Genomic DNA, 106248 nt, shown 5'->3' with positions numbered 1-106248 from the left:
TCTAATAACATTAACTTTGTTTTTGATCTCTCTCCTCAGTGTGTAGTCTGAGCTCAGAGAGAATTGGGGACAGATGTCTCCTTAATGGGGGAGGGAGGGGGGGAGAGGGGGGATGAGTTCTAGGGGGGATTTGTTTTACAGGGAAAGGAAGAGAAGAGAAAGAGAGAATGCCTTTTTCCCCCCTTTGCTTGTTTTATTCGTCTCCCCCCCCCCCCCTTTTTTTTTTTTTTTTTTTTTCTTGCCTAATTAATTGTTTATTGACATCTACGCCCATAGGGGTCCCTCTAGCAGGAAGCTCACTATAGAAAAACAGCGTTGCTGTGGGCTCTCCTTGCTGGTATCCAGGGCTTACTGTTATTTCCTCGTTTAGCACTGGCACCCTGGTGGTTCTAGGCATGAAGTTACTACTGCTAAAATCCGTGAAAGTTTTATATCTAATATTTGTTGTAGAAATGCTTGCTGGATGGGCCTGGTTCCACTCCCCCTAGGCTAGTTACTAACGAGTCCGTCCCCCCACCCCCGGGTTCCTTTTTGACCCGGGGGTGGGGGGTCTGGTGGATGGTGGGCGGTTGGGGACACCGGATCCCCCAAATTAGAGTGATTATATTTTTACAGTTGGGTTGTTTAACCTAAGGTGCGCCGGGGCTGAGGCAGTCTTGCTGTGCCTCCCCCTACCCCGAGGTTTTGGTAATTCCTTCTCCCTGGGTTAGGTGTCCGCCCTGTACACAGGGACAGGACATGTATGGCTCTACAATGAGTGATTGGCTCCTAAGCCGTCACTGCTCCCTCAGGCCCCTAGGAGGCCTGAAGTGTCTTCCCTCAACTTCCCCTTTTTTCTTCATTTTTCTCTTTTTTCTAACTTCTCTTGTTCCTGCAGTTGGTCGTCTGCCTGTGGGTGTCCATGTTCCACACGAGATGCGAAAGGTTTCTTTCTCTACACTCGCTACGATTTCCCTCAGCTTCGTGGATCAGGTAAGCGTTGGTAGATTGGGAGCGGGCCCACCCCCTGTGCTCCATGGCTGTTGACAATGTATCACCTCCCCCACTTCGGGTGGCGACTCATAATGCTCAAGGGCTGAACTCACCTTCTAAACGAAGGAAGGTCCTGGATTATATGAAGTCCCGCAAAATAGATATCCTGTTTCTTCAAGAAACGCACTTCCCGATCCGGTACAGTCCCCCCTTCATTCATGCCCATTTCCCCTTATTCTATTTAGCTAACGCGGAAGATAAAACTAGAGGGGTAGCTATTCTCATCTCCAAGAGTTGTAGATTCACTGTACAACAGGTGCTGCAGGATCCAGAAGGGAGATTTGTCCTGGTGAAGGGATATATAGAGGGTAGATTAGTTTCCCTGGTATCCTACTACGCCCCGAACACAGGACAACTCAAATTCTTCAGTAATCTGTTCAAGACTCTTGACCCCCTACTGGAAGGCTCCATAATCTTAGGCGGAGACTCTAATGTTGCCTTCGACCAAGGTCTAGATAGGTTCAAACCTCCACGGGCTCAGTCCGTTCGCCCAACCAGAACTAGCTCTAAGATAGCTAAATTGATATACTTACATGGCCTCACGGACATTTGGAGAGAACTTAACCCAACAAAAAAAGACTACACTCATTTCTCCCATGCACACCAATCATATGCCCGTCTGGACCATTTATTAATCTCCAATAGCCTAATTCCGTCAGCCAGAAAAGCACAAATTTCAGACACAGTATGGTCAGATCACTCCTTGTTGAGTGTAACAATAAATAACTTTGCTACACAAACCAAACCCACCTTCTGGAGATTACCAGAAACAATTCTCTCTGACCCTATCAGGAAAGTTGAAATCGAAAAGGCTATCTCGGAATACTTTACATTAAATAATACTGCCGATGTTTCTGCTGAAACCTTATGGGCGGCTCATAAGGCGACCATTCGGGGGAAACTAATCCAACTTTCCTCCCAAATCAAAAGGGAACATAGGGTGGACATAGATAATCTCGAAAAGACCTTCCACAAATTGTGTTCGGAGCACAAGATGGACCCAGCCAGGGTTCCGGTATCCAGACTGGACGCTGCACGTTTGGAGCTCAATCTGGCTCTCACAGTTAAGGCAGAAAAACGCATTTTATGGCAAGGAGCAAAATACTACTACCAAAAAGATAAACCTGGGTCTCTCTTGGCCTCACGACTCACACCACGCACTCACTCGTACTCCTTCCCCAGAATTAAAATAGCAGGCCAACAACACACGGCAAATCCTCTGAAAGTCATGGAAGCCTTCCATGGCTTCTATGCGAATCTTTATAGCAACCATAAGTCGAATGGGACCCGGGATGTTAACAAATTCTTGGATGACTTACCGATTCCCACTCTGTCGGCAGAACACAGAGATAGACTGGAGGCCCCAGTCTCGACTGAGGAAGTACTGGAGGTAATAAAAAACCTAAAGAGATGCTCGGCCCCGGGTCCAGATGGCTTCTCCACGCCATATTATAAAGCTTTTGCGAACACCTTAGCGCCGTTTCTAGCTAAATTTATTAACTCTAAAATTACAGGGGAACCTCTGGGCCCGCAGCTGAATACAGCGTTCATCACCGTCATCCCCAAACCGGATAAGGATCCGGGAGAAGTGTCCAACTACAGACCCATTTCTTTGATCAATAATGATCTTAAAATAATGACCAAAGTTATGGCTGACCGCTTAGCATCCTTTATTGGGTCTTATATAGAAAAAGACCAGGTAGGGTTCATTCCTGGACGACAGGGTCCAGACCAAATCAGAAGAACTGTTGATGTGGTCTCAATCTTACAGTCGGGATGGGATGGCAGTGGTGATCAACAAGGTATGCTGTTGTCGCTAGACCTACAAAAGGCTTTCGACTCTGTCTCCTGGTCTTATCTATTTACTATTCTAGAAAGATGGGGTTTTGGCCCCCGATTTTCCGGCCTACTTAAATCATTATATTCTAACCCAGAGGCTAGGATTAAAATACAAGGGCAATTGTCAGAACCCATTAAAATAGCGAGAGGGACTCGCCAGGGATGCCCGCTGTCGCCACTTATATTCGCGATAGCAATTGAATCGCTGGCAATTGCTATCCGTACTAACCCAGACATAGCAGGGGTCAGGTGTGGCCCCAAAATTCACAAATGCGGCTTATTTGCCGATGACCTCATTCTCTACCTTACGTCCCCGATTACAACCCTCCCTGTAGTCTGTAAACTCCTGGAACAATTTGCCAAGACTTCAGGACTACATATCAACTATTCTAAATCTCAAGCGCTCAATGTGTCACTCCCAGAGTCACTAGTATCCCGGTTAAAGGCTTCCTTCCGCTTTTCGTGGAGCGAGTCCTCCATACGATATCTTGGTATCAATCTCACACCTAAATTTGAACAACTATACCAGGCTAATTACCCCCCAATCTACAAAAAATTGGAATCAGATCTTAAACAATGGTCCCCGCACAAAATTTCCTGGCTAGGTAAGATAAATTCTATCAAAATGACCCTACTCCCAAGATTATTATATATATTTCGCTCGCTCCCGATAGCCATCAACAAGGATCATCTCCTAGCGTTCCAAAATAAGGTGGTTAAATTTATTTGGGGAAAGTTTGGCCACCGATTGGCAAGACAGACCTTATATAATCTGAGAAAAAGGGGGGGCCTAGGCCTTCCAAACTTCTTTTGGTACTATCAAGCTGCCAGGCTAGCTCAGCTTTCCACTGTCTATGCTAAATCAGCCAAACCTGACTGGGTAGAAATGGAGGGACAAGCGGCCCCTTCTTTCACTATAGATTTTCTCCTCTGGTGCCCCCCACAGACTAGGCCTCCCATCCTATCCCCCTCCTTGTCACAGTCATTGAGAATCTGGGATACTCTTAGGAAGGACCCCTCTCTAGTCTCACAAAGCAAACCTCTGGCCCACATTTTCCGTAACCCAGATTTCCCCCCGGGCCTAGATATTAAAGCGTTTAGATGGTGGTTGGATAGGGGATTGTATCGGATCGGGAACTATTTTACCTCAGCTGGACCTATTTCTCTAGCCCATTGCATTAAACATCTGGACCTGCCCATGTCGGAGAGGTTCAGATATATGCAACTATCACATTTTCTTCACTCCATCTGGGTCTCTAAGCCGGACCCTCCTCAATTTACCCCATATGAATTATGGTGTGGGCAGCTTCTGGAGCAGAGGTGGGGGATCTCCATAATCTACTCCTCGCTTGCAACAAACGACAGGAAAACAAAATTCATGCTGGAATGGGAGAGGGATTTTCAGGAATCCTGGGACTTGGAACACTGGCACAAAACCTTCTTTAGATCCTTTAAAGGCATACTAAACATTTCATTAATTGAAGCTAGCTTGAAGGTCATCACTAGATGGTACCTAACTCCCTCCAGACTTTCCATCATGTACCCCTCGGTATCTCCACTATGTTTCCGCGGATGCCACATGAAGGGCACCATGATACACATTTGGTGGGAATGTCCTAAAATCAGAAGCTTTTGGACTAAAATCTTTCAAATAATCTCTAAAGTCACAGCCCTGACGGTCCCCAGGTCTCCTCTGACGGCTCTTCTCAATCACCAAATTCCAGGGGCACCGAAATATAAGCATAAACTAATATTCTTCATCCTGCTTGGTGCCAAACTCACTTTGGCCAAAGCATGGAAGCTCCCTAAGGTCTCTGTTATAGCAGCGAAACGCAAAATCTCATGGATAATGGCCCAAGAGAAGATGGTGAGTTCCATGCTAGACACCTCAGTACAGTTTGAGAAGACTTGGGAACCATGGGCTAAATACGTCGGAGTGGGTGTTCCCTCACTTAAAGTTAATAGTAATGAATAAACTCAGGAATGGACGGGCAGATGACTAACTCTTATCGCTCTCTCTCTGTCTATCTTTCACCTCTTTTCCTTCTTACCCTCCCCCCCACTTACCTCCTTATCCCCTTACGGGATAACTCGGGTCATGTCCCATGGTGACTATTACCGACAGCAGAACGTGTGTTAAGTTGATACCGGGACATATTTTTGTTGTTTTAGTTATATACTGATTTCTCTGTATTTAGTTATTTTACCCGGATTAACTCCGGATTGATCTCTATATCTGGTTTTGAAGGTTGATAACTCAGACAACCCACACCAGAAGAATAGAAGACATAACTAATACCTTGCCCGACTCGAGGCCTCTAGTAGCAAGATGTGGTATTCCTCTCCTGACACAGTGAGTTCCCTACTGGGGTGTTAGGAGACGAGGTGGTAAATAAAGTCATCAGACATTTAGAGGCCTGAGACGGATTAATAATCGCCTCTTTAAATCTCTCAGGTCGCACAAGGTCTTCCTAAAGACTGTCTTCTCCATAGTGAACATTATTGACCTAGAATTTATTGACTTATTCTGTACATTGAACCTATTTTTCAGCTGATATTCTGAATGTAATGGTATTTCATGTTATCCTTTTGAAAAACCAATAAAACTTTAAAACATAAACCTACAAGTTAGTGGGGTGCGTCCTGCTCACAGTGTTCAGCTAAACCTACAAGTTAGTGGGGTGCGTCCACCTCACAGTGTTCAGCTAAACCTACAAGCTAGTGGGGTGCGTCCTGCTCACAGTGTTCAGCTAGATCCGTTCCTGTTATCTTCTTACTGACAGGCAGGATTGTCTTGTTACAGTATTTTAAAGAAAATTGCTGGTGTTCTTTTGATCCTATTAGTACCACAGTCAGGCAGCTAGACTATTTACAGTTAGTGCAGTGCGTCCTGCTCACAGTGTTCTGCTAAACCTACAAGTTAGTGGGGTGCGTCCTGCTCACAGTGTTCAGCTAAACCTACAAGTTAGTGGGGTGCGTCCACCTCACAGTGTTCAGCTAAACCTACAAGCTAGTGGGGTGCGTCTTGCTCACAGTGTTCAGCTAGATCCGTTCCTGTTATCTTCTTACTGACAGGCAGGCTTGTCTTGTTACAGTATTTTAAAGAAAATTACTGATGTTCTTTTGATCCTATTAGTACCACAGTCAGACAGCTAGACTATTTACAGTTAGTGCAGTGCGTCCTGCTCACAGTGTTCTGCTAAACCTACAAGTTAGTGGGGTGCGTCCTGCTCACAGTGTTCAGCTAAACCTACAAGTTAGTGGGGTGCGTCCACCTCACAGTGTTCAGCTAAACCTACAAGCTAGTGGGGTGCGTCCTGCTCACAGTGTTCAGCTAGATCCGTTTCTGTTATCTTCTTACTGACAGGCAGGCTTGTCTTGTTACAGTAAATACAGCTACCTGAAGAAAATTGCTGGTGTTCTTTTGATCCTATTAGTACCACAGTCAGGCAGCTAGACTATTTACAGTTAGTGCAGTGCGTCCTGCTCACAGTGTTCTGCTAAACCTACAAGTTAGTGGGGTGCGTCCACCTCACAGTGTTCAGCTAAAGCTACCTGTAGAAGGTTGGTGGTGTTCTCATACTATAGGCAGGCAGTTGATTTTGCTAGCTGCAGTATCAGTACATATATATATATATATATATATATATATATATATATCCCAGCTTAGTGCAGCTACAGGCCATTAGTATGTCTGGAAGGCCAAGAAGGAGAGGCAGACAGTCACAAGCCAATAAGAGAGGGCAAGCAGGCTCTGTGTCTAGTGCTGGTCGTGGAGACGGTGCATCCTCATCAGCACGTGGCCATGGGACACGCTTGGCCTTTTTTTCGGCAGCTGGCCATGTTGAGCCGCAACATGCGGAAGACTTGGTCGAGTGGATGACCAAGCCGTCCTCATCCTCCTCATCCTCTCTCACCCATGCCCAGGGTACTTTGTCTGGCAAAGCAGCGGCCTCTTCCCTTGGCTCAATGTCATCAGTGACTCCTTCCCTAGCCCCACCATGTCCTCCTGAGGAGTCCCTCGAACTGTTTGACCACAGTGTTGGGTACATGCTCCAGGAGGATGCCCAGCGTTTGGAAGGCTCTGATGATGATACTGAGCTTGATGAAGGCAGTAACACGAGCACGGACAGAGGGGGTGCCCAAGAAGGACAGCAATCTGGCAGTCATGCTCCCCCTGCTGCAGCATACTGCCAGGTTTGCTCCAGTGATGAGGAGGGAGGGGATGATGAGGTCACTGACTCAACATGGGTGCCTGATAGGAGAGAGGAGGAGGAGGAGGAGGAGGAGGCGGCACATCACCAACGAGGCAGGATGCCCTCCAGGGGCCAGCCTAAGGGCAGCACATTGACTGCATCACACCCCAAAGCTCCACATGTGCAGGGCGCTGCAGTCTCTGCGCGTTATTCAAAAAGTTCTTTGGTGTGGGCCTTTTTTGAGACGAGTGCATCAGATCGCACCGCTGCTATTTGCAACATATGTCTCAAGCGTATCTCGCGTGGCCAAAACATCTCCCGCTTGGGTACCACATGCTTGACCAGACATATGTTGACCTGCCATGCAGTTCGTTGGCAAGCGTATCTAAAAGACCCACACCAAAGAACAAAGAGGACCTCTGCTTGCTCCTCATCAGCTGAGATTAGGTGTGTCACAGCCACGTACTTGTGGGCAATCTGATTTTGGTACACCGACGTCAGATTGTACCAGGCAAATTTCCCTGCCCCAGCTGCTGCACCGCCGAAAGAAGTTTGCTCCCAGCCATCCACATGTCCAACGGTTGAATGCTAGCTTGGCAAAATTGCTAGCACTTCAACTGCTGCCTTTTCAGTTGGTAGACTCTGCCCCCTTCCGTGAGTTTGTGGAATGTGCGGTTCCTCAGTGGCAGGTACCCAAACGCCACTTTTTCTCACGGAAGGCGATTCCGGCTCTCTACCAGCATGTGGAAGGCAATGTCCATGCCTCGCTGGACAGGGCGGTCAGCGGTAAGGTGCATATTACCGCTGACTCATGGTCCAGCAGGCATGGACAGGGACGTTACCTAAGTTTCACGGCGCATTGGGTGACTCTGCTGGCAGCTGGGAAGGATGCAGGACAAGGTGCAGTAGTGTTGGAGGTTGTTCCGCCACCACACCTCCAAAATGCTAATGATTGTGACACACCTCTCTCCTCCACCCCCTCCTCTTCTTCTTCCTCCATGGCCTCTTCCTCGGAACCAGCGGTGCTCCATAGTCGTTCAAGGGGCTACGCAAGTACGCAGGCCAAAAGATGCCATGCGGTGCTTGAGCTGGTGTGCTTGGGGGACAGGAGCCACACTGGGGCAGAGGTTCTGTCAGCTCTGCAGGGGCAGGTTCAGAGGTGGTTGACGCCACGCCAACTTAAGGCAGGAATGGTGGTTTGCGACAATGGCACCAACCTCCTCTCTGCCCTCCGACAGGGACAAATGACCCATGTGCCCTGTTTGGCTCACGTCCTTAACTTGGTGGTGCAGCGGTTCTTGGGCAGGTACCCGGGCTTACAGGATGTCCTGAGGCAGGCCAGGAAAGTCTGTGTGCATTTCCGCCGGTCATATAATGCCAGTGCTCGGCTGACGGACCTCCAAAAGGAGTTTAACCTGCCCAAGAACCGCCTAATCTGTGACATGCCCACCAGGTGGAACTCAACGTTGGCCATGCTGCAGCGGCTGCACACGCAGCAGAGGGCCATCAATGAGTACCTGTGCGACTATGGCACCAGGACAGGGTCAGGGGAGCTTGGTTTTTTTTCCCCACGCCAGTGGGCCATGATCAGGGATGCATGCACTGTCCTGTCACCATTTGAGGAGGCCACGAGGATGGTGAGCAGTGACAGTGCATGCATCAGTGACACTGTCCCCCTTGTCCACCTGTTGGAGCACACGCTGCGTGGAATAATGGACAGGGCACTTGAGGCAGAACAGAGGCAGGAAGAGGAGGACTTCCTTAGCTCTCAAGGCCCCCTTTATCCAGACAGTGTTCCTGCGTGCCCGCCGATCACACAGGAAGAGGACGAGGAGGAAGAGGAGGAGGAGGAAGATTGTGTCAGTATGGAGGTGGAGCCTGGCACTCAGCATCAGCAGCAGTCTTTAAGGGATCAGTCCCAAGAAACACATGGACTTGTACGTGGCTGGGAGGAGGTGGCTGCGGACCATGTCGTCCTTAGTGACCCAGAGGACTCCGGACCAAATGCCTCAGCAAACCTACGCTGCATGGCCTCCCTGATCCTGCAAAGCCTGCGTAAGGATCCTCGTATTCGTGGTATCAAGGAGAAGGACCAATACTGGCTGGCAACCCTCCTTGATCCACGTTACAAGGGTAAGGTTGCGGACCTTATCTTGCCATCGCAGAGGGAGCAGAGGATGAAACATCTTCGGGAGGCCTTGCAGAAAGGTCTGTGCAACGCGTTCCCAGAGACTGGGAGGTTACAAACTCCTGTTTCTGGACAACGTGTTGCTGAGGCTTCGGTCAGTCAAAGAAGGAGCGGTGGAGAAGGTGGCCGTCTGACCGATGCGTTCAGACAATTTTTTGGTCCGCAGCCCCAAGGTATGATCGGTTCCAGCAACCATCGCCAGCGTCTGTTTTACATGGTGCAGGAATACCTAGGGGCAAGATCAGACTTGGACACCTTTCCCACCGAAAATCCTCTGGGTTACTGGGTCTTGAGGATGGATCACTGGCCAGAGCTTGCACAGTATGCAATTGAGCTACTGGCCTGTCCTGCATCCAGCGTTCTTTCGGAACGCACATTCAGTGCTGCTGGAGGTGTGGTAACCGATCACAGGGTGCGTCTGTCCACTGACTCGGTCGATCGACTGACCTTCATAAAAATGAATGAGTCTTGGATCACCACCAGCTACCAAGCACCTGATGCTGATGTAATCGAATAATTTTTTTTGAAATCTCAGATCCCTTCAAAGACTGCCTATGCTGATGCTGAGTGACTATCCCTGAGTAATTATCCTCTTCCTCCTCAATCATCACGCTGATAGCTTGTAAGAACATTTTTGGTTCTGGGTGCCACCACCAGTGCCTAAGGCACAATTTTTCAGCCCCTGTTTAACAGGGGCGTGTAATTACGATTTTTGATGTAATACTTTGCAGCAGGGCTCGTTCCTGCATTCCAACTAGAGTGTCTGTGAGGGGTTGCAGTGTTGTGGCACCAGCACCAGTGCCTAAGGCCCAATTTTTCAGCCCTTGTTTAACAGGGGCGTGTAATTACAATTTTTGATGCAATACTTTGCAGCAGGGCTCGTTCCTGCATTCCAACTAGAGTGTCTGTGAGGGGTTGCAGTGTTGTGGCACCAGCACCAGTGCCTAAGGCCTAATTTTTCAGCTCCTGTTCAACAGGGGCATGTAATTACAATTCTTGATCTAATATTTCACAGCAGAGCCCTGTGAGGGCTTACAGTGTTGTGGCCACAGCAACACCTAAGGCCCAAATTTCTGCTGAGTATATAGGGCAGGACCCTACTTTCAAACAACTAACTTACAAACGACTCCTACTTGCAAACGGAAGGAGACAACAGGAAGTGAGAATAAATCTACCCCTAGGAAGGGAAATTCTCTCCTGTAAGAGTTAATATGGGAAAAACATTTCTCCTTTCCACTGATGCTTTCCAATCCATTGGGACAAAAAGTGAGGTGAAATCTTCTGAAGAGGAGGAAAGACAGCAAAACAAATGTCACAGGGGTGATAACCCTTCCCTATGTTTTCCAAAAAGCTTAAAAAAGATTTTTTGGCTGTACCCGTTCAAAATTACAAAGAGATTCTACTTAACAACAAACCTACAGCCTGTATACTGCTGTTCAGAGTATATAGGGCCTGGTGGCCCCACACCTTTCCTTATTTTAATTTGGGTGCGGGGTTCCCCTTAATATCCATACAAGACCCAAAGGGCCTGGTAATGGACTGGGGGGTACCCATGCCGTTTGTCTCACTGATTTTCATCCATATTGCCAGGACCCGACATTACATTAAACCCGCAAGCAGTTTTAAATGAGATTTTTTCCTTTAAAAATGACATTTGGTGCAGGGACTGTTCTAAACACGGGAAACACGCGTCACTTTACAGGCATACTATAGACACCCCTCAGGTACGATATTTAAAGGAATATTTCACTTTTTTTTTTTTACTTTAAGCATCATTAAAATCACTGCTCCCGAAAAAACGGCCGTTTTTAAAAGTTTTTTTTGCATTGATACATGTCCCCTGGGGTAGGACCCGGGTCCCCAAACCCTTTTTAGGACAATACCATGCAAATTAGCCTTTAAAATGAGCACTTTTGATTTCGAACGTTCGAGTCCCATAGACGTCAATGGGGTTCTAACGTTCGTGCGAACTTTCGGTCCGTTCGCAGGTTCTGGTGCGAACCGAACCGGGGGGTGTTCGGCTCATCCCTAGTCTGCAATAATATATTTTCCTCTTTAAGGTTTTCAATCTCTGTTGAGTAATTCAGAGTATAGTTTTCCATGTCATCTACTCTAATTTCAAGTTCAGACATGTGTTGGCCCAATTCCCTAATCTCTTTAGTGAGAAGGTGGTAATATGGTCTGAGGTACGTTTTAGTGATTTTTGGGACAGTTTTTCTATTTGTTTTAACGTGACTGGGGAAGCCAATTCATCCTGTGAGGTATCCTCAAGATTCTCAAAATCACTTTTTTCTGGAAGGAGCTGAGAATGTATGTGTTCCTTTAAAGCGGGATCAAACTCAGTTTCAAAAAACACTTACATTCCCGGCATGCCGGAAATGCTAACTTTCACATTAGTTATGCTCTCATCCAAATTTTCAAACCATCCAATAGCTTGTGTCATAACTGATCACATGTGCAGCATTATGGCAATTGAAGAATTATTAGAGGCCAAGATGGCGGCTTCCTTGACTGAAAACGAAAGAAGGGTTTACTTCCACTTTAATGCTTTAGCAGCCCTGTATGACGTTTCTGAGGGTGACGGCTATAGCGCCATTTTATGTCATGTGTTAGGCAGCGCAGCTTTGCCGGTTTTCAGCTTCATAGAAGAGTCCTAACGTGGCAGGGAGCTGTGGGCACATAGAGGGATGATATACTTGTGGGTAAGTACCTGACACCCGCCGTTATTAGGCATCCTTGTCCTGCAGGTAACAGACCTTTAGGCAGGCATGTCCACTCTGCTCAGCTCCTTTCAAAGTTTCCCCACTAAAACATTTCCCCTCCATTCGTGTTCTGTGGCAATCCAAAACTGGGGATTTTATTTCACTTTTGGTGACAACAGTAAACATGGAAAATGTAGAGGGTAAATCTCCCTAAAGGGGGTACAAACAACAATAAAAACCCGACAGGGTTTGTAGCGGAAGGCAGAAAAATTATTATTATTATTTTGTGTTGTTTTGTTGAAACCAACAGTGTATAAGCAGTCAGCTTGTCTGCTGGATTAATCTATGAGCTCCTGTGGCCCGCAGGGGGTGGGAGATGAGGTTGATCTCGGCAGGAGGCGCAGACAGTATGGTGTCCTGTAGCTGGATGGGGCCAGACATGCCGACACTGGGTGTTGTATGCTAATCTTAGCTGAATTCAAAGTACAATTTAATTTCTCTCTGCTAGGAGAACATCTCAGACATGGAGTTGACTTCCATGATGGATACAGAGAGGAGCTGATGGCTGCATACCTCACTAGAAGGAAGCTAGAGGGTACTAAGAATGGGCGAGTCTAGGGCGGAGCCAGCGCGCGGCATGTGAGGAGGAAAAGCTCTGAGCTCCGTTCACAGACCTATGATCCTGTGCTGATCCTGGAACAGAGGCACCCCAATTCTGTGCAGACTCTAAGGGGATGTGTGCGGGGACCCCTCGGGAACCTTCGGGGATGGTAAAATACGGCCCCCCCTGGCCCAAAACGGCAGGAGAAAGACTGGCGCGATATGCCTGGGGATCCCAAATTGGCGCCGGCTCACAGGAGGAGGAGGAATGGCCGCCGCTGCAGAGGGATGAGGAGAGCTCACCTCAGCTGCCTTCCACACTGGTCAGGGTGAGTCCTAAACCCCAAAAAGGTGGAACACTGAGAAGGGGGAGATCCTTAGACAGGCTGCAGGATGTCAGGGGCAGACCAGCAGTGGAAGTGGAGAGGGAGAAGGAACCGTCCCTGGCTCAGATTATGGATGCAATACAGGGCTGCCAAACTAAGCTGATTGATCATTTTGAGGGCCTCAAGATGGAGTTTTCCTTTCTAAAGCATGATATGCAGAAACTAAGGGAAAAAGCGCAAGTTTCAGACCGTCGCATTGCCTCTCTAGAAGATGTTGTCAGGCCGTTAGATACAGCTGCGCAGGTGACAAAAAAGACCCTGTCTGAGCACACTTTAAAGATGGCTGACATGGAAGACCGCATGAGAAGGAACAACATAAGACTGGTGGGGTTCCCTGAAGGTGCGGAGGGGAGACGAGTTGAAAAATTTCTAGAGCAATGGCTGACTGATCACATGGAACCTGGCACTTTTACGAAGCTATTCGCCATTGAAAGGGCACACCGTGTTCCAGGCCGGGCGCCACCGAAGGGAGCCCCTCCCAGGTCCATGATAGCGAAGGTACTCCACTTTCGTGACCGTGAGAATATACTGCGTGCGGCCAGGACTGGCCCTGAACTATCGTTTGATGGCTATCGAATATCGATCTATCCTGACTTCTCTGCGGCCACACAGAAGCAAAGGGCCTCTTTTCAGCCTGTAAAGAAGAGATTGAGAGACCTCAACCTGATCTACAGTATGCTGTATCCTGCTAAACTGCGCGTAGTAGAAAATGGAAAAACATATTTTTTTACAAACCCCGTTGAAGCTTCAGAATGGCTAGATACACGTGGAAATCGCAGGGGTAAATCTGCCTCTCGCTCACCGTGATCCCCCACCAGAGAGATTAGGGGGTGACAGGCAAGATGTGTTAGGGATGACATTTACCTTTACCTTTCTGGATTGCCCTACCACTGAAGTGACTGATTCTGTTTTTTTGGTCATCTTACCTCTATTTTCCATTTGAAGCGTTTGAGCCTTCTGGGAAAGCCCTGTGGCTGATGGAAGTTCATATGTCTGAATAACTATTCTACCAGCTCTCCTGTCAGGCAGCCTTTGCTATGAAGATACAACCATGGAGAACTTTTGCTATTGAACCACTTGATGCTGCCTTGTGCCTCTGGTTTGATGATGTGTCTGTGAACTGCTCTAAAGGAAGATATATTGGACACAGAAAGAGTTTGTTTTCCTATCCGGATAACAGGAAAGTGTGTTTTTCTTTTTATTTTATTTTTTTCTCTCTCCTTTTTTGCAAGGGGAACTGTGTTTTTTTGATCAAGAGCTCCGGTAAAGGAACTGGTTCTATGCGACAGTTTTAAGTCGCATCTCTGCTGCCTATTTTTTGAACTCAGGTTATGGGAAAAAAGTGCCTAGCAGATTGGGGCTGGGTGCAGGGAGGGGGGGAGGGGAGGTTTTTTGTTTACTGGGGAAGTGATGTTTACATTTGTCTGGGATGGTCTGCACTCGGTGTATTTAGTCATGCATACTGTGATTTGTATTTGTGGGAGGGGAGGTTTGGAGCCCTGCTGTCTTCGCCGTGTCCTTTATTTCAGAAGGGGAATGACCCCCAATTTTTTTCTATCTCACTTACATTATGGAGGTAAAGCTTAACATTTTGGCCTGGAATGTCAGAGGCTTAAATGCAAAATTTAAACGATCGTTAGTATTTGACTATATTAAAAAGTACAAACCCCAAATAATATTATTCCAGGAAACACATCTTCAGGGCTCCAGACTTCTTTCTCTAAAAAGGGCTCACATAGCTGGAGCTTATCATGCCAGTTACTCCTCATATGCGAGGGGGGTGTCCACTTTAATAACTAAAGCTCTCCCCATAACTATACAAGCTGTTCGCACTGACATTAAGGGGAGATATGTTATTCTGGTGCTAAAGGTGATGAATACATTGCTAACAATTGTAAATGTTTATGTTCCTCCTCCCTTTTCGGTAACTCATCTAGACGACATGATGCAGGCCACTTATGAGGTGGCAGAAGGGAAAATATTTCTTTTAGGGGATTTTAATTCTGTGGCTGTACCAACTTTGGATAGATTGGGGGGTAAAGCTGATGCACCAACCCCCCTTGCAGGGTGGATGTCTACTCATGGGCTGAAAGATGTCTGGCGGTTCCATCATCCTGAGGTGAGGGAGTACTCCTGCTATTCGGAATCCCACAAGACTCTTTCCAGAATAGACACTATCCTGTCGGAGGGCGAGGGAATTAGTATGGTCAACAAGGTCTCCTATCTACCCAGAGCAATATCTGACCACTCTCCGATGTTATTGGAACTTAATTTAGGACCGAAACCGGGTATACGCCTCTGGAGGATGGAAGCGAGTTGGCTTCAGGAGGAGTATATAATAATTAAGTGCTCGGAGGCCATTAAACAGTTCTGGGTAGAAAATGGTAGTTTTGGAACTCCTCCTCTTCAGTGGGAGGCTTTTAAGGCCACACTAAGGGGAGTGTTTATAGCGGAGGTCCACGGGTTTAAGAAGCAATTAGCTTCCACCATACAGAGTAAGGAAACTGAGGTGACATCTGCAGAGGCGGAATATACTAGGAACCCCACTAGTGAGAGGTTGCTGACTTCACGCATGAGAACCAGGGAGTACAAGACGCTCCTTACGGAACGTACCACAAAACTTTGCCTGGCCCAACGCAGGCGTCTATTTGAATTTGGCGACAAGAATGGCAGGCTTCTGGCATACTTGGCGCGTCCGGATTATGTGCCGGTACATATTAAGTCGATTTATGATAATTCCAGGCTGGACATATGCGATTCGGCAGACATTTTAAAAATCTTTGTCCAATTCTATACTGAATTATACAAATCTTGTACTCCTCGGGGGACAGCGGATTTGCTGACTTACATAAATGACATTGATCTCCCTAAGCTGACCATGGAAGATAGAAACACACTGGAAACTGATATTACGGTGGAGGAGGTGGAGAAGGCAATTGCCTCCTTCCCGCCAAGGAAATCCCCGGGTTTGGATGGTCTCCCGTCTGAGTGGTATTACACCTTTAGGTATGGATTAGCCCCTCGGCTACTAAGGGTGTTTGATGCGGCGAAATCGGACGGTAGATTACCTCCGTCAATGCGAGAGGCCTTGGTGGTCCTGATCCCCAAAGGGGGGAAGGACCCCCGAGAATGTGACTCCTACCGACCGATTTCGTTGATGAATGTTGACACAAAAATTCTGGCCAAAGTTCTTGCAAGTAGATTACAAACAGTCATCACGAGACTGGTCGACGCAGATCAAACAGGATTTATACAAGGCCGCTGCGCACAAATGAATATTAGAAGACTTTTCTTAAACCTCCAGGCGACTCACGACAACTCTGGGACTAGAATGGTGGCTTCTTTAGACACAAAGAAGGCCTTTGACTCCGTGGAGTGGCCTTATCTGTTTCACCTCCTGGAGTCATTTGGCTTTGGCCCTATTTTTATTTCATGGGTACGGCTCCTGTATACGGATCCCTTGATTAGACTGAGGATCAATGGCATTATCTCGGATCCTTTCCCAATATTCCGGGGCACTAGGCAGGGGTGTCCTCTTTTGCCCCTCCTATTTGCCCTGGCGATTGAGCCTCTGGCAGTTAAATTAAGATCTACTACGGCTCTGACTGGCTTGAGGATTGGGGAATTTGAGGAAAGAGTGTCACTGTATGCAGATGACATGCTGCTATACTTGCACGACCCAGGACCCTCACTCTCTACAGCCTTTCAATTGATACAGGATTTCGGGGATTACTCTGGTTTCCGTATAAATTGGAAGAAATCCTCTCTATTCCCTATAGATAAAGAAGTGGTTGTTCCCTCAGAGTGTCCTATTCCATTATCCACCTCTTTCAGGTACTTGGGGGTTGAGGTTCAGCTTCCCATCTCTAGGTATCTGGAGAACAACCTGTCACCCATTGTGGGAAATTTTCGAGAGAAGGTACAGAGATGGAGGAACCTGCCGCTCAGTTTGTTGGGCAGGATAAATCTATTTAAAATGATTTTTCTGCCCAAGTTTCTTTACATTCTCTCGAACTCCCCTGTTTTTGTGCCGTTACGGATATTTAAACATATTGACTCAATTGTTGTGGGGTTACTCTGGGGGGCCAGGGCGCCTAGAGTGTCCCTGGCAATACTAAAACTGCCGGTTACAATGGGAGGGTTGGCACTTCCAGATCTGCGCTCATATTTTATGGCTTCCCAATTAGTTTTCTTGCACTGGAGACTGTTCCCACAGGAACCCAATGCCACTACCTTGTTTGAGGCGGCATTGGCTACTTCTAAGGAAACCCTCCAGAATATACTGTATAGAAAGGGCATTCCGGGGAAGAAGATGGGATCGGTCCTGGCACTTCCTGGGAAAGTATTTCACATATGTTCCCAATGGCGAAAAGATACGCCATTGGCACTGTCCCCGAATAATCCGCTATGGTACAATGGGTCCCTGGGGGAATTTTTGAAATTACCAGATGGACAAAAGACCTGGGCGCAATATGGTATAAAGTACCTACATCAGATCTGTCAGAATGATCGGCTGGCCACCTTTGATCAATTGAGAGCCCAGTTTAATGTACCCAAAACATGGGCGTATCGGTATATGCAGTTGACACATGCAGAAAGAGTGCAGTTTGGGGGGGACACAATTTTGGTCCAGAATACGGAGTTGGAGAAGGCTTTGATAGACCCCGAACCATCTGGGCGAATCTCTAGATACTATGGGGCGGTGGGACCAGGAATAAAGATAATAACAGTTAGAGCCAAGCAGCGATGGGTAGAGGTTGTCCCGGAGTTGTCGGAGGAGCAGTGGCAGGAGGTACTGGATACGTATGTGGTGACTGTTATCTCATCCACAGACAAAATGATTCAGTTTAGGTACCTCCATCAACAATATTATACTCCTGTTAGACTATACAACATGCAAAGAAAAGGAACAGCTCTCTGTCATAAATGCAAGGAGACAGAGGGCACTTTCATACATATGGTCTGGGAATGCAGGAAGGTAAGGCCACTGTGGTCGCAGGTAACTGAATTTATTTGCGATAAATTCGCCTTACCTAACATTTGCTCACCTTTACGTTGTCTCCTGGGGGTCTTTGACCAGGAAGAGATGAATACATATACTAAGCTATTCCTTAGGATCTTATACTTTGGGGTGCGGAAACTTATTGCCAGACGTTGGATTTATGAAGAACAGCTGACATTAGGTATGTGGATAAAAATAGTTAATGTGGACGTCCTGATGTATAAAATGACATATGAAGCTAGGGGAGCTCCCAAAAAATTTAGGAAGGTTTGGTTTAGATGGGTGGATTCGAAAAATACATTGGATGAGGGAGAGTCATTGAATGGTGGACAGTAAGGGCTGCTGTTTTTATGTTCTTGATTCCATGAATGGAGGGGGGAGTGGGTTCCCTTTCTCTCTTGCGGAGTTTGGAACATGAGATTTTTCTTGACTAATGCAGGAGGCACTAGGGTGCGGACATCTCAGGGGGGAAATTAGTTCTGTTTCACTGTTATGAGAGGTTCTCCTCCCTTTTTTTTCTCTTGGGGGGGGGGGGTTTCTCCCCTTTCTTTGGTGTTTTTTATGTTTAAAAAAATGCACAGTTACATTGTAGAAATAAAACAAAAAGACGGATTCATATATTTGTGATAATACTGTGATGGGCATGTAATTTTTTATTTATGTCTTGTTGGAAATTGTAATCCCAACCACTGTAATGTCTGTTTATTATGATATGTGCGCAATAAAAAACTCTTTTCAAAAAAAAAAAAAAAGAATGGGCGAGTCTGATGGATCAGTATGGACTGTGTGCTACTGTCTACACCCTGGGACTGCTGGGACATTTAGTTCCGTATTGTCTGTGCTGCTCTCCAGACACTGGAACCCCCCCTTTTTCCATCTTTGTAGATCCTTTCCTGTGGGAACCAGTTGATGCCAGAACCTGTGAGGACCCAGGACTGCTGTGTGCCCAGAGTCCCCCTCGGGATCCCCTGATGACAAGACCACCACATCCACTACTCAGGACAGGTGGATTTCTGCAGCGTGGTTCCTTGAACTCTTATGCCATTATAGCCCTTGCTTTTACCATTCTGAGGACGCTTTCCCCTGGCTGTGCCTACTGTTGCTTTGTGAACTGTTACCATTTTGCTGTGCCATATTCTCACTCCGTGGACTGTTACCCCTTGCTACTGCCCTGAGCATCATTACTGCTTTCTGTGCCATCTAGCTACCCGAGAAATGTTTATCTATGCTGTGCCCATTGATACTCCATGAACTGTGTATCTGTGCTGTGCCAATTGCTACTCTGTGGACTCTTTAGCCGTACTGTGCATGTTGCTACCCCCTGAACTGTTTATCCGTCTTTTGCCCATTGCTACCCCTGTCTGCCTGGATCTCTGCCCTGTTTTGGACTTACCCGTTTGCCCTGTGGACTAACACCCCTTTGCTGTCCCATATTGCTGTCCTGAGGAGAACCCTTCATTGCTGTGCCTTCTGTTTGCCCTGTGGACTAGTTCTCCTACTGTCTTTCCCCTGAGGACATGAAGGATTAGGTATATATGAGATTGGACTATCATATAAACTGTATAAACGTGAAATTGAACAAATCAAAAGCAACACTAAATGGGCAATAATAAAAGTCCATCTAGATGTAAGTGAAAAAGTCCAAAACCCAGATCACAATCTTCATAGTGATATTGGATACAATAAGTAAGTAAATGGTTCCTCCACCGCACCACTGTGATAACACCAGTAAAATTGTGCGCTTACCACAAGGCAAGCCAAAAAAAGCTTGTGACCTCAACCCGGTCGGGGCCTTTATCCAGAGAGAATAATTGGAAGGCAATGATCCACCAAGCCACACAGAGGGATCGATCACAGCATAAAATGCTTTATATGCACCTCCAAGGCACCGGGATAGTTACCACTCAGGGGTTCCCCTGTCTGCAACTGCAGAACCACTTCCAGAAGCACTTTCACTTCTTTACATCATTTAATATTATTGGTGTATGTTATTTAGTTTATTGAGCGCTGCTATTTATTATCTAATTTTTACTGTGTGTATCCCACGTATAGCAGCAGCTTCTTAGGTATATTAATAATTTTTAATTTTTTGTTTTTTGTCAACACAATTAACTGGTTATTGTATCACAGCGCGGTATTTATTGTCTGTTTGTCTTTCCCCTGAGGTTTCCCAATAAACACCCACACGACGGGTTTCGTGTCATCTGCCTCCGTGTGCTCTCTCTCTGCGCTCCTATCTTGTTACAAAAGTAGAGAGGGTGAATCTCCCTAAAGGGGGTACAAACAAGAATAAAAACCCGACAGGGGTTCTCTTTCCAAATATATATATTAAAAAACAGCTTGCCTTAATTAACCTTTATTCCTTATGTACACTTGTTGCTTAACAACTTCAATACAGTCCACTTTCCCCCCTTCCTGCCCAGGACAATTGTCAGCTTTCAGTGCTGTCGCACTTTAAAAGACAATTGTGCTCTCATACAACATTGTACCCAAACAAAATTGAGACATCAGGAGGAGAGTCTGGACGGAGCCTCATAGCCTCTGAGTCTATTGTGGTGAGAGGGCACCTGCCCATTTCAGTAAAGTACACTACTTGAGTGAGTCATTTATAGACTGCTGGTGAGACTTGTAGTCCCACAGAAGTGATCCTTCCTATTCACAGGCTGCACACAGCTGAACTCTAGGGTCTGTTATTCCCTGTGCTATAAAGTCAGTACTGTATTACACTCACAGATAAGAAGGAAGTGTTACAAGTGCTCTATTTCTTCAGTTAAACAGTTAACAGTGCATCATTTATTCTACAGTTGCTTTATCTCTGTTTCCCTGTTGGATTACAAATACTGCAGTATAATATCTGGCTAGCTGAAGACAAACTAGAAATTGAGGAACATTCATCACAGTATTCTTTTACACAACCTTGCTGCTCTGCATTGGAGAATTGCTCTGAACTACAACCTAAGGGGAGCCCTTGAGTACAGGTTAAATATTGCATTGCATCAGTGAATGCACTTCATTGCCCTTGAAGCGGACGGTCAGAAAGAAGACATGGGGTTGGAGATAATTCCTGAAGTGGTCTCAACTATGGCATTACAGAGAAGCCACGGGAAAATCTTGGTTAGTGTGTGCAACACAACAGCCTCACCTGTGAAGATGCCAGCTCGGATGTTGCTGTACAAGCAAACCCAGCCACCCCGTTCTCACCGTGTGATTTGGTGAGGGGAGAGAAAGATGAAATCCCTGTGGAGGAATTCTATCCGAAGAATACTCCTCTCTCACCTGCCTGGAAGGAAAGGGCCAAGATTCAGCTCCTAAGATGGCGGGCTGCATTCTCCAAGAGCGAGTTTGATGTGGTGTGCAAAAAGTGCTCAACACCGGATCCGTCTTCAAGAGGATAAGCCATTCTGAGAAAGAGTCAGACGGATTCCTTTAGGGGACTTGGAGGACCTGCGTAAACAGCTGGCAGAGTTTAAGAGAGCAGGTGTCATCTAAGAGTCTCGAAGTCCATACGCTTCCCCAATAGTGGTGGTGCGGAAGAAGAATGGGTCGCTGCGGTTGTGTATCGACTACAGAACGCTAAATCGAAGGACCATTCCTGACCAATATACCACCCCAAGGATAGAAGATGCCTTACAGAGCCTGTCAGGGGCGAAATGGTTAAGTGTGCTGGATTTGAAGAGCAGGTATTACCAAATCCCCATACATCCTGAAGATTGGGAAAAGACTGCTTTCATTACCCCAGTGGGATTCTTTGAATTTGATCGCATGCCTCAAGGCCAGTCTGGCACCCAGGCCACCTTCCAAAGGTTGATGGAGAAGACTGTGGGTGACATGAACCTGATCGAGGTATTGGTGTACTTAGACGACATCACTGTGTTTGGCAAGACTTTGGAGGAGCATGAAGAGCAACTGGAAAGGGTCCTGAAGAGACTCCATGACAAAGGCTTGAAGCTCTCCATGGAAAAATGTCAGTTTTATCAACCTTCAGTCAACTACCTTGGCCATATCATGTCTGCTGAGGGAGTAACCACCGACCCTCAGAAACTGGAAGCAGTGGCGTCTCCAGCTTTCATATTTAGGGGGGGCACATGGGGGGACAGGGACAAAAGTAGGGGGGCCAACTATAAAATGCAATTCTATATCCATACCCATACCCAGGGTGTGCTACGTGAAGAGTACTGAGTTCAGGGTGTGCTAGGTGCAGAATACAGGGTCCAGGGTGTGCTACGTGCAGAGTACTGAGTTCAGGGTGTGCTACGTGCAGAGTACTGAGTTAAGGGTGTGCTATGTGCAGAGTGCAGAATTCAGGGTGTGCTACATGCAGAGTACAAGGTCCATTGTGTGCTACGTGCAGAGTACAGGGTCCAGGGTGTGCTACGTGCAGAGTACAGGGTCCAGGGTGTGCTACGTGCAGAGTACAGGGTCCATGGTGTGCTACATGCAGAGTACAGGGTGTGCTACGTGCAGAGTACAGGGTCCATGGTGTGCTACGTGCAGAATACAGGGTTCATGGTGTGCTACGTGCAGAGTACAGGGTCCGTGGTATGCTACGTGCAGACTACAGGGTCCGTGGTGTGCTACATGCAGAGTACAGGGTCCATGGTGTGCTACATGCAGAGTACAGGGTCCATGGTGTGCTACATGCAGAGTACAGGGTCCGTGGTGTGCTACATGCAGAGTACAGGGTCCGTGGTGTGCTACATGCAGAGTACAGGGTCCATGGTGTGCTACATGCAGAGTACAGGGTCTATGGTGTGCTACATGCAGAGTACAGGGTCCGTGGTGTGCTACGTGCAGAGTACAGGGTCCATGGTGTGCTACGTGCAGAGTACAGGGTCCATGGTGTGCTACGTGCAGAGTACAGGGTCTGTGGTGTGCTACGTGCAGAGTACAGGGTGTGTTACATACAGAGTTCTGGGTGTGCTACGTAGAGTCCAGATTTCAGGAGTGCCACATTTCAGCTGAAAAAAAGCCTGGAGTAAAAGTATAGAGTGCAAACACTGTCTGCAGCCATGAAAGATACAGCCACAGCACCTGTTATCATCATTATCATGCTGATGATTACACTGTACTTCATGTGACTGTACTGTATATAGGCTGTACAGTGTGATCATCAGCATCATAATGATGATCACAGGTGCTGTGGCTGTATCTTTCATGGCTGCAGACAGTGTTTACACTGTATACTTTTACTATTCTTGTCAAAAGTAGTAACAGCAGTATATTGTAGCAACATCTGCAGTCTGAGTCTCACTCTACTAATATACTAGCCTGCTGGCTGAAAGAAAAAAAATATATTTAAAGAGGGAGTCCACCTAAATCCACCAAAAAAAAAAAAATATTAAAAGCCAGCAGCTACAAATACTGCAGCTGCTGACTTTTAATAAATGGCCACTTACCTGTCCCAGGGTCCAGCGATGTCGGCAGCCGACGCCGATCACCCGCTCGATTCTCGCCAGCTGCCGCCGCCATCCTAGGTGAGGGAATCAGGAAGTGAAGCGTTGCGGCTTCACTTCCCGGTTCCCTACTGCGCATGCGCGAGTCGCGCTGCGCATCGTAACTGGTCCCCGCTATCTCCTGGGACCTGTGTGTTTCCCAGGAGACAGCGCGGAGGGACAGGAAGAGGCATAGACTCCCGTGGGAGTCTATGCCGGAAGTGGATGCAAATACCTGTCTTAGACAGGTATCTGCACCCCCCTGAAAGGTGCCAAATGTGACACCAGAGGGGGGGAGGGTTCCGAAAAGCGGAAGTTCCATTTTTGTGTGGAACTCCACTTTAGGGATTGTAAAGAATGTATGAGGCTGCAGAACAGTTGGAAGCTGGGAATGAAAGGGTGTCATGCACACAGTCAGTGTGTGGACGCCCAAATCTGAGACTGGAGGCTGCAGGATGTGTTCAGTACATAATTATGGGAGTGGAGAGCAGAAAGTAACAGCAGATAGTGAGGTGGAAAGGGGAGGGGTTGATGATCTGTGTGTGAGTGTCTGATCACTGCATAGTCTTATCAGGAGAATGTGGAGCCATGTAGTACACAGAGGGAAGGAAAGTAAAGCTGGGGGTGAAAGATGCAGATGCATGAGGTGAAAGTGAAAGTAACTTTTCTCCTCTCTCACCTCGATCATTGCAGGAACTTCTGCAGCTTCTGGAAGCCCCCGGGATGAATTTGCAGGGAAGGACAATGCACTGTGTGCACCCATTGGCTGAGGAGGCAGAAGCACTGCCCCCTGCTGCCTTCCCAGCCAATAGGTAGCTTAAGCTCACATACAGTAAGTGCCTTCCTCCCTCCCGACATCATACGGGACCTCTCAAGAACCGACCTGCTTTACAATGCAGGCAGATCAGGGACAAATGTATTTTGAGGCGGTATCCAGCGTCTGCAGTTCGGCTCCTGCAGCTGATAGGCTACACTAGCCTGGCTGCTGTGAAACTGACTGATGCTCTGGGGGGGGGTTGTCCCTGCATGGAGCAGCTCAGAGCCTGAGAGCCAACATTGATGTCTCTCTCTCCCCTCCTTCCTCTCCCGCACTGAATGATACACAGCCGATCCTTCTCCCCCTCCTCTCTCCTGTGTGTGCTCCAGGGAAGTCAAGTGTGAAGCTAAGGAGCTCACACACTGGAGAGAGGAGGGGGGGAAGGAGCAGATCGGCTGTGTATCATTCAGTGCGGGAGAGGAAGGAGGGGAGAGAGAGACATCAGTGCCGGCTCTGACGTCACTGGTTGCTAGACGGGAGGCGGTCATAGCAACCAGTAGCCGGGAATAGATTCAGGAGGTGGAGGCAGAGCCGGAGCCAGCAACACAGTGGCTCAGTCCATACCAGTCCCCTGCATTCCCAGTGTCCATTTTTTTAGTTGGGGGGCACATAGGGGGGCACAGTATAATGTTGGGGGGCCATGGCCCCCTCTGGCCCCCCTAGTGACGCCACTGAGTGGAAGCTGTCACCTCTTGGCCGAGACCCACTAGTGTGACCGAGCTGAGGTCATTTCTGGGATTCTGCTCCTTCTACCATAGAATTGTCGAGGGATTTGCTAAAATAGCTCGTCCACTCAATGAGCTATTGAAAAGTGAATAGGAAGACGATGATCCAGATTCAGTTAAGCCTATAAGACCAGCTGGAGGGCCTAGGAAGCCCAAAGAGTCCATTCAGGAACAATGGATCGATCAATGTGAAGAGGCTTTTAGACAGTTGAAGTGGGGCCTTACAACTACTCCAGTCTTGGCCTATGCAGATCTAGCTAAGCCGTAAGAACTACATGTAGACGCCAGCTGAGATGGATTAGGCAGGGTGCTGTATCAAGAACATGATGGGAACTTACAGCCTGTTGCCTATGTGAGTCGGAGTTTGGCACCCGCTGAGAAGAACTACCCCACACATAAGCTTGAGTTCCTTGGGGAAGAAGGTCTGCCAAAGTTTTCCAATAAGGACCTGCGAAGGGACCAGTTGGAAGATCCCCTCTGTAACCTGGCATTGAAGGCCTTGGAGAGCCAGCACCCTGACCTGCTTCTCACTAACTCCCTGAAGGAAGCCCGCTTGCTGCACAAGGAGTGGGATCGGTTGCAGCTGCAACAAGAGGTGGTCTACCGAAGGGGTCCCTCTGATTTTCCCGAAGAAAAATGGCAGTTATTCCTACCAGAAAAGCATCAGGAGACAGTGTTAATTGCTCTACATGACCATCATGGCCATCTAGGGTCTGAGAGGACTTTCCAACTGGTGAGGGACCGATTCTATTGGCCCTGCATGTGGGCTGAAATCGAGGGCTACTGCCACTCTTGCCTTAGATGTATCCAAAGAAAGACTTTGCCTAACCGAGCTGCCCCAATGGGCCACCTTCAGAGCCAGGGACCATTGGAGCTGGTGTGCATTGACTTTCTGTGCTTGGAGTCTGATCTGAGTGGACAGGGAAATGTCCTGGTGATAACCTGACCATTTCACCTGTTATGCCCAGGCGTTTCCCACAAAGGATCAACAGGCATCCACGGTGGCCAAGATCTTAGTAGAGAAGTTCTTTGTACATTATGGCCTGCCCCAGTGTATCCACTCCGACCAAGGGAGAGACTTTGAGAGCAGCCTCATTAAGAGACTTTTAGACTTGCTGGGCATTAAGAAATCTAGAACCATCCCATATCATCCTCAAGGAGATCCTCAACCAGAGAGATTCAACAGAACTCTTTTGAATATGCTCGGGACTCTAACTTCAGAACAAAAGCAACACTGGAGCAAGCACATAGCGACTATTGTGCACGCTTACAACAGCACTACAAATGATGCCACAGGATACTCTCCCTATCTCTTGATGTTTGGGCGGGAGGACTGCCTATGATAAGGCTCAAGCTGCTTTGGATGCTCAAGGACAGAGGAACAAAAGAAGTTTCGACCTCAGGGTGCGAGTACAGGACTTACAACCAGGCGATAGAGTGCTGTTGAGGAATCTAGGTGTACCTGGGAAACACAAATTGGCTGATCACTGGAAGTCACAGCCCTGTGTTATCTGCAAACAACTCTTAGGACTGCCAGTATACCAGATTCGGCCAGAAGGATTCACAGGGCTACTAAAGACTTGGCATCGCAATCATCTTTTGCCCCTGTCGGAGGCAGTTCGTGTACCACCACAGCAAGATTCACCGTCCACATCCACCACCCCTCAGAGATCCCGACCAGCGACTAGATCTCAGTCTGTGCCTCTTGCTGAAGAAGGTGAGGACAGCGAGGATGAAGAGATGGGAATAGACTGGTTGTGGTCATCTCACACACCAAAGATTGCTACCACCCCTTTTCCTCACCCCACGGTGACAGACAGTGGAATTCTCTGACCGGAGGCCCCTGAGTTTGTGCCTCAAGATAGATCTCCAGAAGATCTGGAAGACCTCCAAACTTCCCTGATGGGAACAGCCTCTGAGGGTTCTTTTTCATTCATTGAAGCCGAAATGCAGGAAGCTGAATTGGATGATAAGGAGGAAGAAGTGGTCATGGATGAGGACGGTACCAGTTTGCCTGTAACACCAGAACTTAAAGAACGGAGAGCGAAGAGAATTATTCAACAACCCAAGAGACTAACCTATGAGATTCTGGGTAAATGCTCTGAGGAGATTTGTCTTACTTCAAAAAAGGACTCCTGAAGTGCCTGGTCCTTCCACCGCTGATTTGGTGGAGGACAACCCCATCTCACCCCCTGGCACATCTATACAGGACACTTCGGTGTCAGTAGCAAGTGGACAGAACAGTCTCCCTTCTTGTGACAATTGGTGGGAGGCTCCTCTGTCAATTCTGTGTCATGGTATGAACAATTTGAGTTTGAACTTTTCTAATGATAATGCAACTTGTTTGTTGTCATGTGTGCACTAACCTATTTTTCCGCTTGTATACAAAAGCACCTAACAGGTCACAAACTTTTACTGTCTTTGGGGACCAAAGATTTCAAGTGGGGGAAGTATGTAGCGCAGGGGTTTGGCTCCCTCTAGTGACAGCTAAAACTGTGTCAAGACCTTTTCTTTAATTAAGAAGTACAAACAGTTATACATTGTTGGATATGTATTTTGTTGAGGAAGTGACTCATGTTGTGGAATCTGTCTGGGAACTACTAGACCCACAATGCCAAGTCACAGAACAGCCTGCTGGGTAAACAGATAAAAGGGATAGCGCGGCCATCTTTCGGCCTCTTGGGACGCCATTCAACAACCAGCAGGAAGGTCTGTATGTGCGGGAACAAAAGACTGTGGCCTACATGGCGTGGATCGGGATCGCCAGCCTCTGAGGGACTTCAGAGTACAGCCCTGCCGGTTTAGCAAGCGGATCGGTGTGCAGTGCCAGGACATCTGGAAGTTTCCTGCATCTCAGCCATCCGGAGGAGTAGCACATCTTTCATCAGACTGAGACATCAGAAGGAGAGTCTGGATGGAGCCTCATAGCCTCTGAGTCTATTGTGGTGAGATGGCACCTGCCCATTTCAGTAAAGTACACTATTTGATGACTGAATCATTTATAGACTGCTGGTGAGACTTGCAGTCCCACAGAAGTGATCCTACCTATTCAAAGGCCGCACACAGCTGAACTCTAGGGTCTGTTATTCCCTGTACTATAAAGGCAGTACTGTATTACACTCACAGATAAGGAGGAAGTGTTACAAGTGCTCTATTTCTTCAGTTAAACAGTTATCAGTGCATCATTTATTCTACAGTTGCTTTATCTCTGTTTCCCTGTTGGATTACAAATACTGCAGTATAATATCTGGCTAGCTGAAGACAAACTACAAACTGAGGAACATTCATCACTGTATTCTTTTACACAACCTTGCTGCTCTGCATTGGAGAATTGCTCTGAACTACAACCTAGGGAGAGCCCTTGAGTACAGGTTAAATATTGCATTGCATCAGTGAATGTGAGCAACATTGTATTGTAATTTGGTGTGAGTATTGAGGCTTCAGTGGGGAGGCGTTTAATATAAATCTTGGATAATATTGAACGCTTGCCCCACTGTGCACCTGTCTACATATACTCCCTACGGTGATTATTGAATATACAGTTTCACATCCGTATTATTATTACCAACTGTCATTTATTGTTTATATTTGGTCTCATTGTTCCTTATGATTAATACCCACTTTTGTAAACTTTCTGGGTGGTTAATTGATATTCTGTGTGTGTCTCTGTTACTACTACAGCAGGTGAAGGGACGGGATCCAGGGCTATGGTAAATATATTTTATGGGTTGTCATTATTGTGTTTCTCTTTATTGCTGAGTCCCATACTAATATTACCAAGCAGGTGTGCCAGAGAGGTCAAAATCGTTCTTGGGGAAGAGAGGCAGAATGCAGAACCAAACATTCATGAGCAGCTCCTTCTGGGGTAGTGCTACACTGATATGCAGCACTGATAGGCGGCACTGATGGGCACTGATAGGCAGCACTGATGGGCACTGATAGGCAGCACTGATGGGTGGCACTGATGGACACTGATAGATGGCACTGGATAGGCAGCACTGAGCACTGATGAGCTACTGACAGGCATTACTGATTGGCATCTGAAGGGCACTGACAGGCATTACTGATGGGGCACTGATTGGCACATTTATGGGCACTGATTGGCACTTTGGGCATTGACAGGCGTTACTGATGAGGCACAGACTGGCAGCTGATTGGCACTGATTGGTAGTTGATGGGCACCTCTCATGGGGGCTGCGCTTATAATCCATGTGCTGATTATCAGCCCAGACCCCCCTCTGACAGGGAGAGATGCTGATTGGCATAGAAGAAAGCCGTTTACTGGCACTTCCTGGTTCACGTTGTGATCAGCTGTGATTGGAATCCATTAACACATAAAACACTTGATGCGCCTACACGCCTTGCCAAAACTGAACTTGCCAAAACGTGACTGTTGATGCATTCCAATGGCCAGAATAAGTTAATATTCCTCTCCAATGGAATCCATTAACACCTAAACACTTGATGCACCCACACGCCTTTAAATACGTGTGCAATACACATGTTGTTAACCACTTCCCACCCGGCTTATAGCAGAATGACAGCCAAGCGGTGGTTCTGTTATCCTGAATGGATGTCATATGACGTCTTTCAGGATAACATGCTGGCGCGCGCCCGCATCTCCGAACGTGGTAACCGCATCTCCGATCGTGGTAAGAAGCTTCTGATAGATGCTCCTTGCCACGTGATCAGATGTGATTGGTCACAGCTGATCATGTGGCAAGGAGCCTCTGAGGTCCTTACCATGATCGGAGATGCGGTTACCGCGATCGGAGATGCGGGCGCACGCCGGCATGTTATCCTGAAAGACGTCATATGACATCCAGTCAGATAACAGAACCACCGCTCGGCCTTCATTCTGCTATAAGCAGATAAGCGGAAATGGTTAATAACGTGTATTGCACACGTATTTAAAGGCGTGTAAGCGCATCAAGTGTTTAGGTGTTAATGGATTCCATTGGAGAGGAATATTAACTTATTCTGGCCATTGGAACGCATCAACAGTCAAGTTTCGGCAAGTTCAGTGTTTTTTTGCTTTTCTGCTTCTGTCCTGAATGCATGTGTTTTTTGTTGTTGGCTGTAAACACTCCTCTTCTAATATGCTTGTAAACATTTATGTGTGCATGGACACATAGGCTAACATAGAAGTGATTTTACAGACTGAAAAAAAAAGCAAAATACTTGTTACTTGGTTTTTAAGTCCAGTGTTCATCAGGCCTTAAAGTTCTAATGATTTGATAAGATCATTGTTCTGAACAATCTTTTGATTGAGTACTGTGGCGGAATAGTTTAAGGCTGGGTTCACACTGCAGCACTCTCGGGCTCACAGCAGGAGTCCGGTGCATCCTTATTCACCATTTCAGGGTGAATAAAATATCTCCTAAATGGTGCATGTTTAGGAGATAATAATTTTATCTACAGGTAAGCCATATTATAGGCTTACCTGTAGGTAAAAATAACAAAGCGGACTTAATACCGCTTTTAAGTACATCTTAACAAAGTGTCCCAATTATTCTGAAATATTTAAAGTCACAGATGAAAAAACTGGGAAAAACACATGGTCAGAAAGATTTTAAAACCAAAGAAAGCACAGTGTGCCTAGCCTCATGTATCACAAAGGGTTACAAATTATAAATCAGGGAAACTGTGAGAGTTGCTGGGCCAAAGTGAGGCCCATCCCTCTCTGCTGAAGCCTGATGATAATGCATCTCTGACTCAGTGGCTGGTAGCTGTGTGCTGGGGAAAGATCCAGCTACAGCCATGGCACCATGCAGAACTTTCTATCCCGTCCTTCTTGCCCTCATCCTGGCATACCCCTCCATGGCTCGGCACAAACTTCTGGTCTTCCTGATTGATGGCTTTAGATTTGATTATATAAATGATAAAGAACTGGATCTGCTCCCTGGCTTTAGGGAGTTTGTGAAAAGTGGTGTTAAAGTGGATTATATGACTCCAGACTTTCCCAGTCTCTCTTATCCCAACTACTACACACTAATGACAGGTAAGTGCCATGTCTATGTCATCTGCAGCCATCTATGCATGTCTTTGCTGCATACATGTATTGCTAGAACTTTGGATAAAATGCCATCTTAAAATTACTGATGCTTCTCTTATTCTTCTTATGCCAATTCTGAGGACCAAATAAAGCTGAACTCTAGGCATGTATATAAAACAGAAATGAATGCAGATCTGTAATGCATTAATACATTTTTAAATGTATTTTTAAAAGCAAGCAGTGTATGTACCTGATATCAGCCTCTTGCACTTTCTGTACAGCAGAGCTGGAGTATTTGGGTTCATGCAGACAGGTGTATTATGCAAGTACAGTAAGGCCCCTTGCACACGGGCGCAGTGCCGGTGGTAAAGCGGCGCTTTACCGTTGGTATTCGCCGCTAGCGGCCGAGAAAGGGTTAAAAACACCGCTCCTTCACCGCTCCGAAGATTTTTTCCTGTCCTGCTAGCGCACCGCTGCTGGGAAGCCATAGTTCGGTCTGAATAATGTGTCTGAGTCTCAGACAGTCTGAAACCCAGACGCATGATTCAAAACCCGAACTGTCCGGGTGAATGCCGAACAGGTGGCAACCCTATACCGCTACCAAGATGGCTCCCTCCACACACAGCTTGGTGCAGAACAAAACATGGTAAGTTATAAATGGGGAAAGATTAGCTGCAGGAAGACCATATGGAATCCTGGGAACTAGTCCTTTTGTTGTGTGTGTGTGTGTGTGTGTGTTTGTTTTTTTTTTTTTTTATTGCCAATGAATGTACAAATATTAGTCTTTGACTTAAATAATGCTAGCTCACATCTGTTTTAAGCACTGCTGTGTTGTCTTTCTTAAAGCATTATTGTATAGTATGTTATAGAGCATATTATTGACCATGGCAACACATGAAAATAATCAATTGTTGAGAGCGCACAAAAAAACACATGAGATTACACATGGAAAGATGTGAATCCATACTACAGTATTACTTGTTTAATTTTAATTTTGAGTTATTGCATACTATTGACATAAAAGGGTTTGCAAATCGCTTTAGTAAGCTATATGTGGGAAACTTTTGTTAGTACAGCAGTAAGCTTTGTGCTCCCATTGCATGTTAGTCTCTTACACATACCAATGGCATAGATGCATCAAAAGGTTGCCAGTCTTCATACAAAAGCCTTTACAAGTAAGAGCAGTTAGAAGCACACAACAAGCCCCCCTTTTTTTTTTTTTTTTTTTTTTTTTTTTTTTTTTTTTTTTTTTTTTTTTTTTTTTTTTTTGCACAATATGGAAACCTCGGTTAACAAATATGTTAACATTTTGTTGCAGAATTGGCATGTTTCTTTTAGTATTTAATTGCAGGACTTCTTTCCAAACTATTCTAGAGAAATCATGACTAGGGATGAGGTCGATGTTGGGGTCGAACATAAGTTTGACTCGAATAGCGGGTGTTTGCCCGTTTGCTGAAGAACGAACATTATGGGGCCTTCGTGGGAAATTCAAGCGCCTGCGGATGCCCCATAATGCACTGCGAGATCGCAGTGCGTTGCTATATGATGATTGGCCAATCCCAGCGCCCTCTGCTAAGAGAGCCATAATTGGCCAAAGGCAGAGTGCCTTTGGCCAATCATGGCTCAGGGGGACTAAGTCTACGCCCCACACTAAATAAGGTTGCCTATACGGCAGCCCTGTGTAGTGTTGTTGGCGTGGACAGAGAGCTTGATTTAGATTAAGCCAGGGCTCCACAAACCCCAGGCGCCAGGTCGCCATGGTGACCAGAAACCGCACCCTGGCACCTAGGCTGCCACCAGCCCACTCACTGCAACTCCCGATGCCCCAGACATGCAGTGCTATGATGTTTAACATTGACCACCGTTCCTCCTCCCTCCTCAGCATGGCACTTGATGCTTGCCAGAGCCGCTGAGTGTGTGAAACTGACAGGTAACAGAGAGAGAGAGAGGATCTGTCAGATTTGAACTTGATGTCGGGTGGGCGGGACCCGGCCGGGGTGGGCAGGACCCAGCAGCTATCAAACACCAGCCAATGGGATGGGATCTGGGCGGGCCACTACGTGTATGTGGCCCTGCCCCTTTTCATAAGCAGCCCAATCATTGGCTGGTGTTTAATAGCTGCTGGGTCCCGCCCACCGCGGCCGGGTCCCGCCCACCCCCGACATTAAGCTCAATTCTGACAGCTCCTCTCTGTTACTTGTCAGTTTCACACACAGTTACACTTGGCTCAGTGTGAAACCTACCAGTGCCACCTGCCACCGCCAATCAGTGCCACCGCCAACCAGTGCCTGCCAGTGCCACCGCCAACCAGTGCCACCTGCCAGTGCCACCGCCAATCAGTGCCAATAGTGCCACCTGCGAGTTCCAAACCAGTGCCACTGCCAATCAGTGCCAATAGTGCCACCTGCCAGTTCCAAACTATTGCCACCTGCCAATCAGTGCCAGCGCCACCTGCCAGTGCCAACCAGTGCCATCTGTCGGTTCCAAACCAGTGCCACCAACCAGTACCACATGCCAACCAGTGCCACCTGCCAGTGCCAACCAGTGCTATCTGTCAGTTCCAAACCAGTGCCACCTGCCAGTGCCATCTGTCAGTTCCAAACCAGTGCCACCTGCCAGTGCCAGTCAGCGCCACCTGCCTAAGCCAACCAGTGCCACCTGCCAGAGCCATCTGTTGCCAGCCTTACTCTTTCTGGCCAGCCCATAACCCTGAAGAAGTAACAGCGTTACATTGGAGTTATTGACTGGGTGCTCCGTTATGAGTTAGGGTTAGGGGGTGAAAATTACTGGCCCTACCCCAGGAGCTGACAATCCATACCACTCTAAAAAAAAAAAAACAGGCTCCTAACTTTTTTAACTGGCTCCTAGATTCAAAGCAAATTTGTCAAGCCCTGGATTAAGCAGACAGGTTATTCAGTTAGTGGCAGTGTATTTGATTGACTGTGGCGTGTGTGTGTGTGTGTGTGTATGTATGTATATGTATGTGTGTGTGTATATATATATATATATATATATATATATATTACACTGGATGCAGAGTGTAAATATATATCTACAGTGCATTCCGTGGTGTACTGTTTCTACTACACTTCTGGTGGTGCACACAATACAGTGCAGCCGTAGTGCAGTTGCTACTACCTTTCTGGTGGTGTACACAATACAGTGCAGCCTTAGTGCAGTTGCTAATACTTTTCTGGTGTAGTACACCATACACAATCCAGTGTAGTGTGGTGTTGCAAAACAAAATATACATCACCAAGGAGAGGCAGACCCTCACAGGCCACTAAAAGAGGGCAAGCAGCCTCTGTGTCTACAGTCAACAGTGCTGGTCGTGGACACGGTGCATCCTCTGCAGGTGGCCATGGGGCACGCTTGTCCTTCCCCTTTTTTTTTTTTTTTTTTTTTCTGCTGCTGGCCGTGTTATTGAGCCGGTACATGCAGAAGAGTTGGTGGAGTGGATAATAAAGCCGTCCTCATCCTCTGTCACCCAGGCTCAGAGTAGTTTGCCTTCCAATGCAGCTGCCAAAGCGGCCTATTCCACCGGCTCCTTGTCCACAGTCACTCCTTCCGCAGCCCCACCATTATGCACGGAGGAGTCCCCCGAACTATTCGACCACAGTGTCGGGTACATGCTGCTGGTGGATGCAGTGATTGGAAGGCTCCAATGTTGGTTCCCAGGTTGAGGAAGGGAGTAATGTGAGCCTAGAGAGAGGGGGTGCCCAAGAAGGACAAGAAACTGGCAGTCATGTTTCCTCAGCTGCAGCATACTGCCAAGTTTTGCTCCAGTGACGAGGATGGGGAGGATGATGAGGTCACTGACTCTCTACTTGGGTGCCTAAGAGAGGAGGAGGAGGAGGCGGCACAACTCCGAGGCAGGATGTCCTTTAGGAGGCAGCTTAAAGCAGGGGGTCCACCTATCTATCTTTTTTTTTTTTTTTTTTTTTTTTTTTTTGAGTTCATTCACAAACTTTTCTTCTCAGCATTACATACTCACATTTTGTGTGTAATATGTCCGCCTGTGTCAGATTTCGTCGGAAAGAATAACATATTATTCACTGCAGGCGGTTTCCATCTTCATTGTGGGCATTTGAAGCCCACAAGCATTTATTTCCTGGATGTGGTGAATGCTGTGCTCCCAGCATTCACTGCTCGTTCCCGCACATGCTCAGTGGCATCCTGGGAAGCCTGAGACTAGCTCCCAGGAGTCTGGGAGAGGCTAGAAACACGCCTACTCCCACGGGAGGAGAACCAGGAAGTGCAAAGAAGAACAGAAAAATAAAAGGTAATTACGGCGATTTAAATTTTTTTTTAAATGGCATGTCAGCATCTAGGCAAGGAAGAGAATACATACAGATATTGTTCAAAATTTGGGTGGAACCCCGCTTTAAGGGCAGCCACCCTACTGCATCACACCACAGAGCTCCGCAGGTGCAGGGTGCTGCTGACTCCCCACTGATTTTGAAAAGTTCCTTGGTGTGGGCCTTTTTTGACACGTGTGCAGCAGTTTGCACCGTTGCTGTTTGCAACCTATGTCTGAAGCGGGTCAAGCGTGGGCAGAACAGCAGCCACTTGGGCACCACATGCTTGACCAGACATATGATGACCTGCAGTCCGTTGGCAACAGCAATTGAAAGACCCACATCAAAGAAAAAGGCGGACTTCTCCTTGCTCCTCATCTGGGATCTCCAACCCCACTATACCTCCAGTCCTCTCAAAAACCTGCACTGGGAGGAATGAAGGTATAGCAATAGGTGTCCCAAGTACTTGCAACCAATCTGCTATCAGTACACCTCCATCTGATTTTAGCAGGCAAATTTCCCTACCCCAGTTGCTAAACCGTAAAAAGAAATTCGGTCCCAGCCATCCACATGCTCAGCGTCTGAATGCTAGCTTGGCCAAATTGCTAGTACTGCTACTGCTGCCTTTTCAGCTGGTAGACTCTGCCCCCTTTCGTGAATTTGTAGAATGTGCTGTACCTCAGTTGCAGGTTCCAAAACGCCATTTCTTCTATACGGAAGGCCATTGCGGCTCTCTACTGGCATGTGGAAAGCAATGTTTTGGCCTCGTTGGACAGGGCAGTCAGCAGTAAGGTGCATATTACTGCTGACTCGTGATCTAACAGGCATGGGCAGGGACGTTACCTTTCCTTGGCAGCTGGGAAGGATGCAGCATGGGTGCAGTATTGTTGGAGCTTGTTCCGCTACCACGCCTCCAAAATGTTAGTGGCTCTCTCCTCCCGTTCTCTTCTTCCTCTATGGCCTCTTCTGCAGATTTGTCCTCTGAACCAGCAGTGCTCCGTAAGCGTTCAAGGGCCTACGCAAGCACTCAGGCAAAAAGATGCCATGTGGTGCTTGAGTTGGTCTGCTTAGGGGACAGGAGCCACACTGGGGCAAAGATTCTCTCAGCTCTGCAGGGGCAGGCTCAGAGGTGGTTGACGCCATGCCAGCTTCAGCCAGGAATGGTTGTATGCAACAATGGCACCAACCTTCTCTCCGCCCTCCGACAGGGACACTTGTCCCATGTTTGGCGCATGTCCTGAATTTGGTGGTGCAGCGGTTCTTGAGCAGGTACCCAGGCTTACAGGATCTCCTGAGGCAGGCCAGAAAAGTCTGTGGTCATTTCCGCCGGTCATACAATGCCAGTGCTCGGCTGGCTGACATTCAAAGGGAGTGCAACCTGCCCACCAACCGCCTCATTTGTGACATGCGCACCAGGTGGAACTCAACATTGGCAATGCTGCAGCGGCTACACACGCAGCAGAGGGCCATCAATGAGTACCTGTGTGAGTACAGGGTCAGGGGAGTTTGGCTTCTTTTCGCCATGCCAGTGGCTACTGATCAAGGATGCATGCACTGTCCTGTCATCATTTGAGGAGGCCACGAGGATGGTGAGCAGCAACAATGCATGCATCAGTGATACCTTTTCTATTCCTGTTGGAGCACATGCTTCGTGGAATAATGGACAGGACACTTGAGGCAGAACAGCGGGAGGAAGAGGAGGACTTCCTTACCTCTCAAGGCCCCCTTTATCCAGATAGTATTCCTGTGGGCCCACCAAACACACAGGAAGAAGAGGAGGAGGATTGTGTCAGCATGGACGTGGAGGATAACACTCAACAGCAGTCTTCAAGGGATGGTTTTCAGTCCCCAGAAACCCAAGGAGTTGTATGTGGCCGGGAGGAGGTTGTTGGGGATCATGTGATCCTTAGTGACCCAGAGGACTCAGAATCGAATGTCTCCGCAAACTTATGCTGCATGACCTCCCTGATTCTGCAAAGCCTGCAAAAGGACCCTAGGATTTGTGGTATCAAGGAGAGGGATCATTACTGGCTGGCAACCCTTCTTTATCTTCATTACAAGGGTAAGGTTGCAGAACTCATCCTGCCTTCGCAGAGGGAGCAGAGGATGAAACATTTTCAGGAGGCCTTGAAGAAAGGTTTGTGCAATGCCATTCCAGACCCTGGGAGGTTACAATTTCCTGGTGCTGGACAACCTGTTGTGAGGCTTCGTTCAGTCAGAGGAAGAGCTGTGGAGAAGGTAGCTGGCTGACCGATGCCTTTATACAATTTTTCAGTCCTCCAGCGCCAAGGTCTGATCGGTTCAAGCAACCATCGTTTGAATTACATGGTGCAGGAATATTTAGGGGCAAGAGCAGACTTTGAAACCTTTCCAACAGACCATCCACTAGGTTACTAGGGCTTGAGGATGGACCACTGGCCAGAACTTGCTCAATATGCAATTGAGCTACTGGCCTGTCTTGCATCCAGCATTCCTTCTGAATGCACATTCAGTGCTGCTGGAGGGTTTGTAACGGATCATAGCGTGCACCTGTCCACAGACTCCGTTGATAGTCTCACATTCATAAAAATGAATCAATCTTGGATCAGCAGCTATCAAGCACCTGATGCTGATGTAACTGATTGATTTTTTTCTATGAATGTGGGATCCCTTGAAGACTACCTATGCTGAGTCTTCAAGGGAGCTATGAGAGATCTTAGACTTTGACTGCTGCCACCCCTCTTGTGTCAGAGTCAGCTGCGGATGTTTGGCTGAAGTGAACATTGGCTGAAGAGTTTAGTCTATCTAGTTCTTTGTGAAGGGATTCTGCTCTTGGTGTTTTAAAGAAAGAAGCCTGCTTTTCACTATATCTACTACAAGGCAAGTCCATAGTTTGCTATTGCAAGGACCTCTGCTTCTGCTTTTCAGAGTTTGCTGTCCTCAACCAGTACATGGTTCTCATTTTTGGAGGATCCCACTCAATTCCCTCAACCCTATCTTAGTTACTCCAAAAATAAAAACAACCAAAAGAACAACCCTGGACTTGTTGTTGAGACAAAGACTGACTGTGAATGTGTGCCTGGCTGTGGGGCAGTCTATTGGGAAAAAAACCTGGGCAATTTTCTAGCGGTTCCTGCAGGGGTTGCACTACATCTAAATGTAGAAGTTTGACAAAATTTGTAGAGGAGAAAGGTGGAACCAGAACAGGCTGCATTCTTCAGCTGTTGAATTGAATCTACTGTTTCTTGAGCCTTCCACAAGCTTCCCTACTGTGAATGTATGCACATGTTGGGTTGTACACATCCTTATATCCTCAACAACTTTTCCAAAATATGAGATCTCCTGTTTATTGCTACTTTAACTTTGCACTAGGTTTTACAGTTTATATTTATTTAGAGATAGAGAAGTAAAAATTGTTAACAGAAAATTGAATTTTCCATTCTGATTCTATGAAATAAAAATGAACTTTTAGAAGACTGGCAGGTAGCAGGAATGTATTGTAATTGCAGTGACCTACACCAGAGGTTCATATAAACTGCGTTCCATTTAAATATTTAGGGACCATGGCAGTGTAGCTGCAGTGTAACCCTATGATAAATGCACGTGTCAATACTTGAGTTTTTTTTTTTTTTTTTTTTCATTTGAACTTATTTCAATATTAATGTAGGCTGTCTTATAATCTGCCTTATAAGAAAACAGTAAAGATAGGCCTCGTGGATCATAATAAGTAATTTATTAATACAATATTGGGTGATAACCAGAAAATTGTTGTCAAATACTTACCATCATTTTCTTTCCTGGCAAGTTGCAAGGCAGCATATGAGTGGTACGACTCTGCTCTCTCTTTGCCCCCATAGGACCAGATATCATAAATACAAATCCCTGTGTATTGTAATTATTGACTGTTCCTTGCCAGCGTATCATGACTTGTCATTTGCTGCCCATGTTTTGTAATATTTTTGTGTGTATATGCTTTGGTGTATCTATTACTCCCTCCAATGCTCCACTATAGCCCCCAAGTCAGTACTTCTATACAGGAAGCAGAGTCTACATATTGAATTATTTACCTTTTAATTATATAAACATTTTATATAATACAGTTTACAATACAAAAAATATCTTCTAAAAAATAAAAATGGATTTCTGCAGTTCTAAAAAGACTATTCAAATTAACTGTGTACTTTGGGGTGTTGAGATATTTTGCTTATCTTCAGGTCGGCACTGTGAAGTCCATCATATGACTGGAAACTACATGTGGGATCAGAAGACAAATCTTTCATTTGATATTGGTACTAATAAAGACAGCCTGCTGCCAATTTGGTGGGATGGATCAGAGCCATTTTGGGTTACTATGGAAAAGGCGAAAAGAAATGTGTATATGTACTACTGGCCAGGTAAAGTAGCTCAAAGCTAACAATTCTATACTGTATATTACAAGGATCAGATTTAAGATTTTATCAAGTTAACTGTTGTTGCAAATTGGCTTTTACTTGACTTGAGGTAATTCCATCTCCCAGCTAAATAATTTAATTTTTTAAGTTGTAATTGGGGGTTTTACGGGTTAGAGCATGTAATGGGTTTATTGGCAAATCTTCTACTCCTTTCCCTGGTGACAGGGGATAAAGAATATGCTAAATATGGCTCAAACTCTGCCCATACATTCAACTTTAAAAAGTTTCTGTTCTATAAATGGGTATACTACTACATTATCTGTAGCGGGCATAACTAGCATTTACAGGATCCTGCTGCAATAAATTAGGTTGGTCCAGGTAGAATTAGTGTAACCACCACAGTGAGCAAACTGCCACTAATTCACAGTGGCCATACTATCTAGCATACTTTAAGTAATGGGAAACCCTGCAATCAGTAATGTTGTTTACAAGTCCTGTATGTCTCAACATTTTGGGTAAAACTGTCATTGAGGGCAATACAAGGGCTGTGGTTGGTGACCTCCTGCTGAAGCTGCTACTTGAATTCCTGTTCTATAACCCACTAGATTCTGTACTTTCCAACTCTCCTAAACTGGAACAAGTATGGAGATTAAGAAAAATGGAGAAAAGTCAGAAGTACTTACCATGATATCACCACAAAGCAACTGCCATTTTCCAATCCTCCCATAAACATCAAAAACCCTAATGTCCCATACACACGGTCGGACTTTATTCGGACATTCCGACAACAAAATCCTAGGATTTTTTCCGACGGATGTTGGCTCAAACTTGTCTTGCATACACACGGTCACACAAAGTTGTCAGAAAATCCGATCGTTCTAAACGCGGTGACGTAAAACATGTACGTCGGGACTATAAACGGGGCAGTGGCCAATAGCTTTCATCTCTTTATTTATTCTGAGCATGCGTGGCACTTTGTCTGTCGGATTTGTGTACACACGATCGGAATTTCCGACAACGGATTTTGTTGTCGGAAAATTTTATCTCCTGCTCTCCAACTTTGTGTGTCGGAAAATCCGATGGAAAATGTCCGATGGAGCCCACACACGGTCGGAATTTCCGACAACACGCTCCGATCGGACATTTTCCATTGGAAAATCCGACCGTGTGTACGGGGCATAAGGCTGCTGCTGGGCGCAGTCATCTAAGGTGTGGTATCGGCAGGCATTATGAAGTCCCTCACTTTATAGTATTCCCCTTTGCTCCCCCCCCCCCCCCCCCAGCTAATACATAAAAGGTTATTGGGGGGGGGGGGGGGACGTCAGGCAGAGAGGCTGGGCTAACGCAGACAGTGAATTAAGAGAAAGGGAAGAGAAGGAAAATGTTCCAAATAAGGATTTAAATGCTTGCTTTTTCTTTGTTTTTGATGACAGCTGGTGGCAAAGTTGGTGACTGAGTAGCTTTAACATCTATTGTGCAGATACAGTACCTTGAAAAAGTATTAATACTCCTAGAAATTTTCCACATTTTGTCATCTTACAACCAAAAACTTTTTTAAATTTTATTTTATTGGGATTTTATGTGATAGACCAACACAAAGTGGCACATAATTGTGAAATGGAAGGAAAATGATAAATGGTTTTTACAAATAAATAGGTGAACATATGAGTGAAGAAATGGCACGGATCTCAGATTCTTCACAGGGCATGCGCCAATGACATCATCGGCACACTACAAGGTAAATATCTCCTAAACAGCGCAGGTTTACGAGATATTTCCACTACCTATAGGTAAGCCTTATTCTTGGCTTACCTATAGGTAAAAGTGACGCAGGAGGGTTTACAACCACTTTCATTCGCCCTGAGTCAATACTTTGTAGAAGCACCTTTCGCTGTAAGTCTTTTTTGAGATGTCTCTACCAGCTTTGCCCATCTAGAGAGTGAAATTTTTGCCCATTGTTCTTTGCAAAATAGCTCAAGCTCTGTCAGATTGGATGGAGAGTGTCTGTGAACAGCAATTTTCAAGTCTTGTCACAGATTCTCAATTAGATTTAGGTCTGGACTTTGACTGTGCCATCCTAACACATGAATATGCTTTGATCTAAACCGTTTCATTGTAGCTCTGGCTGTATGTTTAGGGTCATTGTCCTGCTGGAAGGTGAACCTCCACTCTAGTCTCAAGTCTTTTGCAGACTCTAACAGGTTTTCTTCTAAGATTTCCCTGTATTTGGCTCCATCAATCTTCCCATCCACTCTGAACAGCTTGCCTGTCCTTGCTGAAGAAAAACATCCCCACAACATGATGCTGCCAGCACCATGTTTCACGATGGCGATGGTGTGTTCAGGGTGATGTGCAGTGTTAGTTTTCTGCCACACATAACATTTTGCTTTTAGATCAAGAAGTTCAATTTTGGTCTCATCTGACCAGAGCACCTTCTCCCACATGTCACAAATCTAGTGGATTGCCCTTATGGGTTACAATATATTGGGCGCACTATGAGACATTTGAGTACAAGAATACATGAACACCTTAATAACATCAAAAAGGGGTTCCCTAAACAGCCTTTCTAACCATTTCAGAATGTACCACAACCAAGACCTGAGTCTAGCCACTTTTTTCGGTATTGACAGGGTGGAGCCCCACTAGAGTGGGGGGAACATGACCCAAAAGATTTAAAAAACTAAACTGAATGGATTTTTAGATTAAATACTCTCAACCCTGTGGGTATCAATGTTGATATAGATTTAAACTTTTTTTTTTTTGTTAAATTATTAGTTATTTCTTTAGTCCTATTATTGTTATTATTATTGTAAAAGGTGTTCCATATTCATTCTAATAAACCCAGCCATATGGGATCTATGGCATGTTGAGGCAAAGTGATACTGTTGGTCACCACATGATGGCGATACTCACATGGATTTAGTACCATGGTTGGCGATTAACTTGGGTATTGGCCATTCACTCCTTGCCACCACTAGGTGTTGTATATGAAGTTGAATTTCTAATTTTTAACATTTATGCAAATTTACTAATTGTAGTTTACTAATTTCATTTTGACACAAAATATTTAATGTTTAGGTTTGTTAGTTCATTGCTTATGATAAGCTAATTTTAAGATAGTTGTGCTCATAAGTATACATATCCTGGTAGAATTTATGATTTCTTGGCCATTTTTCAGAGAATATGAATGATAACACAAACATTTCTTTCACTTGTGGTTAGTGTTTGGCTGAAGCCATTTATTATCAATCAACTGTGTTTACTCTTTTTAAATCATAATGACAACAGAAACTACCCAAATAACCCTGATCAAAAGTTTACATACCCTGGTGATTTTGGCCTGATAACATGCACACAAGTTGACACAAATGGAATTGAATGGCTATTAAAGGTAACCATCCTCACCTGTGATCTGTTTGCTTGTAATTAGTGTGTGTGTGTGTGTGTGTGTGTGTGTGTGTGTGTGTGTATAAAAGGTCAATACGTTTCTGGACTCCTGATAGACCCTTGCATCTTTCATCCAGTGCTGCACTGACTTTTCTGGATTCTGAGTCATGGGGAAAGCAAAAGAATTGCGAAAGGATCTGTGGGAAAAGGTAGTTGAACTGTATAAAACAGGAAAGGCATATAAAAAGATATCCAAGGAATTGAGAATGCCAGAAGAATCAGAAGTGTTTAAACTCTAATCAAGAAGTGGAAAATGAGGGGTTCTGTTGAAACCAAACCATGGTCAGCTAGACCAACTAAAATTTCAGCCACAACTGCCAGGAAAATTGTTCGGGATGCAAAGAAAAACCCACAAATAACTTCAGGTAAAATACATGACTCTCTGAAAACATGTGGTGTGGCTGTTTCAAGATGCACAATAAGGTGGCACTTGAAGAAAGATGGGCTGCATGGTCGAGTCGCCAGAAGAAAGCCATTACTACACAAATGACACAAAGTATCCCCCTTATAAGACGCCAAACAGCACAGAGACAAGCCTCAAACCTTCTGGCACAAAGTCATTTGGATTGATGAGACCAAAATTGAGCTTTTTGGCCACAACCATAAACGCTTCCTTTGGAGAGCAGTCAACAAAGCCTATGATGAAAGGTACACCATTCCTACTGTGAAACACTTTGGTGGATCGCTGATGTTTTGGGGATGTGTAAGCTACAAAGGCACAGGAAATGTTGTCAAGATAAATGCAGTATGTCATCAAAAAATACTGGAGGAACATTTGCATTCATCAGCTAGGAAGCTGCACATGGGACTTACTTGGACATTCCAACATGGCAATGATCCAAAACACAAGGCCAAGTCGACCTGTCATTGGCTACAGCAAAAATAGTGAAGGTTCTGGAGTGGCCATCTCGGTCTCATGACCTCAATATCATTGAGCCACTCTGGGGAGATCTCAAATGTGCAGTTCATGCAAGACAGCCCAAGAATTTACAGGAACTGGAGGCTTTTTGCCAAGAGAAATGGGCAGCTTTATCATCCACAAATACCACAAAAGACTTCAAGCTGTCATTGATGTTAAAGGGGGCAATACATGGTATTAAGAACTGGGGTTTGTGAACTTTTGATCAAGGTAGTTTCTGATGTCATTATGATTTTAAAAAAGTTCACAAATTCTTAATACCATGTATTGCCCCCTTTAACATCAATGACAGCTTGAAGTCTTTTGTGGTATTTGTGGATGGTAAAGCTGCCCATTTCTCTTGGCAAAAAGCCTCCACATATATATATACATACACATACACACACACACACACACACACACACACACACACACACACACACACACACACACACTACAAGCAAACAGATCACAGGTGAGGATGGTTACCTTTTTAATAGCCATTCAAATCCATGTGTCAACTTGTGTGCATGTTATCAGGCCAAAATCGCCAGGGTATGTAAACTTTTGATCAGGGTTATTTGGGTAGTTTATGTTGTCATTATGATTTTAAAAAGAGTAAACACAGTTGATTTGATAATAAATGGCTTCAGCCAAACCCTAACCATGAGTAAAAGAAAAGTTTTTGTGTCATCATTCATATTCTCTGAAAAATGGTCAATAAATTATACATTTTGCCGGGGTATGTAAACTTATGAGCAAAACTGTAATTGGAAGGATTGGATTGGATATCCTTCATTGGGCAGCAGTATATAACCATGTAGGTGATTTATCCGGTCATGTGACCCCTGATGTCAGACGTGCTGACGAAACGCATTGGGTTCCCACAGGGGAACACAGGTGGAGCACAAACAGCGTCCTCGCACCCATCTGTTCGTTTACACATTTTTATCCTTGTGGATTGTTTTAGCGCTAAGTTAAAATAAACTTTGTTGATATACTTTATCATGGAAGCTTGTTCCTTGTTTTTATTTTGGATCCTGATGCCTGGGGTTCGTTTGATATTTCCCTAAAACAACCGTTTGTAGGCACCATCAGGTTTGCTGAGATGGATCATTAGAACATTCCATTCCAACGCTGTATATGATCTCTAATGGGGATCATATTCATCTGGTGAGTAGGCTGAGTGATTGGTGTTGGTGGAGGAACTCTACAGTTACCCTTGCATTGGATTTATGAAATCACTGCTTCACTGGAATATGTAAGATGATTTTCTTTGGACTTATACCATAAATGTATTCACAATTGTTGGACACTCATGTATTGTGGTTCACATTTGAGCCAACAATTCACATTTATTGCAGTTATTTAAAAGCTTACAATGTTATTCCTCTAAACACTTGAGTCAATGATTTATTTAATCCATTTATTGTTGGTTTATATGTTGATTTAAACACTGCAGAGTCCTAGTGGTTATACACTCAATTGCACTGTTTGCACTTTAAGTAAATAGACATAGAGAGTGCAGTTCAGCACGTAACGCCTACCTTCTTCCACATGTTTGCTGTGTCCCCCACAAGGCTTCTCGCAAACTGCGAACCGGATTTCTTATGGCTTTCTTTTTGCCGCTCTTCCATAAAGGCCATATTTGTGGAGTGCAGGACTAATAGTTGACCTGTGGACAGATTCTCCCACCTGAGCTGTGGATCTCAGCAGCTCCTCCATAGTTACCATGGGCCACTTGGCTGCTTCTCTGATTAATGTAATTAATAATAATCCACCCAAGAAGACCCATATTCTACCAACATCCCAATTGGAACAATGTTAGAAAGGAACTGCCCCCCAAAGGAATACTAAGGTCTTTTAAGGCAACTAATCGACAATTGATACAAAAAATAGAAATTTATTATAAAAAAGTATAGGTGCATACAACACAAATAGATTTTACATATATAGCCTGAACGAATAATATAGCAGGCATAAATCTAAAAAAGCAGATCCTTCAATACTGTTCCAAACATGTTTGTTTGAGTCCTTTCTTCAGGGGTATGTTGTATGAGGTAACACTGCTGTATTGGTATTCTATAATGAAACAAGATTGCATATAAAATTCACATTCACAATGGACAGGGATGAGCATCGTTGAGGCCGAGTAAGACACATTTGCTGAATGCAAAAAGACGCTGTTGCTGAAAAGCTAGGATAGCAGCTGATGAGGGGAAGATCGCTCCCTCCTCCTATAGCTGCAAGACAGCGCCCACACATGCATAGTATGCGGCGCATGTGATGTGGGACGTCGTCGCACACACATAGGAACTAGCCAATATGGGATGAATAAGGGCAGGTGTGGGTGGAAACGTAGATTGTAGCAAAAAAATTAAAAAGGAGACATTCGTAAGAATGCGACTGAAAAATTAGAAAATAAGTGACTGGTAGTTGCATCACCCAGCATCAAGGGATTATAAGACCACCGCAAAGCACATGAAAGGAAGAAATCTAGAGATCTTAGATTTATTCCTTTTCATGTCCTTTGCGGTGGTCTTATAATCCCTTGATGCTGGGTGATGCAACTACCAGTCACTCTTTTTTTTCTCTTTTTTTTTTTTTTTTTTCATCCGCGTTCTTGCAAATGTCTCCTTTTTTTTTTTGCTACAATCTATGCTATCTGTGCATCTATGTGGAGGACTATCTAAAAATATATATATATATATATATATATATATATATATATATATATATATATATATATATATATATATATATATATATATATATATATATATATATTTATTTATATTTTTTTTCATTGGCGCGGTTGTATGTATGTGTGTGTTTTTAAGCACACTGCTGATGTTGGTTGCCTTATCCCTTTGTGCATTGATGACTTCGGTTCACGGCTCCTCCGCTGCCCCGTGCACGGCCCCTTCCCTCCTTGTGGATTGTGGGAGGCCTGCTTCGGTGTGTGGGAGGAGTCTCTGCGTGCTGTGACTCTGATTGGAGCCAGGCCTGTGACTGGTGCCGCTTTCCTTTCCTGGCTGTGTCGCCGAACGTCTGCCTCGTTTTCCCTTGTGTGATGGTTGCTGTTTCCGCCCACACCTGCCCTTATTCATCCCTTATTGGCTAGTTCCTATGTGTGTGTGACGATGTCCCACATCACATGCGCTGCTTACTGCGCATGTGTGGGCGATGTCTTGCAGCTATATGAGGAGGGAGCGATCTTCCCCTCCATCAGTTGCTATCCTAGCTTTTCAGTAACAGCGTCTTTTTGCATTCAGCATTGTCTGGCTACCTGTGCCCTTCAAGGTTGGTCTACATTTATATTACTACATTTATATTGATACTTACTATTGTCATGCGATGCATTGCTGCGCTTTGGATATAATCATTTGTTACCTTTTTGACCTGTTGCTTACTCAATGTAGGAACGGTTACTATCTTTTTTTATTACCATATGATATCCATAATAATGTTTTATATTAATGACTAATTGTAAGACCTTTGTTAAAGCGGGGTTCCACCCAAATTTTGAACAATATCTGTATGTATTCTCTTCCTTGCCTAGATGCTGACATGCCGTTTAAAAAAATTTAAATCACCGTAATTCCCTTTTTATTTTTCTATTCTTCTTTGCACTTCCTGGTTCTCCTCCCGTGGGAGTAGGCGTGTTTCTAGCCTCTCCCAGACTCCTGGGAGCTAGTCTCAGGCTTCCCAGGATGCCACTGAGCATGTGCCGGAACGAGCAGTGAATGCTGGGAGCACAGCATTCACCACATCCAGGAAATAAATGCTTGTGGGCTTCAAATGCCCACAATGAAGATGGAAACCGCCTGCAGTGAATAATAGAAGTTATTCTTTCTGAAGAAATCTGACACAGGCGGACATATTACACACAATATGTGAGTATGTAATGCTGAGAAGAAAAGTTTGTGAATGAACTAAAAAAAAAAAAAAAAAAAAAAAAGATAGGTGGACCCCCGCTTTAAACTTCTCCCTCCTTTTATGCTGGCTATTACAACATGTAAGTTTTAACTGCTTTGTTGTAACACCTATGCACTAGGTTGTCTTATGCCGGCAGGCACTCCAAAAAGTAATTTTATTTTTATATATATATTATATTTATTTTGTTTTAAGGTCCCTGCTCCCCTCCAGGGGTCACCACCATCGCATAGCAACACCTTTTGGGTCTCTATGTCGGCGGTACTAGTGGGAGGTTTTTTCCTCCCATCGGTTGTCATCTACGCTCATCCCATCCTTGTTTGGAGGATTTACACACCAGTACATCTATAATCCCCGTATACCAGCCGTATGTGTCTCCACGCTTGATTGCATATTTGGCAGTTTTCATCTTTCTTTTTGTTTTACTGGTTTTTTCCAGTGACTGGTATGTATGTTTCTTACTTGGCCTCAACGATGCTCATCCCTGTCCATTGTGAATGTGAATTTTATATGCAATCTTGTTTCATTATAGAATACCAATGCAGCAGTGTTACCTCATACGACATACCCCTGAAGAAAGGACTCTACAGAGGTCCAGAAACATGTTTGGAACAGTATTGAAGGATCTGCTTTTTTAGATGTATGCCTGCTATATGTATTTGTTCATGCTATATATGTAAAATCTCTTTTGGTGTTGTATGCATGTATACTTTTTTTTAATAATACATTTCTATTTTTTGTATCAATTGTTGATTAGTTGCCTTAAAAGTCCCTTGTATTCCTTTGGTGGGTACGTCCTTTGTAACAGTCTTTGATTAATGCTCTCCTTGCTCGGCCTGTCAGTTTAGGTGGATGGCCATGTCTTGGTAGATTTGCAGTTGTGCCATACTCTTTCCATTTTCAGGTGATGGATTGAACAGTGCTCCATGAGATGTTCAAAGCTTGGGATATTTATTTATAACCTAACCCAAAAGTTCTCCACAACTTTATCCCTGACCTGTCTGGTGTGTTCCTTGGCCTTCATGATGCTGTTTGTTCGCTTAGGTTCTCCGAATAGAAATGCACGCCACATTTTTCACATATATTTATTTGTAAAGAATTTTGAAAAACCTTTTATCATTTTTCTTCCACTTCACAATTATGTGTCACTTTGTGTTGGTCTATCACATAAAACCCCAATAAAATACATTTACATTTTTGGTTGTAATATGACAAAATGTGGGAAATTTCAATGGATATGAATACTTTTTCAAGGCACTATAAGCTTATAATAAAAACAAAAGGATGCTGGAAATTTGCCTTTTTTGAGAAATTGCAGTAACTTAATCGACTTCAGAGTTCTTACTGGGTCTTCAACATATATCGTACATTTTACTGCCAAAGTACCTAATTCCCCACCCCACATACACAAAAGGACAAGTATAAACCCCAAATCTTAAAAGATATATATATATATATATATATATATATATATATATATATATATATATATATATATATATATATATATATTTTTTTTTTTAAGATTCATGCTTACCTAGGTGGATGCAGCATTGGACCGATGCTGCAGCTGTCCCCTGCCATCTCTGCACTGAGAACCGAGCCACCGAACACCGCCGGTGGATCAGTTCTCACTCCTCCCCGAGCGGAGAAATGCTGCCTGTCAGTCAGCATCTCTCCAGTTCTGATCCTCCACGCTCATTGGAGCAATGAGCTGTGGAGGGTCGGGGAGCAGCCGTCTCAGCGGCTCGCTGAGACTGCCATCAATTAAGGCATCTGGCGGATCCAGACTTGGTAAGTCGGGATGAAGCGCTGCCTCGACTGAAGGCAAGCTGGACCACTGCTGAATTTTTTTTTTTTTTTTTTTAAACGATTTTTATTGCCACATGTGAATAGTTATACAATAGAACATTCAGAGGTTGACATACTTCAAAATATAGGACAGATACTTTTAACAGAAAAAAAACATACAATGCACAACTAATGCATTTTACACAGTATGTGTACTCCACCAAAACTGACCTTCCCAAAGGGTTTCATTATGAACACTGCTACCATATAACCATATCACCTTATTCATATATAGCATTTAGTGTGACTATTTATAGAAAATGAACAAACCACTGCTGATTTTTTGTATCTTGCATACCTATTTTAAATATATTCCTGTATCTTCATTTTATTAACCGGTTACATTCAAATTTTTTATTTTTTTTATTTTAGGTTGTGAGGTTGAAATTCTTGGCATTAGACCCAAATATTGCCGCGAATATTACAATTTTCCATCCGATGCTAATTTCACTAGAGCTGTGAATGATGCTCTTCAGTCTCTGAGGTAACTACTGTATATCTCTAAGTATGCTGTAAAGTGCTTTTTAAAGATTTTAAATTTCACAAATATACTGTATATTTGTAGGTGGGGTGCAGTGTAGTGCTTTGTCAATAGTTAACACAGAGAGTTTCAATAAAGAACTTGTATTAAAGAATGCAGTAACAGTTCACAACAGAACCCAGGGGGGAAATCCACCATCTGGGTACATTCACAGGTTACAGAAATGAGACTAAGACCATGCTCTGCCGGACTGACAGTGTCTGTAAAGAGAGCAAAATGTGGCCTGGTCACCTCGTGCCCATCTGGGAAGATGTCCAGAGGAAACCCTATGCTTTCCCTCCTCCTTGGGAACCTTTCCCTACCGCTAGTACTGTCCCCGAAAGGCAGGATGCATCTCCCTACGCTACCCGGCAAACCCTGGAGTAAGGTTCTTTAAATAGGCTCTGCCTGATCCAAGATGGCTGATAGCTTTTCCAGTGACCCAAGGAAACCATAGAGGAACCCTGTTCCTCTTGACTTCCTCCTCCAGCAACCGTGCCACTGCAGGAGAGCGACACCTGTTGTGGAGAAAGTAGACTGTACCTGCTTACATATTTGAAAGGAATTTTGTGAAGAGGGAGTTTATCTATAAGCTTCCATCCCTCCACAGAAATGCCCAGGTCAGGTTTACATTGATGTGACTCCCCTGGACATGGTATACACCCGAAGCTTGCAGAATGTTGGCTTCTGGAAAACTGGAAGGCTGAAGTTGTTTATTTTAAAGTCTTTAACCACTTCCCGCCCACCCTATAGCGGATTGACGTCTGGGAAGTGGTTCTGTTATCCTGACTGGACGTCATATGACGCCCAGCAGGATAACATGCCGCAGCGCGCCCTCGGGGGCGCGCATCGCGGCGATCGGAGGAGCGGTGTGTCAGCCTGACACACCGCTACACTGATCTTGGTAAAGAGCCTCCGGCGGAGGCTCTTTACCACGTGATCAGCCGTGTCCAATCACGGCTGATCATGCTGTCAATGGGAAGAGCCGTTGATCGGCTCTTCCTCACTCGCGTCTGACAGACGCGAGTAGAGGAGAGCCGATTGGCAGCTCTCCTGGCAGGGGGGGGTCTGCACCGATTGTTTATCAGCGCAGCCCCCCCTCAGATCACCACACTGGACCACCAGGGATCGCCACTAGGACCACCAGGGAAGGGGCAACATGGATGGCCAGGTATGTACCCCATGGCCATCCACATGTGCCCAATCTGTGCCAATCAGTGCCCACAAATGGGCACTGATTGGCACCATTATGTCACTGGTCTGCCCAGCAATGCCCAGATCTGCCCAGCAATGTTTTATCAGTGCCACCTGTCATTGCCCATCGGTGCCACCTGTCTGTGCCCACCTATCAGTGCCACACATCAATGCCACCTACAAGTGCCCATCAGTGCCGCATACCAGTGCCGCCTGTCAGTGCCACCTCATTGGTGCCACCTCATCAGTGCCCATCAATGCAGCCATATCAGTGCCCATCATTGAAGGAGAAAATGTACTTATTTACAAAAAGTTTTAACAGAAACAAAGAAAAACTTGTTTTTTTCAAAATTTTCGGTCTTTTTTTATTTGTTGCGCAAAAAATAAAAAACGCAGAGGTGATCAAATACCACCATAAGAAAGCTCTATTTGTGGGAACAAAATGATAAAAAATTTGTTTGGGTACAGTGTAGCATGACCGCGCAATTGTCATTCAAATTGTGACAGCGCTGAAAGGTGAAAATTGGCCTGGGCGGGAAGGTGTCTAAGTGCCTGGTATTGAAGTGGTTAAAAGACAAGTAAAGGAGTTTTTTTTTTTATTTTATTTTTTTTGGAGATTCATACTTACCTAGGTGGATGCATCGGTCCAATGCTGCATCTGTCCCCTGGTGTCTCTGAACTGAGAACCGAGCGATCGAACACCGCCGGTAACTTGGTTCTGACAGGTCCCCGAGCAGAGAGCTGCAGACTGTCAGTCACAGCTCTCTGCTCTGTCCCCTCCCTGCTCCTTGAAGAGCTGGGCTGCAGAGGGGGTGGAGAGGCCATGTCAGGCTCTTAGCAGCTCACTGAGAGGCTGAGCCGGGTGTCAGTCCAGGCACCTGGCGGATCCAGACTTTATTGTCGCGAAGATGCAGTGCCCGGACTGAAATCCAATTACGTCAGCGGAGAGCGGACTTTAGCCCACTCTCTGCTGAAAACGGGTCACAGGAGTGCAAAATGAACTACACTCCTGTGATCCATAGGAAAAGTACAGCCAAACGAGCTTTGGCTGGACTTCTCCTTTTTAAAGATGGTTTCCAAGCGTGTGTGTGTGTGTGTGTGTGTGTGTGTGTTATAAGGGGGAAAGGCTCAACTGATGTTGGCAGTGGTACATCACAAAGACAGGTACAGTCCAAGAAGGTTTGTCCTGCACTTTTGTTCAGCAAGTCAGGAAACAGTTTAATGTAGAAGGGCTTTGTATAGCAAGTTCATAGCATCCAAGCCACTAGCTAAACTAAAGTCATTCCTGCCCCAATGCAGTTCTGATACCTTTTGAGTGTTTTGGCAGCAAAATGTTTTTTCACCTAGCAGCAGGCTCTTACAGCAGAGAGAGAGAGAGAGGGAGCCTATAGCATAAGTCAGCTCACATGTAAAAAGTCCTATGGACAGCTAAGACTAAAGAGTATCTTCAGCCCCCCCCCCCCCCCCACTCAAAAAAATTAAGTCAGCAGATACAAAAACTGTAGCTATTGACTTTTTTAAAAAAGGGACACTTACCTGTCCAGGGATCCAGTGCTGTCCTTACCCAGGCTGGTTCTTCCCTGGTCTTTGGGTCGGCGCCAGCATGTTTACTAAGGGAAGCCAGATGTGACTTCTTGCAGCTTCACAGCCAGTTTCCCATTGTGCATGCATGACCATGGTGTGCTTTGTTAATGGTCCCACAGCCTTCTCCCAAAAGTCTGCAGGCAAAGTGAAGGAGGCAGAAATTTCTACACAATCTGAGCAGGAGTGGGTACATGTAGTGCACACCACGTAGGAGCCGCTGGTGAAAAGGCATACCTCACCCTACACAGCCAGGCACACCAGATTTCCACAGGCTCCCAGAGTCGGGAAACATTCCAGTGCTTGTTTTTGTATTTTTATTGAGGGGATAAAACTTGGATGAGGAATAGGGTACTATGGAATGCCCTCTTGACTTCAGAAAACTCTTAAGGGACAACTCTTCCTATACACAGCTATATATACTCCTTCTCTTCCTCTAGCACTTCACTTGCTTGCAAAACAGACTCAGCTAAGACACTTTTAGTAAATCTGGTGAAGCCAGATCAAAGCAAGAGCCCTTTACAGGCAAGGACCCTGGGCCCCTTTGGTTGTGTAGCATTCCTGATGCCAGCACTACCTCCTCAGGCACTGCCAAACCGCCTGGCTGCAGCTGCCCATTTCATTAGCCCTCCTGGCTACTTCTCCTTAGTCCTTCCAGACTGAAACTCTTCCCACAGTCCCCCCAGACTGCACGCTCACAAGCCCACCCAGCTGACTTCTCCTGGACATGCTGGCCTGCTCCTGCTGTCCTCACACTTGCTTCCGTGCCTCCAGGAAGGATATCCTCCATGTTGTAGAGGATCCCTCCATCACCCAAGCCCCAGGCTCGAGGTCACCCCCCTCTTCAGACTAGGGGGCACCCTCAACAGCCACCAATAGCCTCCTCAGCACTCCGTCTCCATCATCCACATGACTGCCCCTGCTGGCATGACCCAAGAGTATTTAAAAGGTGCCTCACCCCCTGCCAGCCCACTTTGCTGGGGATTGGCTGGGGCCCTCATCAAAACTCCAAGCAGCTCCCCCTAGACTCCACCACCTACTTCTGGAAGCTTCTCCAAAGTTCCGGAGAGCAGGGGGAGTTATCAGAGGTGCTACTTGATGAGTCATCCAGCCTCCCTGAGTCACTGATTCCTGACCCAGATTCTGGCAGCCAAGCCAAATTTACCTACTCTAACAACTATGTACACTAGCTAGAGGGTGCTACAAGCAAACTATGTCTAAAAGTACTTCCCCATTTAGGATACAGATAATTTTTAACCACTTGCCGACAGCTGCACGCCAATGTACGTCCCTTTTTTGGGGACGGATATCGTTGTTATGGCAACAGCTAACTGCCATAACCCTGGTATCTCCGTTTTCGGCCGGTGGTCTGCTACAAGATAAAAGTGGTCTCTGCGACGGATTCACCGCGAGATCACTTTTAATCGTGGCGGGAGAGGGGCCCCCCTTCCGGTGCCCTCCGCCGCTTACCGGAGCCGTCGGCAGCAGCGGAGGCGATTGCGTCTGTTGCCTAGCTGTGCATGGAAACGAGTGAGGGGAAGATGGCGCCCACTCGTCTCCATGACACTGCAGGGCAGAAGCGACGTCAGAACGTCGCTTCCGCCCATATGTCTTAAAGGCACGTTTTTTTTTTTTTTTTTTCAAAGTCATTTTTTTAAATGACTTTTTTTTTTTTTTTTTTTTTTTTTTTTTTTTTGCATTTTAGTGTAAATATGAGATCTGAGGTCTTTTTGACCCCAGATCTCATATTTAAGAGGACCTTTTCATGCTTTTTTCTATTACAACTTTTTTTTTTTTTTTTTTTTTAACCGTGTAAAAATAAATAAAATCATGTAAAATAAATAAGAAAAATTTTTGAAAAATGTTTTTTTAAAACGCCCTGTCCCGACGAGCTCGCGCGTAGAAGCGAGCGCAAACGTGAGTAGCGCTCGCATATGAAAACGGTGGTAAAACCACACATGTGAGGTATCGCCACGATCATTCGAGCGAGAGCAATAATTCTAGCCCAGACCTCCTTTGTAACGCAAAACATGTAACCTGTAGAATTTTTTAAACGTCGCCTATGGAGATTTTTGAGGGTAAAAATTTGACGCCATTCCACGAGTGGGCGCAATTTTTAAGCGTGACATGTTGGGTATCAATTTACTCGGCGTAATATTATCTTTCACAATATAAAAAAAAAAATTGGGCTAACTTTACTGTTGTCTTGTGTGTTGTGTGTTTTTTTTTTTTTTTATCCAAGAAAGTGAATTTTTTCCAAAAAAAGCGCGCTTGCAAGACCGCTGCGCAAATACGGTGTGAAAAAAAGTATTGCAATGACCGCCATTTTATTCTCTAGGGTGTTAGAAAAAAAAAACAATTTATAATGTTTGGGGTTTCTAAGTAATTTTCTAGCAAGAAAAACTATTTTAAACATGTAAACACCTAAATTCCAAAACAAGGCTGGTCCCTAAGTGGTTAAGGTCCCAGACCAGGTCTTTCTGTCTCCAGACACCTCAAGATTTCTCTGAACGAGGTGAACAAGTTCACCTTTTTGACTGTCTGTACAAGCAGGTCAGACATAGTAGGCTCAAAGCCTTTATTTGTATTGTTCTACTGAAAATGTATAGTGGGTTCTCCCTTTTTTTTTTTTTTTTTTTTTTTTTTTTTTTTTTTTTTTTTTCCTGATTTTTTTTTTTTTTGCCGTTGCTAGAGGTCCGCGGCCGGCGGAGATATTGTCTCTGCCGGCCGCCATTTTCCATAAGACCAGACGGGTTCAAGGCTACAATGGAAATAGAGCTGCAGCGCTGCCCCCGGCTGGGGTGCATGATCATCCCGTGCCTGTACACTGCTGCCTAAACATTGATGCGTTCAGGCTCAGCAATGGGCAGCGGCGGTTGTCCTGTGATTGGCCAAGCAGGTCATGTGCAGGACGACCGGAGGACATGAGGGAGCTGGTCACATGTGGATGCAGGGCTGGACTGTGTCTGTGGGCAGCCCTGCATGCTCCCGGAGTCCTAACTCGTGCTATGTGTGTCTCCTGAGGTCGGTCTCTCTCATCTGCTCTGTCAGCTGCCCCCCCCTCCTCTCTGTCAGACTCGACCCCCCCCCCCCCCCCTCCTCCCAGCACTCCATGTTCCTATATACAGGAGGACTACAAGTAGCTGGGACTTGTAGTTCTCCTCGAAGCTGAGACATGAGAGGCTGGGACTTGTAGTTCTCCTCAAAGCTGAGACATGAGAGGCTGGGAGTTGTACTTGTAGTCCTTCTGTATTGTAGTATTGGGGACATGGTAGGCTGGGACTGGTAGTCCTTCCTGTATTGTGGGACATGAAAGGCTGGGATGTATAGTCCTCCTGTATTGTCAGACCCCCCTCCTCTCTCTGTCAGACCCCCCTCTTCTGTCAGTCCCTCCTCCTCCCACCTCCCTTTTTCCCTCCTCAGGGGGTGGGGACCCTATGAGGTAGGCTGTACGGGGCCCCAATAATTTCTAACAGCAGCCCTGTGAGTGCACCAGTTTGGATGTTTCTTGACCTACCCCCTGTCAGAGGCTCTATGACAGGGGGTAGGTCAGTGTGGAGTGTAGGGGTCCGTCTATGATGGTGGTAGGTCATCGTGGAGTGGGACCTACCCTCTGTCATAGAGGGACCCCTACACTCCACACTGACCTACCCCCTATCATAGAGGGACCCCTACACTGCAAAACTGCATACTGACCGACCTGAGATGTAAGGAAGCACTCCACTGGGGACACCTGAGATGTAAGGAGGGACTCTACTGGGGACACCTGGTGGCAGGCGACGTGACAAGTGACACACTTGGGGCTCCCACTGGTTCTGCATTATGGTGAGTTGAACTATTTAATTTTATATTACAATGTAATAATAATTATAATGTGCTTCAATCCTCCTGGCACAATAACAGCCATGGTGCCGGGATGATTGAAGCGCTAACACCAGGTGTTTGGAGTATCTTTATTTGCTGATTGTTAAACTTTCTGAAATACACATTTCTATTGTGGTGTAGGATCTGGGCCTGCTGTCCCTCCATCCCTTTCTTTCTCTTTCTCTCTCCCTTTGTTTCTCCCTCCATCCCTCGGTCATCTCAGACTCTAACCACACCCCCTTTGAGTCACGCCCCTTCAAGCCACGCCCACTATTTCACGTAAACCACGCCCATTTTTCGGCGCGGCGCGCTACTCGCACCGCATTTTTGTTTTTCCCTATGCCACGCCTACTAAGGCATGCCCCCGCCCCCTAATTATAATGCGACTCCGCCTACAGCCAAAAAAGTGTCCCTAAAAATATTTTTACAATGTTGGCAACTATGCTGTATTGATGGGGGGAATCAAGCAAACTTCTTTTGTTGCAGGAAAGAAATTTGCTCCGTGTATGGCTGGCCCTACTCTGCTTTCTCTATCTATCTGTATGCACCTCATTAGCACATAAACTGATTTGTGCCTTCCTGTCACACCCCAGCCTTCTGTAAAGGGACTGCAAAAGGTTAATACCAGGTCAAATTCGGATAGTTACACTAGCTGTTATGCTTGCATTTTAAAAAACACAGTTTATATTCATGATTACAAAGCTGTATTGACTTGTGCTTTTACATCTGCTCAGAATTCAGCTTTAAGCCAGCAGTTAAGAAAGAGAGATTAAGTTTGATACAATGGACTCTAATGCCTCGTTTCCACTGAGCGGATCGGTTCGGTACGGTACGCTATTTTGGGTGTTTCCATTATGAAAGCGGCCCATACAACCGAACCGTACCGCTCCATTCAGGGTCCTGCTTCAGATGTAGGGCCATAGAAAATGGAACAGTTCAGTTAGGGCGGAGCTACGATACACTCCACTGATTGGCTTACAGAAAACCCTCTGCTGTGCTATGCTGAGGCATTTTTTCTAAACCCTCTATGGCCTCTTGTGGTCCCACTTGCAGTGGAAACGCTCACCAGAATAGACCGGACCATTCTAGGCCATTCAAACTGTACCGACCCGAACCGATCCGCTCAGTGGAAACGAGGCATAAGCATGCAAATAGAAGAAAGTAGAAGCTGGGGTGGACTGGGTATTTTTAGCCAGAAGAGAAAAAAAACTTCCAACTAGCCCTTTGTACAGACTGATTTCTGTGGGCTAAAGAAGGTTAACCATGCAATGTGTGCCATGGTGACTTATTATTTGGCAGTCATAATGTAGCGAAATGACCCCTCATTCAAGTCTGTGTACTGCAGCACGTTACGATGCGTTGTGATACATAAAAATACAGTATGTCTTCATTTTTCATGGCACACTGCAGACCACCTCAACACAACATTGAGGTGTGAACAGGGCACATAAAAAACATTGTTTTTGTTTGTGCCCCTTGCATTGAGCTTGTTTTTGATCAGTGCAGATCAATACAGCTCAAGAGACATGAGATGCACAAACTCTAAAGGATATGTTTTATTGTGACACACCTTTTCACATCTTTCATCATGATCTTCCTTTTGCGGCTCTCTGCATTCAGTCACGTGACCTCTCCAAGGAACTTGGTGACGGCAGGCCTAAACATGCTATACAATACCTAACATTTGTCACTGGTTTACACACCTGAATAATGTCTGAATGGTGAAGCATCTCCGCTTAGGCCCTCCAGCTCATTATTACTTATTAGTGCTTTAGGGGCAAATGTCCCCCAGCCCAGTCACCTTCTGAATAGCCATAATGTTAAGTGCTCAGTAGCAGTTAGCAATCCCCAGTAACACCTGCACCTAATTCCTACCTGATATATTCCATTTTGTGTAATATAACAGTTTATGTCCACCAATAAATACACTGATGCCCTCATATGTTTACATATGTATAGAATATTATGTAATTATTTAGGTTAAAGGTAGATGCTTTTATGTATTGATTTTGCTTTCAGGAATAGGGATGCTGACATGGCTGCTGTCTACTATGAACGGGTAGATGTAGAAGGTCATCACTATGGACCCTGGTCTGACCAAAGAAAAAATGCCACTAAAGCTGTAGACCAAGTCCTGCAAAGTCTGCACCAACAAATCAGGGTAATTATGTTCCATAGATTTAATCATTGAAATCTGTGCCTTGCAGCCTGAGGAATGGAATCTGCAAAAAAAGTGGAGAAGTTGCCTGAAGTCAATCAATGAGATCCCAACGTTTCTCTAAAATAGGAGGCTCCAAACCTTCTACAGAACAAGCCAGTTTACTATCCTTCAGGCTTTGGGAGTAGAAAATACCACATCTTTATTTGGAGTAGAAGATGTCTCAGGCTTGGTGGTCAGTGGGAGAAAAAAAATACATAGTGCCTGTGGTCAGTAGGTGGAGAAATAGTAACCATTTGTTTATATTAGTGGGAGGGATTGTGCCCCCATCGTTGGTTTCAGTGGAAGGTATAGTGCCTTATTATTGATGTCAGGAAGATTGTAGAAGGAATAGTGTCCCACTGTTGGTGTTAGTGGAAGGAATGATGCTTCATTGTTGGTGTCAGTGGAAGGAATAATTACTCATATCGGTGGGAGGAACCATGCCTCAAGGGCTGGATAAAGGCAAGCAAAGGGCCACATCCAGCCTGCAGGCTGCAGTTTGGGGACCACTACTCTACAGCCTGTTAAAATGTTGTTGGATTCACATGTGAACATTGCAGCTGCAATACAGGTACATCCCATACAAATCTTTGGTACAAATAATGTGCAGCAACCTGGAACTAGATTTTTACCAGCTCTGCTGTGGATAGTACAGGAGGGAGCAACTGGCAGACTCAATTTTAAATGTATTTAGGTGGCTACAGAGCTGAAAGTGTACTTTAACTGGTTCCTGCTCGGGGTTCATTCTTAATGACGGCCGGGCGGGAGCTCTCCCATCCTGGGTTAGGTGTTCTGCCCTGCCCACCAGGGCTTGCTCACAGTATTCTGAACTTTTCCTTTTCAAAACCTTAGGTGTAAAAGAGACCCATCTATGAATAAAAAGCTATTGTCCTGTTTTGCCATTTTAAAACTGAGCTTTACTCGAACATAAAAATTCCCCATAATCCAAACCCCCGACCCCATCAGGAATGGAAGTTTTTTTTGTTTTTGTTTTTTTTTTTACTGTGAGACTGAAGTTTTTGCCTGTACCCACTCCCAATTCCTCATGCCTCAACAAGGTGAAAATGACATTGCATTTATTCGCCATCCTCCAAAAACACCCCCACCTGTAGCCTCCTGGGATAATCTCACATATCCCAGAAAGATACAGGAGCAGTCTCACTGCAGGCTGCCATCTGGTGAATGTGCAAGTCATCAGGAAGTGACAGCCTATATATTCTCAGATCGCTTTTCAGAGGCGTTTGACAGGGGGTACGGAAGAGGAGGAAGGCCATACAGTGCCTTGAAAAAGTATTCACACCCCTTGAAATTTCCCACATTTTGTCATGTTACAACCAAAACTGTAAATGTATTGTAATGATTTTTTGTGATAGACCAACACAAAGTGGCACATAATTGTGAAGTGGAAGGAAAATGATAAATGTTTTTCAAAATTTTTTACAAATAAATGTGAAAAGTGTGGCGTGCATTTCTTTTCAATACTGTATAACTACTTTTCGCTGCAATTACAGCTGTAAGTCTTTTTGGGTATGTCACTACCACATGTTTCACAGTGGGGATGGTGTGTTGAGGGTGATGTGCAGTGTTAGTTTTCTGCCTCACATAGTGTTTTGCTTTTAGGCAAAAAGTTCAACTTCTTATGGCTTTCTTTCAACAATGGCTTTCTTCTTGCCACTCTTCCATAAAGACCAGATTTGTGGAGTGCACGACTAATAGTTGTCCTGTGGACTGTTTCTCCCACCTGAGCTGTGGATCTCTGCAGCTCCTCCAGAGTTACCATGGGCCTCTTGGCTGCTTCTGTGATAAATGCTGTCCTTGCCCAGCCTGTCAGTTTAGGTGGACAGCCATGTTTTGGTAGGTTTGCAGTTGTGCCATACTCTTTCCATTTTCGGATGATGGATTGAACCGTACTACATGAGATGTTCAAAGCTTGGGATATTTTTTTATAACCTAACCCTGCTTTTAACTTCTCCACAACTTTTATCCCTGACCTGTCTGGTGTGTTCTTGGCCTTCATGATGCTGTTTGTTCACTAAGGTTCTCTAACAAACCTCTGAGGGCTTCACAAAACAGTGGTATTTATACTGAGATTAAATTACACACAGATTACTAATTAGGTGACTTCTGAAGGCAATTGGCTCCACTAGATTTTAGTTAGGGGTATCAAAGTAAAGGAGGCTTAAAACAAATGCCCACCACACTTTTCACATATTTATTTGTAAAAATAATAGAAAACCATTTATCATTTTCCTTCCACTTCACAATTATGTGCCACTTTGTGTTGGTCGATCACATAAAATCCCAATAAAATGCATTTACGTTTTTTGTTATAGCATGACAAAATGTGAAAAATTTCTAGGGGCATGAATACTTTACTCAAGGCACTGTATGTCCCCTCCTTAAGGCTTGTTTTAACTCTGTTTTAATCACCACATTGATGCCCTATTCACTTGGGGTGTAGCTCCTGCTGTGACTGCAAAGCACAGCATCACGGTTGCCGCCTTTTCAACCATATGGTTTTGCCGCCCCCAAACACAAGTGTGAATGAGTCCTTCAAGTCAGCAGCTACAGTATTTGTAGCTGCTGACTCTGGTTTTACGCCTGTTTCCTCTGTAGTAAAAACAATCATTTTGAGACATGAGGGATATGTCAAAAAACGATATTTCAAGAACGTTTAAAATTGATACAAAATCAGAATCCTGTGTGTGTGTGTGTGTGTGTGTGTGTGTGTGTGTGTGTGTTCTAACCTATTCACTTCCCTGGCACCATCACAAATGCAAAATTGATCAATTTGATTTGTAGTTTGATCAGAGCTTTTAAGTTGGATGCTCTAATTTTCTTTTGTAGAAGTTAGAAAATCATTTCAGTTAGTGTTTAGCGGAGCATTGTATCCTAGAACCAATATTAAAAACAGTCCAAGTTACATCCCTGGGAATTACAGACCAGTTAGCCTAACATCAATAGTATGCAAGAGGGGATGATAAGGGACTATATACAAGATTTTAGTAATGAAACCATTAGCAGTAATCAGCATAAATTCATGAAGAATCGTTCTTGCCAAACCAATCAATTAACCTTTTTTGAGGAGGTGGGCTGCCATCTAGATAAAGGAAGGCCCGTAGATTTGGTGTATCTGGATTTTGCAAAAAGCATTTGGCACAGTTCCCCATAAACGTTTACTGTACAAAGTAAGGTCCATTGGCATGGGCCATAGGGTGAGTACATGGATTGAAAACTGGCTACAGGGGCGAGTTCAGAGGATAGTGATAAATGGGAAGTACTCGGAATGGTCCGGGGTGGAAAGTGGGGTCCCCCGGGGTTCTGTCCTGGGACCAATCCTATTTAATTTATTCATAAACAACCTGGAGGATGGGATGAACAACTCAATCTCTGTATTTGCGGACGATACTAAGCTAAGCAGGGCAATAACTTCTCTGCAGGATGTGGAATATGAATGCAATCTACTCACTAGGGGGAGAACCTCTGGGGGAATCTAGGATGGAAAAGGACCTTGGGGTTCTAGTAGATGACAGGCTCAGCAATGGCATGCAGTGCCAAGCTGCTGCAAGCAAAGCAAACAGAATATTGGCATGCATTAAAAAGGGGATTAACTCCAGAGTTTAAACAATAATTCTCCCGCTCTACAAGACTCTGGTCTGGCCACACCTGGAGTATGCTGTCCAGTTCTGGGCACCAGTCCTCAGGGAGGATGTGCTGGAACTAGAGAGTCCTGAGAAAGGCAACAAAACTAATAAAGGGACTGAAGGACCTTAGTTATAAGGAGAGGTTATGAGCACTGAACTTCTCTCTGGAGAGGAAACGCTTGAGAGGGGATATGATTTCAATGTACAAATACCGTACTGGTGACCCCACAATAGGGATAAAACTTTTCCGCAAAAGGAAATTTAATAAGACACGCAGCCATTCACTAAAACTAGAACAAAAGCGGATTAACCTTAAACTGCGTAGAGGGTTCTTTACTGTAAGAGGATGTGGAATTCTCTTCCACAGGCAGTGGTTTCAGCTTGGAGCATTGATGATTTCAAAAACTTATTAGGCACCTGAACGACCACAACATACAGGGATATACAATGTAATACTGACATAAAAATCACACACATAGGTTGGACTTGTGTCTTTTTTCAACTTCGCCTCATATGTAACTTTGTAGAATATACCGCGTGGACACAACACAACCACTTTCTATTGCTATACAGCTAAGGTTGCAGGGGACTGAATATTAACATGCAACAATCATACTGCAGTTTATTTCAGTTAAATATTGCCAGAGTAAAACTGTTTTCAAAGCACGTTGCATGGTAATGAATACCTGCTAAAGGTTCAGAGCAAAAGTTGGAGGAGGCGTGTCCGGATGTGAAAGGCAGCAGACGTGTGAGAAGAGAGCTCCGGCTATCCTAAACCCCATCCTTAACCATCCGTGCATCTAATTGACAGAAGAAAGCCATTCTACCTGCCCGATTGTTCCTCCACACGCCCTGCTGCAGCCTGAGCCAATATTGTGCCAAATCAGGCCGTGATTAGCCGGGGAGAAGCTGGTCCTAAAGGCCCGCGGCCGCTGCCATCTTTCCAGCCTGCATCCTGCTGGGGGGGAGCCATTCCTGGCCTGACAGTGAGGTAAGGGACTCCCCTCACCATCCAGCCTGCCCCTCCGAGTGCCTGGCAGGGTCTGGTGGTCCGTGGGGCCGCCGGGATTGCCTGTAGAGGCCGCGGCCTAGTAAGCCTGCTGCCCACCGGACTTTCCTACGGCGCCGGCCGGCGAAGGAGCACCGCAGTCGGCCTGAAAGGAACCCCAAGCTGCAGACATTCCTGCTCTCAGCTACTCCACTATCCTCCACCTCTCTGCTGAGAATTGCTAGGCTGCCCGGCGGAGATTGCCTCTGTAGGCTGGCTGGGGGGTCCTGAGGCCCAGCGTCCCTCCAATCCTCCTGCTTTCCTACCAGCTCCCTTGGCCTTCCCTCCCTGCCTGATAAACTTTGCCTGGACACCCTCACTAGACTGCATACTGCCCTGGACCCTCTCCACCCTAGTGCCCCCAGCATCACACCCTCACCACCTTGTCTCTGTGTCTGTGGTGAAGTTGGGAGCTGCTGGCGAACACGGACGACCGGCCCAGCGTGCTCTCTACTGGGGCACAGCGACTGCTGCCAGCTTGATCGCCCTCTAATTGCCTCCTGCACGCTCACCTGGGCACGGATAAGTATCCCATATAGAGGGCTCTCGGGGTGAACTGTCCGATGTCCTCATTCTCCAAAAAAAGGAGCGGGTCCTCCAAAGCCACAAGGACCGACGCACCACTCAGGCCGCCGCCGCCATCTTCCCCACAGACCGACCCAATACTAGTGGGGCGGCTTTGGGCCTTGCTGGCTGACCTGGAAATGGACCCTGGCTCGGCTCCAATGGCAGAGCGATCAACTCCACTACCTCAAGACGGTACGGCCACGATCCTTGCTGCAATTGAGCTGCTGGTACGCATCGACCACCTCGCTGAGGAGTGTAATCTTATACGGAACGACCTCGACAAAATAAGGGGGAGAATGACCGAAACCGAGTCCAGAGTATCAGCCACCGAAGATCTTACGGCCAACCATGCCACCTCTATTGCCGAGTTGCAGCGCACAGTACAGTCCCTTGTCGCAAAATCGGACGACACCGAAAACAGGCTGAGGCGCAATAATGTTAGAGTCCTGGGTCTGCCTGAGGGAGAAGAAGGGGACCACCCTGCTGTATTCGCAGAGGAGTTCTTTAAAAACTATTGGGCTTCATGGACGTTCCCCCTACATACGTTGTTGAAAGGGCCCACGGGCCGTGTCATCCCAGGGAGTCCTCCCAGGCCTTTTTTGGTCCGCTTCCTTAACTATCGGGACAGGGACAGGATTCTCTCGGAAGCCCGCAAACACCCCACACTCAAACATTGCAACTCCTCTATTCTTCTTTTCCCTGACTTTTCGGCCGATCTGCAGAGGAAGAGGAAAACCTTCAATGATGTCCGCAGACGATTCAGACACAAGAACATTAAATATGGCATGCTTTACCCAAGCCGCTTACGAGTCCAACATGACGTAGTGACCCGCTTCTTTGACAACCCAGCGGATGCTGACGACTGGCTGACCAACTTGCGTTAAAAGTTTCTTCTCATTAAGTCATCTAATGCACGGATCTTTCACATCCTGGTTCTGATCTATCCTACTAAACTATCTGTAAACACCGGAGTTACCTCAAGTGTACCTTTACACGTGACCCCCCTCCCCCTCCAGTTTTTGGTTTTTTGTTTGTTTTGTTCTTATCTCTCAGAGCGGAGGTCCGGGTTTTATCTACCTATCTGGAGAACTCCACTACCCGGTGGAACTATACAACTGCTCCAGATCACCTGGTCCTCCGGGCTGTGTCGGGATACATATCCCCTAAACCCTCACCTACTGTTAGAGGTTGAACACTAGCTGGGGTGATCCCAGGAACTTTGAGCCTCCAGTAAGAGACATTTACTATTCAAAAGTCGAGCTTAAATTCAGCTCAGTGCTAATGAAGACTGCACTGTGACCTGACTATCAGGTTCACAGGCATTGTTTGTTTTTTGTTTTTTTGTTTTTTGTGTATAGGCCGCTTCCTGACCTCCCCCATGTTGTTTTGGGGGACGATGGGAAATGGTAGGATAAGCACCTGGTGCTTGGGAAGTTTTAATTTGGTTGCTATGTTTTCTATGTTATGTGTGGTTGGCTCTGGCTCTAAATACACTCATCAGGTGGGTTTCAGTTGGGACGCATTCACCTTGAAGTTAGCAATTCTCCCCTGGTATCATGGTGTCACGTGATCAGGGAACAATGTCGGTGATATCCTGGAATGTCAGAGGCCTCAACTCCAAATTTAAAAGGGCACTGATGTTCCAGTATGTCAAGACGCACAACCCGCAGGTACTGATCCTACAGGAGACCCACTTGACGGGGGGCAAACTGATGGCCTTGAAAAAGCCCTGGGTTCAGAAAACTTTTCATGCCACGTATTCCTCATATGCCAAGGGGGTCTCAATACTGATAAATAAATCCTACCCGTGTAATGTTGAGGCGGTGCATACAGAACCCCATGGCAAATTTGTAATTTTGGTATTGACGGCCTGGCAACAAAGGTATAGCATAGGAGATAATATCCCACCACCTTTCAAACCGGAAGTGCTATACACTATTTTGGAGAGGATTACCCCATACTGTCCAGCTAAATTGTTAATCCTAGGAGACTTCAATAATACAGGAATAAAGGAAAAATCTTGTGAGCCACAATAATCCAATGCCCTATGAAGAACCAACTTAAATTAAAATACCCAGCTGCGAACGCAGATCACATATTCATGGCCGTGCATTAAACATAAATGAAAAATTGCGCTGCACTTAGGTGTGCTTTATATGTGTCTGTTCACCATAGTGATACCATATACAATCAAAAATATATAAATTCTATTATCTATCATTATTCCTAAAGTGTGATGTGCAAATAATATGGGTTCTCCTATTCTATAATCAACTCTGCATACATGGAATAAATAAACAAATATATCAAAAGTGCAAAAAACACTTATTGATCAATAACTCTGCATGAGATCAACAAATGAAAAATAGAAAAAACCGTGCACTATTATACAAAGTGTCACATGCAAAACTCAAATACATCCATATGAGTGACAGGTGATATTTAAATAAACATAATCCTTATTAGTGAAAAATCCTCCAACACAACTTCATAGAACAGTGTTCAGAAAAAAGTTTCAAAGGGAAGTTTTGTGCATAAAGTGTTCAAAAGATAAATCAATATCCAATTGGTCCAACGTGCTGAGTCAAAGTGCCATAAACATGCCGTGATGTGCCTCAGTGACCCCAAAGTGGTTGCGCTCACCTTAGAGCGTATGACACAGTGTTCAGCTGCGTCAAAACACGCTGTGGAGCCAAAACACGCGGCGATATCCCCCTGATGAAGACACGTGATTCCCTGTGTCGAAGACGCGTAGGGGAGGGGCCAAGACGGAGCGAACAGCACAGAGCTGGGTTGTGAAAATCCAATACCCCGCAGCACGCCGATTTTACCCTTTTTTTTTTTTTTTTTTTTTTTTTTGGACCTGTATTGTATGGTGCACAGAAGCACCTGTAAAATGTGAGTACCCCAGTGTGGGGATTAGGTGTATTTCTAATAAAATTGTTTGGCGATATCACACTATATAGTCCTTTTTAATATTTTTTTTTTTTTGGGATGATGCCTATGGAGCCATAGAGAGCCTGATTGGAAGTCGTTTGTTACTAACCACACTGAGCCCAGGGGTGGCTCATTTTTCAAGAATTTGAACCAAATTTTCTCCTCCTTCCTCTGGGGTCCAAACCCCTCTAGATTTAAACTTTCCACACTAATGAGTCCGGTGTTGCAGGGGGGGCTGGCATTTCCAGACTGCCAGCTGGTCACGGCAGTTTGGTGGCTAGTACCGGATGCGTCCAACCCCGCTGCGGTTCTGGAGGCTGCGGTGGTTCGCACTGTGGAAGCCCTTACACATTTACCCCTTCGAGGTCCCAAGGCTCCATACGATTTGACCACCTCCATGCGCACAACTCTAAGGGCCCGGAGGGCAGGATGGGAACTTGAGAAGTTCCCACGAAATGCAGTCTCCCCGCACACACCCCTATGGAACAACCCTGCCCTACCCCATCTCTACTCATTACCAGACCCTAAAATATGGGCCGAATGCGGTATTAAACTGATATCTGACCTCGCCACCGGCACCGCCATACACCCCTTCAATCACCTGGTATCCCAATACAATGTGCCTCCCTTGCATCTATTTCGCTATATGCAACTGTCTCATGCGTTTAAAGCCCAAATAATACCCAATGACACACAAATAGTGCAATCTGATCTGGAGAGGGTCACAAGATATGAATGCACCAGGAAACCGACCTCAGTCCTTTATGCACATCTCCTCAGAGTTTCCTCTCCAGATCTGTCAAAGCTCCGGCAGCGATGGACACAGGATATCCCGACACTAGACTCCGAGGATTGGGAGGACATGTGGGATTACCCCTTCAAAAACCTGGTCTCACTTCGAGACCGTCTCATACCATACAAAATACTACATCGGGCATATCTCACCCCATATAGATTGCATAAGATGAGGACCTCCCTGTCCTCGGAGTGTTGAAGATGTACTGGGGATCCAGGTGATTTTATACACATTTTCTGGTCCTGTCCAGCAATTAAAAACTACTGGTCAGAAGTACTATCGGTAATACAAGAAGTGGTGAGAACAGATATAGCCCAACCCCGCAGATCTGCCTTCTATGTTTAGTGGAAGAATTAGCCCCCAGGATAGCAGAGAGAACCCTTATAGGGCTCCTGCTCTTTTATGCAAGGAAAATGATCACTCTCTGCTGGAAAAAACGTGCCCCACCATCCATATTGTTATGGAAAACACATGTCAACAAAGTACTACCACTCTATAAGGAAACCTTAAAATAGGGGATGCCCCAAAAAATATGATAGAGTGTGGGCCAAATGGCTAGCTGAGGCCTCCACGGCAACCGCAGACTGATTGAAAAGGTACATAATACCACTCTACTGATACATTGGTTGATTTTTTGGTAATGTAATCTATGAAATGGGTTTATTTGTTATCTAATACTGTCCCTTGGGTCTCAATTGATAAATCTGATCCTGAAATACTTTAAATGAGCAGGAGCAAATACTACACTAGGTTTGTTTGTTGTAGTTCTTTTCTTTCGGACATGCTACAGCTGTATGATATTAATGCTGGATGCAGCCCAATGGCCGGCTGGCACTGACTCCTGCGTGGGTATAGTCCCAATGCTGTGGCAGGTTTAATGTTGTTATTTGTTTGTATGTCTTATACTCAAAAAGATTTAAAAAAAAAAAAAAAAAAAGGTTCAGAGCAAAAGTTACTGTAGATTTCAGGTACAAATAGAAACACACAATATCACAGTATTAATGGTTAACATTTGAGTGTTAAAAAGCCTATATAGTGAGAAATGCCACAATAAGCAAGAACCATAATAATCACATTATATATTCTAAGTAACTAACTGAGCCACAATAGAGTTGTTCGGGACCCTTCCTATATGAATAACTCCTACATAGAGTATCATAGACCCACCCCCAATCCCACATGCAACTTTTCAGGTCAGCAGAAGATCCTCAGGTGTCCTCTGTGAGGATCAGTGCCTTACTTTAACCTATAAGTAATATTAGTAGTATCCAGGCATGTACTGGCCATCGGGACTACCGGGGGTTTCCCGGTGGGCCGATGTCTCAGTGAGCCAGTTAGGTGCAGTCCTGGAGCCGCTCCTATCTGACAGTGAGTGATCGCGATTTCACTCCTGTCAGGAGGAGCAGCTTCTGTCACTTGCTGGACAGAGCATTAGGCTTTCTGCTCCCTCCAGCCTGCAGGGGGAGATAGACAGACAGTTGGCAGACTTTCCTTCCTCTCTCCCCTTATCACTTGTCACTTATCACATGACTGGAGAGAGGAAGAAGAACTGTGAGTACATATGGGGGGGGGGGCCTCTGATGTAAGGGGGCTGCTGATGGGACACTCAAAATGTAAGTGAGCCGGTCTGGATGAAGTCCAGGGCCAAATTTCTTTTCCAGTCCAGCCCTGATAGTATCCTATTCCCAGAGAAAAAACAAACAGAATCTTGCGAGCTACCATGTGAAACTCCAAATGATAATTAGAGATGATTAAAGGACAGCTGCTAGCATTGATCAAGTCCCATATGCTCGTGGCAAAACGTTTTATACCAACATAATGCTGCACTATCCAAATTTAATCATACGGTAACCGTACTAAACCATAATATTACTGGCTGCAGTTAAATAGTGGTGGTGGGATATACTATTCCTATATAAAAAATCTAGTGAATATAATAATGCAATATTATGCGATTTATAAGTTGCCATCATGAACAATAAAAATTGCAATCCTATGCGATCCTCCCAATGATAACCTGTGTAGCATACACACCTCCTATATAAACACACACACACATAGCATTCATATGCAATAGAGAAATTTGCAACCCTGTGCGATAATTGCAATACTGCGATTAATTGCAGTGACAATCTGTAATTTGCATAAATCTATATAAAGGTGCATCAATATACAATAGTCAATATAGAAATAAAGTGAACTGTTTTTAAAGTGCTCTTGTGCCAAACTAATTCATGCATTAATCTGTGTCCATAAAATCGCAGCATAAAGTCCATTCATAACTACTCCATTCTTCTGGTGCTCATTGCAGATGATAAAACAGATGATATACAGTCAGGTCCATAAATATTGGGACATCGACACAATTCCAATCTTTTTGGCTCTATACACCACCACAATGGGTTTGAAATGAAACGAACATTAACTGTTCTTTAACTGCTTTAACTGCAGACATTCAGCTTTAATTCGAGGGTATTTACATCCAAATCAGGTGAACGGTGTAGGAATTGCAACAGTTTGTATATGTGAACTAATATATGTATAAACAAGGGTTGTGGCGCTTCCTATGGGGTACTGGATGGGAGGGGTGTTAGTAATGTACACGTGTGGTTCTCTCAATGAACCCCAATACAGGTACCTGGTATCTACCAGGGACAAACTATGTTACCGTACGGGTATGTATGTCTATGGTTAGATATACACACATACATCCATATACACCCGCTTATATCAACAAGAATAATAATAATAATAGTAATTCTGAAGGTGGTTCATTCAGACCTAATTAAAAGAGGTGTGGGCTGGTTCATTCAGACCTAATTACAAGGGGTGTGGGCTAGAGCCCCTGTGGCTGTGATACATATGCCACCACTAGGTAATCATGTGTGTGTAACCTTATAATTGCTCTACTACAAAAATAATCCAAAATAATCCAAAGTAATCCAAACACTCTGCTCCCGTGCAAAGTGAACATACATAAATGAGCATACATAAAAAATGTGTTACCCAAACATTACATATAATAATCAAATGAACATAAATGTGATCAAATTAAGTGCAAAGGAGACCAGTAATTAGTGATAATAGTCCATAAAATAAACTTGTTCAAATCCAGTATTCCAAACAATTTCGTGACTTGAGTGCTCTCGGGTAATTCCTGTGACTTTAGTGCTCCCCCTTCAGATCCCCACTCACCAGATGCAACAGCCCCGTAAAGGGGCAACCAGCATGAGATGTCTCTTTCACGATCTCTTTTCCACGCTGATCTGGCGGACTTTGCAGGATGGTATCCGTTGGTTATCCCAATAGATTCCCAGACCCGGGTATGCAGGTGGCTTTCTAATAGGTAGAATGTTCACAAGGGCTCCCTCATGGAAAGGAAAAATAGGAAGCTTCCATGGTGTAATATGTAAAAGGCTTTATTCAAAAAACTCCATCAACAAGCAGCGGAGTAATTAGGCAAAATAAAGTACATAAACCATAAAATTATATAAAAGATATATAAAAAATATATAAAAAAACTACTCAGACCGAAGCCTGAGAACAGACCCGTAGCAAGGTGGAAAGCGCGCACCGCTGAGAGGAGCTGTGTACGCTCTGCTTGCGTTCCAGCTAGAGCTCGTGTCCGGAGGCTTCCGGACACGAGCTCTAGCTGGAACGCAAGCAGAGCGTACACAGCTCCTCTCAGCGGTGCGCGCTTTCCACCTTGCTACGGGTCTGTTCTCAGGCTTCGGTCTGAGTAGTTTTTTTATATATTTTTTATATATCTTTTATATAATTTTATGGTTTATGTACTTTATTTTGCCTAATTACTCCGCTGCTTGTTGATGGAGTTTTTTGAATAAAGCCTTTTACATATTACACCATGGAAGCTTCCTATTTTTCCTTTCCATGAGGGAGCCCTTGTGAACATTCTACCTATTAGAAAGCCACCTGCATACCCGGGTCTGGGAATCTATTGGGATAACCAACGGATACCATCCTGCAAAGTCCGCCAGATCAGCGTGGAAAAGAGATCGTGAAAGAGACATCTCATGCTGGTTGCCCCTTTACGGGGCTGTTGCATCTGGTGAGTGGGGATCTGAAGGGGGAGCACTAAAGTCACAGGAATTACCCTAGAGCACTCAAGTCACGAAATTGTTTGGAATACTGGATTTGAACAAGTTTATTTTATGGACTATTATCACTAATTACTGGTCTCCTTTGCACTTAATTTGATCACATTTATGTTCATTTGATTATTATATGTAATGTTTGGGTAACACATTTTTTATGTATGCTCATTTATGTATGTTCACTTTGCACGGGAGCAGAGTGTTTGGATTACTTTGGATTATTTTGGATTATTTTTGTAGTAGAGCAATTATAAGGTTACACACACATGATTACCTAGTGGTGGCATATGTATCACAGCCACAGGGGCTCTAGCCCACACCCCTTGTAATTAGGTCTGAATGAACCAGCCCACACCTCTTTTAATTAGGTCTGAATGAACCACCTTCAGAATTACTATTATTATTATTATTCTTGTTGATATAAGCGGGTGTATATGGATGTATGTGTGTATATCTAACCATAGACATACATACCCGTACGGTAACATAGTTTGTCCCTGGTAGATACCAGGTACCTGTATTGGGGTTCATTGAGAGAACCACACGTGTACATTACTAACACCCCTCCCATCCAGTACCCCATAGGAAGCGCCACAACCCTTGTTTATACATATATTAGTTCACAGAGAATCCTTTTAGGAAGCTCTTTTAAGGGAGGCAGCACACCTAATTTAGTGTCCTAAGCGCAGCTTTTTGTTTTCAAGTTTGTATATGTGCCTCCCACTTTTTAAGGGACCAAAAGTAATGGGACAGATTAACAATCATCCATCAAACTTTCACTTTTTAATACTTGGTTGCAAATCCTTTGCAGTCAATTACAGCCTGAAGTTTGGAACACATAGACCTCACCAGACGCTGGCTTTCATCCCTGGTGATGCTCTGCCAGGCCTCTAATGCAACTGTCTTCAGTTCCTGCTTGTTCTTGGGGCATTTTCCATTCAGTTTTGTCTTCAGCAAGTGAAATGCATGCTCAATCGGATTCAGGTCAGGTGATTGACTTGGCAATTGCATAACATTCCACTTCTTTCCTTTAAAAAACTCTTTGGTTGCTTTCGCAGTATGCTTCGGGTCATTGTCCATCTGCACTGTGAAGCGCCGTCCAATGAGTTCTGAAGCATTTTGCTGAATATGAGCAGATAATATTGCCCGAAACACTTCAGAATTCATCCTGCTGCTTTTGTCAGCAGTCACATCATCAATAAATACAAGAGAACCAGTTCCATTGGCAGCCATGCATGCCCACGCCATGACACTACCACCACCATGCTTCACTGATGAGGTGGTATGCTTTGGATCATGAGCAGTTTCTTTCCTTCTCCATACTCTTCTCTTCCTATCACTCTGGTACAAGTTGATCTTGGTCTCATATGTCCATAGGATGTTGTTCCAGAACTGTGAAGGCTTTTTTAGATGTTGTTTGGCAAACTCTAATCTGGCCTTCCTGTTTTTGAGGCTCACCAATGGTTTACATCTTGTGGTGAACCCTCTGTATTCACTCTGGTGAAGTCTTCTCTTGATTGTTGACTTTGACACACATACTGCTACCTCCTGGAGAGTGTTCTTGATCTGGCCAACTGTTGTGAAGGGTGTTTTCTTCACCAGGGAAAGAATTCTTTGGTCATCCACCACAGTTGTTTTCCCTGGTCTTCTGGGTCTTTTGGTGTTGCTGAGCTCACCGGTGCGTTCTTTCTTTTTAACCGCTAAGCCACCGCCCACCGTCATATGACGGCTGGACGAGGCTTCTGTTGTTCTGGGAGGACGTCATATGACGTCCTCGCCCTCCCGAGCCACTAGGGGGCGCGCGCGCTGCGTCACTCGGGACCCGGTGCGCGTGCCCGGCGGCCGCGATGTCCGCCGGGCACCCGCGATTGCCGGGTAACAGAGCAGGAGCGTGGATCTGTGCATGTAAACACAGATCCACGTCCTGTCAGAGAGGAGAGGAGACCGATGGCGTGCCCCTTGTACATAGGGACAGCGATCGGTCACCTCCCCCAGTCAGTCCCCTCCCTCCACAGTTAGAATCACCTCCTTAGGTCATACATTAACCCCTCGAGCGCCCCCTAGTGTTAACGCCTTCCCTGCCAGTCACATTTACACAGTAATCAATGCAATTTTATAGAATTGATCGCTGTATAAATGTGAATGGTCCCAAAAATGTGTCAAAAGTGTCCGATGTGTCCGCCGCAATATCGTAGTCACAATAAAAATTGCAGATCGCCGCCATTACTAGTAAAAAATAAATAAATAATAAAAATGCTATAAATCTATCCCCTATTTTGTAGACGCTATAACTTTTGCGCAAACCAATCAATATACGCTTATCGCAATTTTTTTTTTACCAAAAATATGTAGAAGAATACGTATCGGCCTAAACTGAGGAAAAAATTTGTTAAAAAAAAAAAAAAAAATTGGATATTTATTATAGCAAAAAGTAAAAAATATTGTCTTTTTTCAAAATTGTCCCTCTTCTTTTGTTTATAGCGCAATCAATAAAAACCGCAGAGGTGATCAAATACCACCAAAAGAAAGCTCTATTTGTGGGGAAAAAAATGATAAAAATTTAATTAAGGTGCAGTGTAACATGACCGCGCAATTGTCATTCAAAGTGCGACAGCGCTGAAAACTGAAAAATGGCTTGGGCAGGAAGGGGGTGTAAGTGCCCTGTATTGAGGTGGTTAAGGATGTTCCAAACAGTTGATTTGGCCACACCTAATGTTTTTTTCTATCTCTCTGAGGGGTTTGTTTTGTTTTTTTTCAGCCTAATGATGGCTTGCTTTACTGATAGTGACAGCTCTTTGGATCTCCTATTGAGAGTTGACAGCAACAGATTCCAAATGCAAATAGCACACTTGGAATTAACTCTGGACCTTTTATCTGCTCCTTGTAACTGGGATAATGAGGGAATAACACACACCTGGCCATGGAACAGCTGAGCAGCCAATTGTCCCATTACTTTTGGTTCCTTAAAAAGTGGTAGGTACATATACAAACTGTTGTAATTCCTACACTGTTCACTTGATTTCGATGGAAATACCCTCAAATTAAAGCTGAAAGTCTGCAGTTGAAGCACATCTTGTTCGTTTCATTTCAAATCTATTGTGGTGGTGTATAGAGCCAAAAAGATTAGAATTATCTTGATGTCCCAATATATATGGACCTGAGTGTAGCAGTAAAGTGCTCGTGTCCACTCTTATGCTCCTCCTTTGATGTATGCGCTCACTTTAGAGCGTGTGACCTTGCACCTAAGCTCGGCCAAAACACGCTTTTAAACCACCTCTGGGTTTATGATCAGCATTTGGATCCTTGGATGGTTGCTTGCAGCAATATTCATATGGAAAACAGAGGAAACTGGATAGTGTATTACCATTTTAAAAGTTTTATTTAAAATGACACTATTTCCTATATTAGGGTACTCGCATTTAATAGGTGCTATGAGCGCACCACTCTGTATCAAGCCAAACAAATATAAAGGCGCTGTGCTGATGTGTCCTCTCCTGCTCTGAGAACACTCCACTGTCTCACCCGTGTTCTCAGAGCGGGAGAGGACACATCAGCACAGTGCCTTTTATATTTGTTTGGCTTGTTACAGAGTGGTGCGCTCATAGCACCTATTAAATGTGAGTACCCGAATATAGGGAATATTGTCATTTTACATAAAACTTTTAAAACGGTAATACACTATCCAGTTTTCAGTTTTCCGTATGAATATTGCTGCAAGCAACCATCCAAGGATCTTAATTCTGACCATCGGTGCCACCTCATCAGTGCCCATCAGTACCTGTCAGTGAAGGAGAAAACCAACATTTTATAACTGAAACGAAGAAAAACATTTTTTTTTTTTTTTCTTTTTTCAATGTCGGTCTATTTTAGTTTGTTTAGCAATTATGTGCCACTTTGTGTTGGTCTATCATATAAAATCCCAATAATACATTTATGTTTTTGGTTGTAACATGACAAAATATGGAAAATTTCAAGGGGTGTGAATACTTTTTCAAGGCATTGTAAGCATATGTCTCACCTGTGCCTCATTTGAAGGAGTTGCCCCTCTTTTGGAGCCATATCCCTTTGTCCCTTCATGCTCCCCTTTTTTGTCTCTCTATTTGTGAAAGCAGAGTTCCACCCACTTTTACAAGGTGGTCTTAAACTAAAGACCACCCCCTCTACCCCTCGTTTTTGGATATCTCTATTTTTTTTTATTTTTTTTTCATACATTCTTTGAAGTACGAAGTGTACTTATGTCCTAGCTCGGCTGCAGCACAGCACGTCATGTCCTATTCTGCGGCGAGCCTCCTCCTTCATTTCCACTGCCTTCTGGGACCTGTGCATCCCATAACACGAACTGGCCATTCACAAAGCGCTGCGTGACTCGTGCATGCGCAGTAGGAAACCGGCTGTAAAGCCTGAAGGCTAAACTGCTGGTTTCCCTTAGTTGGAATGGTGGCGCCTGCACCCGAGCTGGTGGACTAATTGTCTTCGGGGGCCAACATTGCAGGCTCCCTGGACAGGTAAGTGTCCTTATTGAAAGTCAGCAGCTACAGTACTTGTAGCTACCGACTTTTAAAAAAAACTTTTTTGCGGCTGGGACTCCGCTTTAAGATGTTTAGACCTCTATAATGTCATTTAACTAACAAAAATGTTACTCTACACTAGATCTCTCCTCCAACATCTAAGGCTGCATTCACACCTGAGTGTTTTCAGCTCATAAAACGCTTGTAAAACGCCAGAAAGATGCCCCAACAAGCAAAATCCCATTCATTTCAATGGCTTCTGTTCACATCTAAACGTTTTGTCACCTGAAGCAAAACGCCTGAAAAATGCCCTAAGCTCAAAAAAGAACATGAGCTTCTTTGGGGCAGAATACAGACGTTTTTCTGCCTTTTACATTGGTGACCTGAACAAAATTGCAGCAAAAACGCGCGACTTTGAAGCGCACAGGTGTGAATGCAGCCTAAGTCATTGCACTTGTTATTTTGAAAATCCAGTATAAATGAAAAATAGTAATGAAAACAAAACCCATTGTGGGTTTAACCAAATTCTTTTACATATTAATGGTCTGTGTAACTGGGGACGTGTTGAGGGGACGTGTCCTTTCCTACATTATTTTGTGCTAAAGGGTGTCCCGTCTCTTCCCCCTTTCTCATCTCAGAAATCTAGGAGGTATGTACGATATAAAGACTATTTCTATGGTTCATTTTTAATTATTTTTTAAAGCATTATTAAACCCAAAAGTAAACATTTTATAATATTGCAGCCTATCAATTCTTAGATGTTATGGCTGCATTCATTTTTCTTTTTTAGGCTTTTCTATTATTTTCATCTAGTCATCTGGCTCTGTATCAGTTTACAGGGATGAGACAAACCATTTACCACTGACAGGGATGCTTACAATGTTCAGATTTTATTTTCTTATGTAAAACCTTTATCCCAAAAGAAAAAAAAAAAGTTTGCTGTGACTACTTATAAAGTGTGAGCTAGAGTTTGGCTTCAATTTGTTAGTGTATCTAAATCTGCTAGTCCATCTAATACTCCCCTCCCCATGACTGACAATCCCGCTGTCTGTTGTGCCTCTGTTGCTCCTTCATAAATAGTGAAGGCACTGTTATACACGAGATGTGTTACTGGCCAGATCACCAGGTGAAAAAAGAGGGAGGAAAAAAGCCATAAAAAGAAAACTAATGCGGCCACCACATCTGATTAGTAAGCTGCAATATATTACATTTTTGGTTTTGGGTTTGATACCGCTTTAACCTTTTTAGTACTTTTAATATTATATAAATAAAATCTTTATTTTGTAATAAATATTTATTGGGTTTCAAGAAACGGACACAAGAAATACAAACCAACAATACACTAACATGAACCAACAGATAATCAGTACATATGATGAAGATACGCAGATCCTAAAATAGAAGTAATTAACCACTTGAGCCCCGGACCATTATGCTGCCTAAGGACCAGAGGTCTTTTTCCAATTTGGCACTGCGTCGCTTTAACTGCTAATTGTGCGGTCATGCAATGCTGTACCCAAACGAAATTTGCATCCTTTTCTTCCCACAAATAGAGCTTTCTTTTGATGGTATTTGATCACCTCTGCAGTTTTTATTTTTTGCGCTATAAACGGAAAAAGACCGAAAATTTTGAAAAAAAATGATATTTTCTAATTTTTGTTATAAAAAAAATCCAATAAACTAAATTTTAGTCATACATTTAGGCCAAAATGTATTCGGCCACATGTCTTTGGTAAAAAAAATGTCAAGCGTATATTTATTGGTTTGCGCAAAAGTTATAGCGTCTACAAACTAGGGTACATTTTCTGTAATTTACACAGCTTTTAGTTTATGACTGCCTATGTCATTTCTTGAGGTGCTAAAATGGCAGGGCAGTACAACCCCCCCCCCCCCCCAAATGACCCCATTTTGGAAATTAGACACCCCAAGGAAATTGCTGAGAGGCATGTTGAACCCATTGAATATTTATTTTTTTTGTTCCAAGTGATTGAATAATGACAAAAAAAAAAAAAATATTTACAAAAAGTTGTCACTAAATGATATATTGCTCACACAGGCCATGGGCCTATGTGGAATTGCACCCCAAAATACATTTAGCTGCTTCTCCTGAGTATGGGGATACCACATGTGTGGGACTTTTTGGGAGCTTAGCCGCGTACGGGGCCCCGAAAACCAAGCACCGCCTTCAGGATTTCTAAGGGTGTAAATTTTTGATTTCACTCTTCACTGCCTATCACAGTTTCGGAGGCCATGGAATGCCCAGGTGGCACAAAACCCCCCCAAATGACCCCATTTTGGAAAGTAGACACCCCAAGCTATTTGCTGAGAGGCATGGTGAGTATTTTGCAGCTCTCATTTGTTTTTGAAAATGAAGAAAGACAAGAAAAAACATTTTTTTTTTTTTTTTCTTCAATTTTCAAAACTTTGTGACAAAAAGTGAGGTCTGCAAAATACTCACTATACCTCTCAGCAAATAACTTTGGGTGTCTACTTTCCAAAATGGGGTCATTTGGGGGGGTTTTGTGCCACCTGGGCTTTCCATGGCCTCCGAAACTGTGATAGGCAGTGAAGAGTGAAATCAAAAATTCACGCCCTTAGAAAGCCTGAAGGCGGTGCTTGGTTTTCGGGGTCCCGTACGCGGCTAGGCTCCCAAAAAGTCTCACACACGTGGTATCCCCGTACTCAGGAGAAGCAGCAGAATGTATTTTGGGGTGTAATTTCACATATTCCCATGGCATGTTTGAGCAATATATCATTTAGTGACAACTTTGTGCAAAAAAAAAAAAAAATGTGTCTCTTTCCCGCAACTTGTGTCGCAATATAAAATATTCCATGGACTCGACATGCCTCTCAGCAAATAGCTTGGGGTGTCTACTTTCCAAAATGGGGTCATTTGGGGGGGTTTTGAACTGTCCTGGCATTTTATGCACAACATTTAGAAGCTTATGTCACACATCACCCACTCTTCTAACCACTTGAAGACAAAGCCCTTTCTGACGCTCATTGTTTACAAAAAGGTTTTTTTTTTTTTTTTGCAAAAAAATTACTTTGAACCCCCAAACATTATATATTTTTTAAAGTAAATGCCCTACAGATTAAAATGGTGGGTGTTTCATTTTTTTTTTTTCACACTGTATTTGCGCAGCGATTTTTCAAACGCATTTTTGGGGGAAAAAACACACTTTTTTAAATTTTAATGCACTAAAACACACTATATTGCCCAAATGTTTGATGAAATAAAAAAGATGATCTTAGGCCGAGTACATGGATACCATACATGACATGCTTTAAAATTGCGCACAAACGTGCAGTGGCAACAAAATAAATACATTTTTAAAAGCCTTTAAAAGCCTTTTACAGGTTACCACTTTAGATTTACAGAGGAGGTCTACTGCAAAAATTACTGCCCTCGATCTGACCTTCGCGGCGATACCTCACATGCATGGTGCAATTGCTGTTTACGTTTGACGACAGACCGCCGCTTGCGTTCGCCTTAGCGCGAGAGCAGGGGGCGACAGGGGTGCTTTTTTTTTTTTTTTTTTTTTTTTTTTTTTTTCTTTATTATTTTTTTGCTTTTTTATCTTATTTTTAAACTGTTCCTTTCATTTTTTTTTTTTTTTTAATCATTTTTATTGTTATCTCGGGGAATGTAAATATCCCCTATGATAGCAATAGGTAGTGACAGGTACTCTTTTTTGAAAAAACCGGCTGCATTCTCAGGTTCCCTGTTGAGACAGGAGAGCCAGAGAAAAACACGGAAGACGGTGGGGGGGGGGGGGGGGCATTCCCTCCCATGGCTTGTAAAAGCAGTCTAGAGGCTAATTAGCCGCTAGGATTGCTTTTACATGAAAGCCGACCGCTGGCTGAAAAGAATGATACCAAGATGATACCTAAACCTGCAGGCATCATTCTGGTATAACCATTCAAAGTCGTGAATGGCGTACCTGAAGACAAAAAAAATGGTTAACAATAAAGCACAGTAAATGGTAAAGTATAAAAAATTGCATACCTGAAAAGCAAACATGATAAAACATAATAACAATAAAACATTGCAAAATAGAATACAGTAAAAAAGAGCAGAACAATAGAGACAGAGAATAGAGAGGGAGAGAACAATGAAACGACAACTATTTTTTTTTATTTTATATATTTTTTTTTTTTTTTTTTTTTTTTTTTACACTTTTTTTGTAACTAACTTTTATAACGGTAACCGGTTCCAGGTTCGGGTCTCTCAAAATGTGATGGCATCTTGGGAGACCCTGTGAAAGTGTGCCTAGTCTGTGCAATGCTGTACCCTACGCTAATACTCAACTAGTGAATGGTAGCGTTCAAAACATTCACCAATGCAAAGACCAGGATTGTCAGGACAGGAGGGACAATAATAGCGGGTGTCACGCCTATATCCGCGCTTGCTGCAGACACAACATCTTTTTTGGGGGGGTTCGTTGGGTAGGGGTACTCGGGAGGACATAAAGAAAATGCCTCTCATGCAGCCGACTGCATTTGGTTGGGGATGTGAATGGGGGAAGTACGGGCGCTGCAGAAGCGGTGGGTTCCCAATTAGGATTGGCAAATGCAGCAGGAAGGGCATTATGGGCACGACGGGCCTGTGTTTGTCTTCTTGGTGGCAGCGCGACACTACTTGTGCTTGCCACCTCACCAGCTTGAACTGCACTTATGGGACTCGCCACGTCACCAAGTGTTACTGCAGTGCTGGTTTGACTACGACCGGGGTGTACTAGGCCGCTGGGGCTTGCCAGTTCAATAAAAAGCTACCAAAAAAACTGTTAGCGATCGCAGGGATCAGGCCTGACTCTGCGAATGCTGCAGTTATGCGTTAAGTGTTTTGTAAGTGACAGTGATCGATCGATACTGCACTTGGGTGGGCTGGGCCGGGCGGAGGGGCAAAATGCAGGTGCTAGCAGGTATCTGGGCTGATCCCGCTAACACTGCATTTTTGGGAACCCTAAACTGCTGGGGACGCCAGTATAGATCTGATCGGATCAGATATTGATCCGTTCAGATACTATACCACTAAGGGAGGCGTATGCTGCGTGCGTGGGTGTTAGCGGTACTGGCGCTAATCTGACGCTGCTTGGGGCTGGTGCTTGCCAGTTCACCAAAATACTACCAAAAAAACTGTTAGCGATCGCAGGGATCAGGCCTGACTCTGCGAACGCTGCAGTTATGCATTTAGTGTTTTGTAAGTGTCAGTGATCGATCGATACTGCACTTGGGTGGGCTGGGCTGGGCCGGGCGGAGGGGCAAAACGCAGGTGCTAGCAGGTATCTGGGCTGATCCCGCTAACACTGCGTTTTTGGGAACCCTAAACTGCTGGGGACGCTAGTACAGATCTGATCGGACCAGATATTGATCCGTTCAGATACTATACCACTAAGGGAGCTGTACGGTGCGTGCGTGGGTGTTAGCGCTACTGGCGCTAATCTGACGCTGCCTGGGGCGACGCATGTCACCGCCGGGCGATCAGGGGGCTAAACCTTTATTCGGTAATAAACGGCGGGTGCCCTGACACTATAAATAATAAACAAACTAACCAGCGTCACCCGTAACAGTTATACGGTGATCAGTGGTGAAAGGGTTAACTAGGGGGCCATCAAGGGGTTAAAACATTTATTAGGTAGTATATGGGGGTCCCTGTCGCTATAAAACGCTGACGGCGAACCTAAATATTTAGGTCCCTAACTAGCGTCACCAGCGACACTAATACAGCGATCAGAAAAATGATCGCTTAGCGACACTGGTGACGGGGTGATCAAGGGGTTAAAACTTTATTAGGGGGGGTTTGGGGGGTATCCTAGACCTACAGGGGGCTAATACTAACTGTCCCAACACTGTAACTGTCACAAACTGACACCAATGCAGTAATCAGAAAAAAAAAAAAACTGCTGGTGTCAGTTTGTGACGGGGGGGGGGGGGTGATTGGGGGGGGGGGATCGGGGTGTTTTGTGTGCCTGGCATGTTCTACTGTGTGTGTGTAGTGTTGTGCACTCACATACCTGTCTTCTCTCCTCGGGCCAGAACGGAAATTACCGAGCCGAGGAGAGATGACATCATTTCCTTTGCTGCTGTTTAGCATACAGCAGCAAAGGAATGATTCGATTGGCCGGCGGCGATCGGCGTGAGGCGGTCGTCAAGTGGTTAAGAGTAGTCTTCCCATGGCAAAATCAGACGCTCTCAAAAACCTATTAAGGCATGTACATTTAGGGGTGTGCATCTTCACTGGTCTCATGATTCGATTACGATTATCTGGTCAACGTTTCAAATCCGCGATGCATAACGATTACTGACGCGCTCCCACTTCCGCTTGGGCCGCCTAGGCGGCCCTTCCTCTCTGCAATCTTCTGGGACACATCACAGGTCCCAGAAGATTGTCCGGATATGCAGGACAGCGCAGTGAGACATGCGCACCCAGCTGTGAAGCTGCAAGCTGTCACAGCCGGATGCTCACAGTAGTATTGCCAGCGCCGTGGACAGGCAGAGGAGAGAATGGAGGGTTTGGGTGGCCTCGTCGCTGGATTGTGGGACAGGTGAGTGTCTTTTTATTAAAAGTCAGAAGATACACTTTTTTTTTTTTTTTTTTTGTAGCTGCTGACTTTTAATAAACAAAAAATTTACTGGCGGCCCCTCCCTGGCAGCGATCTTCTGGGACAAAACACAGGTCACAAAACACAGATTGGCTGGCCAATGGCAGAGCGCAGTGTGTGCCCGGCTGTGAAGCCGTAAGCTGTCACGGGCGGGTGTCACTGCCCACAGTAGATATGATGGCTCTGAGAAGAGGCCGTCATATCGGTGCGGTCGCATCGCTGGACCGTGGGACAGGTGAATGTCTGATTATTAAAAGTCAGCAGCTACACTTTTTGTAGCTGCTGACTTTTAATAAACTAGAAAATGGTGGAGCTTCGCCTTAAGGTGTGCACTAATCCGGTGCACTACAGGGTACAGGAATTCACACAAATGGCTGCTGAGAGGTCAGGAGGGATTATAATCCACAACTGACAAAGAGCCCTGTGAAGTTCCCTGTACTGTCTCTGTGCTGACATTTCTCTGGGCTCCCTCGTTTGCACCTTCCAGCACACTAGGAGTTAACAGTGGAATGTGCAAAGGGGGGTCCGGGGAAATGTCAGCACAGAGCACATGTAGGAGCCAGTGTAAGCAGTGCCAATCCTGACCTCCCTGGGGCCCTAAGCAAAATTCTGCTAAGGGGCCCTCTACCTGACCCGTGATGCGTGATGAGCTATGTAAACCATTTGCCATTGCAACACAGTCACACCTGACAGAGTCTTCCCCATACATCAGGGTCCCCAGAGAGTCTTCCCCATACATCAGGGTCCCCAGAGAGCCTTCCCGTACATCGGTGTCCCCAGATAGCCCACCCTCTTACATCGGTGTCCCCAGATAGCCCACCCTCTTACATCGGTGTCCCCAGAGGGCCCACCCTCTTACATCGGTGTCCCCAGAGGGCCCCTGCCCCCCCCCCCTGCAGAGGTTCCCCTGTACCTGGCTGATGGAGGTGGGAGGCAGCGATCGGCAGCTCTATGGTGTTCACAGGCAGGGGGATCTCCCTGGGGCTAGTAGTTCTATCTCCGAAAGTATACAGTGGAGAGGGGAGGGGCCTCTGACCCGGGCATCAGCAACAGTGTTCAAGCAGAGTGAAAGTGAAACTGATACCTGGCTGGGTCAGAGGCCCCTCCCTTCTCCTCTTCACTGTATACACTGACACTTGAGAGAGTACTACACGCCTCGGGAAGATCCCGCCGCCCACACAGGCACCATAGAGCTGCCGATCGCCTCATCCCACCTCTCCCCACTGCACTATGCACTACGTGCTATGACACGAGAGGGAGGCGGGGCCTCAGGTAATTTGCGGGGACCTACGCAGCTTTGCGTAGTGAGCGTATAGGGCGGATCAGCTCTGAGTGTAAGTAGAATACAAACACATTTGTACTCTACATACTGCTGTTAAAAACCTGTGTGGTAATGCAATTATAATCCATTAAGTGGCCACCGCTGCATGTGCATTTTAAAATATATGCAGCTTCATACTTCGTTTCTTAGTGTGTGTTTAACTGTATATGCCGCTCATGTGACTGCTCGGTCTGTCTCTCGTCTCTCGTCTCTCGTCTCTCGTCTCTCGTCTCTCGTCTCTCGTCTCTCGTCTCTCGTCTCTCCTGACGTCAGGAGTTCTCAGCCTGACGTCAGGAGAGACGTGAGAGCAGAGAGGAGTTTTTCAGGTCGCTTGCATCGATGCCGCATCGGGGACACCCGAATCGCGATGCAGCGATTAAATTCCACACCCCTAATGTACATACAGTTGGCAGTGCATAATCAGAACAATGCAGATAAACATAAGCCTATATAAAAAATTAAAAGACAAAAAGGGAGATTTGCAAAAGAAGAAGACTGGGGTGCTGAAAGTCAAGTATATTGAGCTAGAGAAAATGGTGGAAAAACCTGCGCTCATGAGCAATACGTGATAAAAATAAATAAATTCGCAAAGAGCAGCTGCAAAAAAAACTTCAAATATCCATGAAGTGGTAAACATGTAAATAAAACTTTTGTGCGCTAGCAATAAATAATTAAATAAATAAATGAAGAGTGCCTAGGAGACACAATGTGTGTGTGAATCCCAGCAACAAAATAACAACACCAAGTGCATAAAATCATTACTTAAAAATCCAACTAAATATTGACATAAACTGAAAACAAGTGATCATACATCAGTCCGTGACTAGATTCCAAGAAGAAAATGGGTAAAAAGAAAAAGTCCACTTGCTATATCTCATCACAGAATCATGAGAAATAATAAGCTGAAGGGATTCTTATCCAATGTATATTGATTGCAGAAAAAGGGGTAATAGATGTGCGCTTACCCCAATCGTTGGACCTTCTCTATGGCAAGGTCATATGAGCTTGCAGATATAACCCTCTGCGGGGACAGAATGTTGTTATCCGGGTCCTGACAGCATGTACCACCGACTCCAGTGAGGTCCGGATGGTCCAACTGCTCCAACATCAGAGGGGGGACTCAAGAGTGGAAGAGTCCATATTCAAGAGAAAACATAAGGAGAAAAACTCCAATAGTGTAATAATGTTTGAGGTTTTATTACTTAAATAAACCACAGATGTACATTTACGAGATTCCAGTAAAAAATGTTTAAAAAGCCGGCATAAACAAAGGCAGAACGCCCGTGCAGATAAGAACTTCGGAACACGTGATGGCAAGCACTGCGAGGCCACGCCCTACATGTTTTGTCATACGTGACGTCACGTATAGAGACGGACCATAGAGAAGGTCCAACGATTGGGGTAAGCGCACATCTATTACCCCTTTTTCTGCAATCAATATACATTGGATAAGAATCCCTTCAGCTTATTATTTCTCATGATTCTGTGATGAGATATAGCAAGTGGACTTTTTCTTTTTCTTTTTACCCATTTTCTTCTTGGAATCTAGTCACGGACTGATGTATGATCACTTGTTTTCAGTTTATGTCAATATTTAGTTGGATTTTTAAGTAATGATTTTATGCACTTGGTGTTGTTATTTTGTTGCTGGGATTCACACACACATTGTGTCTCCTAGGCACTCTTCATTTATTTATTTAATTATTTATTGCTAGCGCACAAAAGTTTTATTTACAAGTATATTGAGCAACAGGACTACAAAGCAAATCATCAGAAGTTCGCTGAGTGTATCTATAGACTGTTGAGTGAGATCTCTCTCTGTTCTTATACATTTTTCTATCTTGGTAAATAATCCCAGCTTCATTTATCATGTAGTTTTTGTTACATACCATTTCAGTCTCATTGGATTAGAAATGCTTTTTTTTTTTCCTCTTTCCTTTTTACATAAATATAATAAATTAATATATTAAATTTTTTAGACCTATTTATATTTATACATTACTAGTTTGTATTTGTGTGTATGTATGTATGTGTATATACCTGTATGGTGGCCCAAATTTATGGGAGGAGATAGGGGGGGTATTTAAGCAGCCCACTCGCCCATGCTCCTTGTCGGTTCCAGTGCGCGATTTGTTACGTCACCAGGCCAACTCTTCAGCTCACTTCACGTTCCCGAATACAGTGTATTGCTGTTGCTTTATTCGTGGTTTTCGATCAAGTCTTGCTCACTTTCACAGGTAGGATTCATTACTATGTATTCGTATCATGTACCAATGGTTACCATTCGTTGTATTCCCCATGTCGTGTGTTCAGTTCCCACAGAGGAACTTACAAATCGTTCAAACGCAGTTCTTTTCCCATCTACTTGCCAAAACCAAAGTTGTTTTCATGTGTGTCATGCATGGCGCTACAACACACTTCTTTCGATTCATACCGGATACGTGGCACACCCGCTACAGTCCGATTTTGTACCTAGTTGCACTGCTCACTGTCATAGGTAGGATTCGTTATGATGTTGTATGTCATATCAATTCATTGCCATTCCTTGTCTCCCCCATGTTGTATGTTCAGTTCCCACAGTGGAACTTGCGAATCGTACGAACGATGTCCTTATCCCATCTATTTGCTGAAACCAAATTTGTCTTCAGACCCGTCATGCACGGCGCTACACCACACTTCTTCCGGTTAACACCGGATACGTTGCTCACCAACCACAGTCCAATTCTAACCTAGTCGCACCGGTTACATGCCGATTTGCATCGGATCGTGTCTTCTTTCTAACCTACCTACCATTTCGCATCGGACTACCTCATTTGCCCTGTTTAGGCATCTACCCTAACTACCGTTCTACCCCACAACCGATTCGTATCTGATCCATTTGTTCATCATAGTCCAATTCGAATCCAGTCGCATCAGCGGCACAACAATTCGTATCGCTTACACCTTACAAACAATTCATACAAATTTATTTGCTCACACCATAAGTGCACGGCCTCAGCCGCTTAGGGTTACAATTTTTAGTCTTTCACATTCAAATTCTCCTATCTTCACCTATCAAAGGCCACCTTTTAGAGACACTTGTGACCCGCCGCAACCACGTCTCCTGCAGCACAGACACCTGCAGCCATTACAACCACGTCTACTGCAGCACAGACACTTGCCGCAGTCGCAACCACGTCTTCAGCATTCCTGACACTGTTAAAGCAGAACTCTGGGATTTTTTTTCAAAAAATCACCCATTAGTATACCCCCCCCCATCACACACACACACACACACACACACACTAAACAGTTACTACATTCATTAAATTTCTTACCGTTTAAGAGATACGACTGATTGAATTTTCAGGAAGTCAGCTCTGTGGTTCAAAAAATGCATCATCTTTTCTGGCAGGGAGGATCTCTTAGAACAGTGATTGCATCATATTCTCTCTCTCTCTCCCCCCCTCCTCTTTCTCCCTCCTCTTTCCCTCTCTACCTTTACGACAGGATAAAAAAAATCTCTCTCTCTTTCTCTCTCAATCCTTGGGATGGGAGTAAATGGTACACTAGGCTTGTAAATGTGAACTCGCCCACTTAAACATAAATCACACACCTCATTCTACAGCCAGCAAGCCATACATAACACACAGTATGATAGGTTACAGCCTTATAAATGCAAAGCATTTTAATATAATATGAATGTATTACATTAAAAAATACATTTAAAATAATATATTTAATATACATGCAAACCAGTGCAGCTTATCAGTGTCCACCAGTGCCCAGTGTCAGGGACCACCAGTGCAGCGCTGGGATTATTATCAGAAATCACTTGTATGATGACACAGTGGGGATCTCCTGCATTGACAGGTATTATATGTGAGAACACCAATCGCTAATGCCCCTCCCACCGCCGTTATGATTTACAGCGCACTGTTCCTATAACAGCAAGGGGACGTGAGATCAGCGATCAATACATGACAGTGGGATATCCCCGCTGTTCATACAAGTAATTACTGATGATAATCCCTGCTCTGCATGGAGATAGCAGGCGGCGGTGACTGGTAGGAGGAGGGAGGATAGAGGAGAAGGAGGACACCTCCTCCATGGGCGGCACAGACCGGGGGCTGTGAGATCCCTTCCTCCCTGCTCATTTTCAGAGACTACAAGGGGGTGTGGCTGAGGTTAGGAGAGGGATAGAAACCAGCAGTCTTACAAACAGGATGTCAGCAGGTAATAACGTTTTTTCAGCAAGTTCAGCCTATTACAGAGGAACTACAGCGCTCAGAAGAACATGGATGGCAAAGTTGGTGAAGGTAGGAGATCAGCATAAAGGACACGGAAAAAAAGTTTTGGAAGGAGTTCTGCTTTAACATTGAAACCCTGTCTCCTGCAGCATAAAAACTTGCAGTCCCTGTAACCACGTCTCCTGCAGCACAGACACTTGCAGATCATTGAGACATTTGCAACCACGCAACCATGTCTCCAGCAACCCTGACACTTTTAACCCATTACTACCACATCTACTGGACCATGGACACTTGCAGTTCCTGTAACCACGTCTCCTTCAGCACAGACACTTGCAATTCATTGAGACACTTGCAACCATATCTCCTGCAGCACAGACACATGCAGTTCATTGAGACACTGGCAACCATATCTCCAGCAACCCTGACACTTGTAACCCATTACTACCTCATCTCCTGCAGCATGGACACTTGCCGTTTCTGCAACTACGTCTCCTGCACCGCAGACACTTGCAAATCATTGAGACAATTGCAACCTTGCAAACACTTCTCCAGTAGCACAAAAAATCTTGTGGCACGCACCTACGTGCAAGCACGCATACAAGCTTAACTACTTGCAATCATTGCGAGCACAACCTAGTGGCACACAATCAGCCACACAAACATGTAGCAGCACTCAGTTGGCCATTCATCTCCAGTGGCATGTGAGCCACTCATCGCTTTCTCTGTTATTTCTCCCTCAGCTCAGTCGAGTTCAGGTTTCCTCCTGCACCAGGTTGGACGTTATCTCCCGGAAAGAAAAAAAAAAAAAGGAAAATAGGGATCGCATCTTCACCAGGGTCAGTCGCATAGCAGGGGTAGGACAGTTTTGTTTCAGGTTAAAAAAAAAATACATAGGTTACACTTTTGTCACCCTCACTACAGGATTTCCAGTCGACCGAGTTCGATCCTTGCCAGGACCTCGCTACTAGGGTGTCAGTCAGGGTGTGGTTCACGGGTCCCTCTGTCACATTATCCTGCAGCACCCTTTCACTATACGTTTACTTCACATACACAATTTGGCATGCTCATTGGGTGTTTGTTACTGTCACATGTGTCTCTGCATTACACTCTGTTTTTAAAAGGACGACCCTTCACCTACGCAGACAAAGTCGCTAATACGTTGAGTTGCTGACTGTGCAAATGTTAGCAGGCCGAGCACACATCACCAACTACAGACCGCAACATTCCTACGTAGGCCATACCAGACTTCAGCTGCTTGCCCCAGTACGCCCTGGGGCTCTGGTCTACAGGTTTGTGCTCAGCATAAACGGGCACCTGCACATCGGTTACCTGGCCAGTGACCTCCTGGCTCACCTCGGTTGCCACGCACTCCTTTGAGTTTTCTAAATTTTCACTCTACAGGGTTCTACACCATAGAACCCAGTTGGTTCCTCCCTGCGCCTGTCTTTTCTTGCCCTGTACTTCTCCTTTTCCTTCTTATCTGAGTTTCTGTATCCCGGTCCGCTCAGTATCCTACTGCTACACCTCTTCTTAACATATGCACCCCCCTGGTTTGTCTTATAGCCAGAGCCATGTTGCAGGCCAGCAGTGATGACTTCACACTCCACCCTCTGTCACCCTTCGCGGGCTCAGAGTGGCAGTGTGCAGTCCCTCAGGGGATAGACCATCCCCAAGCTCATAGCAGAACTGAGACACAAGGACATTCCCTACCCCACTACGGGCAGGAAGGCAGAGCTCTTCAGGCTCCTCTTCCCGCTGCCATCCACCGCAGAGCCCAGCAGGCATCCCTGCAGTCCATCTCTGGGACCATTTCCCAGCTACACTCCTTGGTCTCCTCCTTATCCACAGCAGTTTTCTGATGTCCAAACCAAAGCGACAGCTCTGGATGTGCGCCCACCCATGACACTCCCCAACCTAGTCGTGATCCCGGTGCTAGCATCTCCTCCTGCAGTTATGCCAGGGACTACACCTATCATCCTCCCTGCTCACCTTGTCCCAGCATTCCATAGGGCACACCGAAGGTCACATGTCACTCAAAGCAGTTAAACAAGTTGACTAAGCCAGATAGATCTCCATTGGTTGAAGTTCTACCTATCCACACGCCCACCCTTGCACTGGCTATATTCCTGGTACATGGCTTCACAGCAGTATTCCACACCGGCCTCATAACTCTGCCCCACTCCACTCACGAATGCAAGAAACCTCCAGCCAGCGGCTATCGACGAACAGGCCATAGACTCGCTGCTACAGGCTGTACTAGACAGAGGCTTCATCATCTGCCCCTTCCCGCAGTCACCTTTTCAGACCTAGAGAGTCAGCCCTGTTGGGCTTGTCAAAGGCAAGTTCTCCAATAAACTCCGCTTAGTGTATGATTTATCTGCCCTTTATTTCTCCCACACCCCAAGCCTGAATTTCCTGATTGCTTCGAGGAATTCTACCTCAAATATGCATCAGTCAACTTAAACATCCAAGCCATCATTAAAATAGGACCCGGCGCCTGGCTGTCCAAAGCAGACATCTCAGATGCGTTCAAGCTTCTGCCTATCGAGCCATCCCTCTGGCAGTGGAACGGCACTAAATGGAGGGATTCCTATTACTTTGCCACCAAATTGACCGGGTCCAAAAGCAGCCCGTAGCTGTTCAGTGTTTTTCCCAGTCCCTTACATGGATTCTATCGCACCAGGCCCACTGTCATATGGTCATCCATTACCTTGATGATTTTCTGCTCATGGAACAGCCAGGCACACCCCCGCTACTCCTAGACAGGTTAAGAGTGGTGTTTAACAAACCTCAAGGTGCCCATAGCCAAACATAAAATGGAAGGCCCGGCACACTCCATCACCTTCCTAGGCATCACTCTGGACACGCGCATCATGCAGGCCAGCCTGCCTTCCGACAAGTTAGCCCGTGTCAGGACGGTCATCTGTGGCTTACCCTTCGACAAGGGTGTACTAAAAGGCAGCTGTAGTCCTTGTTGAGGATGCTCAACTTTGCCATGAGGAATATTCCTCAAGGGTGGTCTTTTATTTCATGGCTCTTGATTTTCTCACTATAGTACAAGACCCAGATCAAGTTCTTAAACTCGACCCAGCTGCGATAGCAGACTTAGCTATGGGGGACGAGTTCCTCACAAACTGGAACGGCATATCGATGTTCATCCCTTCAGCATCAGCTCTGTCACCTCAGGTAGTCACGGATGCCGCAGCCTCCACTGGGTTTTTCAGTAATTTGTGGCTGCCACTGGTTCACCGAACCTTGGACCCATAAATCCTCTTAATCCCTGGTTTCACTCCGTCTTCATCACTGTTCGTGCTGTATCCCACCATGGCAGCTGCCCAGATCTGGGGCCACACCTGGACAGGACAAAACGATGGTCTTTGCTACAGACAATCAGGCCACGGCCGCCATCATCAATAAGGGCAGGCCCAAATCGCTCCCCATCATGTCTTTCCTGCGCAGGCTGGTGCAGTTGTCACTCCATTACCAGTTTATTGTTCTGTTTACTACAAGCATGTTCCAGCCAAATGCAATATCGCAGCAGATGCATTGTTTCGTTTAAATTTAATTTCACTTTCCAGCTGGAACCGGCCCACCGACTGCTCCTGTCCCACCTTGGTCACTGCCAACGATGGACCAAAGCCACACCTTGCCAATGTAACCCAGCTTGTTAACCATTCCTTGGCCCGCAACTCAATGAAGGCCTATCGCACTGCTTAGAACGCCTACTGCAGGTTTTAGCCTCTTGCCCTGGAACAGCGACAGGTGCCGTTGAACACGTTCCTAGCCTTTGCATCGTATTGCCACACACAGCTGGCTCTTTCTCACAATACCTTCAGGCTTTACCTATCCGACATCTAGCATTTTGTCATTACAGGACCCCAGAAGGCATTGGTGTTCACGGCCCATTCAGTCAGATTGCTCCTACGTGGCATCCAGAAGCACCACCCTACCTATTACAAGTGCTATCTTTAGGGACATGTCTAAAATCCTCACACATTCCCTGTTTGGGGTTTTTTGCCCACTTTAGTAATCCAAGCGGCCATCTACTTGGCCTGCTATTGTTTGTGGCCTAGCGAATTCACCTTTTACGGCAGATACTGCCCAGACATCACCTGACTCGCTTTCAAGACCATTACATCCTTCATTTTGCAGTATCCAAAACTCATCAAACTGGTCCTGGGGTTGACATCAGCCTTTTTCAGACTAATAACACCTGGTGCCCAGTAACGGATCGACCGACTACTGTCACATCTACCCAGCCAATCAGACTATAGCCTGTTGTTGCCTCTTCCAACCTGCCCCCGACCAGCGGCCAGTTTATCAGGCACGTCAGAATCCTTCTAGTCAACTTGGACATTCCTGCCGGATTAGAGCAGCCTCAGCAGCATCCCACCATGGAGTACCAGACAATGTGATCAAGAAATTAGGCAGACGGAAGTCCGCTTGCTTCGCCTCACACATCCCAAATCCTCAGGTGAAAATGGCACAGGCCTTCACCAAGCTTGCGCAATAATGACAGAACCAATAGAGTCACTCCTCTGAGTATTTTTGCCCCCTTTTCTTGGCATACTGACCAGACCACCAAGGCACACTTCAGTTCTATTTATTTTATATAAACACGTGACATAAACGCGTGACAAGACGTTGTAAGTCTTGTCACGTGTTTATGTGATCCATATCTGTCTTGGTCATAGGGCCACGACCATAAATAAAAAGGCCAGTATGGTGGCCTGAATTTATGGGAGGAGCCTTGGGGGTGTTTAAGCAGCCCATTTGCCAATGCTCCTTGTCAGTTCCAGTGCACGATTCCCTCCCTTTCCCTTTTTTTCGGGGCACTTTGCAGCACATCCTTCTCCATAATCACCCATTACTTATCTTGGGTATGCCCCCTTTTCTTGGCATACGGACCAGACCACCAAGGCACACTTAAGGTCTATTTTATGTTGTTAACTTTGTTGTGTGTTTATGTGATCCATATTTGTCTCGGTCATAGGGGCACGACCATAAGTGGGTATATGTGTGTGTGTGTATGTAATAAAATATAAATGTGTGTGTGTGTGTGTGTGTATATATATGTGTGTGTATATATATATATATATATATATATATATATATATATATATATATATATATATATATATATATATATATATATAATATTATTGATCAGCCATAACATTTATGACCAATGATGAAGAGGGAATATCTTGTTACAATGACATCTGAAAATTGGTGGGATATATTAGGCAGAAAGTGAACATGTTGTCCATTAAGTTGATGTGGTGAAAGCAGAAAAAAATGGTCATTGCAGTTTGTTGTGTATGGGGCTGTGAAGTCAATGCTGACCCATGTCCTCAGCCAAAAGCTTCTACAATGGTCACATGAACATCAGAACTGGACTACGGAGCAATGGAAGAAGGTGACCTGGTCTGATGAATCACATCTTTTTTACATCATGTGGATGGCCGGGTGCATGTGCGTCACTTACCTGGGGAAGAGATGGCACCAGGATGTGGTAAAAGAAGGCAAGTTGGCAGAGGCAGTGTGATGCTTTGGGCAATGTTCTGCTGGGAAACCTTGGGTCCTGTTCATGTGGATGTTACTTTGGTGTCCATGCCCCAATGGGTCAGGGCTGTTTAGCAAAAGGGTACCATACTGACCTCGGCGCCCTGCTGTTCATCTTCTTCTACATTATGGTTATGCAAGGGGCACCAGCTAATTTTCACCCTGCCATGGTTTTTTTTAAGTGGAACCCATAATTTATTAGTTATGGTGCCAGTTTAAAATCCTAACCAGGGCCATGGCTTTATAGTAAAACGACACATCAGGTAGTCCTAGGCCCCCATCCGCCTTTCGTCTACATAGAATATTATAGACTAGTCTCGGGTTTTTCCTGTTCCACACAAGTCAGGAAGGCCTTCTTCAAATGCCTAAAGAAAGTCTGTGGGTGAGGAATTAGGATTGCATATAGTAGATGATATGTGGGAGAATATTCATTTTAATAACATTTATTCTTTATAACCCCATAACTGAAAGCTCTTGCCATGTTTTGAGATCCGCAATCACTCTGTCCAAGAGTCTACTATAGTTAAGGGGATGCAGTCACTGTGAGTCTGGGGAGATATACAGTATGTCCCTAAATATGGCAGGGAATCATTGTTAACTAAGCAGAGAGGGGTCCTACCGCTCAGGTAGGCACAAACCAGAGGAGATGAAAGCCAGTATAGTGTTATCCTTCAAGAGGGAAGAGTCCCAGGTGCTGGCTGATGCAAGATGAAGCGGACAAATCGAGGAAAGCTGGAAGCCGCACACCGGTGTAATGGTGAATGCTTTATTTAAAAAGCTGAATCATGAAGAAACGCAAAACATTACAGCAGAAGCGTACAAAAACAGCTGACGCGTTTCACACTCACGATGAGTGCTTATTCATAGCTGTGAATAAGCACTCATCGTGAGTGTGAAACGCGTCAGCTGTTTTTGTACGCTTTTGCCGTAATGTTTTGTGTTTCTTCATGATTCAGCTTTTTAAATAAAGCATTCACCATTACACCGGTGTGCGGCTTCCAGCTCTCCTCGATTTGTCCGCGAGGGAATCATTGTTGTAGGGAAGAAGACAGGTCCGCAGGGACATTTATTGGCAGAATTTCAGATTTTGTGTAATTGATCTTAAAGTTTGATAACTGCCCAAACCTATGCAGTTCTGCCATCAGCATCGGGAGGATTGTGTGCAGCTGATAAATATAAAATATTATGTCACCTGCACAGGGCTTTTTTTCTCAAACAATAGGTGCTGGAACTTACACGACCCCCCCAAAACCCCTCCCCCCATACACACCCTCCAAATCACATCAAATAGTGGGTGTGGTCATATTTCACAAACAGTAGAAGGGTCTTAAGGTGCATTAAATATCAGGATTGCATTACATACAGAGTGCAGAGTTCATGGGGGTTACACACAGAGTGCAGAGTTGTCACTTGTAAACACAGAAACCAGACTTCTGTGTTTACAAATGATTGTGGTGAGCAGGCACCAAAGGGTCTGAGCCAGAGGTGGTGGAACCGAGTTCCACCAAGTTCCCCCTGAAAAAAAGCCCTGCACCTGCATATGCAGAGTTTATGTTCAGTGGAGCCTATACATATTCCCTTAGGCTCTATTCACATCTATGCATGTTGCTCTTGAGCGTTTCTGCAGTGCTTTTTGTTTTATTTATTTATTTATTTTTGCTGAGCTTTTTTTTTTACCGCGATTTTGCATTTTGTGTTAATTTTTCATTTTGCTTTACATTCACTGTATATAGCCGGTTGATAAGGAGTGGGCCAGAAAGCCGGCTGCCGTGTCCTTAGCAACCGATGAGTCATCAGCTGTCAGCAGGGTTCCCTGCTGACAGCTGAATGTTAAAAAAGATTTGCTGGCTCAAAAAAATTCAAGAACAAAATTGCGTGGGGGTCCCCCCATGGAGGAAGTGGAAGGAAAGAGTAATGCCGTGTACACACGGGCGGACTTTTCGTCCGGACTGGTCAGACGGGACGAATCCCTCGGACAATCCAACCGTGTGTGGGCTTCATCGGACCTGCAGCTGACTTTTTCGGGTGAAAATCAGACGGACTTTAGATTAGAAACATGTTTCAAATCTTTCCGACGGACTCGAATCCGGTCGAAAAATCCGCTCGTCTGTATGCTAGTCCGACGGACAAAAATCGACACTAGGGCAGCTATTGGCTACTGGCTATCAACTTCCTTATTTTAGTCCGGTTGTACGTCATCACGTACGAATCCGTCGGACTTTGGTGTGATCGTGTGTAGGCAAGTCTGTTCGTTCGAAAGTCAGTCGGATAGACTATCGGACATTTGATGCCGAAAAGTCTGCCTGTGTGTACACAGCATAAGAAGAAGACCGGAGGAAGAAGACCTTTTTATTAAAGGACTTGTTAAACTGTCTCTTGTCTTTTTGTCACACTACACCACTACAGATGTTGAAGGAATGTGGCCTGAGATGGTTCTGAAATTATATATAATTTGTGGATCTCCAGAGATCGGTTAATTCTAATATGGGGGAGGACCTAGGCAGGTATTCCACTGTACACATCCAGCACAATAAAGTTTGATGAAAATAGTAACATTAAAGCGGGATTCCGTTCTTGAAAAAAAAAAATTAAAATTCAGCAGCTACAAACACTGTAGCTGCTGACTTTAAATAAGTACTTACCTGTCCTGGGTGCCCAAGATGTCGGCCGCCCGAGGCCGACCTGTCGGCTCTCGGGTCCCGGCACCGCCATCCTAAGTAAGGGAAACAGGCAGTGGAGCCTTGCGGCTTCACTGCCAGTTTCCTACTGCGCACACGCGAGCAGTGCTCTGTGAATGGCCCCCTGGTGTTCTTGGAACACACACAGTTCCCAGAACACAACGGGGCCGCTCACCGAGGAGCAGAACACGCCGCGGAATAGGAAGAGGCAGATTAGGAAGACTGCCTAGCAACAAGGGTTTAGGTAAGTTTAAATTTTTTTTATTTATTTATTTATTTTTTTTTCAGGGTGGCCCTCCACTTTAATGTGCATCTTGTCTTTGTAATTCAGGTATTTTTTGGTACTTGGTAAAAATGGTCTAAGCCTAATTCTGACCAGCTTCGAGTTTGCATTCTCTTAGACGTAAAGAATGCAAAATCCATTTGAATCGAACAAAAGTCTTTTTAAACAGGCTCTTGCTTTTATCCTTTACAAGACTCCTATATTGCCTCTTATTGTAGTATTTTGTCTATTTCCAGGACAGTGGCCTTAAGGATGACTTAAATATAATTCTGTTTTCTGATCATGGGATGACAGACATATTCTGGATGGACAAAGTGATAGAGCTTCAAAATTACATTGATTTCAATGACATTTTACAGATGAAGGATAGAGGTCCTGTGGTGAGCCTCTGGCCTGTGGAAGGGAAGCTTTCTAAGGTAAGTGAGACTAGAAAATCAGTCAAATCACATAGTCTTTTTCATTGCCATTTTATAGTTGAGACAATAAACATGGTGCTGAGACAAACTGACATTTTAAAGTGTAATGTAAACTTTAACAATACATTTATTTTATTTGCTCCTATTGGGCATGTTAAAGTGTTACTAAACCCACAACAGTAAAATCAGTCTGTAAATGCAGTAAAGCATGCTTGTTATATTCACTGTGGAACCTGATAATCCTCCTCTTCCACAGACTCAAATCCATATCCTGATAGAATAGAGCATTGGGGACAAGCTGCACATGCTCAGTTTGGTGTGTATTGCTAGAGAATTTTTTTTTGGAGATCTGCACAGGGCCAATCAGCACTGTCCAGACAGAAGGCCAGGGGTCCTTCAGACTCATAGGACAATCAGGGGAAAATGAAAACTCCTCCTCCTACAAACTTTAACTAGACACTGATACAAGTCACAAGACTGCTCTGACTGCTGAATGAAAAAAGGTGTTTAGCAGTTTATATTTACTCAGACTATTGCATTTCCACGTTTTGTGTAGTGTAGGAGACCAGATATAGTGAATGCAGTGTCCTGGGTTAAGTAACATTTTAAATATGCTGTTGAAAGTGTTTTATTGTATCTGTTCAAGTGCAAAAATAAGAATAAAAAATAGCTGCTCATCCAGCCAGAAATCTTGTGAGCTGATACTTCTATTCCTGTACTCTCTGACACTGAACTGTTATCAGTTTGTTCCTTGCTATCTCTGTGGACTACAAAACACCTCCCCTGTTGTTGAGAAGAGAGGGAGGTGTTAGACTTAACACAGCGTTATATAGTCCTAACACACTTCCTATCCCAGGGTGACAATGCTTGTCAATATGCGGGGAAAAAGGAAACAAATACAACAACCACATCTAAAGACTTGTAAGCTGCATTACTATCATTTTTGTTTTCAGGTTTCAAACCGCTTTAAATCAAACTAGCCCTAATTTTGTTCCTTATGTTTATGCAGAGAGGACTCCACTTCAAGTGTCCTTTTTCTTTTTGTTAAATTCCAGAGACTGTTGAACTGTTTACACTTTTATGCAGTTGCTCCACACCTAAAAATGTATTTGGCAGAATGCTGTTCTGTAGACTTTTGTGCTGTTAAAGATACCTGCATCACCGAAGAATCTGCCAATATAATTTTAATTATGTGTCATAAAAGAATGATGCTGATGAAAAGATCAGGCCTAGGACCTAGGGGCCAACCTCTGAGGGACAATGTATCATTGTAGTAATTATTTATAATTGGCTTTACAATTGATATAATAGATCCATAGGGTCCCAAATTTGGAGCCTTTGCTACCATTGGGCTACAAGTTGGGGACCTATATCATTCCCACATTATGTTACATACAGTGGGTATAGAAAAAAATCAGCCCCCCACCAGGAGGAAGCTGCTAGTGATAATTGTAAGAGAATCTGGCAGGCTGGTTGTACCCAAGTTGATTGATCAACTTGGTACATTCAGCCTGCCCATTAACAGTTCGAATCTTGGCCAGCTTCTGCTGAGATTTGATCTGTGTAGGGCCGGCCTAAGTTCTAATGCCTTAGGAGCAGGTCAGTTTTTTTCCGTGCAGTTTAACACTCTCCTGTCTCTGGTTTCTATTTACCAGTGAAAAATTAGGCTAACTAAGGCACATATGGTTCATCTCAGTGTGTCCAATAGCCATGTTTAGACACCATAGTACAGATATTCTCAATCATGGTCCTGTGGAGCCCTAAGGTTTCTCCACAGGTTGCTAGGTGTACCTTGAGCTGTGGCTGATGGACCAGAATTTTGCAGGTACCATAAAATGAGAGGTCAAACACTTCTTGGTAGAGCCAGTGGCATGACTCCAATGATCCTTTTTAGCCATTTGTAAAGGTGGCATTCTGGGCACCACTGTAAGGAAGCATGCTTCCTACTGGCCACCAATATAAGGGGTATTTTTCCCACTGACCATCAACGTGAGGGGCATTTTTTTTGCCACTGGCCCTGATTTAATAATTTTAGCTGAGATTCCATGAGGCCTGAATTATTTCAAGGCTTCCTCTGGGGTGCAAAGATTAAAAAATCTGCAGTAGCATATTGCATTTTATAATAGTTTTATTTTGCAGGTGTACAACCAGCTGAAGGATTTACAACACATGGATGTTTATATGAGAGACCAAATTCCAGACAGATTTTATTACAAAAAAGGGAAATTTGTGTCTCCCTTAACTCTTGTTGCTGAACAGGGCTGGTTTATTACGCAGGTAAAATATACTTTTATACTCTTTAACTTTCATTGTGCTATTTCATATAACTCACTGAGCTGATCTGTTTTCCCAGAGTAAAGAAACATTGCCCTTCTGGAATAATGGCACCCTGCCTAAGCAAGGCTGGCAGCATGGATGGCATGGCTATGACAATGAACTGATGGACATGAGGGGGTTCTTTTTGGCATCTGGCCCAGGTAAATCTCTGAAATAAAGAGACTCCATAAAATGTTTTGCTATGATTGGCATATACTACAATAAGCTTGGTTGCTAAGTAAAGTTATAGACATGTGCAAATAGTATGTAAACTTTGATGTAGTTATAGCAATACATTACAAAGTAGGTCAATATCCACGCTACTTAATAATGTTAGAGATAGTATTATGAGCAGCCAGCACAATTTGTTTATCAGCAAAACATAAGACTATAAAAGTCCACATGTGGCGCTAAATGAAAGTAAATCCAAGAAGGGAGAGTTGATAAACCCGTCACCAGCTTCAATGTGTATAAGAAAGCACACCGCACCACATGGAAATCCAATCTGCTTACCAAACAGCTGAAAAAAGCAGGCATGTAATAGACAGACCAAGACCACAGCTCCATTCTTCAGCTTTAAATAGAATCCAATCAAGGTTGTGGCTAATTGTCAGACATTCTCATACAGCAAAAACTTCTTTCAGCTCTCATATGGGGATGTAATAACATTCACCCAGGCGGCCAGCGATACCCAATTAAAAGATAATGCAGCCAATAGTGAAGCCCGTAAAGCAATATAAAAATTGTATTCGTAGTAACTTACAGTTTAATACAGGAACAAGTACATCATGATGTTCTAAAGGCCGCGGCTCTCAGCGTGCTAGTGTCAGCCCGCCTGACATGTTTCATCCAACAGGATTTTGTCAGAGGCGTGGCTATAAGACACTAGCATGCTCTTTAATCTAAATAACCAACGACGCCCATCCCAGAAGAGCAAACCCCCAGGATGATGCATCAGCCGGAAGTGAGGCCAGTGGAGCGCAACACGCACCGCACTTGCATTCCACCGCTGAGCATTCTCATATGGATGACATCACTCCAGAAAAGCACAGACCGGGTGTGGCAAGTGACCGGACAGCGCTGAGTGAGCGCCATATATATTAGCAAACATTATAAAAACCCTGAATAAAATACAAGCATTGATTAAACATAAAACAAACTTCATTGTTTCCTTAAAGGTAAATTTAATATAATATTATAGGAAGCTACCTAGGGAACAATCAATAAAACAATTTTTAAAATCATGTTGAAACGAATACTAGTAAGAGGGCCATCTAGTGGCAGACCAGAGAAACTGCTATGCAGATAAACCTAGATAAATCTGGTAAGGAACAGAAAAATGTTACTAGTGACTGGATCAACAATTATTAATAAAACTGTTCACATCCCAGTCAACATTTAACCCAAAGGGAGTATAACATTTGAGGTCATAGATCCAGCGAGTTTCTAACCATGAGATCTCTCTTTCTCATACTCCCTCACCAATGAGGTGTAAATCGATCTATGGCTATGAAAGTGGTTCCTACTGGATTTTTATTATGACATTCCAAGTAGTGACGGGAAACAGTGTGTTTGGGGAACCCTTTCTTGATATATGCCAGATGTTCCTTAATCCTAACATTCATGGCTCGCATGGTGCGGCCTACGTATTGTAGACCACATGGACAAATCAATAAATAAACCACGTTTTTAGACGTACAGGTTATAAAAGTACTGATATCGTATACCTTAGCAGTGATGTGGGACTTAAATTGACAGATTTTTCTATCTTTGTTTTTGTTAACATAACAAACGGCACATTTTCGTCAAGGAAAAAGCCTTTAGAGTTTTGGAAAAAATAAACCTTACTGGGGGCATCCAAAACATTTTGGAGCAACTTGGAGCTTTAAAGGTGGTATTCCTCTAAAGATAACGTGTGGATTTGTCTTTTCCTTTAAGCATAGTGGCCCTATCCATAATAGCCACTTCGTTTTATCACTTTTTCTAAATCAGTAGTCACATACCCCTTCTCTAGAAATTTGTTCTTAAGGATTGAGGCTTGCTCCAAATAATCTTTTTTCATGGTACAGTTACGTCTTAAGCGAACAAACTGGCTTTTGGGCACTGATTTCAGCCATGTGGAGTGATGGCAACTTCCCTGCCCAATATAGCCATTTCTGTCTGTACTTTTGAAGAAAGTGGAGATGTTAAAAATACCATCATTGATTTCATTACTAAGGTCAAGGAAATTAATCCTTTCTTTTTTTTTTTTTTTTTTTACTGGTTTCAAATTGTAAAGCAATACCCAAAGAGTTCTCATTAAGCCGCTGCATAAAGGTAGTTAGCGATGTCTTATCGCCATCCCATAGGAGGAGGATGTTGTCTATATACCTTCCCCAGAACACCAGTTCAGGCCTCCTGTTGGAGTAGACGACATCCTCCTCCCATTTAGCCATAAACAGGTTTGCCATGCTCAGTGCAAACTTTGCACCCATGACAACCCCTCTGTTTTGGAGGTAATAAGCCCCTCCAAACCAGGAGGAATTGTCTGAAGAAAGCCATCTATATATTTCCCAATTCGAGGTGTCCAGACAGCTGATGATAGGTCTTCCCAGTGGATTGACCGGATTTTTGTGAACTTTAGGGAGAAAGTATATCACAGGTTTCCTTGGGGCCATAGGAACTAGATATGCTCTTTCTTTTTTGTTCAGTAAATGGTCATTAAAACCTGCTTCAATGAGTTTGGTAAGCTCTTTTTTATATTTACCCATTGGGTCATAGTGTAAAGGAACATAGGTATCTGTATCAGAAAGGATTTTATTAATTTCCTCTACATACGCTATTTTATCCAATACCACGATTCCACTCCCCTTGTCTGCGGGGCGAAGGATAATATCTTTTCTAGTCTTTAACGATTTTAGTCCTTGACAAAACCTGGAATTACTATGCTCCCTTTTGATTTTAAGTTTGTCAATATCCTGTAGCACTAAATCCTTAAAGACTGAAACCAAAGGAGGAACAAAACCTGGTGGATTAAATAAAGAGGCATTGGACAAACCTGAATGTCGCACCCCATCAGTGGTGTTAACCGCTCTCCCAGCTGGCTGCGACAAAATAATGCCTTTTAATATTAATTTTCCTGATGTACCTCTGCACATCCATAAAGGCTCCAAATTTGCTTAGAGGCTTATCGGGGGCAAATTTAAGCCCATGATTGAGTACATATTTTTCATTGTCAGTAAGTGTATTTTTGCTTAAATTAAAAATCCCAACATCTTTTACATCCTCCTGCATTATCTTTTCATTGGGTATTGCAGGCCGCCTGGGTGAATGTTATTACATCCCATATGAGAGCTCAAAGCAGTTTTTGCTGTATGAGAATGTCTGACGATTAGCCGCAACCTTGTGGTCTTGTTCTATCTATAACATGCCTGCTTTTTTTAGCTGTCTGGTAAGCAGATTGGATTTCCACATGGTGTGGTGTGCTTTCTTATACACATTGATGCTGGTGACGGGTTTATCAACTCTCCCTTCTTGGATTTACTTCTCATTTAGCACCGCATGTGGACTTTTATATAGCAATATGTTATTTGGGTTCAAAAAGACACATGTCTAAGTAGTGCATTATTTAAATGTTAAATTATTAGTTTCAGGTTAGATTTATTTTCATCCTCTGAAGTGTTATGGAACATTCACCTAATGCCTACACAGTGTCTCATGACTCTTTGTTATGATCAGTGCTTAATACTTCTCTATTACGTGCAGCAGCTTATGTCTCACTATTAGAATCAAGTGCCTCTCTATAAAGTACAGTTCTTCATAACTTTGTTTTACACTCCTTGCCTCATACTTCTGTATTACAGCCAGTCCTCCCGAGCTCTGTAGCACCCACAGTGCTTCATACCTTAGTAGTTACTCTACACTTCTGTGCCTCACCTCACAATTTCCTATGCGTCTCTGTTGCACACAGTGCCTTACACTCCTTTTATATTTCCATGCACATTTATCTGCCACAGTGCCTCAAGTCTTTCTATTATATTCTGTGTTTCACTCACCCTTTTACTTTTGTACCTAATGTTTAATACTGCTATTACATGCTTTTCCTAATTACATGCAGTGCTTTATGGCTTTTCTGTTACACACAATGTCTCATTCCTCTCTCCTACATGTGCTTTTTCAAAGGGCTACATACTTTAAACCTCTCTGATAAACGCAGAGCATCTTACTTCAATAAATCACACATTGGATGTTCTGGATGACATTTGCATTTACTGCATGAGCGTCAAACACCCACATGAGTGAGCACAATTTCTTTTGGAATTTTAATAATTGTAAGCCCATGAAATTGCTACGATCATGCCAATTTCTGTCCACAAACCTGGCTTAAATTTATCTTAAAGTTACACTAACAATTTACTCAGATTATTTTTTCAATGTGTGTCCTGATATACATTAGGATAAAAATAATAAAGGGGTAAAAAAAAATACTTTCACTTTGAATTTAACCATTCTGCTACATTACAAAATAAAATTGCATTTTATATATTTATACCCTGTTATGTACTATATTATGTCTTAAGTATTTATATCCTTTTAGCCAAAATGCTGTAAAAGTTGCGTTTTTTTTGTTTTTGTTTTTTGTTTAGTTAGAATTTAGGAGTAAAAGCATATCTAAATCTGATACCAGATTAAGCCCTATTTATCCTCAAATAGTGATGAACAAAATATTATGGTAGTCTACAAAAGCTAAAAATGCCACCAACAAACACGTTTTCAAATGGTAAGCTAATATGCAGCCATTTGGATAAGTCAGTGGCACATTTTAGAGCCCCAGTATTCCTCAAGACCACTGCTCTAGTTCAAATTACTTCCATTCAGGTAGATCCCTTCAGTACATTGTTAATAGTAAATTGAAAAGTGACTGTATAATCAAGTTAAACCATGCAGCTAACTTTAAAATCTGCTTAGTTGTAGCAAATAATGTTTACTGTAGTAATATAGGGGATGATGAGAGGAACTACAACACACACTGGGGGACCAGGTAACCAGCACCTTGTTTAGCATGGTATACTGAGTGCTCCAATAGCTAATCCCCCCCCCCCCCCTCCCTGTTTCATCTTTAGACCTACAGTGTTAAAAAGAATTCCCAGGTACGAGCAGTCCTAGGCCATACCCTTATGAGCATAGTGGCAGTACAGAGCATGGTAAATAGAAAAGACACTACAGTCGTACTTAGTCCTACACCTATGCAATCTATAGTAAAAATGTGGTCCTTAGGCTTGTTCCCATTCATCAAGTTAAATTAAAAAGCAAAAACTCAAGCAAGGCTTGCTTTCTTTTTCAGATTTTAAAGTGAACTTTCGATCGGCTCCTATCAGATCAGTGGATGTCTACAATGTGATGTGCCAGGTACAGGACATTGAGCCCCAGCCCAACAATGGATCGTGGTCTAGAGTAGAGTGTATGCTAAAAAGCCAAGAACAGTCTGTTACCCTGGATAGATATTTGTTAATGCTACTCTTTACAGTTGCAGGAATATGGGTTTAGGTGCATTTTTAAAAATATATTTTTATTATAAAGCAGTAATCAGGGATTTTATCACACTTTTTGCTTTAATATGAAGATATTTTATATTCCAACAGCTTTTTAAAGTTCAATTGCCAAAACAATAAATTGGCTATTTTGCCTGTTAACATTTCTGTCTCTACCTACGTTTGTGCTACCAAATCTAATATCAATGATTCTATACAACCCCTTCAATGAACAGCGCCTGTTCCAAACATTTAATGGAATAAAAAGCAATAGAAAATGATTTTATAATGCTTTGTCTTACCCTAGTATACAGCTAGCAGACATCACATTAGGAAAGGTGAAATAATAAAATGAGAATAAATCTAAAAAAAATAGATTTCTAATACATATATTCTACCAAATAGGTTTGTAAGGACTGATCTAGTGTAGTCCAGTAATATTATTATTATTATTATTATTATTATTATTTAAGGTACTTATACAGCGCTGTCAATTTACGCAGCGCTTTACATATATATTGTACATTCACATCAGTCCCTACCCTCAAGGTAGGGACTGATGTGAATGTACAATATATATGTAAAGCACTGCGTAAATTGACGGCGCTGTATAAGTACCTTAAATAATAATATT

At 44.5% G+C, this 106248-nt stretch overlaps 1 protein-coding gene across 1 annotated transcript; it reads left to right on the top strand.

Moving 5' to 3' along the window:
- Positions 1–30596: 30596 nt before the first annotated feature.
- ENPP6 (ectonucleotide pyrophosphatase/phosphodiesterase 6) lies at positions 30597–105777 on the top strand. Its single transcript, XM_073607064.1, has 8 exons — positions 30597–30920; positions 39406–39585; positions 50087–50198; positions 58893–59034; positions 97609–97788; positions 99928–100065; positions 100142–100265; positions 105428–105777. Exons 1-8 carry the CDS (start codon positions 30680–30682, stop codon positions 105628–105630), a joined length of 1320 nt encoding a protein of 439 aa, XP_073463165.1. The 5' UTR covers positions 30597–30679; the 3' UTR covers positions 105631–105777.
- The last annotated feature ends 471 nt before the right edge of the window (positions 105778–106248 follow it).

This window comes from Aquarana catesbeiana, linkage group LG01 (assembly GCF_042186555.1).
Source record: "Aquarana catesbeiana isolate 2022-GZ linkage group LG01, ASM4218655v1, whole genome shotgun sequence".
Taxonomy (NCBI): Eukaryota; Metazoa; Chordata; class Amphibia; order Anura; family Ranidae; genus Aquarana; species Aquarana catesbeiana.
Note: the sequence above shows the minus strand (reverse complement) of the source record. Positions and strands in the feature narration are given on the sequence as shown.

What these genes read in the sequence shown, in the direction of transcription:
- ENPP6 (XM_073607064.1), top strand. Translation starts at nt 30,680, where the DNA reads ATGGCACCATGCAGAACTTTCTATCCCGTCCTTCTTGCCCTCATCCTG. An exon ending in GTATATGTACTACTGGCCAG is followed by an intron (nt 39,586 to 50,086) that starts GTAAAGTAGCTC and finishes TTTTTATTTTAG; the next exon opens with GTTGTGAGGTTGAAATTCTT. An exon ending in CTTTTTGGCATCTGGCCCAG is followed by an intron (nt 100,266 to 105,427) that starts GTAAATCTCTGA and finishes TTTCTTTTTCAG; the next exon opens with ATTTTAAAGTGAACTTTCGA.